Source organism: Dendrobates tinctorius, unplaced genomic scaffold (genome assembly GCF_039654945.1).
Source record: "Dendrobates tinctorius isolate UK_male_01 unplaced genomic scaffold, ASM3965494v1 ptg000156l, whole genome shotgun sequence".
Lineage (NCBI taxonomy): Eukaryota > Metazoa > Chordata > Amphibia > Anura > Dendrobatidae > Dendrobates > Dendrobates tinctorius.
Genome location: NW_027361823.1, coordinates 4,612,450 through 4,732,371, shown reverse-complemented (window position 1 = coordinate 4,732,371; position 119,922 = coordinate 4,612,450). Strand labels below are relative to the sequence as shown.

The 119,922-nt window shown below is 44.9% G+C and overlaps 3 protein-coding genes across 15 annotated transcripts; 1 reads left to right on the top strand and 2 right to left on the bottom strand.

Moving 5' to 3' along the window:
• Positions 1 to 18,099: 18,099 nt before the first annotated feature.
• Positions 18,100 to 27,539, bottom strand: HNRNPH3 (heterogeneous nuclear ribonucleoprotein H3). 7 transcript variants are annotated; one of them, XM_073548159.1, is made up of 13 exons: positions 27,383 to 27,536; positions 24,343 to 24,431; positions 23,917 to 24,072; positions 23,674 to 23,814; positions 23,051 to 23,189; positions 22,528 to 22,712; positions 21,489 to 21,575; positions 20,625 to 20,737; positions 20,172 to 20,307; positions 19,915 to 20,043; positions 19,619 to 19,713; positions 18,468 to 18,503; positions 18,100 to 18,374 (listed from the first exon to the last, which is right to left on the bottom strand). In XM_073548159.1, the coding sequence occupies exons 2-12, from the start codon at positions 24,419 to 24,421 to the stop codon at positions 18,477 to 18,479; spliced, it is 1,287 nt and encodes a 428-aa protein (XP_073404260.1). In that variant the 5' UTR covers positions 24,422 to 24,431; positions 27,383 to 27,536; the 3' UTR covers positions 18,100 to 18,374; positions 18,468 to 18,476. The 7 variants fall into 7 exon arrangements, with proteins under 7 accessions (XP_073404260.1, XP_073404259.1, XP_073404261.1 ...); XM_073548158.1 differs by having other exon boundaries at positions 19,624 to 19,713; XM_073548160.1 differs by lacking the exon at positions 18,468 to 18,503 and having other exon boundaries at positions 19,624 to 19,713; positions 27,383 to 27,539.
• Positions 27,540 to 49,338: 21,799 nt separating this feature from the next.
• On the bottom strand, positions 49,339 to 101,644 carry BLOC1S2 (biogenesis of lysosomal organelles complex 1 subunit 2). 5 transcript variants are annotated; one of them, XM_073548153.1, is made up of 6 exons: positions 101,509 to 101,644; positions 93,132 to 93,255; positions 72,872 to 72,988; positions 66,534 to 66,653; positions 57,984 to 58,088; positions 49,339 to 49,490 (listed from the first exon to the last, which is right to left on the bottom strand). In XM_073548153.1, exons 2-6 carry the CDS (start codon positions 93,211 to 93,213, stop codon positions 49,459 to 49,461), a joined length of 456 nt encoding a protein of 151 aa, XP_073404254.1. In that variant the 5' UTR covers positions 93,214 to 93,255; positions 101,509 to 101,644; the 3' UTR covers positions 49,339 to 49,458. The 5 variants fall into 5 exon arrangements, with proteins under 5 accessions (XP_073404254.1, XP_073404255.1, XP_073404253.1 ...); XM_073548154.1 differs by having other exon boundaries at positions 93,132 to 93,258; positions 101,515 to 101,605; XM_073548152.1 differs by lacking the exon at positions 101,509 to 101,644 and adding an exon at positions 101,274 to 101,457.
• Positions 101,446 to 118,273, top strand: SLC25A16 (solute carrier family 25 member 16). 3 transcript variants are annotated; one of them, XM_073548148.1, is made up of 10 exons: positions 101,446 to 101,464; positions 104,527 to 104,668; positions 105,790 to 105,882; positions 106,044 to 106,177; positions 108,236 to 108,299; positions 114,203 to 114,324; positions 115,352 to 115,418; positions 115,742 to 115,904; positions 117,503 to 117,571; positions 117,782 to 118,273. In XM_073548148.1, exons 2-10 carry the CDS (start codon positions 104,575 to 104,577, stop codon positions 117,945 to 117,947), a joined length of 972 nt encoding a protein of 323 aa, XP_073404249.1. In that variant the 5' UTR covers positions 101,446 to 101,464; positions 104,527 to 104,574; the 3' UTR covers positions 117,948 to 118,273. The 3 variants fall into 3 exon arrangements, with proteins under 3 accessions (XP_073404249.1, XP_073404248.1, XP_073404247.1); XM_073548147.1 differs by lacking the exon at positions 101,446 to 101,464 and adding an exon at positions 101,705 to 101,897; XM_073548146.1 differs by lacking the exon at positions 101,446 to 101,464 and adding an exon at positions 101,942 to 102,133.
• Positions 118,274 to 119,922: the final 1,649 nt, after the last annotated feature.

Here is a 119,922-nt window from a genome sequence, read left to right as displayed (position 1 = left end):
TCCTATGGACCGACTGTCCCACCTCAGCTGTGGATCTTTGCAGTTCATCCATAGTGATCATGGGCCTCTTGTCTGCATCTCTGATCAGTCTTCTCCTTGTTTGAGATGAAAGTTTAGAGGGACGGCCGGGTCTTGGTAGATTTGCAGTGGTATGATACTCCTTCCATTTCAATATGATCGCTTGCACAGTGCTCCTTGGGATGTTTAAAGTTTTGAAAATCATTTTGTATCCAAATCCGGCTTTAAACTTCTCCACAACAGTATCACGGACCTGCCTGTTGTGTTCCTTGGTCTTCATGATGCTCTCAGTGCTTCAAACAGAACCCTGAGACTATCACAGAGCAGGTGCATTTATACACAGACTTGATTACACACAGGTGGATTATATTTATCATCAATAGTCATTTAGGACAACATTGGATCAATCAGAGATCGACAATGAACTTCTGGAGTGAGTTTGCTGCACTGAACGTAAAGAGGCTGAATAATATTGCACGCCCCACTTTTCAGTTTTTGAATTTACACAAAAATTTTAAATAACGAATAAATTTTGTTCAACTTCACAATTGTGTTCCACTTGTTGATTCTTCACCAAAAATTTACATTTGGTATATTTATGTTTTGAAGCATGATATGTGGGAAAAGGTTGAAAAGTTCCAGGGAGCCAAATACTTTAGCAATGCACTGTACAAACTCACAATACGTATCATATTTTTCGGACTATAAGATGCACTTTTTCCCAAAAAATTTTTTGGGGAAAATGGGGGTGCATCTTATAGTTCGAATGTACTTACCAGGAGTGTGGCGGTAGCAGGAGTCAGGCGATTTTGCCAACCCCGGGCTGTGAATAGGGGATGTTAGGAGGTTTTAGGAGTGTACAACATGTCCTGGCCTCACCCTTAAATAAGGGCCACCTGTTTCTTCACAGAATGATTGACCTCACTAATTGAACTCCACACTGCTATTATTTTGAGCACACCCCCTTTCAATTAGTTATTCTAATACACAGACTCAAAAACATGCAGATTAGAGATGGGCAAACCTGAACAGTAAAGTTAAGTTTGGCGTCCGTACCAAGCCTACTGCTCGGGCATGGACACTGAACATGGACTTCACCAGGAAGTCCCTGTAACTGTTCGGGTTTGCCCCCCCCCCCGAACACTGGGTATTTTTTGCACTGTCATGTGCATAACAGCACAGCAAACACTGATTCGGTAAAATCACCGTTGGTCAGACAGCCGCAGTTCCCATGCTGTCAAATGACAGCGTGAGCCCGCAGCTGTGATCGGATGTATAACGTTTACCTCTGATCACTGATGTTGGCTGATGGGAGCAGTAGTCTACTGCTCCCATCAGCCAACGCCAGCTAATGCTAACAGTGGGAGAGCAGGAGGGGCTAATGGGCGTATTCATAAATAATAAAATAAAACCAGCTTGGGTTCCCCTGTATTTTTGATAACCAGCCAGACAAAACTGACAGCTGGAGGCTGCAACCCTCAGCTGTCAGTGTTAGCAAGGCTGGTTATCAAGAATAGAGGGGTCCCCATGCTGTTTTTTTTTTTTTAATTTAAATAATTTTAAAAACCGGCGTGGGGTCCCCCCCATTTTTGACAACCAGCCTTGCTAAAGCAGACAGCTGAGTGATGGTATTCTCAGGCTGGTAAGGGGCCATGGATATTGGACCGTCAGCCTAAAAATAGTAGCCCGTGGGGACACCTCTGTTCTTGATAACCATCCTGTCATGGTCTCGTGTGTATGGACGCAGCGAGTACCGCAAGGCGAACCCATAAGACACCCGTGACCCTGGATACAGCACTTCCAGTGGGGCGAATTTAAATAATAAAATGTGCAGCTGGATACGCCGCCTCCAACTGGCGAATTTAGGTATTACACGTTATACAAGTCTGGAAACCCCGCCTCCAGTACAGCGAATTTAAACAATAAGGAAACCCTGGGAAACATTAACAAATGGTGGGCCCTGCGATAGGGAATAGGGAAGTGGAGACCTCCTGATCTCCCCTGAGCCAGTGTCCCTGCACTCCTAACGTTCCCTATGCCGGTTCCGCACCGGGCGCGCAACAGGAACCTAAAAACCCTAGCTCGCCCTGACCTAAACCCTCACTAGGGAATTGGTCGGTGCGGAAACTAATCCCACCACTGCACTAAAACACACATGAGGAAAGATGACAAAACAGGGGAAACACCACTTAGCTTTGCTCTGTTGCGTACGCTGCTAGCAACAGAGCCCACCACCTGTGTGCATCTTCTCCACCCGGATCCATCACCATAACTGGATCCTTCACCATAGTGCAGCCTTGGAGCAGAGTCCACCACCAGTTGCAGCTGTCCAGTAACAGAGTCCCAAAGATGAGATCAGCTCCTGCCCAAGAAGTCCAGCATGCTTGAGTCCAGCTCTCAGCAACCAAGTCCCGCACACTGAGTGCAACTCTCTCCATAGTCGTTACTCCACCAAGCCATGCACGCACTTCCTGCCAACACCATAAACTGTGACTCCACCATGCCAAGCCAGCCCTTCTTGCAGACCCCCTAGCTGTCACTCGTCCCCTCTGGCTGGGCTGCGCAGGACTCATGTTCAGCTCCTTTCACCCAGGCTTCCTTCCCAAATGACGAACACAATATCACAAACAGTGATTGAACCCACCTGGCTCCCTTTTATAGAGCCTAACACCTGATTTGTATTTAAGTGCACATTAAACCAAAGAAACTACAGTGCACTACCGCTCACCACCACCGGGCAACTTAGAATGAACGACACCACGTGTAATATTTCTAATGGCCACCGGGGGCAATCAACCCATTTTGGCACCTAGCCAATGGAAAAAAGTTCACTTATCCATTTACCTTGTCAGATCCACGCTGGATCATGACAGTACCCCCTCCTTAATGAGGGGCCTCTGGACCCGCAAGACCACTCATTAGGAAAACACCTACAGCGGGGACGCCCAGATCCTGAGTTCACCCCACCACCACCTGAAACTTCAGGTTTATAACAAACGCGCCGCTGGTATTGGCAATAAATGGTCTGGAGGCACCACTCATCTCCACAGCGCCGACCTGGGGAACAAGTTTATGTATGTGTATGTTTGCTATGAGCTGATCAGACTCCACAACACACTTCCACAAGATGTTTTTTGGTGGCCACCCATACACGCTCATTCACACACAGGTCCGGACCTGAACGTTTATTGCACACATACGTTTGTCATATATTTGGTGAACTCCTTCTGGAGACGACAACAGAGGCGTCTCCCTGCTGTCACCACACTCACACCCCCGCTGTTCACCAAGGGACACCACCCTCCAACCCTTTCACCATGAGGTCTGCGCCTCCCAGGGTTGGTTAATGGCGAGGGGTGAGATTTGTCCCTACTCCCCCGCAGCACACCTGCCGCTCACACCTGGAGAAGGGGACAGGAATATGGAGGAAATATACACTCGCTGGTCACCTTCACATGACCAGGAGGGGGCGGCTTCAATGGTATGGAAGATTTGGCGTGAGCCCGGCGGACTATACACCAGTCTGATCACTACAGGGATGTACCCCTTCACCTCGGGGAACCCCATACAGCACCATGGGGATCACCAACTCCACTCACCTGTCTGGTTACATCCACCTGTATGAACAAGTCCCGCTCCCCAGCAGCGACTCAAGGGGCTTTTGCCAGACCCGCAATTTGCCAAAGCCGCCATTTTGATTCCCTGGTTACCTGAGCAGAGGCCCCAGACCCTGATAACTGCTGCTGCAGCGGCTCTAACACACCTTGCCGCTCCCCACTCACCTCAGTGAGGCCCGGCAGCAATTACTCAGCGGTCTCCACATCGCCAAGGCTAACCAGAAAAAAAAAATGTAAGGTTGGTGATAATGTCACGGTCACGTGTGTCTGGACGCAGCGAGTACCGCAAGGCGAACCCATAAGACACCCGTGACCCTGGATACAGCGCCTCCAGTGGGGTGAATGTAAATAATAAAACGTGCAGCTGGATACGCCGCCTCCAACTGGTGAATTTAGGTATTACACTTTATACAAGTCTGGGAACCCCGCCTCCAGTAAGGCGAATTTAAACAATAAGGAAACCCTGGGAAACATTAACAAATGGTGGGCCCTGCGATAGGGAATAGGGAAGTGGAGACCTCCTGAGCTCCCCTGAGCCAGAGTCCCTGCACTCCTAACGTTCCCTATGCCGGTTCCGCACCGGGCGCGCAACAGGAACCTAAAAACCCTAGCTCGCCCTGACCTAAACCCTCACTAGGGAATTGGTCGGTGCAGAAACTAATCCCACCACTGCACTAACACACACATGAGGAAAGATGACAAAACAGGGGAAACACCACTTAGCTTTGCTCTGTTGCATATGCTCCTAGCAACAGAGCCCACCACCTGTGTGCATCTTCTCCACCCGGATCCATCACCATAACTGGATCCTTCACCATAGTGCAGCCTTGGAGCAGAGTCCACCACCAGTTGCAGCTGTCCAGTAACAGAGTCCCAAAGATGAGTTCAGCTCCTGCCCACGAAGTCCAGCATGCTTGAGTCCAGCTCTCAGCAACCAAGTCCCGCACGCTGAGTGCAACTCTCCATAGTCGTCACACCACCAAGCCATGCAAGCACTTCCTGCCAACACCATAAACTGTGACTCCACCACGCCATGCCAGCCCTTCTTGCAGACCCCCTAGCTGCCACTCGTCCCCTCTGGCTGGGCTGCGCAGGACTCATGTTCAGCTCCTTTCACCCAGGCTTCCTTCCCAAATGACGAACACAATATCACAAACAGTGATTGAACCCACCTGGCTCCCTTTTATAGAGCCTAACACCTGGTTTGTAATTAAGTGCACGTTAAACCAAAGAAACTACAGTGCACTACCGCTCACCACCACCGGGCAACTTAGAATGAACGACACCACGTGTAATAATTCTAATGGCCACCGGGGCAATCAACCCACTTTGGCACCTAGCCAAAGAAAAAAAAGTTCACTTATCCATTTACCTTGTCAGATCCACGCTGGATCATGACACATCCTTGCTAAAGCTGACAGTTGAGGGTTGCAGCCACCAGCTGAGTTTTGCCTGGCTGGTTATCAAAAATACAGGGGAACCCACACCATGAACATGACAGCATGGCAGACACTGGATCTTCGATCACCACATTCAAGTAAATGGCGTCCAGTTACTGTTCTGGTACCCAAACCTGAACTTTTTGTAACTGTATGGCCAAACCCGCCTGACCCGAACATCCAGGTGTCAGCCCATCTCTAATGCAGATCATCAATGTGGCATCTGTTGGTTTTGGTAGAATCTCCTTCACCAACTGGTAAATTGTTTGACATGTGGTAATATAATTTATACCAAAAACAGTGATTAATCTGGTTAGTTATATTGGACTGCTGCTATTATTTTGAACGCTAATGTAGGTATTTCAGATCAATATTTTCAAGTTTCCTCATCTACTGGGAACCTATTAGTTCAGCGGGAATACTCAACCACTTCTCATGGGATTTCCATTCATCCAAGATCATATCCTAGAGGTTTTTGTGTATGGGAAATACCATAATCTTCATAATCTGACTGGAGGCCACCAAGCATCTCTTCCTGAACAGTTCAGGTAGTCTTCTCTTCCTCCACCTCAATGTTTTTCCTTAAGGAGTTCCGCCATATCCTAGGAGGAAAAATGTTTTTTTTTATTTCTCTAGACAACCTCTGGGGTTGGGCTAAGTTCACCCTCTTCCAAATGTTCATGCGGTATAGACATCTCTTCTTGAGAGTCTTTTTGTTCTTGTTGGCTAATCTTCCTTTGGAGGGATACTGGCAGTGGAAGGGAAGACTGGATTTCCTTACGAACTATCCCCTTGATCTCTTCCAATAAGAGAGTGCCGCCATAGAGGGTTATTGGAGAAAAGCAACTTCTTTAAGTGTGTGACAGAAGCCAAACATAAAAGTATCGCTATAATAGCACCAACCCTAATAAAGTCATCTAATCACATACCGTACAAGGAGCGATGTAAAACATTAAAACCAATTCATCACCTATTTATTTGTTCATTTTGCCTACTAAAAATCGCAGTAAGGCTCAGCTCACATTTATCCTGTGCTCTGCGCTGAGCGCTTACACTGGGGTTTCCATGTAAATCTCTGAAATACATTATTCATACGGAACCTTCTGTACGAGTCTGATGAAGGCATGGTGGACACAGTCTGGCCTATGATCCAGCAGTGTCCACATAAAAGCGTAGTCCGTCAGTTTTGTGTATGTCTGGAAAGGTCACCCATGAAGAGACAGAGGTCAGATGGAGTCCATAATAACTCTGCTGCCTCATAGTAAATGGATCCCTCAGGGGTTTCATCTGAATCACATCATTCGGAGATTTAGATGGAAACCCAGATGTAAGTTCTCAACATAGAGTGCAGGATAAATGTGATCCAAATGGTTATATAAACTGTTCTCAATAAAGGCTTGTACTTAAATTGACAAAAAAAAAAAGCAAGTCCCCACTCAGGTCCATCATTTGTCAATGGAAATATAGGGGGGCTTCCAAGTTACTGGTAAAACAATGGCTTTTGAAAGGTGAAATGCCTCCTTACCCCGCAGAAGGAATCCAGCAAATTCTGCGCTCCCAAATCCAAAGGCCCCCTCTGTTCTGAGCCTGTGTGTGCCTAAACCGCAGTTAGTGTCCACCTTTTGGCATTTCTGTAGCTATGAGAGCCCACTAAATTTACGGGGCTCAGGTCTGAGCTGGGCATAATGTAAGAGCATGACAATGGCAGATTTCCAGTTTTCACTCAGCAACACCCACAGCTGCTTGTTTCTTGAAAACACCCATGAGTCAAAATAGTCACTACACCAGGAGATAAATTTCCAAAAGGAGTATAATTTCCAAAATTCCAAAATGGGGTCAATTGAGGTGTGGGGGAGGGATTTCTGCTCTTAGGGACTCAGTATATGAAGTCTGCAAACTGTCATACATGGATTTGTTCTACATGAGGTATTAACATACACAGGAGAGATTGCATAACACTTTGTGATCCATTTTCCCCTATTATCCCTTTTGAAAATTGAAAACTTAGGGCCAAAGTAAAATTTTTATAAAGAAAAAAAAAACACGGATTTTTGTGTGTTCTCACCGTAAAATCCTTTTCTCCGAGCCAATCATTGGGGGACACAGGACCATGGGTGCTATGCTGCTGCCACTATGAGGACACTAAGCAAATACACAAAGAAATTAACTCCTCCTCCACAGTATACACCCTCTGCTGTCTCTGTTCTGAACCAGTTCGGTGCTAAAGCAGTTGGAGCTCATAAATAGCAAACAATAATGCAACATGTCAAAAACAACCGCAAGCTAATAGGCTAACAGGGTGGGTGCTGTGTCCCCCAATGATTGGCTCGGAGAAAAGGATTTTACGGTGAGTACACACAAAAATCCCTTTTTATCCTTCGCCTCATTGGGGGACACAGGACCATGGGACGTCCTAAAGCAGTCCTTGGGTGGGAAACGGCACGACAGCTGAAACCAAAAGGTTTAATCTGCCCTACAGATGTGATACTGCATATTGCACAATCCGTCTGCCAAGGGCCGCATGCGCAGAAGCTTGAGAATGAATGTTATAATACTTAACGTGTGCAGGCTGGACCAAGTCACAGCCTTGCACACTTGCTGTGCCGAATGACCTAGGAGGCCCCCACTGACCTCTGACATGGTAAGCCTCTTGAATCACTGAACGGATCCATCTGGCTATTATAGCTTTAGAAGCAGGTATGCCCTTTCTGTGTCCTTCCGGAAGCACAAAGAGGGAATCCGATTTCCGAAAAGACGCTGTTCTGGAAATGTATTTCCTGAGTGCCCTCACCAAATCCAAGGTGTGGAGAGCTTTCTCAGCACGATGGGCCAGAGCTTGGCAGAATGAGGGCACAATTATGTCCTCACTCAAATGAAAAGAATCGACTTTAGGCAAAAATGACGGAGACGTCCTCAACACCACCTTGTCCTGGTGGAAAACCAGAAAAGGAGGTTTGCAAGACAAAGCCGCCAATTCCGAAACCCGCCTGATGGATGTTACTGCCACAAGAAAGCCAACTTTCCAAGAAAGAGTGACGTGTTCTGCAGAGGTTCGAAGGGAGTCTCTTGCAAGGCTCCTAGGACCAACTTAAGGTCCCAAGGCTCCAGTGGCATCTTGTAGGGAGGGACGATGAGACACCCCCGGGATGAAGATCTTAACCTGCGATTGGGAAGCTATCCTTCGCTGGAACAGGACGGATGGGGCTGAAATTTGGATTTTGAGAGAAGCCAGTGCCAGACCTCAGTCTGCGATGGTAAATGCGCATGGATGTAGGTTTCTGAGCGTTAATCATAGTGGAAGCTACCTGTTGCGAGAAGTCGGCCTGGGCTAGAATCCAGGATTCAATAGCCAGGCCGTTAAATTCAGAACCCTGGAGTTCTGGCTTTAAATTGGCCCCTGAGAGAGGTCTGGGCGGTCTGGTAACCGCCAGTGGGCGTCGGCAACTAGTTGCACTAGTTCCGCGTACCACGCTCGGCGTGGCCAGTCTGGTGCGACGAGAATCACTAGAATTCCCTCCACCTTGATCTTCCGGATGACCCTTGGGATTAACGGAAGTGGCGGAAAAATGTAAGGGAGGCGAAACTGATGACACGCCAGCACCAGGGCATCCGACCCGATGGCTAATGGGTCCATAGTGGAAGCTACCTGTTGCGAGAAGCCGGCCTGGGCTAGAATCCAGGATTCAATGGCCAGGTCGTTAAAGGGAATCTGTCACTTTATTTTGACTGCCGGCATTGGCATCAGGGGCTTATCTATAGCATTACAGAATGCTGTAGATAAGCCCCCGATGTAACCTGAAAGATAAGAAAACCCACATTAGATTATACTCACCGGAGGGGGCGGTCCGGTCCAGCGCCTCCCATCTTCATACGATGCCGTCCTCTTCTTCCCTTCCTGTAGTGGCTCCGGCGCACTGCTCTGCCCTGTTGAGGGCAGAGCAGAGTCCTGCACTGCGCAGGCATCAGGAGAAGTCTGGCGTCTGCGCTGGAGCCACAACAGGAAGGAGAGAAGAGGACGGCATCGTATGAAGATGGGAGGCGGCGGACCGGACCGCCCCCTCCGGTGACTATAATCTAACTCTTTTTTCTTATCTTTCAGGTTACATCGGGGGCTTATCTACAGCATTACAGAATGCTGTAAATAAGCCCCTGATGTCAATGCCGGCAGCTGATAGGCCAAAAAAAGGGTGACAGATTCCCTTTAAATTCAGAACCCTGGAGTTCTGGCTTTAAATCGGCCCCTGAGAGAGAAGGTCTGGGCAGTCTGGTAACCGCCAGGGGGTGTCGGCGACTAGTTGCACTAGTTCCGCGTACCATGCTCGGCGTGGCCAGTCTGGTGCAATGAGAATCACTGGGATTCCCTGCACCTTGATCTTCTGGATGACCATTGGGATTACGGAAGCGGCAGAAAAATGTAAGGGAGGCAAAACTGATGCCATGGCAGCACCAGGGCATCCGACCCGACGGCTAATGGGTCGCAGGACCGAGCTACGAATGCTGGCACTTTGGCGTTTAGCCAGGAAGCCATGAGGTCTACATCCGGTGTTCCCCAGCATTGGCAAGTCTGCTGAAAGACTTCTGGATGAAGGGACAACTCTCCCGAGGCCAGACCCTGATGGCTGAGAAAATCTGCCGCCCAATTCTCTACGCCCGGTATATGAACTGCAAAGATGACTGAACGGTTTGTCTCGGGCCACTGCCGAATGTGTGCTACCTCGAGCATCGCTCTTCTGCTTCGTGTGCCCTCCTAACGGTTGATATATGCCACCGCCGTGGCGTTGTCCGACTGGATCTGAATGGGAAATTGATGGAATTGCTGAAGGGCTAGACTGATTGCCCGAATCTCGAGAACATTGATCAGGAGATGCGATTCCTGGATGGACCAGCGTCCCTGAGTCATGTGGTGATGGAAGATTTCTCTCCAACCTAGAAGACTGGCGTCCGTGGTCACCACCAGCCAGTGGACTGGAAGAAAGGACCTTCCCTGACCCAATAAGGACATCAACGTCCACCACTTGAGATCGCCTGATCCGGGGGGGGGGGGGGGGGGACAGACGAAACCGGCAGTCCAGAGGCACGATTTTTATCCCAAGCTGACAGCAATGCCTACTGCAGAGGACGGAGATGTAATTGTGCAAAAAGTACTGCCTCGATCGTCGCTACCATTTTCCCCAGGGCTTGCATGGCGAACCGCAGGGAATGGGGCGGGCAAGGGAAAGCTTCCTTGCTCCTCGGGTCACTGCCGAGATTTTCTCTGGAGGGAAAATTACCAACCCTCGGGAAGTGTCCATGATCATTCCTAAAAAGGAGATTTGCTGGGATGAGGCTGGGGAAGACTTGCTTAGGTTCACCAGCCAACCTAAACCAGTGAGTGTCCACAGTGATGCTGACACTTTCTGCACAGACCTGAAGGGACGACCCCTTGATGAGAAGGTCATCTAGGTAAGGCAGAATCACTACGCCCTGAAAGTGCAGGACAGACATGAAGGCTGCCATGACCTTGGTGAACAATGGAGGCTGTGGCGAGACCAAAGGGCAAGGCGGTGAACTGGAAATGTTAGTCTCAGACCACGAAGCGCAGAAAACTTTGGTGACAGGGAAAGATTGGAATGTGAAGGTATGCGTCCTTGATGTCGACAGACGCGAGGTATTCGCCTTTTTCCAGTGAGGTGATAACATAATGAAGAGATTCCATTTTGAAATGGCGCACCTTGACAAACCTGTTTAACAGTTTTAGGTCAAGGAGGGGACGCATGGTTCCATCTTTCTTTGGGACCACAAACAGATGTAAAATCCTTTGAACCTTTCTGTGTGAGGGACCAGGACGATGACTCCATTGTTGCGGAGAACGTATATGGCCTGGTAGAATGGGGCTGCATGCACCTTCGTCTTTAGAAGACACAACCGGAAGAAGCGTGTCAGGAAGGGAGGGGGGGGGGGGACACGAATTCTATTTTGTATCTGAAGGACACTAGGTCTCCGACCCATTGAACGACCGCCAGCCAGACCTGACGAAACAAGAGTAGACGGCCGCCTACCCTGTCCTCCGGATACTGCACGTTGAGTCATTGAGCAGAGAACTTGCGGGAAAAGGTACACTTGGGCCCGGACCGTGAGGGTCTGTTTCTCCAGAAATGAGAGGGCTTGAATGAAGATTGTGAATCCCTGTCCCTACGCAGGGGACGGGCTGAACTGGAGGAAGTGGTTGCGGATGACCAGCCTGCGGTACTGCGGAAGGGCCGGAGGCGAACCTGGTGTTGTCTTTGAAAAGGCCGACTGGGTTGTTGCTGAGGGAGGAATTTGCTCTCTCCTCCAGTAGCGTCCGAGATAATTTGGTCAAGCTTATCTCCGTATAAGCTTGACCAAGGAGAATTGGAACTACTAACACAGGAAAAGAAATATGATGTCATTGGAATCACTGAAACTTGGTGGGACAATACACATGATTGGAATACAAGACTAGAAGGATACAACTTATTTGCAAGAAACAGACTTTATAAACGAGGAGGTGGTGTCGCATTGTATGTTAGAAACGCGTATATCTGCAAAGAGATTGAAGCTTCAGAGACTGGGAGTTCTGTGGAAACTGTTTGGGTAAGAATACAAGGACAGAACAATGGAAAGGACACCATTGTAGGCTTTTACTACAGGCCGCCTGTGCAAGCTGAAGGTATGGATGAACTCTTTATGCATCAAATGGCCAAGTTCTCCAAAAAATGGACCCTAGGAGGTAGCGACCATGCTATTTTAGAATTTTGGATAACTAGAGGAGGAAGACCTGTGAAGACTCAGACGTCAAGGTTAGATTTCAGAAAGGCAGATTTTAAGGGATTCAGAAAGAGAATTGGAGGGATCCAATGGCTGGATATCCTTAAAGGCAAAAATGTCCAGGAAGGATGGGAAATCTTGAAAAATAAAATTCTCAAAGCACAATTGTTAACAATTCCAAAAAGAGGGAAAAATAGGAAGCATTTAAGGAAACCAGGATGAACACAGAACTTAAGCACATGCTAAAAAGGAAGAAAAAAATGTTTATAAAATGGAAAGAGGGAAGCATAGCTAAAGAAGAATATAATGCTGTCTGCACAACCTGCAGGGCACAAATCAGATTATCTAAAGCTGACAATGAATTGAGGCTTGCAAGAGATGTCAAAAGCAATAATAAAGGATTTTGGGGATTTGTCAAAAGTAAAAGATAAGTCAAAGATGCTATAGGATTTTTACAGGATGAAAATGATGAAATGGTAAGACAGGATGTTGAGAAGGCCGAACTTTTAAATTCCTATTTTGCATCTGTTTTCTCTCAGAAAGGAAATGTAACATCAACTGTTCTTCACTGTCCTATTAAGGGAATAGAAGAATCCAGGATATCTATAAACAGAAAGATAGTGAGGAAACACTTAGCTAACCTAAATGAATCCAAGTCTCCAGGTCCAGGTGAATTACACCCGAGTACTGAAGGAGATAGCAGGAAATTTTTGAACCCCTCTCCATAATCTTTGAAAATTCTTGGAGAACAGAAGTCCCAGAAGACTTGAGAATAGCAAATGATGTTCCTATCTTCAAAAAGGGGAAGAAGGTGGACCCAGGCAACTATAGGCCGGTGAGTGTGACTTCTATACCAGGAAAGATCTTTGAACAAATTATTAAACAACATGTATGTCAGTACCTGAATAAGAATGAAGTGATTAAACAGAGTCAGCATGGGTTTGTAACTAATAAGTCATGTCAGACTAACTTAATTTCCTTCTATGACGGAATCACTGATTGGGTGGATCAAGGAAATGCTGTAGATATAGTATATCTTAACTTCAGCAAAGCATTTGACAAAGTATCTCATACAATCCTTATTGAAAAAATGACTAAGTATGGAATGGACAAGGCAACTGTAAAGTGGATTCATAACTGGCTTAGTGATCGGACCCAAAGAGTGGTCGTAAATGGCTGCGCATCCAGTTGGAAGAATGTCTCAAGTGGGGTACCACAGGGCTCTGTCCTGGGCCCTGTATTGTTCAACATCTTTATCAACGATTTAGATGAAGGAATTGAGGGTAAACTGATTAAATTTGCTGATGACACAAAGCTAGGAGGGATAGCTAATACTAGAGAAGAGAGAGAGAGGATTCAAAAAGATATAAATAAACTGGAGCAGTGAGCAGCAACTAACAGAATGGTTTTTAACAGGGAAAAATGCAAAGTACTACATCTGGGCAATAAAAATGAAAAAAGCATATACAGAATGGGAGGAATAGGGCTAAGCAACAGCACATGTGAAAAAGACTTGGGTATACTAATAGATCACAGACTGAATATGAGTCAACAGTGTGATGCAGCAGCAAAAAAAGGCAAATGCAATTCTAGGATGTATTAACAAGCATACAGTCTAGATCACGTGAAGTCATTATTGCCCTCTACTCCACTTTGGTCAGACCTCATCTGGAATACTGTGTCCAGTTTTGGGCGCCACATTTTAAAAAAAGACATCAACAAACTGGAGCAAGTTCAGAAAAGAGCGACCAGAATGGTGACCGGTCTGCAAACCCTGTCTTATGAGGAAAGGTTGCAGGATTTCGGAATGTTTAGTTTGCAAAAGAGAAGACTGAGAGGAGACTTCATAGCTGTCTACAAATATCTCAAGGGCTGTCACATTGTAGAAGGATCATCTTTATTCTCATTTGCACAAGGAAAGACTAGAAGCAATGGGATGAAACTGAATGGGAGGAGACAGATTAGATATTAGAAAAAACTTTTTGACAGAGTGATCAATGAGTAGAACAGGCTGCCACGAGAAGTGGTGAGTTCTCCTTCAATGGAAGTCTTCAAACAGAGGCTGGACAGACATCTGACTGGAATGATTTAGCGAATCCTGCTTTGAGCAGGGGGTTGGACCAGATGGCCCAGGAGGTCCCTTCCAACTCTACGATTCTGATATATGCCCGCTCTGGTAAGACAGAGGTTAGAGATTTTTTTGGAAGCGAAGTCTGCTCGCCACTCTTGGAGCCATATGGCTCTCCTGACGGTTATGGCGTTTGCAGCTGCAAGCGCGGCAGTTAGCTGCATCTAGGGAGGAATGTACCACATAATCCCCGACCCATCTGTTAAGCGAAACTGACCACTCGGGAGGTAGGTTATTGTTTCAACTGGTCTTGGCTAGGTCTTCAGCCCAGGCAACTATAGCTCTGGCCACCCAGGTGGCGGCAAAGGAAGGGAAGAGGGCTGCTCCAGCAGCCTCAAAGACTGACCATGCAAGATTATCAATCTGTCGATTAGTGGGATTTTTAATAGACGAGCCGTCGGACAAAGACAGTTTTGAAATCGAGCCGTGATATGGGTGGATCCACTGCAGGGGACTCTGTTCACTCTTTTTTTAGAGTGGGGGAAAAGGGGTACCGTGCTTCTAGCGGCTTTTGCCCTATGAATCTCTTGTCCAGGTTTCCTCTATGCCTCTGAACAATGTCCGTAAACTCAGTGGTTGGCAAAAACCCTGTGAGGACGTTTGGTCCTTTTGAAGGACACAGTGTGATCAGGACTAGTTCCAGGCTTATAGTCTACTCTCAGAGCCTTATGAACAGCTTCAATGAGGGCATCTAGAGACTCCTGGTTCTCTAGCGGGTATGGGTCTACGGCCACATCCGACTCATTCTGAGCCATGTTCGCTGCAAACCCCAGGGAAGGGGGGAGCGGGAAACAGTTTGCAGACGCCGAGGCACCAGAATGCCTGGAGGACGAGCCATGGGGACGTTTCCTAGAAGATGAAACATCTGCTGCTGACCGGCCTCTGTTTGAGGAAGACTTTTGAATGGCTGAAGGGCCTTCTTCGCAAGGTAAACTGATGCCCTGGCTTGAGGAGGAATCACAGAAGGATTCTATAGCCTTAGCCGGGGAAGCCATGGACTATGCCAGGGACGTGGCCCACTCGGGTGGGTTAGGTCCACTAGGGTCGGCATTAGCGGGGGGCTCCTGTGTGCACGAGGTGTGGCAGGCCGCACAGATTGCCGTACGGTGCCTCAGTGATAGTGGGGCATTACATGCGGTACATGAGGCGTAAACTACAGGGTGCATTTTATTGGATTTCTTAAGTGCCTTTGATTGAGACATATTGCATGTATATGCTGCTTAGAGCTTACTGCAGGGAAAGGGTTAAGCATTGCACTAGCTTACCCAGGTCCTGTGTCCATGCCTCCAGAGGAGGTAGTCTGCACCATGATGTAAAAGGAGCCTGCAGTCTGAAGAGGTCGCAGGCCGCCCAGATGCAGTGATGTGTCCCCAGCCTGAAGCTACATGTGTGGTGGATGTGTGGTAGAATCAGGAAGTGGTGGCCTGAGAAGGAGTCGTGCTTCTCGTGAGGAAAGAGGAGCGCCAGAAACGTGGGCAGTCAGGACCAGGGAGCAAGAAAGCGGCCGCAGCGCTTCTCATTAAGAACGATAAGTGCCAAACCATGGGCGGAGTCAGGCCTATCCCAGCCAGAAGCCGGGGGGCTAAATGTGTGGCGGCGCAGTGACACCGGCGGTTGCGGCGGACGAACGCAGCGGACACCTATCCCTCTGAGGGCAATGGACCATCCTGAGTGGAGCCCCCCTTGCCGCGTACGCTGCTCCCAAGCCAGATGCAGCAGAGTCAAGGTTGCGCATGAAAAGGCTGTGAGGCTGGGCTAAGCAGCTCATCCTCAATCCATCCCTTTGTTAGGGAGGTGGAGGGTTCATTCGCCTCCTGGTATCATCCACTTTCTGCAGTGGGGCCACACGGACGCCGCTGGAACCCTGTTAACCTGAGGCAATTCTCTGCGCGCGGGGGGGGGGGGGGGGGGGGGGGTACGTAGGGGCAACATCCCAAGTTCCCGTCCGCTGAAGGTATGGGGAGAGCGGACCTATTAAAGGGATCTGTCACCCCTAAGGAGAGCTCAGGCATGCATTAAGGTTACAGGAGGGGGTACGGGGAGGGAGTACTGTGTTCCTGCCTGTTGATTTTGGGAGATCGGGATCTTGAAAGGCCCCGTCGCCCCTTCAGTCAGGAAAAAGTAAAAATGAAATAATGGAGTTGGGGTCTGAAGCCAGACCCTTGTGCCTCCTACAGACACTAAGCAAGAACTGGTTCAGGGTAGAGCCAGCAGAGGGTGTATAGTGCAGAGGAGTTGATTTCTTTGTGTATTTGCCTAGTGTCCTCCTAGTGGCAGCAGCATAATACCCATGGTCCGGTGTCCCCCAATGAGGCAAAGGAGAAAGGTAATTTCCATAGTCTCAGCCCAATGTTTTCAATTCTGAGAATCACTACATCAGTGGTCACCAACCTTTCTGACCTAGAGAGCCACATTCAGCTCAGAGGGTCACAAGCCACATCTAGCTCCCCCCCCCCCCCCACAGTAGTGGCAATCAGAACCCCAATAAGATAACCAAAGCTTTTCCACAGAAATCACTCGAAAGCAGCACAACAAGATCCAGTGATCCCGACAATACCCCCATTCAGTATTCTTCCATCCAGCACTCCAACACACGGTCACATCCAGCTTCAGGCACTACTTCTCACAGGGTAGCATCATCAAAATCGAAACCTTTAAGACCAGCATATGTGCAACCACATCTGCACTTCTGTGCAGGGCTACTCACAAAATTCACCATTTTGAGATGTGCTCCTCATACCTGTTTACTAGACCTGGAGCTAATGCACCAAGCTGGCAGACAGCCGCAAGCCACATGTGGCTCCTGAGCTACAGGTTGGGGACCCCCTACACTAGAGGGAGAAAAAAATGCTCACTACACCATTAGATTAATTCTTCAAGTGGTGTAGATTCCAAAATGGGGTCACTTGTGGGAAGTTTAGGCACATCAGGGGCTCTGCAAAACATGGCATCCACTATTTATTCAAGCCAATTTTGTGCTCCAAAAATGGCGTTCCTACTATTCCAAGCCTTGCTGTGCACCCAAACAGTAGTTTCCCCCCCAAATATGGGGTATTGGTGTTCTCAGGAGATTGTACTCCGAAGAATCTGCAGAACTCATACAGTTCATTTTCGCCTGTAACTCTTGTAAAAATTTAACATTTGGGGCTAAAGCAACATTTTTTCCTTCCACATCCCTTGAACTCCTGTGAAGCACTAAGGTTAATAAACTTCTTTTATGTGTGCACCAAAGGGTGCAGTTTTTAGAATTATGTCAATTTGTGCATTTTCTGTCATGTCGGCCCCTGAAAGTCATTTCAAATGTGATGTCACAAAGAAACAGTTTTGTAAATTTTGTTTGAAAAACTTCCTAACAAAAAATAAAATTTGTAAGATATGATACAGATATAAAGCAGTGTGAAAAATGAGGATGAATAAACTCATGGAGATCAACATCCAACACTGCGGAGACACCATCACATTTCTCAATGCAGTGATTCTAGAGCAATGCCCCCATCCCTTATGGGAAATATGTAAAAACATGCAAAACACAAGCCGCAGAGACACCATCACGTTTCTCAACGCAAGCAATGACTAGCCAGGTCTTTCCCCGTGAAGGAACAACCACGGGAAGGGCAGTCTCCAATGAAGGAAACCACCTATGCCAAAACATGGTATCCATTCACAGACATTTTTAAAAATATAATGCAGATATAAAGCAGGCATACGGGAAGTGTTATTTATAAAAAACATTTTGTACAGCAGGACCGATGAATATAAAAATTTAGAGTTTAGTTTCAAAATTCTGGTATTTTCACAAATGCAAAAAAAAAAAAAAATTTCTACCTAAATATACCACTAATAAAGTTAAATGTATCACAACAAAAATCTGAGAAATCACTGGGATACATTGAAGTGTTCCAGAGTTACTTTAAAATAACACTAGTCAGATTTAAAATTTGGCCAGGTCAGGAAGGTGAAACAGGCACGGAGAAGGGGATGAAATGTCCGCTGGACTGTAAAATTTTACAGATCGGCAGTCGTCCAAGTAATCGGATCCTTATAGCTGCTATATGCCAATGACCCTACTATACCATTGTACGAGTTTGATATTCTCCAGTCTGAGCCATCAAAAGAATAAAACACACAGTGATTATAAAAAAAATTTATTCAAAGTCAATGTTTGCATCCAAACAAATGAAGTCCTACAGCAACAATCCACTGTACTCGGCTCACTAAAAATGTTAAGATCAACATTCTTGTACAAATTCTGCACAAGCCCAAAACACAAAGAACGTAACTAACAAACTGCTTCTTCCATAAACGTAATGCAACAAAGCATTTAATATAATCCTCGCCAGCCAGCTGTATTCATCCCCTCATGTTGTCCAAAGTAGCCCCCACTGTTTCCAGAATTCCCCCTTCCTGTGAAAAACAAGTTTGAATTAAGTCATAATCCGTTCTCAGATACAATTGTGAAAAAAACAGTACTAGAAACAAAAACAAAACGTGACTCACACAAATTATCTACTCCAGCACCAAACGTGAATCCACCTGTATTTAACCATAAAATGGGAATTCCATCTTTGTTTAACCATGTAATAGATACAGATGTTTAAAGAGATAATTACAGCAAAACCTTAAACTTTTGTGGTGTAATTGCTGTACGACATTTTCCCTTGGTAATCTTTGTCTGCGATTTTGCAGAACTTTGTTTACACGACTGCCCTCATTTGTTTCAGTGTAAATATTAAGCCTGCAGAGCAGTGTTGTGGCCAATGTTTGATCACACGATCAGATAATCTGATCAAGACAGAATTCTGCAACAAACTGTATATTACATGTGGATTTGTCATGAACTTCACCTTTTGTTGTGCCAAAGAAGAAACTTGGGACTTCTTAATATAAAGTTGATATTGGGGATATTCCACAAACCCAATTAGGAATTTTCTGCTACATGGGGGTTTGAAATTTGCATGTACTGATAGTGATGTAAATTAGAGTAGATTATTGGTGCACAGATAGTCTGTGCCCTCTAAACATACATGGGAAGATAAAGACTTGAGGGGCTCCCATATTATCAGCAGCCTGTGTCCAGATACAAAGATAACCTTTGCAGTGTAAGTAACAGGAAGAAAATAAATCTGAAAATATCTAATGATTATTTTATAATTATTCCAAGACAGGCAGCATTATGGTTATAAACCGTGCATGCTGTTTGGCCTAGGTATTAAAGTGCAAGGTCTGGGTAACCTGCTTATTACCATCTTTGCAGACAAGCACTGAACAGTAGACAATGGGGCAGCACTCGGCACATTATGTCACAACAGTAGCAACTACTGCCTTGTTTGTCGAGAAGCAGAGTGGAACAGCTCCTTTAACATAGAAAATGGACTATTGGCATAATGTAAATTGCAGTAGCTGCTTAAAAGGGGGTATTCCAATCAAATGTCAGACCGTATTAGATTTAAAAGGGTATTTCTGTGAGCCTCACCACATTATTAGCTGATGGAAAGAAATAATCTATGAGGACCTTAGATTGGATAGGCCTATGCTGCCTTACAAATCATTTTCAAACTTTTGTAATAGCCACATTGAATTACATAAACCTATCACAGGTAGAAGCATACAAAAAAAATATTATAAAAATGAAGAATGCAATTTCATACATTACCATATCCACCAAGACCATCAGGATTTGCATAACATCCACTGTAGTTTCCAGTCATTCCCATTCTCCCTACTGCACCATACCCTGAGCCATCTGTAAGGAAAACATTGGAGAAAAAAAATGCATGACACTGGGGCAAACCATAAAAATACTACTGTAACACTGCATAGTGATTTTGTACATAATAATCTTTATATAGCGCCAACATATTCCGCAGCGCTTTACAGTTTAACAGTTTCAAAACACAAGTCATAAGTAACAACGTTAACAATACAATAATAGTACATAACTCACCTAGCGCATCTCTACCATAACATCCCATTCCTGTGCCCATGCCTGCACCCATTCCTGCTCCCATGCCTGCACCCATTCCAGCACCCCCACCAGCGGTGGAATTCAGGAACAACTCAATATACCGATGCTCTGTAAGGAAAAAAAAAAAAAAAAATATATATATATATATATATATATATATATATATATATATATATATATTCTATAAGTTCCCAAGAAGCTGCTCAACTCAAACGAGTAGGAGAGTGTTTACATACGCATATTGTTTTTATCTTTAGACATGGCTGCTACAGCATCCTCATGGGTTGCAAATTCAACATCAGCTTCACCAGTGGCCCTTCCATCCGTTCCAATGTCAATATGAACTCTGATTGGTGTCAGGGGAGAAAAGAACTAAACACAAAGAGTTAGATATTTAGACACTCATTCACCTTGTAGTGGTCAAACAAAACATTCATGATACATCAGCCCCCATCCCACCCAAGCACATTTCTCATTACACTAAGAGCTTTCTTTACTAAAAAAAAGGTCCATTATTACAATTACAGCATAGTCTTTACATAGCTGTCTCATTTCTGGTAAATTTCTCAGTTAAAGAGTGAAATTATCTTTCACATGATATTGCGACTGAGCAAGTCATTACAACTTGGTAAATGACAAACTCCATTTATACTATTGCGAAGTCACACCAGAAATACCTTGCTACTTACATTGGCAATATCACTTTCAGTGGCACGGAAAGGCAAGCCTCGCATATGAACAAAGTGCCCACTGTGAAAGCCTGAGCCCGCATCGGCAGCTCCAGGATAACCCTGAGCCATAGCTAAGAAAAAAAAAAAAAAAAAAAAGGTACTTTAATTTCTGTTACAGAGAAAAAAAACATTCAGAATATAATTGAACCAGCAGATGTTAACCCACAATATGTTTCCCTAAACACACATTAGAAGATCAAAGAACATATTAGCATTACTACTTTATCTCTCAGGAGGCTTGAAGGCTCATCAGTCACCGAAGATAGCTACCAGACACTAGTTAGGCCGGCAGGTGTTCCTTCTAACCCCCCTCCCATAGTCATGTACACTGGGTCTGGCCTTATGTGTGTATCTAAAAGGAACCAGTGATTGAAAAACCTTTGGGGATTGCTCATCTCCCTTTATAAAGTTATCAGGCATATGAAAATCCAGAAACTTGACTATTTTATGACATCTGCCCCCACCACATGCATTCTGACTGGATTGCTGCAGAATCAGCAGGTGTGGACAACATCCAAAGTAATAAATGTAAAACTCTAATCACAAGCCATAGTTTGGTTTTTGTAGGACATCCTTCAAATGGAAAATGTAGGCGCTACTGTTTAACAGTTTGAGATTGGAACCCTTTTCCAATCTCAACTGTTAAAAAGCAGTAGCGCCTACATTTTCCATTTCAAGATCTGCCAGATCAAACGTCTGGTAGCTAGATTTGCCTTAAAATAGCTCTACATGGACCCAAATACTGCTGATTACTATTTTAAGCCCAAACTAAGAGGCTATTTAAATATGCATAATGTCAAAAGAATGTCCCCAGGGACATACCTCTACCTTCTCTGAGTCGATCATCAAAACCATCTGCCCCATATCCATAGTTGTTATATCCACTGTACTCATCAAATCCACCATAACCTAGAACAGACAAGGGAAATAGGGCAAAATCACTGACCGAGGCAATTCAACACATGCAGACAGAAAGCGTGTGCACGATGTATATCAAAGGCAATTAGACAATCACTGCTTTAAGTTTTTCAAAGGCACCATTAAATACAGTAAAAAAAAAAATAAATAAAACCCCCCACCAAAGTTCAAATCACCCCTTTTTTAGCCCATATAAAAAAAAAAAAAAAAAAAACACCTTTGATATTGCCAACTTTAGGAATATCCGATCAAAATATAAAATAAAATTAATCCGATCGGTAAACGGCGTAACGAGAAAAGAAATCAAAAAGTTAGAATTACATTTTTTGGGGTTGTGGAAACACTAATAAAAGGCACAGATAATTTGTACCCCAAAATGGTATATGTAAAAAAGACCACACAGCGCCCACATCCCCAAAAAATGAAACCGCTATGCATCTTGGAAAATAGTAACAAAAGTTAATTTTTTCTTCTACAAAGTTCTGACTTTTCCACCACTTAAAAGATAATAAAAGAAAACCTACATATTTGGCATCTTTGTACTTGTACTGACCTGGAAAAAAAACATTTTGGAATTGCAGTTTTGTTTTCACTGCACTTGGAATTTTTTTCCCCTCATTTTCCAGTACAATGATGCAGAATGAATGGTATCACTCAAAAGTACAACTTGTCCAGCAAAAAACAAATCTATATACAACATATAGATGAGGGGGAAAAAAAAAGGTTATGGCTCTTGGAAGGGAGGAAAAAGTATGAATAGCTGGGGGTGAATGGGTTAAGTTTGACCAGATCAATTTCCATGTTGTTAATTTGCAGATGCAATTCACAACATAAGTGGAAAAATCTGCAACAAGTTCCAGAAGCAGCAAGTAAAAGGCCATCAAAAATTAACATAAAAGTGAAGATTTACAAAGCAATAGTGCATGTATAACTTATTACTTACCACCCCCATAGCCTCCACTGCCACGCATGCGGTCGTACATGTTACCACCGCGGCCAGCTCCGTAATAAGCACCTCGACCTCCCATTGGTCTGTCATATGGGCCAGGGCGCTGCCCCATCATCCTTCTGGGCGGATCGTACGAAGATCTAATTTCACTTCTGCTGCTTTTAAATATCTCAATGTATCTATGCCAGAGTTGTTTAAGAGAAATAATGTAAGTAAGGATTAAATAAAAAATGCCTTGCTTCAAAAATAATATCTATAGTGGCTCCACTGAATGTATAAGCGGTACTATAGACTTCTGTAGAACCCAGTTTAAAAATCTCAGAAAATGGAAAAATTGGAAGAGAATATTAGTAGATACCACTTTGTTTTATTGACTGCAAATAGATTTAAGATTTAACGAAAAGTATTAAAAAAAAAAAAAAAAAAAAAAACCTCCCCTCCCACCACAGAACCCAAAATAATAAAGAAAACATGAAACAAAACAGAAATATAACCATCCCGTTCTGTCCATCCCCACCTGTGCCCTATTCTTTCCTTGTGTTTCCCCAGAGCATTTTCTGCTATCTCCTTTGTAGCAAACTGCACGAAGGCCTCCCCTGTGCTTCTCCCCTGGTAGTCCATCGTCAATGTTATCCCATTTGGCAGGATTCTCAACCCTTTAACCCAAGGACAAATAACCCCATCAAGGGGAACAGTGTTAAAGGCTGCAACAAACCCATCTTAACATTACCGACAACTTTATAATAATCCCAATAGCCTATCAGCTCACATTTATGTTTAGCTTCCCGCCACCCCGCAATGTTAGCATATCTACATGATACTTAGGGCTCATTCACACTACACACTTCACTGTCAAATGGTATTTGGCAGAAAATTTTTTTTTAATATAACACAAACCAAACTATTCCAGAAGGAGAAAAACTTCCTGAATGAAAGGTTTTTCCTACTGCTAGAATAAAATCTTGTTTTTACAGAAGAGAACATGGACATGTAACACGCCAGTGTAAATGAGCCAACCATTTAGCATACTTCTAACTTAGCATGTTACGGTACAATGGCTTCTGATTAAATGACGAGCATTAGGAATCTGCTGAAAGACTTCACTAAAGAAGAATCACAGCATTAAGAAACTAGAGGTACCTGAGAAAAACTGCACAACTTCCTCCTTGCTGCAACCAAATGGAAGACCACGGAGTCTGACCGTCCCGTCTGTGTCAGACTCCGTCTCGCTGGAATTGTGTTTTAAAACCCACTCCATTTCTGTATTGTTCGACTTGAAAACTAGAACAGAAAAAAAGAGGGTTAATATGCTACTTCACTAAGAGTGGCCCAATTAAATGCTGCGATAGATCTACAGAACAGTACGATGACGGAGAGCCTTACCTTCAATGTACCTGTGGCCCATATATTTACGGTCTTTCTCCACTGCTTTTTTGAGATCGTCTTCCGTTTCCAGTACAATGAAGGCTTCTCCACTAGGACGACCTTCCTTGGACATTGTGAAGTGAATGCCACCCACTCCGTCAGCGATACCGCATTCTACAAGTGTAAAAGTCCAGTCTTAAGAGCTGAAGACACAAATCCAGCTATAGCTGCACCCTCTAGCCCCAAATTGTACTTTAACAATTTTTCCCTTGTGCTTACCATTTTGCACAGCTAAGGCTAGTTTAATGCTGGGTTTGTGTAAGGCATTTCCGTGCTGCCTTTGTGAGAACAATATAATCTTTACATACTTCATACCAGTTTATAGTTCAATCCAAATGTCATAAGAATTCCTCACTAAACAAACAGCAGCATTGTGTGCATTACCTGAGAAAAACTCCAGCACCTCCTCACGTGTGCAAGACCACGGCAATCCTCGCACTCGCACAATGCATTCGTCTGACATGGTTATAACTCTGAAGTGGAATAACGACAATATTAACAGGACAGTGCAGAATGTTGCATCTTATTGTTACTGCTAATAGAGGACCATTGAGATGACAATATACCAAAATAAATCTTTAACAATAAGCTGATCAGCGCCCCACCCTCTGCACAGCAGATTCTCTGCGGCCGCTCAGCTCTGGCTAATAGAGCAGAGTTCTAAATGTGGAAGTGGGAAGGGGACACAATGTACGAAGACATCCAGCAATTAGACCGTAAACTTTATGCCAAAGGAAAGTCTGGTGAAAGGCGGCTGTATACAGGTGTATATACCTCTACTGGGAGCCTGCAGGAAGGGGGCTGTATACAGGTGTATATACCTCTACGGGGAGCCTGCAGGAAGGGGACTGTATACAGGGGCATCCCTCTACGGGGAGCCTGCAGGAAGGGGACTGTATACAGGGGCATCCCTCTACGGGGAGCCTGCAGGAAGGGGACTGTATACAGGGGCATCCCTCTACGGGGAGCCTGCAGGAAGGGGACTGTATACAGGGGCATCCCTCTACGGGGAGCCTGCAGGAAGGGGACTGTATACAGGGGCATCCCTCTACGGGGAGCCTGCAGGAAGGGGACTGTATACAGGGGCATCCCTCTACGGGGAGCCTGCAGGAAGGGGACTGTATACACGGGCATCCCTCTACGGGGAGCCTGCAGGAAGGGGACTGTATACACGGGCATCCCACTACGGGGAGCCTGCAGGAAGGGGACTGTATACACGGGCATCCCTCTACGGGGAGCCTGCAGGAAGGGGACTGTATACACGGGCATCCCTCTACGGGGAGCCTGCAGGAAGGGGACTGTATACACGGGCATCCCTCTACGGGGAGCCTGCAGGAAGGGGACTGTATACACGGGCATCCCTCTACGGGGAGCCTGCAGGAAGGGGACTGTATACACGGGCATCCCTCTACGGGGAGCCTGCAGGAAGGGGACTGTATACACGGGCATCCCTCTACGGGGAGCCTGCAGGAAGGGGACTGTATACACGGGCATCCCTCTACGGGGAGCCTGCAGGAAGGGGACTGTATACACGGGCATCCCTCTACGGGGAGCCTGCAGGAAGGGGACTGTATACACGGGCATCCCTCTACGGGGAGCCTGCAGGAAGGGGACCGTATACACGGGCATCCCTCTACGGGGAGCCTGCAGGAAGGGGACCGTATACACGGGCATCCCTCTACGGGGAGCCTGCAGGAAGGGGACCGTATACACGGGCATCCCTCTACGGGGAGCCTGCAGGAAGGGGACCGTATACAGGGACATCCCTCTACGGGGAGCCTGCAGGAAGGGGACCGTATACAGGGACATCCCTCTACGGGGAGCCTCCAGGAAGGGGACCGTATACAGGGACATCCCTCTACGGGGAGCCTGCAGGAAGGGGACCGTATACAGGGACATCCCTCTACGGGGAGCCTGCAGGAAGGGGACCGTATACAGGGGCATCCCTCTACGGGGAGCCTCCAGGAAGGGGACCGTATACAGGGGCATCCCTCTACGGGGAGCCTCCAGGAAGGGGACCGTATACAGGGACATCCCTCTACGGGGAGCCTCCAGGAAGGGGACCGTATACAGGGACATCCCTCTACGGGGAGCCTCCAGGAAGGGGACCGTATACAGGGGCATCCCTCTACGGGGAGCCTCCAGGAAGGGGACCGTATACAGGGACATCCCTCTACGGGGAGCCTCCAGGAAGGGGACCGTATACAGGGACATCCCTCTACGGGGAGCCTCCAGGAAGGGGACCGTATACAGGGACATCCCTCTACGGGGAGCCTCCAGGAAGGGGACTGTATACAGGTGTATATATAAGCATTATTAACTATAGCCTGTGGCACTTTTACCTGAACGATTAGGCTAAGTGCAAACGTAGCAGAAAATTTCTGCTCAAAAACCTGACTCCCTTCCCAGAAACCGCACCTTGTCTTCGCGGTTTTGATGCGTTTTTTTCCGGCACGTTTTCAAAATGCATTGAACGCCAGAAACGCAGAAAAATCCGTGAAATTAATGAGCATGCTGCGTTTTTTACCGCAATGCGTTTTTTCGTGGTAAAAACATCAATATGCACAAAAAGTGCAAAATGCATAGAAATTAACGGGAAGCTTATTTTTAGCGGTTTTATTGGCAAAACCGCTAAAAAAACGCTGTGTGTGAACACAGCCTTAGGGTATGTGCACACGCTGCGGACTCGCAGCAGTTTTAGCTGCGGTGTACAGTACCATTCAAATGAATGGTAACCAAAAACCGCTGTGCAGACGGTGCGGATTAAACCGCGCGGTTTTGAAACCGCAGAAAGAATTGACATGTCAATTCTTTCTGCGGAATCCGCAGCAGTTTCCCATCTCCACCATTGTGGAGATGGTGAAACCGCAGGACCAAACCGCAGATCTTTTGACCTGCGGTTTTAGCAAAATTCATGCGGATTAATCCGCAGCGTCTGCACACAGTCTTACTGTTACCATAAGCTTATATTAAATCAGAGTCCTCCTTGTGCACGGCCCCGGTGTTCCACAGCCCGTAGTGACCGCACGGCGGTGACCCGCAGCCGCCACACACAGCCCTGCGCGGCTACACTACACACTACAGGCGCTCGCACCGTGTAACCGCAGTGTGCGGCCGGCGTTGAGCGCACCATCAGCAGCCCGGACCCGCACCCCCCTCCGCGCCTCACTATTACGCTACTATTGTACCGAGGTAGCACAAAATGGCGGCGGGCCGGCACTGAGCGCTGCACACGGTGCGCGGGCCTCCGTACTGCTCAGCGTGACTGGAAACACGGCAGTACCCGTCCCCTGGCCGGAAGCCGCAGTAATGGAAATCGCATGATAAAACGAGAAACCACTACGTAACTGCCCAGCACACAGGCGCGATGGCGCCGCTGACTGTTCCCACCCCAGGACCCACCTCACGGCGCGGAGTCACTCACCTGGCGTGTGAGCGGACGGGTTCAAAGCTGAAAAAGAGAATGGCCGAGCGCCGGGCGTTCCTTTCATACACACCACTCGTGGGGCGAGACGTAGTGACGTCAAAACCGTCTCTAGTGGAGAGCGGGAAGGTACGGCAGGAAGTGACGCAGCGAGCACGGCGGTCTGTTGTCACGTGACCTGGAGCCGTTTCCGGCCTCGTGCTCCGGAGCCATCTTACAAAAGACAACCCTCACACAAGGGAAATAGTGCGAGAGAGCAGGGCGGCCTGAGGGCGCGGGCGGGGAACAGCGGCCACACAGCAGAGCTGTGTATCGCCAGACTCCATCTCTACAGGCAATAATTACACTGTCCCCGACTGGTGTGCTACGACAAGATGGAGGCTGGCAGAGCAGGACGCTGCAGCCACTATTCACCATGACATTTACACCGCCAGCTAATAGGAAAATGACTGGTCTATTCTCTTGCTGTGTAAAGTGATTTTTTGTGCAGCCTTCTCGCGGTGCACTGTCCTGTGTAGCAGCAGCATGGCTGACTGGCCCCGAGCAGGCCAGAATAAATCAGTGCGCGGTGCTTACTCCGGTCTGCCTGTGTAACCAGGCGTGTAAGCGGCAGCCGGCGGGGTTTACCGGTCAGCAGTTGTATGCTGTCTGGCCTAAATTGATTAATCTGCAGTCACTCTGTGTGACTGCCGCCTTAGGCCGGTGCACACAATCCAGAAGTGGTAGCGCTTTGAGCGGAGCGCATGTTCGCTGGATCCATTGCACTGCTGTCTATTGAACGCAGCTGAATGTGCATGTGATCACTGAACCGTGTGGATTTACTGTGTCCAATATATTCTGAAATTTCTCTTGCAGAGACTGGCGTCTCAACAAGAGAATTTGACAGACATGCTGTGGTCTGGAGAGACACGCCCATCTAAGGCTAGGTTCACACTAGCATTCGGCAGGGCAGGAGATGCCAGCCTTCTTCCTTTAAGCCCCGCCCACTGCTGCACCTCTTCCTAGGTCGGCATGTGTCCTGGATTCCCTATCTTTAACATTGGGTATGCAGGCCATGCAGATGTATGCCTCATTTTGACGCTGCTACGACCGCATCCAAATGCGACAACGACGCATGCGGAGGCATCTGCATGCCCTGCATACCCAATGTTAAAGATGGGGTATGCAGGATGCATACCGACGTAGGCAGAGCTGTAGGAAGAGGTGCAGCAGTGGCCGGGGCTTAATGGAGGAAGAAGGCTGCCATCCGCAGCCCTGTCGAACGCTAGTGTGAAACCAGCCTAAGCAGGCAGGTCAGCTGCGGGCGTCTATTAAAATCCCATCCACTATGCTGTCCCCCTCCCCTACCCAGGGAAGTGGGGAGTAATAGTGTATGAATATTCACAAACCAGACTAATAAGGAAGGATGTACAGAGATGAACAAAACTACCAATATGAACTCACAGAAAACAGAGAGGAACACCGGAGTGAAAAATACGGAAAAACAAATAGGAGAGGATAAGGAATTGCACACAGCCGAAACTCCAAGCAACAGTCACAGATTACTTACAAGTGCTTCTCACTAAGCTAGAATATCGTCAAAAAGTTAATTATTACAGTTCTTTCATACAAAAAGTGAAACTCCTATAGAGTCATTACAAACAGTGATCTATTTCAAGTGTTTATTTCTGTTAATGTTGATTATGGCTTACAGCCAATGAAAACCCAAATGTCATTATCTCAGTAAATTAGAATAATTAACAAAAACACCCGCAAAGGCTTCCTAAGCATTTAAAAAGGTCCCTTAGTCTATTTCAGTAGGCTCCACAATCATGGGGAAGACTGTTGACTTGACAGGTGACCAGAAGGCAGTCACTGACACACTCCACAAGGAGGGTAAGCTGGTATGAATGGGTCACCGAGGAGGAAAGCGCAAAAGTCTATGCCACCAGAACACCAGAGAGGTTGGTAACTCAGCGGATCACAGACCCCTGATCTTAACAACACAGATAGCAGTAGCCGTGAAGCGTTCCTATGATGCCCTAGACGCTTCGTCACAGCCGGAGGACTAACTAAGCCTAAATACAGAAAGGTGAAACCTAAACTGCCCCGGAGCAGATCCCCAAAGGAATAGACAGCCCCCAAACATATATTGTCGGTGAGACAAGATGAAACACGGACACAGACAGAAAATAGACTGAGCAAATGATGGGGCTCACACTGACTAGATAGGACAGAAAAGGCACTGTCTGCAATCATGCAAAAACCCTAAAAATTCCAACACGACTGAAGCACAAAAATACTGAGGTTAGCACAACCTCGCCCCCACTATATCAGCACTTAGGTGTGAACTGGCAGCTAGCAACAAGCTAATACAGCAGGGGACTGAGAAAACAAACACAAGATACAAAAATACGGGGCAGGAGCCAGTAGCCCCAGGGGGAGCCAGCTGACTCCTGACAGCAAGGCAAAATCAGATGCAAAGGATTTAACAAATGACACTTAGCTGTAAATGCAGAATCAGGCAGGAGACAGCTATCCTCACTTTGCACAGATAGGGGTATCACCGGCGCCACTGAGAGAAGCTTGCTCGCTTATGTACTCCCAGTCACTACCTCCACTTCTCCAATTATCCTCTGCAGCTGTTGGATTAACATCCGGTTGACCAGCTCCACTACCAGCAGTATCCACCAGAGGGAGCCCTGCCACAAAAGTCGGATTAAGAGATTACACAACAGTAAGCCATAAAAGTTCATTGCTAAGGAAGCTGGCTGTTCACAGAGTGCTGTATCAAAGCATATTAATGGAAGGTTGAGTGGATGGAAAAAGTGTGGTAGAAAAAGGTGCACAAGCAACTGGGATAACTGCAGCCTTGAAAGGATTGTTAAGAAAAGCCCAATCAAAAATTTGGGGGAGATTCACAAGGAGTGGACTGCTGCTGGAGACATTGCTTCAAGAGCCACAACACACAGACGTAGCCATGTCATCTGCTGGTGTAGGTCCACTGTGTTTTATCAAGACCAAAGTCAGCACAGCCATCTACCAGGAAATGAGAGCACTTCATGCTTCCCTCTGCCGAAAAGCTTTTTGAAGATGGAAATTTAATTCCCCAGCAGGACTTGGCACCTGTCCACACTGCCAAAAGTACCAATACCTGGTTTATAAACAACAGTATCACTGTGCATGATTAGCCAGCAAACTCGCCTGACCTTAACCCCATAGAGAATCTATGGGGTATTGTCAAGAGGAAGATGGGAGGCACCAGACCCAACAATCCAGACGAGCTGAAGGCTGCTATCAAAGCAACCTGGGCTTCCATAACACTTTAAAAGTGCCAGAGGCTGAATACCTCAATGTCACGCCGCATTGATGCAGTAATTGATGTCAAAGACACCCCGACCAAGTATTGAGTGCATTTACTGAACATACATTTCAGTAGGCCAACATTTCAGATTTAAAAATAATTTTTCAAGCTGGTGTTATATAGAGTATTCTAATTTACTGAGATAATGACTTTTGGGTTTTCATTGGCTGTAAGCCATAATCATCAACATTAACAGAAATAAACACGTGAAATAGATCACTCTGTGTGTAATGACTATATAATATATGAATTTCACGGTTTGTATTGAAGAACTGAAATAAATTAACTTGATATTCTAGTTTAGTGAGAAGCACTTGTAGTTACATAGGTTGAAAAAGACCTAGGTCCATTAAGTTCAACCTTTCATAGATCAGTACTCCGTTCTGTGTCCATTTTTACAATCAGCATGTCATCCGTGTGTCCATTTTTACCATCAATGTGTCCAAGGTTCCCAACAGAGTGTCATCCGTGTGTCCGTTCTCATCAGTGTGTCAGCCATGTGTCCATTTTTACCATCAGTGTGTCTTTCATGTTGTCCTTTTTTTCCATCTGGTGGGAGGAACACATCGTGTGTACCACATGCTGGGAGATTACATAGGATTGAAAAAGACAGATGGGACACTTGCCACTCATTCCCCATTGAAATTGCTTACGCGAAACATGCGTCTGGGGTAGGCCCCTGGGAATCCAGTGGTCTGTGCACCAGCACTTTACAACACGGGTAAGTGCATGCCACCCTTATAACTTGGGTACGGACAGTACATTTACTTTTTGCCCCTGCTTTCCACATTATTAGTTTATAATTAATGGTAGACCCTCGCAGCACAAGCACTTTATGATTGTTGCAATATTACTACCCTAGCTTGGCCCGTGGAAAGTTTTCGCACATTGGTCGTCGGGGGCGCAGGGAATTTCAGAAAAAGCAAGCTGGTCAAATGTAATTGTATTTCATGAGCTGATGAACACAGACAGGTATTTATATAAGTAGATTGGTAATACAATAAAATTGTTTTGATAAGCAGAGGCCAAAAAATGTTTTCCGGTTGAGGTGCCACCTGCAGGTCATTGTGTCTTTCTGCAGGTTTATGAAAATTAATGTTTAAACTGTATGTAGTGATAAATCGTGAATGTGTGGTTTGTTTGGCTGTTTTCCTGCTGAAGGGGGCAAGTTTACCTTTCAAATGGTGTATCATTTGTGTGTGTGGGTGCAGTATGAACGGGAATACAAAGGAATCACCGAAAAACTGTTTAGAAATAATAGAATAGATTTGCACTAGGAGAGTATATGATCTTCCACTACTGTTTTCTAATGTAATTTGTGGGACTGCCTCTTACCCCTAACGCCTCATTCCCAGGGCTTTTATTGTGGATCCTATCTTTTTCTACAATAATTTTTTGTATATTCGTATGTTACCTACTATTGTATCATTAAAATCATGTTTAATTTAAGTCAGCACTCCAGTTTTCTTTATTTATATCTTTTTTACCATCAGTGTGTCAGCCGTGCGTTCAATGTTCCCATCAGTGTGTCAGCCGTGTGTCCGTTTTTGCCAGTGAGTCATGCATGGGACCGTTTTTGCCTGTAGTATGTCATCTGTGTGTTCGTTTTTACCATCAGTATGTCAACCAAACGGCCGTTGTTCCCATCAGTGTAGAAAACTTGGCACTCAGGTAAATGTAAGTATATAATTTTATTTTGTGCAGGTAATCCAAAAATAAAGAAACCTTTTGGTCCTACAATGCCCTTCATCAGGTAGATTGCATTGTGCACAGGGTTACAGGCAGAAACGAACGCTCAGGATATGCAGCACATGTAACCTGTAACCCTATGCACACTGCAGTCTGACTGATGGTTATTGTAGGACCGAAACTTTTCTTTATTTTTGGATTGCCCGCACAATATGAAATTATTTGCTTACAACATTTACCTTACCAATATTTACCATTTACATTGTAGATTGTAAGCTCCCACGAGCAGGGTCGTCTTGTTTTGCTTTAATTATTGTATTGTTAACGTTGTTACTTATGAAGTGTTTTGAAACTGTGAAGTGCTGCGGAATATGCTGGCACTATATAAATAAAGATTATTATTACCTGAGTGCCAAGTTTTCTACAACATTTACATGGGATAGGATCCTACTGGGGCACCAGCCACAGGAGTGCAGTAATCAGGGCTGTGGAGTCAGAGTCGGTATAAAATGGACCGACTCCTAAAATATATAATAAATTGGGTACCGTAGTTCAATGCAGAATGTGCTGAATATTTTTTCATAGGAATTTGGGAAAGTTATGAAATGTCCTATAAATGACTGTTCTATTCCTGATCTAAGGCTACATTCACACACAGCGTTTTTGCTGCGTTTTTTGTGGATATATTTTTCAGTTGCCAAAGCAGATCAGCTTTTTAAAAAACCGCATCACCTGAAAGGTTTTTGAGGTCATAGATAATGTTTTCAATAGCAAAAGCAGATTAGAATTCTGCTCTATTTATCTATCTATCCATATCTGTCTATCCATATCTTATCTGTACCAAAAAGAATGAAAGCCGGGTAGCACACAGACTAACACTCCTTTTTTTTTTAGCACCAGTCAGGTACACCTCATAGCTGCCCAAAAGGATGCCCAGGACAGGCATTGCTCGTCTTCAGTAACATCAACTGATAGCTGGAATAAATATACTGCATTCATCACCACATCTTCTTAAGGTGCAGGCTTTATTTTCAAGTGTAGGGGTGTGAAGTATGAGGTTCTTCAGCTGCTGAGGTGTGCAGTATGAAATTCTGCGGAACAGTAAGGCTATGTGCCCATGTAGCGTTTTAAAACGCACAATGAAAACCGGACTCCTTCCCAGAAATTGCGCGTTTTTTCGCCGCGATTTTCTCAAGCACTTTCCAAGCGATTTGAAGCATCGCTTGGAAAGTGATTGACAGGTTGGTCACACTCGGCAAACATAGTGTTTGACAAGTGTGACCAGCTTTTTACTATTGAGGCCGCCTATGCGGCCTCAATAGTAAAAGATAAAATGTTAAAAATGATTAAAAAAAAAAAAAAATCGGTATATTTACCTTCCGACGTCCCACGCAGCCTCAGCGACGCTCCCATTCCCAGTAATGCTTTGCGAGACCTGTGATGACGTTGGTCTCGCGTTGCTATAGCGATCTCGCGAGACCACTAGAGTAACACGAGACTACGTCATCACAGGACCTTGCCGCAAGGCATTACTGGGAACGCTGAGGCCCGGGAAGGCAGCGCGTGACGCCGGAGGGTAAATATACCCCGATTTTTTATTTTTTTTTTAATCATTTTTAACATTCTATCTTTTACTATTGATGTCGCATAGGTGTCCTCAATAGTAAAAAGCTGCTCACACTTGTCAAACACTATGTTTGACGAGTGTGACCAACCTGTCAATCACTTTCCAAGCGATGCTTCAAATCGCTTGGAAAGTGCTTGAGAAAATCGCAGCAAAAAAGCGCACCATTAGCACAGCATGTGCGGAATGCCATAGGAATGCATGGGGTGCGTCATGTACAAGATTTTTAAACGTTTTCGAGCCGAAAATCGCATCGTGGCCACACAGCCTATGAGATTCTGCCCCCCCCCCCCCTAGGTTTGATCCTGGCTACGCCCATAGTGTGAATGTAGCCTGAGGATCTAGGCTTTATCTTAGCCCAGATAAAGTCATAGTGTGTGTATGTGTGTGTATATATATATATATATATATATATATATATATATATACATACACACACACACAGTACAGACCAAAAGTTTGGACACACCTTCTCAATCAAAGCGTTTTCTTTATTTTCATGACTGAAAATTGTAGATTCACTCTGAAGGCATCAAAACTATGAATTAACACATGTGGAATTATATAATTAACAAAAAAGTGTGAAACAACTGAAAATACTGTATGTCTTAGATTCTAGGTTCTTCAAAGTAGCCACATTTTGCTTTGATTACTGCTTTGCACACTCTTGGCATTCTCTTGATGAGCTTCAAGAGGTAGTCACCGGAAATGGTTTTCACTTCACAGGTGTGCCCTGTCAGGTTTAATAAGTGGGATTTCTTGCCTTATAAATGAGGTTGGGACCATCAGTTGTGTTGTGCAGAAGTCTGGTGGATACACAGGTGATAGTCCTACTGAATAGACTGATAAAATTTGTATTATGGCAAGAAAAAAGCAGCTGAGTAAAGAAAAACAAGTGGCCATCATTACTTTAAGAAATGAAGGTTAGTCAGTCCGAAAAATTGGGAAAACTTTGAAAGTGTCCCCAAGTGCATTGGCAAAAACCATCAAGTGCTACAAAGAAACTGGCTCACATGAGGACCACCCCAGGAAAGGAAGACCAAGAGTCACCTCTGCTGCGGAGGATAAGTTCATCCTAGTCACCAGCCTCAGAAATCGCAGGTTAACAGCAGCTCAGAATAGAGAACAGGTCAATGCCACACAGAGTTCTAGCAGCAGACACATCTCTACAACAACTGTTAAGAGGAGACTTTGTGCAGTAGGCCTTCATGGTAAAATAGCTGCTAGGAAACCACTGCTAAGGACAGGCAACAAGCAGAAGAGACTTGTTTGGGCTAGAGAACACAAGGAATGGACATTAGACCAGTGGAAATCTGTGCTTTGGTCTGATGAGTCCAAATTTGAGATCTTTGGTTCCAACCACGTCTTTGTGTGACGCAGAAAAGGTGAACGGATGGACTCTACATGCCTGGTTCCCACCGTGAAGCATGGAGGAGGAGGTGTGACGGTGTGGGGGTGCTTTGCTGGTGACACTGTTGGGGATTTATTCAAAATTGAGGGCATACTGAACCAGCATGGCTACCACAGCATCTTGCAGCGGCATGCTATTCCATCCGGTTTGTGTTTAGTTGGACCATCATTTATTTTTCAACAGGACAATGGCCTCAAACACACCTCCAGGCTGTGTAAGGGCTATTTGACCAAGAAGGAGAGTGATGGGGTGCTACGCCAGATGACCTGGCCTCCAGTCACCAGACCTGAACCCAATCGAGATGGTTTGGGGTGAGCTGGACCGCAGAATGAAGGCAAAAGGGCCAACAAGTGCTAAGCATCTCTGGGAACTCCTTCAAGACTGTTGGAAGACCATTTCTGGTGACTACCTCTTGAAGCTCATCAAGAGAATGCCAAAAGTGTGCAGAGCAGTAATCAAAGCAAAAGGTGGCTACTTTGAAGAATCTATAATATAAGACATATTTTCAGTTGTTTCACACTTTAATTATATAATTCCACATGTGTTAATTCATTGCTTTGATGCCTTCAGAATGAATCTACAATTTTCATATTCATGAAAATAAAGAAAACTCTTTGAATAAGAAGGTGTGTCCAAACTTTGGTCTGTACCGTATACATGTACATGTATACAGTGTATTACATATTTACAATTTATTACAGTTTTTTGTGTTCTAAAGTTGTATTCCAATAAACAGATATTATGTTCTAAATATCTTGATTATTGGATCATAAAAATGATTAAATGTCTGATGTTCACATTGTACTACAATACATTTTTCACTTAAATATAAGCAATATATGTGGGAGTTGGAGTCGGTGTAAGGGAAATTGAGGAGTCGGAGTCGCAGGTTTGGCTTACCGACTCCACAGCCCTGGCAGTAATTAACATTTTTTGTTCCCAAGAGTGTCATCCGTGTGTCCGTTTTTACCATCAGTGTGTCCGTTTTTACCACCAGTGCGTCATCCGTGTCCGTTTTTACCACCAGTGCGTCATCCGTGCTTCCGTTTTTACCACCAGTGTGTCATCCGCGTGTCCGTTTTTACCATCAGTGCGTCATCCGTGTGTCCATTGTTTCCATCAGTGCGTCACCCGTGTGTCCATTGTTACCAGTGTCATCCATGTGTCCATTGTTACTAGTGTGTCATCTGTGTGTCCATTGTTACCATCAGCGTGTCATCTGTGTCCGTTTTTGCTGTGTGTCATCCGTGTGTCCATTATTACCATCAGTGTGTCATCTGTGAGTCCATTGTTACCATCAGTGTGTCATCTGTGAGTCCATTTTTACCAGCAGTGCGTCATCTGCGAGTCCGTTTTTGCAGTGTGTCCATTGTTCCCATGAGTGTTTTTTCCCGGTGGATGAACAAATTAACTACAATTCTCCGGCTAGCCTTTGCCATGTTAATCACAGACAGCACACGGATGCCATGTGAATAGCACCGTAGATTATGTAGTATGTTGTATCTGAAAAAATGTTTACAATACTAACATCTGATTGAGGCCAGGCTGGCCGCTGACAGAATACCACTTCTACAGTAGCAATGGTAAGGAAGTCCCAGCAAGTAGAGTGTTAGCAGCCGGAGCATACATCCACCGCATTGGAGAGAATGGCGTCCAAGGAACATGTAGCCGTGGTAAGAACAAGAGTCAATGACAACACAAGATCAAGAAAGTGTATGCAAAAAGCCAGGGATCAAAAAAGAATAAACTAATTTTTATTAGGGAACAACACAAAATTGTTTAAAAACACTTAAAAAATGTCCACAACATGGACTACAAAATTTGATCCATAATATAAAGTGTAAGGACGGGGTCACACTTGCAAATGCAATGTGAGAAACTCACGCTCACCTTATTACCCGGCACTTGGGACCGGAGTGTGCGGCTGCATGTATTTCTATGCAGCTGAGCGCTCCGGTCCCGAGTGCTGGCGGCAGTGCCGGGTATTGAGGAGAGTTTCTCGCACTACAGTTGTAAGTGTGACCCCGGCCTAATGCTCTCAGTCCTACTAGCTGTAGAATCATGAATAGAAAAAGATTGAATGAGCTTACATGTTCCCTATAGAAGTCTATGCCTCAGTAACACTATTTTAACCAGACCTAAATGATATGGAAATAACGGTTGGATTGGAATCAATAAGTCCTGCTGGATATATACACATGCTGTCGGCACAATAGCTGTACTATGCTTATATAGTATGGATAGACACCAGCACATATACGTGCAGGCAAAACAGCGGCATGAAAAAAATACTTAGCCCAAATCAGGCAGTAAAGTCGCCCCCACATGCAAGAAGAACGGGTATGTAAGGTACATGAATCAACCTAATGTTTCTTCCTTAAGGTAAGTTCCAGAGTCAATGAACATCTCCAGTCTAGAGCTTCCCATGAGCCATGTGGCTGCTGTAAATCATATCTGCTCAGCCATGGTCTGCTCTCCTCCACAGACCCATAGATAATGAATGAAATGGTGGTGGGCATGCAGGTCCATGGATCCAATAAAGCAGAGCTTTCTTCTCGGGATCGGTGGGAGTCCCATCCTTACCCCCCCCCCCCATCTAATCCAGTGATTAGCAATTTATGACTTATTTTATGGATAGATAAAAACTTGCACTTTGTTCTAAACCATTTACTGAAACCACTGACAAACAACTCTATATTTCTCAAGGAGAGGAAAAAACCGTAGCCTTGGCGTCTGCCCAGTAGACGTTATTCACATTCACTATTTTCTATAAATCAATCCAAGTCTTTCGTCACCGTCAATATTGTGAAGATGACATCGTGCCTTATATGTAACCCAGACACAAAGTATCTATTGTGATAAAACACTCCGGGATCGCCTTTGCTGGGGTCAAAGGTCACGTGCGTTCAGCATGAAACTCAGGCGCAGAGCTGGGATTCGTGTATAACTGACCCTGGGTCAGGTTTATTAACGGTGAAAGCAATGCAAAAGGAAATAAAACATAAAACAAATCCTTGCCTGTCCGGCACTAACTAAACAATGGACAACCTAACTACCAACTGGCGGGCTTCTCCCGTCCAGCCAAACCACAGTTGCAGTGGGCACTGCTTCCACTCACGTGTGTCTCTCACACAGACAGGCTCTCTGTGTTCCCAGACTGAGACACTCACACAACCACCTGGCATCCTTATATATCCACCTCCCATTATCCATTAGTAAGCAGGTGCGATACTGACCAGACTAGGCCACATAGGAAAGGAATCTGGGCGAGATATACCTGCCCTCATCCACTATTCCCACATGATTCTCACACTATGCTGGAACTAAATGTGGCGTTCTCTCATAGACCTGGGCATACCGCGCTACATCACATTTGAGCTGAACGCAACTCTCTGCTGGAACGTGAGTCTGCTTAACCCCGCAGTGAAATGGGAGACACGCTGGGGGATGTTCATGGAGGAAGTTAGAAGAAAAGCCAACCTGTCATTGTACAGATCACTTAATACCCACATGTAAAACAAACACTACTTGCCTTGTTGTAGAGCAGGTCTTTCACCTTCTCTTGAGAAACTCTCCCTAGTAGTAGGCTTCTTCTTTGCCATGACACTTCAGAGCACAGGAACACTTTGCTAAAGTCAAAGACTCCATGACAAACATTTCCTTCACCGATTTTGAAGCAGACTCTCCAAGAAGTACGTGACTGCGGCATCTGCAAGAAGTGGCCAACCCGCAGCAATGAATGGAGCCGTCACACATAGCCAATAACAAGTGGTGTAATGGCTGCAAAAAATGGAGTTTTATCAAACCGCTCAAGCGAAACACGATCTTTAGCTGGACTGTGCAATGCCTGCAGCTCCAAGATACTTTTTGAAAGGCCAATTTTTAAGTGAAAGACAGGTTTTACTGGAGCCTTCAACTGGAAATTGCCTATTGGTATTAGAACTCTGCGCGGTATAATCTGACAGCAACTTGCTCTAGGAAACAGTATGTTACTTACATTTGGAGCACCGCCTGTTAAAGTATGGCTAGACTTTGCATAAGCAATTCTAATGTAGATCAGTTTGTTTGTTTCTTTAACCCCTTAATGACCAGAGCTTTTTTCAAGTTTTGCGTTTTCGTTCCCCTTCTTTCCAGAGCCATAACTTTTTTTTATTTTTCCATCAATATGGCCATGTGAGGGCTTATTTTTGGCAGGACGAGTTGTACATTTTAATGATACCATTGGTTTTACCATTTAGTGTAACAGAAAACGTGGAAAAAATTCCAAGTGTGGTGAAAATGCAAAAAAAAAAAGTGCAATCCTACACTTGTTTTTTGTTTGGCTTTTTTGCTGGGTTCCTAAATGCTAAAACTGACCTACCGTCATGATTCTCCAGGTCATTACGAGTTAATAGACACCAAATTTGTCTAGGTTCTAATTTATCTAAGATTAGTGGTGAAAATTTTTTTCAAAGTTTGCTAAAAAAAAAACAAAAAAAAAACTCGTGACGGGGGTCAGCGATGCTCGTATTTCCGGCCCAGAGGCAGGAAGCGCTTGTTAAATGCCGCTGTCAAACACTGACATCAGGATTTAACTAGTTAATAGGCGCGGGTGGATTCCGCTCGTGCCTATTGCGGTCACATGTCAGCTGTAGAAAATAGCTGACGTGTTGCGGCCATGAGATGGACTCACCGCTGGAGCCCACCTCAAAGCGAGGAAAACTGACAGCTGACGTACTATTCTATCAGCTGACAGTAAGGGGTTAATCAAAAAAGCTCTCCCATCAAGGAATTTATCTTATTAATATATTGCAGTCATCATATATAGCACTGTGTACTTACAATTGCTCATTTTTCCTTTCTACCCAGCTAATTCTCTTTTCCATTAGGTCTTTGACATCACATGATTAAAATTAGACTAGATGAATCATTGTAAGCTCTATTTAGAAACAGGAAGTCTCTTCTCTCCATGAGTCATCATTAGAACTACAATTCTACATCACTTCACAGACACTAAGCAAGGGAGAGAAGCAGATCACGTTATGTCATACACTTATTGGAAGAGAGAATTAACTAGGTAGAAAGGCAAATTGAGCAATTGTAAGTACACAGTGCTGTATAATACGATTGCAATATAGTAAGAGGATAACAATTTGATGGGAGGAGTGCTTCTTTAAATAACCAAGTAGTATTAAAGGGGTTGTCCCCTTTCAGAAACGTTTTGTCCACAGATTCGAAAACGTATGCTCACACTGGGATTTTTTTTTTTTTTTTAACAGTTAAAAACGTAAGTTTTGCAAGTAGGCGACGCCTCAAGAAATTCTCCTTTTCTCTTGAGTTTTGTAAAGCTGAAATGTCTTTTGTTAGTATTTTTAGTAGCTTTCTGAGCATTTTTTTTCCTGGTGTTTTTTGGAGATTGTTTGAACTATATTAAGCAATGAATAAAGCACTAGCGCATTTTTTTTTTGCAACAGAAATGCTACAAAAATGTCTTTTTAGCCTTCCCATTCACAACCTTGGAAGTATAGATAAGTCCAAGGTTGTGTCCCTGTATTTGATGAAGGGCTACAGTGCATCTTTCCCTGCACATGACAGCTGATCTGATAAAAAAAAAAAAAGTTTAAAAAATATTAAGATTAAAAAAAATATAAAAAGTTCAAATCACCCTTCCTTTTGCCCCATTCAAAATAAAACGATTGGAAAAAATAAAAAAATACACATTTGGTATTGCTGTATTCAGAATCACCCAATCAAAATATAAAGTAAATTAATCGAATCTGTAAATGGTGTAACGAGAAAAAAAATCAAAATGCCAGAATTACATTTCTTTGGTCGCCGCAACATTGCAATAAAATACAATAGCAGGCGATCAAACCATTGTATGTGACCCAAAATATATCAGAGCACGGCAGAGCAGGAGAAGAATGACAGCCGCCGGGAACAGTGGCTTACAGTAGTGCTTCTTCCCAGCGGCCGTCTGTGAGCACAGAGGACAGTGTGAATGTGTGTGCACGTGTTGCGGGCCGTGTGTCCGTGTTAAAACGGACATGTCAGCGTATTTTGCACACGGACACGGGCCGTGAAAACACGCTGATATCTGCATAGACCCATTCATTTGAATGGGTCTCCGTGTTTCAGTGTCTCCGGTACGTGAGAAAAATGTCACTACACGTCCCGGAGACACTGACGTGTGAAAGAGGCCTTAGGATGTATTGAGAAGCATCGAGTCCAGATCATTATCCCCCTCACTCCACCTTGGTCAGGCCTCATCTGGAATACCGTGTCCAGTTCTGGGCACCACATTTTCAAAAATTCAGAGAAAAGTTACCAGGATGTTAAGCGGACTGCAGAGTATGTCCTGCAAGGAACAGTTAAAGGATTTGGGAATGTTTAGCTTGCAAAAAAGAAGGCTAAGAGGAGACTTAATAGCTGTCTACAAATATCTGAAGGGCTGTCACAGTGTAGAGGGATCATCATTCTCATTTGCAAATGGAAGCATGACAAGCAATGGAATGAAACTGAAAGGGAGAAGATACAGATTAGATATTAGAAAAAATCTGACAGTGAGGGTGATCAATGAGTGGCACAGGCTGCTACAAGAGGTCATAAGTTCTCCTTCAATGGAAGTCTTCAAACAGCAGAGGGTGAACAGGTATCTGTCCAAGACGGTTTAGTGAACCCTGCATGGAGCAGGGGGATGGACCCAATGACCCTAGAAGTCCCTTCCAACTCCAAAGTTCTATGATTCTATGACTTGGATTTTTTTCCAGCACATTATGTGGTTGAATCAATAGTCTCATTCAAAAGCACAACTTGTCCAGCAAAAACCTGCCCTCATACAGCTATATTGACTGTCAGGGATCCGGGATATTTGTCAGGACTTTCTTAATCCCACAAATCCCTGATATCATACGCTGGGAAGGTCACCTGTGATCTCTAGAGCGAGCAGCTCTCTGCTGCCTCTTATCACAGGACAATTACACAATTGGCCGACGATCAACAGAGAAGGCTGCAGCATGTTCACACCACTAGGCCGGCAATTGGAAAATTAGCACTCAGCATAAGACATATACACCTCCAGATTCCAACACATGGAACAAGGGTACACACCCCAGTACAGTCAGTGCCGACTCTCAGATAACTCCAGACTAATCGCCGCCACCACCACTGTTTTGGTCGAATGGACACCGTTACGGTAGCTTATGGCTTTGAGGCATAGTTAGAGAACGGAAGGAACAGAACTATTACATTTTATATTTAATCCAAAGGGAGGCAGTGTTTATGAAACATATACAAAAGATTTTATAAGGGGGACAAAACAATACAGCATAAAGTTACATAAAATAAAAGGTATTAACAGAAGACTTACTACACCGATCACAGAGACGATTCAGTTTAGCCGAAAGCGAGCGCTTCGATTCGGCCGTCAAGACGGGATCCCCTACATACACAGGATATGTAACTCTGTACGAAAAGTGATCATAATTGAGATCGATCTTTTGTCAGATGCTGAGTCCCACCCACACACTCCTCTACAATGACCTCATAAGGTCCCAGTTGGGGACCTAAGTCAGCCCTCCATAATTTTAGGAAATCCCAATTTGTGTAATAACTCCTCATAAGAGGATCGCATAACTTTGTAACCGATGGATAGAAATTCCGATATTCCATATTTTCTCCTGGAGATGTGCTGTCTCCTGTCTAGTTGTAAAGGGAGTGAGATCTTCTTTGGTCCACTTGGATCCTAATTCCCTTTTCCTGTCTCCCTCTCTGTGTGGGCATAATAGACTTCTTTTCAAGTTACCTGGACATAAATAAATCCTTCCATTTTAATTAGTCTGCTTCACCTCTGCCATTTTACATAAAGACAGGTGTGATTGCTAGCTCACAGCTCCTCATGACAAATGGTTGATAAAAGAAAAGGAGGGTGGGGGACATGAGGATTTTTAATATTTTCTATGACATTGACAGAAAAATAAAAAAAGTTATTGCTCTGGGAAGAAAGCAAACAAAAAAGAAAATGCAAAAATGGAAAATCCCAAAGTCGTGAAAGGGTTAAAAGGGGTTTTACATTTTAATCAATACAGGTTGGAGTAATAACTTCCACAATTGGATGTGTTAGGGGTACTTCACACTAAGCGAGATCGCTGATGCATCACCGATTTTGTGACGCAACAGCGATATCGCTGTGTGTGACAGGTATCAGCGACCGGCACCCCTGCCGGGTATTGCTGATCGTGCAGGAATGTCCTGGGCCATTTTTTGATCGTTGCTCTCCCACTGGCTAGCAAGCATCACTGCGTGTGGCAGCGGGAGACCAACGATCAGCGAGCTCCTAGTGCTGTAAGCAGACGCTGGGAGCTGGTATCCAAGGCAAACAGTGGGTAACTAAGCCCCGCGCGCTTAGTTACCCGCTGTTTACCCTGGATACGAGCGTCCTCGCTGGTGAGTTTGCCTGTTTGACAGCCCACCAGCGATCCTGACCAGGTCATATCGTTGTCGGGATCGCTGGTGCGTCGTTTAGTGTAACGGGACCCTTAAAAAAATGTTCCTGTGCTGCGATAATCTTATAAATGTGCCCCTGCTGTGTACTGATCATCATCTGATCATGCTACAGCTCCTGGGCAGGGGAGGGTGGAGCAAAAAAGTATATAGACTTTACAGCATGGGATTGCAAAAGCTTCTGTGAGGTAAAACATGTTTAAAAACAAGCAGCAAAAGCTTTCTCTCACAGAAAGGGCTTGTACACAATACCATATTTTAGGACCAAGTGCTATCCATTAAAAAAAAATAAAAATCAGAAAATAAAGATAAATTTGTATTTTTATGTAAAAAAAGAAAAACAAACAGAAACCCCCCCCCCCGCAAAAAAGTATAGATTTGGTATATCTGTGTTCAGAACAACCTTCCCCATGAAACTGTCCCACTAGTTAACCTCTTCAGTGAACATTGTAAAAAAATTAAAAAAAAGGGGAAAAAAGATGCTTTTTTTTAATCTTACTGCCAAACAAAAAGACGACTGTAGATAAAAATGCTATTGCTGAATATGTCATTTTTGTCCCGCAAAAAAAAAGCCACCATACAGCTCCATCAGCAGAAAATTAGAAGTTATACCTTAGAATAAAGGGTTGCAAAAATAATTTTTTTTGTATTAAATAGTTACAGTGGGGAAAAAAAAAGTATTTAGTCAGCTGCCAATTGTGCAAGTTCTCCCAATTAATTAGATGAGAGAGGCCTGTAATTGACATCATAGGGAGACCACAACTATGCTAGAGTCAAGATGAGAAAACAAATCCAGAAAATCTCCTTGTCTGATTTGGCAAGATTTATTTTGCAAATTATGGTGGAAAATAAGTATTTGGTCATTAACAAAAGTTCATCTCAATATTTTGTTATATATCCTTTGTTGGCAATGACAGAGGTCAAACGTTTTCTGTAAGTTTTCACAAGGTTGCCACACACTGTTGTTGGTATGGTGGTCCATTCCTCCATGCAGATCTCCTCTAGAGCAGTGATGTTTTTGGCTTTTCGCTTGGCAACACGGACTTTCAAATCCCTCCAAAGATTTTCTATGGGGTTGAGATCTGTAGACTGGCTAGGCCACTCCAGGACCTTCATATGCGTCTTACGAAGCCACTCCTTCGTTGCCCTGGCGGTGTTCTTAGGATCAGTATCATGCTGAAAGACCCAGCCACGTTTCATCTTCAATGCCCTTGCTGATGGAAGGAGGTTTGCACTCAAAATCTCACGATACATGGCCCCATTCATTCTTTCAGAGACATTTTTGAGCACCAGAAGAAGAAGTGTGAACACACCCTAATATCTTAAAAAGAAATATATAAAATTAAAAAAATTGTGCTTAAGTTACCCTCTCTGGGTTTAGTTCTGTGTCTAGCTGCAGTGGTGACTTTACATAGACAGCGCTGCAGCCAGTCAATGAGTTTAGCCAATCTGCTGATGCAGATAGCATTAGCAGGGACAGCACTGGACTCTGGGAGGGTAAATAAACGCATGATTGTTTTTTCATATTAGAACCCCTCAGTGGAAAACACACTATTTCCATCAGTACTTTTTTTTTTTTTGCTTATTCTGCTTAGTAAAAAAAAAAAATCCAAATATTCCAATTTTTTTTTACATGTACAGATTACTCAGCTCTTCTGACAGGACGGTCTTAGTAATTATAGTTCTATAAGGTGACAGATCACCCTCCTGTTCCAGCTGAACATCAGCCCTCTCATATTATGCAGATGCACAGCTGCCTGTCACTCACTGGTGACATCCCCAAGGGTACAGCTCCCCATAGTTACACCTTTTCGAGAGTACACCTACCAACATGGATACTGTGAATTCAACTACTTCGATTATACTCGCCTCAAACTATTTTGTATGTATTTTGGGCTTGTAGGTTAGCAAATCTGTCCTCATACTATGCCTATCATTGGACTCAGAGCCACTTTGGGGCAGCGATCTTGTGCAGACATTCTCTATAAGATACTTTACATTGCTTTTTTGTGTGTTTTATGTAAACGCTTTGGTTTTACATATAATTGTTTTTAGTACTATTTTCCCTAGCAGTTGGACCAAGTTCAAAGTGCCATATTTCTCTCCTAATGTACCTTGGCCTGTATGTAAGTCCTCCTCGTGGACATCAGCCTACTGTAGATTCTTACCTTTCCTCCACTCCCCTGCGTCTCATGCTCGCTTTACCTCTTAAAGGGAAGGTGCCGCAATTTTATATAATTTGCAAAAAAATAGTAAGTAACAAAACATGTTGTTTCAGCAAATGTTGTACTAACCAGGATTTATGGTTTGTTTGTAATAATGTTTTAATGTAGCCACTGGGCGCTGCCATCTTGATTTGCAGATCTGTGGAGGACTCATACAGTCTGCAAATATGGCCGTCCCTGGACATAGGAGACTGCGGTCAGCTCCCGACCCCACATTGTAGCCTCATTAGCAGTGAACTGGGCACGCCCCTGTGGGCTGCACCATTCACTGCTGTAGGTGTGGCTGGGCTCCATGTTACTGTAGCCCAGTGCTATCTGCTGAGCTCCACTTACCCTCTATCACAGGACCACTTGTGGCATAACGGGTCCTGTGTTGTGAGGAGAGGCTGAAGATATGGAGAAGGTGGTCAGCAGAGGAGAGAAGCGCTCACTGGAGCCGGAGGATGGAGAGTGGTGAGTGCGGGTGACTTTCCTCTATGCTCCTCTGTCCTGCTACTCCAGGCTCAGCCCTGTGCTTCCTGCTCCACTGTCCTCCTGCTCTGTCTCCGCCTCCTCACTCACAGCCCCAGTGATCTCCGGTAAGGCCTCTTTCACACTTCAGTTTTTTACAATCAGTCACAATCCGCCAGGATTTGAAAAAAACGGATCCGCAATTTTCTTGTGAGGATCCGTTTTTTTCCCCATTGACTTCCATTATTGGCAGATTGTGACGGATTGCTGTCCGTTGCATCCGTTTTTTTTGCGGATCCGCCAAAAGTTGCTGTCCGTCACCATCCTGAAAGATTTCAAAACGGAGCTTGCGACGTTTTTTTCTATGGCGGATCCTCCAGACACTGTTTTAATCCGAAGTTCTTTCTGGGTGCCGGACCAAAAAAAAAAAAAATCTCTCTCTCTCTCTCCTTTTCCAGGCTGCGATTCCTTTTTCTTCATTTGTCGGATCCGTCAAAAAAATGGCATCCGTTGTCATCAGTACTACAACGGATCCGCCATCCGTCCTTTTGGCGGATTATGACTGATGCAAAAAACTGAAGTGTGAAAGAGGCCTATGACACCTTCCCTTTTATGACAGCTTTTATGGCTGTCTGAGGACAGTGACATATACAGCCCATAGTCTAGTGTATGGGGGGGCTGGAAGTTTCACCAGTGTGGGCATATCTGTAAGCCGTGTATCTAATCCTATCCTGAGTGATACTGACTGCTGAGCCGTGTATCTAATCCTATCCTGTGTGATACTGACTGCTGAGTTGTGTATCTAATCCTCTCCTGTGTGATACTAACTGCTGAGCCGTGTATCTAATCCTCCCGTGTCATACTGACTGCTGAGCCGTGTATCTAATCCTCCCGTGTCATACTGACTGCTGAGCCGTGTATCTAATCCTATCCTGTGTGATACTGACTGCTCAGCCGTGTATCTAATCCTCTCCTGTGTGATACTGCCTGTTGAGCCGTGCATCTATTCCTCTCCTGTGTGATACTGTCTGCTGAGCCGTGTATCTAATCCTCTGCTGTGTGATACTGACTGCTGAGCCGTGTATCTAATCCTATCCTGTGTGATACTGACTGCTGAGCCGTGTATCTAATCCTATCCTGTGATACTGACTGCTGAGCCGTGAATCTAATCCTCTCCTGTGTGATACTGTCTGCTGAGCCGTGTATCTAATCCTATCCTGTGTGATACTGTCTGCTGAGCCGTGTATCTAATCCTATCCTGTGTGATACTGTCTGCTGAGCCGTGTATCTAATCCTATCCTGTGTGATACTGTCTGCTGAGCCGTGTATCTAATCCTATCTTGTGTGATACTGACTGCAGAGCCGTGTATCTAATCCTCGCCTGTGTGATACTGTCTGCTGATCCGTGTATCTAATCTTCTGCTGTGTGATACTGACTGCTGAGCCGTGTATCTAATCCTCTGCTGTGTGATACTGACTGCTGAGCTGTGTATCTAATCCTATCCTGTGTGATACTGACTGCTGAGCTGTGTATCTAATCCTATCCTGTGTGATACTGACTGCTGAGCCGTGTATCTAATCCTATCTCGTGTGATACTGACTGCTGATCCGTGTATCTAATCCTCTGCTGTGTGATACTGACTGCTGAGCCGTGTATCTAATCCTATCCCGTGTGATACTGACTGCTGAGCCGTGTATCTAATCCTCTCCTGTGTGATACTGACTGCTGAGCCGTGTATCTAATCCTATCCCGTGTGATACTGACTGCTGAGCCGTGTATCTAACCCTCTCCTGTGTGATACTGACTGCTGAGTTGTGTATCTAATCCTCTCCTGTGTGATACTGACTGCTGAGCTGTGTATCTAATCCTCTCCTGTGTGATGCTGCCTGCTGAGCCGTGTATCTAATCCTATCCCGTGTGATACTGATCTCCTGAAATACTCTGTGCTGCTGTCACCCTGCTGGTTTTGTGTGAGATCTACATGGTGGTATTGTGTATGATCTATATAGCGGTATTATGTGAGAACACTATGGCAGTATTATCTGCTAAAAGGGGACCAATTCTAGGGTGGTTCTGGCTGAGCACCTGCACACAGGTCAGGGGTAATAGGTGCAGTCAGGGGAGGGCTGGTGAGGCAGCTGAAGAGAGAGGTCTCATTTTTATCGTTACTGTATGGCTACATTTCCCCCATCCTGCTTCCCAGCGTCACCCCGGACTGCGCCTGTCGCCTCGCTTTCACACATCGCCAGGACAGGATCTGAGGAGGGGAATGGGGTCTTTGGCTGCAAAGTATGGATCAGGCTGATTGATGGCCGTTCTGATCCAGAGTTTACATGCAAAGACAGTCAGTAACTTTGCAGGCCCCATCAAAATGGCTGCTCACTGTGTTCCTAGATGTCATAGGTTTTTGTGCCAGATTTCAGTAGCTGCTCCCCCTAGTGTTAACAAGTGCAAATGCCAAACTTTTTAAAATTATTTTTCATATTTTGCAAAATTAAAAACAAATGATAATATTTTTTAAGAAAATGTAAACATTAATTCTTTACATTTTTTCAATTGCTGAAAAAATTTTTTTTGGATGGCACCTTCCCTTTAAAGCTCAGTGTTTTCCTACAGGCACATTTGCATTTCATTCTGTAATATGTATTGTACATGAATGTGCCCAATATGGTGTATCCTGCTCTATCTTGTAAAAGTTTAATAAATCCTGTAAGCCATATAATAAAACTCCGTATTTGTTAAGCTTATTTTTAATAGATTTGTAGTAAAAAGCTTTGTCGATGGTGGCTTAGTGACATAAGAATCCTCCTTTGGCATTAGGACTTTTGCAATATTGTTTTGTTGAAATGTCTCTATCGTTTCTCCAGTTTTTTGAACTTTGCTTCTGTAAGAAATAGAAAATACTAAATATTAACCTATTGAGGAATGACATTAAAGCATAGTATCACAGCATTACAGGCAATAGTACTAGGATCCTTCAGTAAATTATCTAATATTTCATTGTTAGACGACTAGAACCCTTCTAAAGAAACAAGAATTTTGGAGGACATATTTTTTCCTACCGTTCTTTTCTGAAAACCATAACTTTTTGTGTGTCGACGTAGCTATATGAAGGCTCGATTTTTGGGGTAAGAGGTTTATTTTTTATGATGACACCATTTCAGGTTTTATTTATTTATTTTTTTTTAACTTTTTCACAGCATTGGCTATGCTATGCTGTGTCCGCGAAATTAACTTTATTCTGCAGGTCAGTACAATTACAGCGAAAACGAAATGCATACATATTTTTTTCCTATGTTTTACTATTTTTGCAAAAAAATACTTCTGAACATTCTAAAACTACAAACATTTTGATCACTGTTGATTATGTATTTAGCACACACAGTCCTAAAAGCATAAAATTGATAGACATGGGGGCTTTTTAATTTTTTTTTCAAACCACCAGCCACCAAAGATAACCTGTACCCCATAATCATGTGTTGCAGCACCAAGTATGTATGTCTGATGGTGATTAGGAGGTAAATCTTGTATTTCTATGCAGCCACATGCTCCGGTCCCAGTGCCGGTGGCAGACAGGTTTTCATGCTAGAGACTTGCACGAGAATCGTGCGAGTCTCTCGCAAGTGAGTATGAGCCCTAACACTAGGGGGGGCCTAGCTCACCCTGTTCCCCAGGATACTTCAGATGGTGAAGACGCCGGGGTCTCCGCCCTTGCCTATCTCCTAGAACAGCCTTTCACCTGTCCCCTTCCCCCACCCAGTGAAGAGAGGAACTATTGTGCACCACAGTATACCAACCCAACAGACGGGGTAACAAAGACCAGGGTAAATTGAAACCTCCACACACAAAATATACACTCACATATAACAGAGGAATCCACCAGGGTGTGTAGGGAGGGGGAAGAACGCAAAACAGGAGAGGATAAGGAATTTCCAAGTGTACAAACCAGACAAGTCGCTAATAAACTCCTCCAGCACTCCTTCTCATACCAACTTCTCCCAGTCCCACATGGTCATGCAGCAAATGCTAACTCTGATAAGGATTTCGTAATCGAGCGCAGATTTTATAGGGAAAAAGAGTGGCTAACCGAGCACAGCTGAATGTAGGAGTTTGCAATATGGCCGATTAACCCCTGTTCTGCTGGAAGAAATAAACAAGTTTAATACACTTGAGAAGTGCTTCTTCTCAGCAAAGTAGGAGCAACCAGACGTTGCAGTCTTCTGGCTTCGCTCCAGTAACCACTGACAGTACCCCCTCTTCTACGAAGGACCTCCGGAACCTCAGGGTAAGGTTTATCAAGGTGTGCAACATGAAAAGCCTGAACCAGTCTGGCCGCATGGACGTCAGAGGCCGGTAACCACATCCTCTCCTCAGAACCGTACCCCTCTCAAAGTATGAAATATTGAAATGACCGACGAACAAGACGAGTCTAAGACCTTTGCCATCTGGAACTCCAGATTACCATCAATAATGACAGGAGAAGGTGGTAGCGGTGAAAGTACTGCAGATGCCACATTTTTTGATAAGCGAACAATGAAAAATGTTATGGATTCTAAAAGGTATGTGGTAAAGCAAGGCGGGATGTTACCGGATTGACAATGGCTAAGATCCTATAAGGACCGATAAATCTGGGGCCCAATTTGCAGGATGGAACCTTCAGCTTAATGTTCCTCGAGGACAGCCACACCAAGTCACCAACACACAGGTCCGGACCCACCACACGTCTCTGATTAGCCACACTCTTATATTTAGAACCCATCTTTCTCAAATTATTAGTCACCCCCTGCCATATGGTAGAGATGGAAGATGAAAACCGTTCTTCCTCCGGTAATTCGGAAGGGTGATTACCACTGAAAGAACTAAACTGCGGATGGAACCAATATGCCCCAAAAAACGAGGACTTACCAGTTGATTCCTGACGATTATTTACCGCAAATTAAGCCAATGGTAGGTAGGTAACCCAGTTCTCCCGATTCTCAGACACAAAACATCTGAGACATGTCTCTAAATTCTGATTAACCCGTTCAGTCTGCCTTTTAGACTGCGGGAGAAAAACAAGAGAAAAAGACAAATGAATCCCCAGATGGGTGCAAAATGCTCTCCAAAATTTGGAGATAAACTGCACCCCCCGATCAGAAACAATATCGGTAGGAATCCCATGCAGTCTAATTATTTCCCTGACAAAAATGTGCGCCAGAGATTTGGCGTTAGGTAAAGCAATGAGACATCTTACTAAATCTATTAATACCAACACAACCCTAAATATAGCATAGCTTGAGGAAAATGAGGATCCACTGCAAGAAATATTTAAAAATCACCAAATTTTAAATCAAGTTATTAAAATAGTATAAAAATTCAAGCAGGTTAAAAAATAGTGACACGTGCAAATTATTTGATCATAGTCAGAATCAACATTATGGGCATAAGGAATTGTCTAATATAGTGACCAAGACAGTCGTAACCTAGAACTCCTCACTCTCAGAAACAAATACAAGTAAATCAACAGCTTTACTTTGCATGTGCTTATATCAGAAAGCTTTGAAAAAAAAACATTAACTAAAGCAAAAGTGATGTCTGTTAAAGTGCAAGGAAGACACAGGCTAAGCCTAAATGGATAGAAGTACTTACAAAAGTGCCCAGTGCTTATGAGGTAGATTGCAACATGTCACCACCCTGACAACACCGTTTCGCCATATGGTGCTTCAAAAAGGGTGCGCCCTGCGGAATTCGGAGCAATATTCCTCCACCAGGCGGTCTCCTTGCTGAAGCTGGCATAGAGTGGACTCAGCCAGGGAGACACGATTGAGGTCATCATACACAAGGCCCAGAACCCGAAAAAATTCCTCTACCGTCAGGAGTGACTGAGTCAGACAGGAGAGAATAAGCCCATGCTTGTGGCTCCTCCTGGAGGAGCGAGATTACAATCTCCACCCGTTGCTCCTCTGTACCCGAGGATACCGGACGCAACCTGAAATAAAGTTTGCAGGCCTCACGGAACACCACAAACTTGACACGCGCTCCAGATATGGTGAAGACGCCGGGGCCTCCACCCTTGCCTTATCTCCTGGAACAACCCTTCGTCTGTCCCCTTCCCACACCCAGGGAAGAGAGGCGCTACTGTTTACTGTAGTACACCAACCCGACAGACAGGGTAATAAAGACAAGGGTAACTGAAAACGCCACACACACAAAATATACACTCACATATAAAAGAGGTATTCACCAGAGTGTGTAGGGAGGGGGAAGAAAGCAAAACAGGGAAGGATAAGGAATTTTGGTTTCCTGTGTCCCCCAATGAAGCGATAGAGAAATGAAGATTGTGGGTACTTACTGTAAAATCTTTCTCTGGAGCCTTCATTGTGGGACACCACACCCTCCCTTCTTTAATGTTATGTTGGTTTCTGTTATGGTTCTTGAATCATGTTGATTCTCCTACTGATTTCTCAGTAACTGATTAGCTACGTGCCAGTTGGTGGGTATATACTGCTGGGAAAAAGCCAACTTTTTTTGCATAGTGGCAGCAGCATACATCCATGGTTTCCTGTGTCCCCCAATGAAGGCTCAGAGAAAGATTTTAAGGTAGGTACCCAAAATCAAGCTGAGCGTCAGAGCGCAGCTTCAGCGACGAGCGATAACATCATAGAGGTTCCCGCTGGTCACTGGCAGTTGTTCCCATGCTCAGTTCAGTGTGAGATGGCCAATTAACTGGGGTAACCTTCATGACGTCATCACTAGCGGTGATCTCTGAGGTCATTGCGGTTCATCGGGCTGCTCACAATGAGCTGCCCGTGGAAACCGCAGCTTCAGTGAAGGTCACCTAAGATGCGCTCTGATACTCAGCTTAGCGTCGCTTAGATTTCAGGCTGAACGGTCGCATCATGCCACCATTCAGCTTGAAATCCAGATGAAGCAGAGATTGATTACGGCATGGGACAAACGGATTATCGTCGGACAGGTGAGGAATATAGTTTATCATTTTTATGTGTCACACTAACAGCAAATGGATACACGGATGTCACATATGTACATACGGATGTCACACGGACACGAATCTCACCAGTTCTGTTTTTTACAGTACATGAATCACCAGGACGTGTGACAGAGGCCTAAGTCAAAGTTAGACAGACTGCTAGGTCAAGAGAGGTCAGATTACACCTGTCTAAAGAAGTCTAAGGAGAGCAGAGGTAGCTGAATGTTGTTCTGCTGCTTTCCAGTAAGTGTTTTTTCTACCCCATAACTGGATTCACAACTACTGTGCTCAATACTGCTGCTAAATCTCTTCAGTGCTGCTGCTTATGAACGTGGTACACAAAAGCAGGAGCGGAGGTGTACACAAAAGCAGGAGTAGGAATACCTCATGTCTATGTGTGTACTGTGTATGGAGACATCTTAGCAACTAGTCTCCAACCAATAGCTCAGAGACAACTAGTAGATTTAGATCCTGTAGACTTGGAAGCTAGTGAAAAATGCAGGATACAAGTCTCATGTTGGCCAGAAATAGTGTTGCTTTTCATACACACACACACAATATAGTTTGCTCAGAATGATCATCTGAAACTACAAATACACTAATACTTTTAACAGCTAATAATTCACTTCAGTTGCATCCAGAATCCACCAATTAAATAAAATCTTCATAATTCATGATGCCCAAACCAAGGGCAGCATGTATCGTAGCATGGCTGCATGCTTGCTGCCAGGTATATTATTCTCGGAAATTCTCTGGAAATTCAGAGAAAATATACCGTATTTTTCGCATTATAAGGTCCTCCGGATTAGAAGACAAATTTTGAGGAAAAAAATATTTTTTAATAAAATGGTGGTGCTTCTTATAATCCTTGCATCTTATTGCTTACTGGGGTTGGTGGCTGCGGTGTAACGGGGTCCCAGGCTCGCTGCTGGAGGAGGCAGGAGTGGAGTGATGCTGCAGGCCACATTCAGGGATGAGGGGGGACTCCGATGTGTGCCGTTGCTGCGGGGGTCTTGTTCCGCTGCCGGGTCTTTCCGGGTGTCCGGCGGTTGCTGGCCGGTGCTACGGGTGTCTCTGGTGCCCAGCGCTGTCCGGGGCTTTGCCGACATTGTGCGACAAGCCAGAGCACCGGCATTTCCACGGTTCCCCTGTGTGTGTGGTGGTTCCGGTAAAAAAAAAAAATGGCCACCGGCGCTTGCGCAGATGAGATCTCGGGACCCAGCTCTGAAATCTCATCTCTCGAGAGGTGGGTCTCATCTCCCATTTTTTTACTGGAACCACCGCGCACACAGGACACACCCTGATCACGGCTTATGATAAGGCATATCCGTTTTGTAAGACGCACCCCCATTTTCCCCCCCAAATTTGGGGGGAAAAAAGTGCGTCTTACAAAGCGAAAAATACGGTACTTTTCTCAGCAATGCTGCAGGAGATTGACAGGTCTCTTCCTATGTACATGCAAGGGAGAGACCTGTCTATCACCTCTAGCAGTGCTGGGAGAGGCTGGCCAGACTCATCTCCATGCTGGATCTTCAAAGTATAAAAAATGTGAAATGTCGAAGCGTTTCAGAGAATAATATACCTGGTTGTAGTCTTTCTACCACACTGCGATTCTTGCTGCCTGTGGTTTGGACAGCATGAATCACCTTACAGATTTCCTCTAACAGCATACATTCCCCCCCCCCACCCTGATAGCTTGAAACCGCAGTTTTAGAGCACCTCTTCCGACCTAGGATCACTAATGCATTGGCAATTGGAAGACCCTTTACTACAGCTGGGTCTGTCTTCCAATGTGGGAACTGTCCATGTTTTATAGATGTGCCTACATTTTTTTTTATAAACAGTAAAAGTGAAGAAAATAAACTTTTAATATAAAGAAAAATGCCTCTTTCCCTACTTATCAAACTCTTCCCTAAATTCACCGACACAGGCTTTGAGCTCACTGAGGGATCAGATTACAGCTATTGCCTATAGACGTCTATAGAGAAGGTAGAGGGGAGGAAATGAGAGCTAAAGACAAAGGCAGAGAGAGAGAGAAAAACAAAAAAATGCAGGATAAAACAAGTCATATAATACTCAGAAATAGGATTATTCCTCGAGTACACATACAACTATCCTGAGAAGTCAGCTGAAGTGATACTTACAAGTTAAGCAGTAAATTCCATGTTACCTACTCTGAGCCTGACAGGTAACGTATAAAAGTCCCTATCTACTGCATCTGGGTGTTGGTGCAATCACCGGTAGTAATTGGCCGAGACAAGGATGTTCATCTTCCCCATTATACATCCTGGTGACGGAATATTTTATTTCAGACACAAATCTGTTATTACAGTACTTTCAGCCACACAGGTTTATAAGCGATAACATCTTCTGCAGATTCTGCACTTCATTGTAAATACCATAAAACATGGCCAAAGAATTGATGACGATTCAATCTCCAGTAACCCACTTTATAACCGGTTAGATTTTGTAATTCAGCGTGTAAATAAAAGTTTATAATTTAGAAACAAAAAACGATGCTGTTCGGAAACTTTATTCACTAGCAGGCTGAGGTCTAGATTTATTTCACTATGGTGAAGAGTAGCAGGCGACTTGGATCACTGGAACCTTACCCGCTTGGGTTTTGTGCGCGCGTTGGCAGGAAAAATGCGGTGTAAAATATTCACATTTTAAATTGCATTTATTTCACGTTCATTTAAATAGGTGAAAGATGCTGCAAAAATGCTGAAAGAATTAACATGCTGCAGATTGAAAATGATTCATATCGGCATAGAAAAATAAGCAGCATGTGAGATATCAGAAATCTTCCCACAGCAAAAAAAAAGTAGAAAACATGCAGCATGTGAACAAGCCCATATTATTCTATGCCATCTATACTGGTAGCGTTACAGTAAGTTTAGGCTAGTTTCACACTTGTGTTCGGCCGAGCTGTGGAGGGCTGCGTAGTTCCTGTGAAGCTCCGCCCACTGCCGCACCTCCTCCATTCAGCTCCGCCTACGTCTGCATGCGTACTTATCTTTAATATTGCGTACGCAGGCCACGCGGATGTGTCGTTTTGATGCTGCGGCGACATGCGTACAACGCAACATGTTGCATTTTGTTGCGGTCGCCGCAGCGTCAAAATGACGCATGCGGACGCATCCACATACATCCGCATGGCCTGTGTACCCAATGTTAAAGATGGGTACGCAGACGTAAGCGGAGCTCAACGGAGGAGGTCCAGCAGTGGGCGGAGCCTCACGGAGGAACTATGCAGCACTCGGCAGCTCTGCCCAAAGCTAGTGTGAAACCAGCCTTAGGTGCAGTTCCAGCTTTTATTGCGCATTTGGTAACATTGCAAAAGATAAAGATTGTGGTCAGTTTATGTGCAAGTCCATGTAGGTGTATTTAAGCTCATTTTTCTTTAAACACTGGGTCCTACTCCGACTGAATATTTATATGCAAGTGAAGATCTTGTTGACTTTACTAGATTACAACTGTTTGAATGCAACTCAGTCACACAAAAATGATGCAACTTTTTACACTAAAATTGCCAGCTTTATAAAAAGTGGTCCGTGTTTCGCGGGGAATGGGGGGGGGAGACATCAAAGCCGTCAAAGTCATCACAATTTACATAACAAAAGTGGCATAAATTGTTATGAAAGAGATGTACTCCATAACAGTCGAACGATGTGTTGAATTCATTAAGACGTGCGTGTATTTAGCACATCTCACTCCAGTGTAAGAGCAGCTGAGCAGATCTCTATGTGCTGTGACTAGTCTACATCGCAGCACAATACAAGTGAATGGGGGTGCATTGCGACCCACTAGGGTACAGCGACTGGGCCCAGTTTTTTTCAACTCGCTTGTTGCGGCGTCCTTGGAATTGCAGTGTGACTCCATTCAGTTACATTGTGCAGTGACACATAGCGATTATTGGAAGCCCATCGTGAGTGACGCTGCTGTGTAACTCCAGCCTAAGCTGTCCTGTGCGAGTACATGAGGAACAACACTATTTGAGGCCATTATATGATTTGTATCTTTCAATTTTAGTAGCTTTAGCCCCTTTGCATTATAAGTATCACACGTTTCTTGTTGCGTTCTCTGCCTTTGTCTCCTTCCAGCTTCTCCTCCCTCCACTCTACATAGGCAGAAATTCATCCCTCACTGCAGACAAATTGGAAACAGATTTGAGCAGATTTTGACAGTGACCAGCACAGGAAGACAAAAAGTGACTGATAACCTGATACATGGGGAAAATAGACATTTTTAACTAAGATAAAGTTTTTTCTATATCTTTGTATTTACTATTGATTTATGAAAAAAGTTTAGTTACTGTTTCACCACAGGTGTAGGAGTTGCGTTATCGGAATACTACTATGACATGTTGAACACCGCTATGTACAACCACTAGTGATTAGATCTTACCTAGTCGCTTTGAATAGGCATCCAGTTTGTACGCTGCATTTTCCAAAGATGCCACTTGTTCTTCTATCTGATTTATTTGTTCAAGATATGGCTGGAGACTTGTATCTATAAGAAAAATTATGAGCAATTCTGGGGTTTCAATTTTTTTTTTTTTGTACATTGATCAAAATGGCATTGGCACCTGAGCAATAGTATGTATCGCATAAAGCATAGAATATGGTAGGGTAAAAAAATGCCGATTCATCAAAATGGCACTGGCGGCACATGCGCTGTAGCATCTATTTTGTTCCGATAGATGCTACTGAGCAAGCGACAACGAGATTTTGCTTCAGGCACCTTTTTTTTCTCCATCAAAATGATGGCAAATGAGCAGTAGCATATATCGGAAAGGGATAGATGCTACTGCGCATGCACGGACGCCATTTTTTTTTTCTAACCACACACTATTTTATGCAGTATGTGAAATAGGGGGCAGGCCAGTGAAGGATCAGTGACCAGTCATAAGCCCATAAACAGGCATATGTAAGCAGAGCAGCACATAAAGACCCCTCACAGACCGCCGGGGCACCAGAATATCATTAACTCAAAACTGAAAATAAAAATTACACAACCACAAGATGAATTTCATCATGCAAGGTATCATTTTGATCACGGTGCCGACCTGACACTGTAGTTTACTGAGCAAAATCCTGCTGACAGCATTCCCATCCATCTCGGTTTCATTAAATGTGTGTATATATGCATGTAATATAGTGTGAGTGTATTAATATACTCATATACTGCTGCTCTCTCCGGTGTCCAGCGCTATTCTCCTTCTGAGTGAAGTCACCGCAATTGTGACTATCTGGCTCCCTCTAAGATCTGTGTGTCAGCCGGAAGTCTTTCTTCCAATGAAAGCCTATGGGGGCTCGTTCTGACGCTCCACAGACTCACAATGTAAATGCCACGTCCGGGTCAGGCAAAGAGCAGGGTGACCAAGAGAAACTCCAGATGGACGAAGTCATGAAGAAGAGCAGAACAGCGCTGGACACAGGACAGAGCAGCGGTGAGTACATTAATACATTCGCACTACATGCACATAAAAACACATTTAATGCTTCTTTAATACAATAGATTTCTTTTTCCGCGCTATCTAGCTGTATATACAGTTGAGTCCTGAAGTATTTGGACAGCGACATCATTTTCATAATTTCCTGATCCTGAAACGAAGGGGTTGGCAGCCGTCGAAATGACTGATGGAATAAGGATTTCGCAGGAAACTCCTTGAGAGGGGTTTTTCCTGTGAAGTCACCAATCTCAGGACTTTATTGCGCAACTGGATATTAGAATCTTATTTTCCAGATGACCAATATATTTCTCCCATCTTCAAGACTTCCTAATGCCTCTACAACGGTGATGCGGCCATGGGAGCACTGGAATACAGGATGTCAGGGATCCCAAAAACAGACATGTCCCTCCTCACGGAAACTATTTCATGTCTGATTAAATCCACCACAATAATGATGATCTTCACTATTTTTCCTCTGGAAGAAAACATTTCTGCCTCCCAGAGTCTAGCAAGACACCCAGGAAGACATTTTTTTCTCTGCAATTGGTTTTCACATTTTTATATTTAACCCCTTTCCTACATTACACGTACTATTCCGTCCATGTGACCTGGGACCTAAGTCCCAAGGACGGAATAGTACGTCTAGTGCGATCAGCTGCGCTCACGGGTGGGAGCGCAGCTGATCGCGACCGGGTGTCAGCTGATTATCACAGCTGACACCCAGCACTATGTGTTAGGGGTGGTCGCGGACCGCCCCCGACATGTTAACCCCTGGCACACCGCGATCAAACATGATCGCGGTGTACCGGGGGTTAAAGGAAGCATCGGCAGGGAGGGGGCTCCCTCCGTGCTTCCCTGAGACCCCCACAGCAGCACAATGTGCAGCGCTGCTGCGGGGGGCCTCCCTCCCTGCAGGTCTCCAGATCCAATATGGCGACGGGGACCTTCGGGGGCCTGCAGGGAGCTGGCTTCCTCACTGCCCGCAGAGCGCAGGCATGAGAAAGCCTGCAGCAGTGCCTGTGACAGATCGCTGATCTGTCACAGCGATCTGTCACATGACAGTGATGTCCCCCCTGGGACACTATAATAAAAAAAAAAAAAAAAGTGTAAAAATTAAAAAAAAAAAGAAAAAAAAAAAAATATTCCCTAACAAACTCATTTTTTTAAAAAAAAACAAAACAAAACAAAAAAAAAAAAACAATAAAAGTACACATATTTGGTATCGCAGCGTCCGTAATGACCCACCCTATAAAACTGTCCAGTTAACCCCTTTAGCGAACCCCTTAAAAAATAGAAAACGAAGCAAAAAATAAAGATTTATTATCATACCGCCAAACAAAAAGTGCAATAACGCGCGATCAAAAAGACGGATATAAATAACCATGGTACCACTGAAAACGTCATCTTGTCCCGCAAAAAACGAGCCGCCACACAGCATCATCAGCGAAAAAATAAAGTTATAGCTCACAGAATAAAGCGATGCAAAAAAAATTATTTTTTATATAAAATTGTTTTCATTGCATAAAAGCGCCAAAACATAAAAAAAAAAAAAAGACATAAATGAGGTATCGCTGTAACCGTACTGACCCGAAGAATAAAACCGCTTTATCAATTTTACCACACGTGGAACGGTGTAAACGCACCCCCCCAAAAGAAATTCATGAAACGCTGGTTTTTGTTCATTCTGAGTCCCAAAAATCGGAATAAAAAGCGATCAAAAAATGTCATGTGCCCGAAAATGGTACCAATAAAAACGTCAACTCGTCCCGCAAAAAATAAGACCTCACATGACTCTGTGGGCCAACATATGCAAAAATTATAGCTCTCAAAATGTGGTGATGCATAAACTATTTTTACAATAAAAAAGCGTCTTTTAGCGTGCGACAGCTGCCAAATATAAAAACCGCCATAAATAGTAAATCAACCCCCCCGTTATCACCCCCTTAGTTAGGGAAAAATAAATACACTTTTTTTTTAAAATTTTATTATTTCCATTTTCCCATTAGGGCTAGGGTTAGGGTTGGAGCTAGAATTGGGGGGTTTCCACTGTTTTGGTACATCAGAGGCTTTCCAAACGCGACATGGCGTCCGATGTCAATTCCAGCCAAAAAAGTTAAATGGCGCTGCTTCCCTTCCGAGCTCTGCCATGCGCCCAAATAGTGGTTTACCCCCATATATGGGGTATCAGCGTACTCAGGACAAATTGCACAATAACTTTTGGGGTCCTGTTACTCTTGGGAAAATAAAAATTGGGGGTGAAAGGTCATTTTTGTGGAAAAAATACGATTTATTTTAATTGTACGGCTGTATGTTATAAACTTCTGTGAAGCCCTTGGGGGTTCAAAGTGCTCACCACATATCTAGATACCGTATTTTTCACTTTATAAGGCTAGTTTCACACTAGCGTTTATTTCCTGCAGCGCACGGCGCGGCTAAGCCCCGCCCCCTGCCCGCCCCATCCGGTCATCGCCGCCTACTAGCGCACATGGGCGCTTGCGATCTGCGCACCCTATCTTTAGCATAGAGTGCGCAGATCGTGCGCTGGCCGTGCAATAGCAGGATTTTGCCGTGCGCTGCGCACTTTTGAAGGTGCGCCCGTGTGCGCCGAACGCAGCATGTTGCATTTCGGCACGCATGGCGCACCTTCAAAAGTGCGCAGCGCACGGCAAAATCCTGCTAGCGCACGGCCAGCGCACGATCTGCGCACTCTATGCTAAAGATAGGGTGCGCAGATCGCAAGTGCCCATGTGCGCTAGTAGGCGGCGATGACCGGATGGGGCGGGCAGGCAGCCGGCAGGGGGCGGGGCTTAGCGGCGCCGTGCGCTGCAGGAAATAAACGCTAGTGTGAAACTAGCCTCAGTTGCACCTGATTATAAGACGCACCCCAAAATTTGGTGAAGAAAAAGAGAAAAAAAATGTTTTTTTTATGTTAAATGGAGGTGTGTCTTATAATGCCAGTGTCCGTCTTTCAAATCATATACTGTATATGTCCCTCATCCTGGTATTTATATAACCCCCATCCTGGCACATTGCCCCCTTGTGCTGGCACATAGCACCCCCATCCTATCCTGGATATAGCCCCCCCGGTCACTATATGCCCCCCTCTCTCTCTGCCTCCCTGCTGGTACGCACACGGCCCCCCGTCCCTATATTCTCCCTGCTGGCACACATTGTCCCCCGTCCCTATATTCCCCCCTGCTTGCATTCACACGGCCCCCCGTCACTATGTTCCCCCCTGCTGGCGCACATTGTCCCCCCGTCCCTATATTCCCCCCTGCTGGCACACATTGTCCCCCCCCTCCATATATTCCCCCCTGCTGGCACACATTGTCCCCCCAGTCCTATAATCCCCCCTGCTGGCACACATTGTCCCCCCCTCCATATATTCCCCCTGCTGGCACACATTGTCCCCCCCTTCATATATTGCCCCCTGCTGGCACACATTGTCCCCCCCCCTCCATATATTGCCCCCTGCTGGCACACATTGTCCCCCCCCTCCATATATTCCCCCCTGCTGGCATACATTGCCCCCCCATCCCTATATTCCCCCCTGCTGGCACACATGGCCCCTTGTTCATATATTTCCCCCCTGCTGGCACACATTGTCCCCCCGCCATCCCTATATTTCCCCCTGCTGTCACACATGGCCCCGTCCCTATATTTCCCCCCCTGCTGGCAAGCACATGCTAAAATAATAAACAGTTAACTCACCTACTGATGATCGCTCCTGCTCCCAGCTCCCCCTGGCTTACCTGTGTTTGTGCTGAGTCTGCTGTCATCCTCCTCCTGCAGGGCGCACGCAGCTGCTGCTCATTCAGGCAGCTCATTGTAGCTACAGGACCTTCCATGATGTGACTAATAGGAGCTGCTCAGCTGCGGTCATGTGACTCGCAGTGCACACTGGGAGTCATGTGACCGCAGGTCCTATTGGTCACATCATGCAAAGTCCTGAAGCGATGAACTGCCTGAATGAGCTGCTGCTGCCGTTCGCCCTGCAGGAGGATGACAGCAGACTCAACACAGGAAAGCCACGGGGGAGCTGGGAGCAGGAGCGATCATCAGTAAATATCTATAGTGACGGGGGGAGAATGCAGGCACATGTAATATGCACCGCTCCCCTGTCTACCAACTCAGCGCTGTTTCAGCACCGAGGTGATGGACAGCGGGTGCAGTGAATATTACATGAGCCTAATGAGCGGGAGCACAGGACCTCCCGCTGTCTCTGCAGCCCCCATCTAGCCCACCCCAGCCCCCTGACTCCACACCAGAGCCGCCACCCCTCCACTCTATAGCACAGCAGCACACAGATTCGCTTTATAAGACGCACCCCCCACTTTCCCCCAAAATTTGGGGGAACAAAAGTGTGTCTTATAAAGCAAAAAATACGGTAAGTTCCTTGGGGGGTCTAGTTTCCAAAATGCGGTTACTTGTTGGGGGTTTCGACTGTTTAGGTACATCAGGTGCTCTCCAAACGTGACATGGCATCCGATCTGAATTCCAGCCAATTTTGCAGTGAAAAAGTTTAACGGCGCTCCTTCCCTTCTGAGCTCTGCCATGCGCCGAAACAGTGGTTTCCCCCCCCCCCACATATTAGGTATCGGCGCACACAGGACAAATTGCACAATACCTTTTCCAGTCCAATTTCTCCTGTTACCCTTGGTAAAATAAAAAAATTGAACCTGAAGTAATTTTTTTTGTGCAAAAAAGATAAATGTTCATTTTTTTTTTTTTTAAACATTCAAAAAATTCCTGTGAAGCACCTGAAGGGTTGAATGTGGTTTTGAGCACCTTGAGGGGTGCAGTTTTTAGAATAGTGTCACTTTTGGGTATTTTCTATCATATAGACCCCTCAAAGTGACTTAAAATGTGACGTGGTCCTTAAAAATAAAATGGTGTTGTAAAAATGAGAAATCACGGGTCAACTTTTAACCCTTATAACTTCCTAACAAAAAAAAAATTTTGGTTCCCAAATTGTGCTGATGTAAAGTAGACATGTGGGAAATGTTACTTAAGTTTTTTGTGTGCCATATCTCTGTGATTTAAGAGCATAAAAATGCAAAGTTGGAACATTGCGAAATTTTCAAAATTTTCGCCAAATTTCCATTTTTTTCACAAATAAACGCAAGTTATATGAATGAAATTTTACCACTAACATGAAGTACAATATGTCACGAGAAAAGTCAGAATCACCGGGATCCATGGAAGCGTTTCAGTTATTACCTCATAAAGGGACAGCGGTCAGAATTGTAAAAATTGGCCCAGGCATTAACATGCAAACCACCCTTGGGAGTAAAGGGGTTAAAAAACAACACAGGGAAGTGAGAATGGCAGCCACTTCCTCTGTCTACAGCCTGACCGCAGGCTAACTCAGTCCTTCCAAAAAATCTTTAATGTAGGGCTGTTCTCTCTCCGACACAATCAATGACTCTTAATTGTTCATTTCATAACATAAATTCAGTATAATGCTCAGCTTACCACATGTTTTAATGTTCATTGTTTCCAGCTCTATCTAGTGGCCAAAAGTTATAACTGCATGATATTAGGCATTGCATTTCCTGTATTATTTCCCTCCAATTCCTAATGTATTCTGGGCAACTTTGCAAGGGATCATGGTCTATCCCAGCCCCCTTTCTCTCTTCAGTAGACCATTTGTTTCAAGTCTGCATATTGGAAGCACCTCATCGCTCTGTTTCCCCTTGTGTTAGCACCGTTGGTATGTAATCATTCTCTCTGTATAGTCTGCCTTATATTAGCTAGCTTAGTTACAACCCCTGCCCACCTAGTAGTTCAGATTGTATGTTATGTATAATGTATATTTCCATGAACCCAATACTGATCCTATGTATCTGTTTCTGTTTGTAGTTTACCATACACATCTATACCTACGTTCAATAAACCACAGATTCAACTACAGTCTCCCTTATTGGACCCCGGTATAGCGGTTTAGCTGCTTGTTAAGCTATATGAATCCCGTTAATTTAGTGAGGACATGACAAGGGCATATACAAAATATTTTTTAACCTAATATGAGGGAACAATTATGTTGATGCGATGATTATGGTGATACCAAACTTGCACAGCTTTTTTTTTTTTTTTTTTTAATTTAAGTGGTAAAAAAAATCTGAAGTTTAAAAAAAGAGAAATCCACTAATAAAGTAATTTGCAAAGTGTCAACTTTTTTTGCTCTATATATGCCGCTGTCTGTGATCAATATTTAAATGGTTAAAAGCAGCGATTGGAGCTCTCTCTATACGCGATCACCCCAGTTCAGGACGTAAGGTTACACCCATAGGTGTGAAGGGGTTAAATAACAAGCTTATAGAGAGGCTACGCCTTTTAATCTGTAGGTTTCCTGTCCTTTGGGATGGATCCCCTCCCTGTTTGGTGCTTTTGAGGGGATGGGGAAAATTACTTTAACATTTAATCACATTAATTTGGTAACAGGCCACCGTGGACCATTAGACAGATTATTGATCCATTTTCCAATTACTTTTGAGCCTGTGAAAATGAAAGGGATATGTAAAAATGTCCGTAATATCTAAACAAATAATGGAATATTTTCTAAAGTTTTTGAATTTCAGTTGAAAATCTACAATTTGATGACATCTTGATGACTGTGTTGTACTGGTGAACAGAGGAGAAATTATGAAAACTGTGTCAATGACCAAATACTCCTCGACCAACCGTATCGTATATGCAACTTTTTCATTTCAGGGTGCAAGGAATGAAGACAGAATCTTTGGGATCAATACAATCAGGATGACAATGAAGTCCAGGATTTTCACTAACTGATTTCCCTCACACAAAAGCAAATAAACCAATAGCTATAGAGAAATGATAAGAATAGACAGATGTCATATAAACCTTGAGATTTCCAGGATGTGGCTACCAGAAAATGCAATGGTTTGTGTATCAATGTTTAATGTTGTAAACGAAAAATGGGGAAAGATTCCGGCACAACCACCAGGGATAAAATAAATTCTTTATTCAAACGTAGTTAAAACATTAAAAGGCGAGGCCTCGTACCGGATGCATTTCAGGTGTATACACACGCTTAGGTAAGGGATAACACATGCGAGAAACTGGGACGAGTCTCACATGTTAATACCCGGCACTGCCGCCGGCACTCAGATCGGAGCGTGAGGCCGCATAGCAATACATGCAGTCGCATGCTCCGCTCCCGAGTGCCGGCAGCAGTGTCGGGTATAACATGCGAGACTCGTCCCAGGCCACTCGTCGCATGTGTGATCCCGGCCTTAGTCATTGGCTAGCCATGTCAGGTACAAGTCCTCACCTTTTAAAGTTTTTAAATACATCTGAATAAAGAATTTATTTTATCCCTGGATGGTTGTGCCGGAATCGTTCCCCATTTTTCGTCTACCTTCATGTGATCACCAGTGGAAACAGCACCCTCAGGAGGAATCTTCCAGCCACACATTCTCAGCGTGGTAAGCTCCTTCGTCCCTCTCCCTGCATCTCACCATGTTTAATGTTGTACTTACACTTCTTGTTTAGGTCCTTGAGATTTCGACTAATATTTCCGGCAATGTCTTTCATCTCCATATATTTCAAACATGTGAGCTTATTCATATTTTCTAGAAGTTTGTAGTCTTCACTTGTGGCTGAAATAGCAATTTAGAAAAAATTGAAAATTAGCAGCAGACGCCGACAAAATTGAAGCACGAGTAAGCAGAAGTAGGACCGCACCGATCCTCATACTCCTACTTATTATTTCTAACACAAGAAGTGACCGGGTTACAAACATCCGACTTGCATATGACTCATAGATATGAACGCAAGATGTTAAAACAAAAATCCTAATACTCACCTAAACGCTCACATACACGGCCGCCACATTGCTCACTGGCTGGTCCTCTTCTTTCTGCCATCGTATGTCACATCCAGGGCTGTGGAGTCGGAGTTAGTTTTGGTTGGAGTCGGAGTCGGTAGAAATGTACCGACTCCGACTTTAAAAAAAATGTATTAATATTTCATAATTGAACTTTCATATGAATTTTATAAATGTTACTCAAATATATATGTTCTATCAAACTATGAACAACAGTGATAAGCAGTTCTGCTGGAGATAGAGACATTTCTTACTTCTTGTGTGTCACTGTTCTCCACTGCCCTTATCTAATCTTATACTTGGTTAACCTCATGCTGCCCCAACCCCCCTACTTACAATGTATGAAACTGAAAGTGAAAATGTGTTGCAAATTCTTAGTAGTAAAGCTCCTCCTCTAGACTAGATCATACTAGGTGTGCGTCTTCCAAGCATCTCACAGCTGCCTGCTACTCAGAAGAGGAAGACTGTAAGAAGTATTATCCTTTCAACAAACTTTGCATCAGTTAACTGTGAGTACATGAGGAATAATAACAGTATTACTGACCACTATATCAGTTGTACGACCTGGCAATTTTGTACAATTGTTTTTAGGAAAAACAATTGTCATTTGGATTGTGAATGCAGAATTAAAAACCTGAGAATATCAAAGAAGCATCACATTAAATCAGCTGTATTTGAACATTTCACCATCACTCAAGATAGAAAACATTGTCTGTCAGTGTATGACAAATGATCCAGACGAAAACAAATGCTGTGAAGCCAAGATGAGTGCATATTCAGGCAAAGATAAAAATGCTCCTGCCAGAGCTTCTAATCTAAAGAGACATTTACAGCGCTTTCATCCAGAAGTACTGAAAGCAGTGGATGAGAAAGACTGCATCCAAACCAATGAACCAGTGCCCAGCTCTTCCAGCCAAACAAAGGAGCAGAGAACTTTGCAGCCATCAGTTGCAAGATATTTTGTCAGTGACAAAGTTACTGTGACAATGACAGTAGATACATTTAAAAAACATCATAGAGCTTGTTGTAAAGGATAGTGTGCCTATTTCATTATTTTCACGACCAGCTTTTATGTGTCTGAATGGGGAAATGGCCCGCAAGCTTGGTGTTTCTCTGGAGAGAGAGAGTATTAGAAAATTAGTAATCGAAGAAGCTTTTAAACAAAAGGAAGAACTTAAAAAAACTCTCAAGGGACGCTTTCTGTTTCTTAAAATGGATGCCTGCACACGTCACAGAGTGAACTATTTTGCCATCAATGTCCGATTTGTTTGTGACAAAAATGAAATAGTTACCAAGACATTGGCAGTAAAAGACACCAAAGCTCATCACACCAGTGAGTTTCTCCAGGTCTTGGTGGAAAAGGTTCTGCAAGACTATGAACTTAAAAAAGAGCAAGTTCTTTCTGTCGTAACTGACAATGCTTCAAATATGATAAGTACTATTAAGCTAATGAATGAGAGTAATGATGGTGACCAGCAGCTAGAAGAACATTCTGGGTCCACAGACACAGAAATGTTTGAAATAGAGGAACACAGTATTGTAACTGAGGAGCAAACTGAAGTTGCTTCAGATGAACAGCAACATGATAGTTTAAATGATCTTGTTGAAACTGTGTCAATGTTCTTTCATTCATCACATGCGCTGTGTTGTGCATACGCTACAGCTGGCTATAAGAGACAGTCTGCAAGAAGGACATGCTGCTGCACTGATTGGCAAGGTGAGAAGATTGGCTACTGTTGCCAGAACCCCTAAAGTTGACTCAATTTTGAAGAGACGTGCTGGAAAAGGGGCAATTATTGATCAAGCCACACGATGGGGCAGTACTTACTTAATGATTCAGCGCTTGGTTGAACTGAAAACCTTTCTTGTAGACATGGCTAACCCTCAACTGAAGCTAAATGAAAGTCAGTGGAATCAGGTGACTGAGCTGGAAAAATTGCTAGAGCACCCATTTACAGTGACTAAAAAATTACAAGCAGAGGACTTAGGCTGGTTTCACATTTGCGTTTTTTAGCGCTGGAAAAAAACGCTAACCTGCGCATGCGTTTTTTCCCCTATATTTAACATGGGTGCGCATACCTGCGCGCTTGTAAGCGCATGTATGCGATTTTCATGCGCTGCGTTTTTTTGGGGTGTGCGATTGGATTTTCCAGACGCATCATGTTGCATTTTTTGGCCCTGCAAAAAAGCGCATGCGCACATATGCGCACGTTTTGCGCTAAAAATGGCCATTATAGCCTATGGATGCGCATATGTGCGCACTGGCATGCTCATGTAAGCGTTTTTTTGCATATGCGTTTTTTTTTTTAACCATGGAATTTAGGGGTTTGGGTTAGAGTTAGGGTTAGTTAAGGGGGTTTAGGGTTAGGGTTAGGGTCAGGGTTAGGGTTGGGTTTTGGGTCAGGGTTAAGTATGGTTTGGTTAAGGGTTAGGGTCAGGATTAGGGTTAAGTATGGTTTTGTTAAGGGTTAGGGTCAGGGTTAGGGTCAGGGTTAGGGTCAGGATTAGGGTTAAGTATGGTTTTGTTAAGGGTTAGGGTCAGGGTTAGGGTCAGGATTAGGGTTAAGTATGGTTTGGTTAAGGGTTAGGGTCAGGGTTAGGGTTAAGTATGGTTTTGTTAAGGGTTAGGGTCAGGGTTAGGGTCAGGGTTAGTTAGGGTTTAGGGTTTGGGTTAAGTATGATTTGGTTAAGGGTTAGGGTCAGGGTTAGGGTTAGTAAAGTCATGGTTTGGGTAGTGTGAGGGGCCACCTAAAAATGTTGGAAAAAAACGCAAACGCGGTAAAAACGCACTAAAAACGCATACAAACGCTTAAAAACGCTGCGTTTTTTTCATGCATGCTCATAAAAATGCTTGAAAAAAATCGCAGCAGTTGTATGCTTTTGTATGCGTTTTTTCAATGCGTTTTTTTGCGGGAAAAACGCGCTGCAAAAAAAAGCAAGTGTGAAACTAGCCTTAACGCCAGGTATTTTCTTAAAGGAGTGGAAGAACCTGATGTTTCGCCTGTCCCAAAGAGGAGGGTTAATTGCAAGTGGCATTGCTACATCAATGAAACGGAGAGAGGAGCTACTATTACAAAATAACATTCTTTTGGCAGCTGTTTATGTAGACCCAATGCATCGGATTCTTCTAGATGATCAACAGCTAAGTAAAGGAAAAGAAGCTCTGTTTGAAATAGCAGTAAGGATGAAAGGGTTGCAGAACAGTCAGGAGGAACAAGAAGAATTTGGTCGTCCTGCCACATCTTCACCCTCATCATCAACTGATGAATAATTTAATTTCGAAAAATATTTGGATCACAAGGACCGTGCAAAGCGTTCCCACATAGAAGAGTCATCCCCATCAAGGAACACAGCCAGTACATTTCAGCAGAATTTTTCATGTGCACTAAAAGAAATTGAGAAATTTGACCGTTCATCAAAAATAACAGTGCAACAAGCGATTCCTCTGTATCCTGACATTGTCAGAGATGTTGCCCGAGTGGTTACTGCTTTGCCACCAACACAAGTTAGTGTAGAGAGGTTGTTCTCTGCTCTCAAAATAATTAGATCAGATTTGAGGGCATCCATGAAGGAGGATCTGACAGAGGCAATACTTTTTCTGAGGACAAATTTATAGATTTCTTCTTATTAACTGCATAAAAGTGTTTATTGCATATTTACTTACAGTTTAGAAAAGTTTATAAAAGTTATTTGCTATATTCTAATTGTATTCTAATAAATGTAGTTTTTGCTCTAAGTGGTCTGATTACTTATATGATGGTGAGAAACTGAATAAGCACGATGTTTAATATTTTACAACAGTAAATTTGTTGTTATGAATTGGCCATTTATGAAGGAGTCGGAGCCTGATAAAATCCAGGAGTCGGAGTCGCAACTGTGGCTTACCGACTCCACAGCCCTGTTTGCAATCATTTTTAGGAAGAAACTGAGTATTATCTGACAGAATTGCAGGGGTGTCAATACCTTTGGCAACAACTGTATATTATGCTTTGCTTATATAGCGCCATCATATTCCGCAGCACTTTACAGACATAACCATCGCTGTTCACATTGGGGCTTGAATCTACATTCCCTATCAGTATGTCTTTGGAGTGTGGGAGGAAACCCACACAGACACAGGGAGAGCATACAAACTCCTTGCAGATGCTGTCCTTAGTGGGATATGAATCTAGGACTCCAGCGCTGCAAGGCTGCAGTGCTAACCACTGAGCCACCGTGCTGTCCAAAAAGTCTGAAATATTTAAGTGCCACCTTTGATATTAAGGCCCGTCACACATACCGATCTCGCTAGCGAGATCGCTGCTGAGTCACAAGTTTTGTGACACAACAGTGATCTCACCAGCGAGATCACTGTGTGTGACAGCGATCAGCGACCGGCCCCCCTGCCGGTATCGCTTATCGCTCTGGCAAATCTCTGGACATTTCTTTCGTCGCTGATCTCCTGCTGGCCAGCACGCATCGCTGTGTGTGACAGGCGGGAGACCAGCGATCAGCGATAAAATAATAATAATAAAAAAAAAAAAAAAATTTACTATTCTCACATTCCGACGTCCCGCGCAGCATTCCCGCCTCTCTCCACGCTCCGGTCCCAGTAATCCTTTGCAAGAATGACCGCGAGACTTCGCGATCCCGTGAGAAAGGACGTCATAGCGGTAATTCTCACAAAGGATTACTGGGACCGGAGCGTGGAGAGAGGCAGGATGGCTGCGCGGGACGTCGGAAGGTGAGAATAACAATATTTTTTATTTTAATTCTATTTTTGACATGAATCAGCGCTGAACACAGCAATGCCGCACGCGCGGCGTCGCTGTGCTAATAGCTGGTGAAGCTGTCTGTTTGACAGCTCACCAGAGATCACATAGCGATTCACCAGCGATCCTGACACGTTGATATCGTTGTCAGGATCGCTGGTAAGTCGCTTAGTGTGACGGGGCCTTTACTTTTTTGTAAAATCAGATAATTTTTTATTGAACAAAAACAAATATTTCCATTTCCAGTAATCAGACAAAGGGCTACAATCTTACAATACAGAATAAAGGATAAGGATTAAATTGTAGATTAACATTAAATAATTATTAAGGCCCTCGCACCCATTTCCTCCCTCCTTGTAACCACTCTAAACACTTTCCCCTCACTTCCATACAGGACACCAACCAGAGAAAACCTCCCCCATTGTCAGGAAACCATATACTTAAGGGAGTACACCCTGCAGAGCTATAGTACTAAGAAGGAGATAACATTGAAAAGAATCTGTCACTGAGCAAGCTAGACCAGGGCAACCCTGGAGTATATAGCCAGGGGCCCCATATCCTTTCAGATTTACTGATCGAATTACATTATAAGTAGACTCCCTTTTCTAACCAAATAAAGTTATTTGCTCTACGTCTTAGCGCCCCAATATTTGTGGGTTGTGATCTAGTCAAAAGAATGCCAAGAGCTTTCGTGCATGAAATGAAATACGGCCAATACCCAAGGATAAGGGCAATCCAGATCTGTTCTGTCTTCCATTACCGTCAGGATATAGATACGGGGATCTGATAGGACGTTTACCCATAATACTTCTTCCGCTAGAGAGAACCCTCCTCCAACAGGGACCCATCTTTGTACACTCCTATATCATGTGTAACAAGTGTGCTGCTACAAATCCACATCTAGGACATCTTGCATACAGGAAACTAGGGGCCCTAGAAACTCTGTGAAGTATATGAGAGAGTGTCTCTGGGCCTCACAAGGTGACAATATAAGAAAAGCTTCTAAGATCTTCTCCCACTGTTCCATTGAAATATGGTCACATCCGACCTTGGATACTCCTACCTATTTCAAAATGAGGGTTTCTGGAGCCCTGTCATGCCCAGGAGGATGGATTCTACATCCAGCTTGCATAATAATGGGGAGGTGTCCACTCATGTACATGACTCTCTTCTATCATTTATTTAGCAGTTACGGAACCCTATATTTTAAAAATGGGGAACAACACAGAATGCCACTTACCGATCAGCTCACCAGTGAGGTAACATGACATTTTGCTAAACATATCCCTGCAAAGCTCATTAATATCGGCTTCTGGTGGCTCCACTGCCTCTTCTGCTGTTTCAACTGTAGAATCATCTAAAGGTTAAAAGGAAAAAAAAACACGTTAAGCCCTTAATGATTAAAAGAATAGCATCCTCCAACAGGTGACAATCCAGCAGCTGTCGGCTGTTCACTATAGTTGAGGTCTTGATGCATCAGCCACTATCAGTGTTGACACTGACCATGGCAGTTTAACTCCTTAGATGCTGCTGTCAATAGTGACTACAGCATCTAAATGGTTAACAGAGTGTGGGGGGCTTCCTCTTCAACCTCATCAGCACCCTGAGATCTAGATCATGCGGTCCTGATGTTTGTCATGGCAGTTCATGGGCAAATAATGGTCTTAAAGTTTGCCAGCTATCGCGGCTTGGTCAGAAGTTAGCGACATTTAGGTGGTAAAAATAAACTTATTCATTCCTGCTATGCCACTTTGCATTAATTCCTGAAAAGCACCTGAAGGGTTAATAAACTACCTGAAAGCAATTTTGAATACATTGAGGGGCGCTGGTTTTAAAATAGTTTGTTTTGTTTGGGGGTTTCCAATATATAGGACCCCCAAAGTCACTTCAAAACTGAACAGGTTCCTAAAAAATAAGTTTTGTAAATTTCCTTGGAAAAATGACTGCTACATTATTAAACCTTCTAAAATGCTAACAAAATATTTCAAAAATGGTGCTGATATAAAGCAGGCAAGAGGGAAATGTTATTTATTAATCTTTTTGAATGATAGGACTGTCTGGATTAAAGGGATAATCATACAAATTTTGAAAGTTGCTATTTGTTTTACATTTTTTTGTCAAATTTCTGATATTTTTATAGCAAAATGTAAAAACATATCAACTTAAATTTACTATTATCATAAAGTATAATGTGTCACGAAAAAAAACTATCAAAATCAATGGGATATATGTCACGAAATATGGATTTTTGTGATAACTCACCGTAAAATCCATTTCTCCGAGACGCTCATTGGGGGACACAGATATTGTGGGTGTATGCTTCTGCCGCTAGGAGGCTGACACTAAGTGAAAAGAAGAGGTTAGCTCCTCCTCCGTCGTATACACCCTCGCCCCTATTGCGGGCGGAACTCAGTTTGGTGCCAAAGCAGTAGTAGGACAACAAAATCAGCCTTAATACAGGTACAACATGTCCAGAAAAGGACCACCCTTATATCACAAATAAATGCGTATTAACTAAACAAAAACAGAGTCAACTGGCTAATATTGTGGGTGCTGTGTCCCCCCAATGAGCGTCTCGGAGAAAAGGATTTTACGGTGAGTTATCACAAATATCCATATTTCTCCTTCGCCTCATTGGGGGACACAGATACTGTGGGACATCCTAAAGCAGTCCCTGGGTGGGAGAATTGACTCACTGATCCAAGCTACATGCACCTCTTGTTTAAAAAGGTGCGCCACCGCTGCTTGGAGAATCCTTCTACCCAGGCTCGCATCCGCTGAGGCCTGAGTATGGATATTGTAATGTTTGGCAAATGTGTGCAGGCTGGACCAGGTTGCTGCCATGCAAACCTGTTCCGTCGAAGCCTGGTGCCGAAGCGCCCAAGAGGCGCCCACTGCCCGGGTAGAGTGCGCTCTGATCCCTGCTGGAATCAGCGTGCCACTAATGCGGTAGGACTCCTGAATAGTCAAACGAATCCATCTGGCTATGGTCGATTTTGAGGCAGCGAGTCCCTTCCTGCGCCCTTCGGGGAGCACGAACAGCGTGTCCATCTGATGAAAGGGTGCCGTCCGCGACACGTACCTCCGGAGGGCTCTTACCAGGTCTAACGTGTGAAGAGCCTTTTCCACACGGTGCACAGGTGCTGGACAAAATGAAGGCAAAACAACATCTTCATTAATGTGAAAAGAGGACATGACTTTCGGCAGAAAAGGAGGGGCTGGTCTGAGGACAACCTTATCCTTATGGAAAGTGAGGAACGGAGCTCAGCAGGATAGGGCCGCCAGCTCTGAAGCCCGCCTGATGGAAGTGATGGCCACTAGGAACAGCACTTTCCAGGAAAGAGATATCCTGAAGCGGTTCAAATGGAGCTTCCTGCAGAACACTTAGGACCTTGTTAAGGTCCCAGGCGTCCATAGGCGCCTTATAGGGAGGTACCAAGAGGGAGACTCCCTGAATGAAAAAAGTCTTCACCTACAAATTGGTAGCAATTCTGCGCTGGAACAGGACGGATAAGGCCGATATTTGTCTCCTGAGGGAACTTGGGGAAAAGCCCGAGTCTAATGCTCTACCGACTGAGCTATCCGGGCTCTCTAAGCCCGACTGGAGAAAAGCCAAGGCGTTGGGGATCGAGAATCTCAGCGGAGAAACACCGCGGCCTTGACACCAAGCAAAGAACACCTTCCAGGTGTGGTGGTAAATTCATGCTGAAGCAGGCTTCCAGGTGCTAATCATTGTAGCGACCACCTCGCTCCCGAACCCTGCCTGGGTTAGAATCCAAGATTCAATGGCCATGCTGTCAAACACAGGGTCCCTGAGTTCGGGTGGCAAATCGGCCCTTGATACAGTAGATCGGGGCGCTCTGGCAGGCGCCAAGGAACGCCGGCGAACAGCTGCATTAGATCTGCGTCCCACGCTCGACAGGGCCAGCAGAATCGCCGGCACCCCTTCCGTCTTGATCTTTTTGATGACTCTCGGAAGTAGTGGCAGTGGGGGAAATAGATATGGGAGGCGAAACTGGTTCCATGGCAGAACCAATGCGTCCACTGCGAATGCCTGCGGGTCCCTGGCCTGAGCGACATATATGGGCACCTTGGCATTCACTTTGGAAGCCATCAGGTCCACATTCGGAGCTCCCCACAGTTGACAAATCTGCTGAAAAACTTCGGGATGTAGAGACCACTCTCCGGATGCAAGACCCTGCTGGCTGAGAAAGTCTGCCGCCCAATTTTCCACGCCCCGGAATGTGGACAGCCAAAATCACCAAGTGGTTTGCTTCGGCCCACTGAAGAACGAGCCCCACCTCGCGCATGGTTGCTCTGCTGCGGGTGCCCCCTTGATGATTTATGTAAGCCACCGCCATGGCGTTGTCCGATTGAATCCACACGGGGCGGCCTGCTAGAAAATGATGAAACTTCTGCAGAGCTAGCCGAATTGCTCGTATCTCCAATAAGTTAATCGGGAGGCGTGCCTCCTGTGGCGACCACTGTTCCTGGGTTGTGTGGTGGGGAGGCACCGCTCCCCCACCGAGGAGACTGGCATCGGTTGTCATTACCAGCCAATGATCTGGGGGGGGACGGTTTCCCCTGGGCCAGAGAGGAACTGGTTATCCACCATCCGAGCGACTGCCTGACTTGAGAGGACAGAGTGCACCGCCGATCGAGCGTGAAAGGATTCTTGTCCCAGGCTGACAAGAGGTCGTGCTGCAGGGGGTGCAGGTGGAACTGGGCGACATGTATTGCTTCCATTGCTGCCACCATTTTCCCTAGAATCCTCATCCCAGATCGGATGGTATGAGGGACTGGTTGGCGAAGTGTCCAGACACCCTGCCGGAGAGCTAGCGCCCTTTCCTGAGGGAGAATTACCAACCCTCGGCAAGTGTCGAAGATCATTCCTAGGAAGAAGATCCTCTGAGCTGGTACAAGGGACGACTTCTTTGCATTGCCAACCATCCTAAGCGGGCAGGAGTATCTAGCGTGATGTTGACCTTTTCCTCGCATGCCCGCATTGACGGGCCCTTGACCAAGAGGTCGTCCAGATAAGGCAAGACGACTATGCCTCGAGAATGCAGTGTGGCCATGACAACGGCCATAACCTTTGTGAACACTCTGGGAGCCATGGCTAGCCCGAAGGGTAGCGCTACGAACTGAAAATGCTGATCACCGATGGTGAAGCATAGAAACCTCTGATGAGGAGGAAAAAAATGGGAAAATGCAGATATTCGTCCTGGATATCTATTGAGGTCAAGTATTCTCACTGCTCCATGCCGATATGACTGAACGGAGAGACTCCATCCGGAAATGTCTGATCCTGATGAATTTGTTCAGAAGCTTCAGGTCCAAAACAGGCCTGACAGACCCGTCCTTTTTGGGAACCGCAAAAAGGTTGGAATAGAACCCCTGAGCTCTTTCGTGTTCCGGCACTGAAACAATGACTCCGTTGTGCTGGAGCAATTTGATGGCTCCCAATAGAGCCCTTGCCTGGGTATCCACCCTGGGAAGCCGGGAAGGAAATAACCGTCTTGGAGGATATCTGACAAATTCTATGTTGTAACCTGACCCCACCAATTCCTTTCCCCATGTGTCATGAGCGACATTGACCCAGACGTGGTAAAACCAGAGTAGGCGGCCGCCCACCTTGCCGGTGTCGTCTGGTAAAGGCCTCGAGTCATTTGGTTGACGATCTTTGGGATCTGGATCCCCTCGATCTGGGCTGCTGAGTATGCATTCTCCCCAATGGGTTGGCTCTATACGAGACCTGCCGCTCCCTATCCTGGTTGGGGCGGCCTGAGGCGGAATTGGCCGCTGTAGTCCACCCGGGGTTGCGAAAGGCCCGAAAACGTGCCTGAAAAAGCATTTTGACCTTTTGTTGAGGGAGAAACCCGCTCTTTCCTCCTGTGTAGTCGGAGGTAAGTTGTCCAAATAGGTGGCCGCACTGATAAGGCAGGGAAGTCAAGGACTTCTTAGAAGTAGAATCGGCTCGCCATGTCCTTAACCATAGGGCTCTTCTGATAGAAACTGAATTAGCGGCAGCAAGTGCCGAGCAATTGTCCGCATCCAAAGACGCACTGATTACATAGTCTCCGGCCATCGCCATCTGACCTGCGACCTCCGAAATCTCTGCAGGTAGATCCTGCTCCTGTGCGACCGTGTTTAATGTTTCTGACCATGATATCATAGCCATGGCTACCCAAGTTGCTGCGAATGAAGGAGCGAGCGCTGATCCTGACGCCTCATATACTGAGCGAGCTAAGCTCTCTATAAGGCGATCTGTGGGATCCTTAATTGAGGAAACACTAGGGGCGGATAGCAGGGTCTTATGTCCTCAAACACTGGGTGAGAGGAAAAAATTCTGAGCGGGCGCTTCACTTGCTTACGTGCCACTTCAAGCATCGTAGCCGCTGCGGGATCATCCTCAACCCCCAAGGTCTGATTGACAGCTTCTATGAGGCTGTCCATTGTTTCACGTGACGCTGGAGTTTCCAGGTCAAGGGGCTCGTCTGAGTTGAATTCTGAGGTCTGCTCGCTATCAACCACTGGTGACGGGGAGCGAGAAGCAGAACTTACGGATGCCAAGGCACCGGAAGGACTGGGCGACACCGTGTGGATTCGCTTCCCTTGGGTCTGCCTGGAGTGAGAGCGGCCCCTGCAGGCGAGAGGCTCTTGTGAGGTGGAGGTCCCCTCTAAGGCCGGCGAGCCACTGTCCCTGCCCCCATCTGAGGCCTGAAGGGACTCAACTGCATGAACTGTGACAGTGAAAGGGCCCACTCTGGGGGGCTTGGCACATTGGTCGCGGTCGCAGGGGAGGACGGACACTGAGGTTCTGTTAGGCGTCGGGTTCCGGGCGCTGCACAGCGGGAATCCCGAGCCTTGTCCTCTGCGGTCTGCCCACACCAGCAAAGTGGGTTCGGTCGCAGGGGAGGGCTCCTGGGCGCGTTTGGAGTCGCCGGCTTTGCATAATCGCTTGCTCTGTGCCCATGGAAACGCAGCCCGACAAGAGATGCATGCTGCTTCTTCGGACATGCTGTAACTGTCCGCTGCTGGGGATAGGGGGAAGGAGGTAGCACCTCGTTTTCCCTGTGGTCTCCCGGGCAGCACTTACCCCAGTCCTGTGCCTCCCCCCCCCGTTCCTGGACGCCTCCGCACAAAAATCGCGCGCCATCAGCTGTGGGGCGGACCGCCAGCATATAACCCGGTCCAGGGGCGGTACTTCCGGGTCTGCGGCCTAGCCGCGCTCCGAAGCCGGGGACTAAATTTATCCCCCGCCGCCCCGGAAGTGACGCGCGGCCCGGAGGCGGAACTTCCGGTCGCGGCCTAGCTTCGGCTAAAGCCACGGCCTCAATTTATCCCCTGCCCGCGACGGGGGGGGGGGGGGGGACACCTCGACTCCATGGCGCCACAAAAAAAATGGAGCTACTTACTGGTGCGGGCTTCTCTGCACCGCTCTGCAGCTACTGGCCGGTGGCATCTGACAGCTAAGGGCTCCAGCCCCCGGATCTTCGCCGCAGGAGCCCTCCCAGGCCCTCTCCTCACTGACGATCCTCTTCAGCTTCCTAGTTCAGGTATGTGAGGGGCCTTGACAAAATAGGATGGTGAAGGCACCCTAGCTCCATCTAACCCCTTCAGGGGGTGAGGAGAGGAACCGTCCGCCGCCTTGCAGCACCGCAGTCTAAGCATTGGTGGAGCAGTGGGGGCCGCATGGACTAGTCTTGTGCCTCTGTACAGCCCATGGTTTCAATACCTAGGGGTGGTCAGGGCCAAGTCCGGCATTGTGTCCCACGTCGCGGGAGAGGATACGTGGAGGGACACTCGCACGTGCTCTCCTGTTGATGGTTTGGGGAGATCGGACCCTTTCAATAGGGTCCGTCGCCCCTGTCTCATCTTCATGGGAAAAGGAAAAAAAAAAAAGAAAAAGTCTGGAGCAAAACCAGACGTGTGTGCCTCCATGGATACTAAGCAAAAAAGTGAGTTCCGCCCGCAATAGGGGCGAGGGTGTATACGACAGAGGAGGAGCTAACCTCTTCTTTTCACTTAGTGTCAGCCTCCTAGCGGCAGAAGCATACACCCACAGTATCTGTGTCCCTCAATGAGGCGAAGGAGAAAAAAAAGCTATCAAAATCAATGGGATATGTTGAAGCATTCCAGAGTTATTACTACATACAGTGACATATCAGATTAAAAAAAAAAAATTGTCCTGGTCATCATTAAGGGGTTAATGCTATGGTCACACACTGAGTTTTTGCAGCGTTTTTTCTTAATACAAATTAAAAGATGATTTTTACAGTATCGGCAAAAGCTCAGATTTCAGAAATCAAAATCTGCTTTTTTTTTTATAAATACGTTTTTTACTGCCTAGTGAGCAGGATTTGGCTGCAGAAAAAAGCAACATGTGAACATAACCTTTTAAGTACTGATAGGCTACAGTACATGAGTTACTGCACCACGGTGCAAAAAAACATTGGGTGGTTAATGTATATATATATATATATATATATATATATATATATATATATATATATTTTATTTATAATCTGCAACACAGGATAGCTTCAGAAACTAGAAAAGAGATGGGAGAATTAATGAAGTTGTGACGCAATCTATTTCGGCTTGGCCCTAGGGGCACATACGTATGCCAATTATGTGGCAATAACGGGGGGGGAAAAAAAAAAAAAAACAAACTTGGCAGATGTGTAGGTAACAACAGGTTCGCAGGATGCAGTAGCGAGACGTGAGACTGGTTGAACTTTGAAAAGCAAACTTTTATAATTTGAAGCCGCTAGGGCTATACTAAGCAACCAAAAAGGAAGCTGCGGCATAACGCACGTAGGGGCGGCAGGTCTTACAGCGACATACACAGCACATGTAAGTTGTTACTTTCTAATGCAGCCCTTGTATCTCACTTTGGAATCTGTATAGACAGCTTTTACTCTGTGTACACTTAACGGCTGCCAGGCTTATTGATACAAGGCACTTATGCACTTTATATTCAGCAGTTTACTCTGGGCACTTATTGTATGCAAAACCTTATCTGGGCATACATATTATGTAAATGGGGAGGTTGCTGTTTACTATGCATTCTATTTGTGAAAGGAAAGCAAAGAAACTATATGTTTTATACAGATAAAAACTTTATTAACTGTCAAGGTGCTGGTCTAATTATATTGTGCTTATGTCTGCTGTAACTTGCATTTAGCATTTATGCTCTGTTAATTATTCTAAATAAAATATTTAGCTTGTAAAACTCCAATTTTGATCTCTTGTGATGCTTAATAGCTCATTTATGAGATTTTTTTTGCTACTAATTGAAAAGAACATGGCTAACCCGGCCGAGGCTGGTTACTATGGGGCCACGGTATGGCCGTCTACGGGTCCTTATACTCTATAATGTCACTTATCCGTCCTGACGTCCCTCGTCGGCTCTGTGGAAGCTGCGTTGCTGATGAAGCTGCTTTGGCGTCTTTGATAAGGCTGCTGTGGCGTCTTTGATGAGGCTGCCTTGGCGTCGCAGCCGCTGGGCCCAGCTGCTGAAGATTTGGAGTAGTCTTCGGGTGTTCCAGCGCCCAGGAGGAGTTGTGGCACAACAGGCCCTGATGGAGTCCTGAGATGAAGTAACCCCCTGTTGTAACAGCGGGGTTGCACTTGTTAGCGAGTTCAATGGGACTCCTGTCCCCAAGCAGGGTTGTGTCGCAGTGTTCAAGAGTGGTGGTTTACTGGCCACGCGCACAGCCTGAGGCTGTGTGCAGAGTGTCTCTGTTGACGAGGAACAGGCCCCAACTGCCGACTGCATCGGGGTGAAGGTGGCTGTGAGCGGTGATAGACAGGCCGCAACCACGGGCTGAAGTGAAACTGCAGCGTCCACGGGTGGCAGCGGGCAGGCCGCAACTGCGGGCTGAAGCGGGATGGCAGCAGGCGGGAGAGGGAGCGGACAGGCCGCGGAGGGCTCGAGCTCAGCGGTAACGGCCGAGGATGACCGGGGGCAGATCGTAACCCGGGATTGGGGTGAAGAGGCAGTCCCCTGTCAGGAAAGAGGCACCGAGCTTACCGAGGGCCACTGTGTATCTACCCTCTGCTGCTGGTCTCTTCTCTCAACTGTCAGGCTATGTGCACACGTAGTTTTTGGTGTGTGCAGATTTTGTAGAGAAAACCGCAGGTAAATCCGCAGGACAAAAGTCCTGCGGTTTTACCCTGCGGTTTTACACCTCATAATGGATGAGGTGTAAAACTGCAGCGTTTCTGCACCAAACAATTGACATGCTGCGGATTGTAAACCGCGCAGAAAAATCCACAGTGTTTTTTTTTATTTCCATAGGAAATAAAGGTACTGTACAACACAGCAGAATCTGATGCGGACCCGCAGGTGCAGAAACGCTGCGGAACCGCAGCAGAACCCGCACCGTGTGCACATACCCTCAGTGTCCTTCCCATTCTCTCATGCCCCCTCCGTCTCCTGCTCCGTGTCTGACGTATCACCAACTGACTCCTCTGCGTGCTCCCTGTCCCTTTTATACTAGCCCCTCCCCTTGCTGTCCTGTCACTCTCAACAGTCCACTCTCCTCCTCTGTTCCCCAGGTACTGTTTCCTTAGGAACTCAGATGGCGGTCCTCTTGGTTCCGGCCCGGACACTCTGTGGGGATCCTCCTCCCTACAGATGGATGACGTGTCACAGTCAGCTGTGTCCCTGAAAGGCGCCCATAGTTGGTCTGAAGTGACCTTTGCAGCCATTTAGTTTTACATGATTTCTTATTGGCCATGTACATATGTAGATGTCATTTGCCAGCTAAAGATTGCGTCTAATGTCTTAAAATAGGAAAATTAGCGGTCTACTCACAACGCTATTTTCTTCCACAAAATGGGAACACGTCTAAGGCCTGTTTCACACCATGTTTCGTATGCTGTACGTAAAAACGTCTGCCATGTTGGTAATTAACTGACATACGTGTTTTGCACATATATGTTTTGATCCAAATGTACTATGTAACAGGACAACCACCCCAAACACCCAGCCAATATCATTAAAAAACCCCATAACAAAACAAAAAAAATCGTAGTTACTTACCGTTAACGGTATTTCTCTGAGCCCATGACGGCACCACAGAGAGGGGATCCGCCCCACGGGGACAGGAAACCTACAGATAAAAAGGCGGTACCTCTCTCCCGCGTCAGTTGTTTTACAGAGCATTAACGGAACTTCAGGCTAATACTAACACAACCATCTTAAGAAAAAATACGAAATTTCTATAATCATTAAACTGCGTAGAGGAGACCCCACGTGAAATTAAATAAATTATATTTACAATAAGTGCGCACCCCACGCGTGAAGGGAGGTTATATACGGGTGCCGTCATGATCTCAGAGAAATACAGTTAACGGTAAGTAACTACGCTTTTCTCTATCCACCATGACGGCACCACGGAGAGAATTGCAGACTATTATTAGGTGGGGACCACTGCCTCCAGCACCCTTCTACCAAAGGTTAGATCTGAGGAGGTGGCTAGGTCCAGCCGATAGTGGTTAAAGAAAGTCGAAGGAGAGGACCAAGTAGCAGCTCTACATATCTGCTCAATGGAGACGCCTGCTCTCTCTGCCCAGGAAGTCGACACCGCTCTTGTATAATGGGCTGTTATTCTGTCTGGGACGCTCGCCCCCTGCGACAAGTATGACAAGGTGATGACGTCTCTTATCCACCTCGCCAGCGTGCTCTTTGATGCCTTTCGCCCCTTTCTTGGCCCCTGGAAGCAGACAAAAAGAGACCTATCCTTTCTACACTCCCTGGTGGCCAATAGGTATTCAATTAGGCATCTCCTCACATCTAATGTGTGTAACGCTTCTTCTACCGTTTTTGGAATTGGGGCAAAAGGAGGGGAGGGAGATTTCCTGAGTCCTATGGAATCGGGATGCTACCTTCGGCAGGTAGGCTGGGTCTGTCCTAAGTATCACCCTATCCTCTAGGATCTGAGTAAACAGTGGGAAAGCTGACAGGGCCTGGATATCACAGATTCTGCGGGCCAACGTCAGGGTTACCAAGAGGGAGGTCTTGAGTGCAATCAGTTTTAGTGGAGCCTCTTCTAGCGGTTCAAAGGGAGGTTTGGACAGGGCTGAGAGGACCAAGTTTAGATCCCAGGGAGGAGTGTTTAGGGAAGGTATAGGCCTGGATCTACCGGCTGCTTTGATGAATCTGGCCACCCAACGGTTCCCTGCCAAGTCATAGTTGTAAAGGGCCCCTAGGGCCGCCACCTGAACTTTCAATGTGCTGGTCGCTAAGCCATGCTCTAAGCCCTTCTGCAGGAACGCTAAGATTTTTGATAGAGGCACCTCCCCCCCTGAGCTGGTGTTTGATACTGAGAGGAACTTCCTCCAGATCCTCCCGTACAGTTTATTGGTTACCGGTTTCCTGCACCTTAGGAGAGTGGACACCAAATTTTTGGAGAACCCCCTGTTGCTCAACGGCGCCCTTTCAAATTCTAGGCCGTCATATGTAGGCTCTCCACCTGGGGGTGCAGTACCGGGCCCTGCGAGAGCAAGTTCGGGATGTCCGGAAGGACCCAAGGGTCGGAGATGGGCATCCTCCTCAACCAAGGGAACCACGTCCTTCTAGGCCAGAAGGGGATATTCCGTTGCCTTGTCCTCCCGAATCTTCATCAGAACTGATGGAATTAGGGCTATTGGTGGAAACGCATAGGCAAGGGGGAAGTGCTAGGGAACCATAAGGGCGTCCAGGGCTACCGGGTTCCCGAAGGGTTCCACCTTCCAGTTTGTTCTGTTGGCAAATAGATCTATACTGGGTTTCCCCCATAACTTCGTGATCTGAGCAAAAATTCCCTGGTTTAACTCCCACTCCCCCTGTCTTAGTTGTGTGCGACTTAGAAAGTCTGCCGTCATCTTGTCTGTCCCTTTTATGTGTAGTGCCGTCAGTGAGCTTAGATTTCCCTCTGCCCACTGGAAAATTGATTTTGTCACTTCCCTTAGGGGGCGGGATCTTGTCCCCCCCTGATGCTTCAAGTAAGCGACTACGGTGCGGTTGTCCGAAAATACACGTTTACTTATGTTTACTTTACATCAGCACAATTTTGGAACCAAAATTTTTTTTTTGTTAGGACGTTATAAGGGTTAAAAGTTGACCAGCGATTTCTCATTTTTGCAACACCATTTTATTTTTACGGACCACATCACATTTGAAGCCACTTTGAGGGGTCTAAATGATAGAAAATACCCAAAAGTGACACCATTCTAAAAACTGCACCCCTTAAGGTGCTCAAAACCACATTCAAGAAGTTTATTAACCCTTCAGGTGCGTCACAGGAATTTTTTGAATATTTAAAAAAAAAAATAAAAAAAAAATGAACATTTACCTTTTTTCACAAAAAAAAATACTTCAGGTTCAATTTTTTTTTATTTTACCAAGGGTAACAGGAGAAATTGGACTGCAAAAGTTATTGTGTAGTTTGTCCTGAGTACGCTGATACCTGATATGTGGGGGCGAACCACTGTTTCGGCGCATGGCAGAGCTCAGAAGGGAAGGAGCGCAGTTTCACTTTTTCAATACAAAATTGGCTGGAATTCAGATCGGATGCCATGTCACATTTGGAGAGCCCCTGATGTACCTAAACAGTGGAAACCCCCTACAAGTGACCCCATTTTGGAAACTAGACCCCCCAAGGAACTTATCTAGATGTGTGGTGAGAACTTTGAACCCCCAAGGGCTTCACAGAAGTTTATAACTTACAGCCGTACAATTAAAAAAAATCATTATTTCCTCATAAATGATCTTTTCACCCTCAATTCTTATTTTTCCAAGGGCAACAGGACCCTAAAAGTTATTGTGAAATTTGTCCTGAGTACGCTGATACCCCACATGTGGGGGTATACCACTATTTGGGCGCATGGCAGAGTTCGGAAGGGAAGCAGCGCCATTTGACGTTTTTGGCTGTAATTGAGATCGGACACCATGTTGCGTTCGGAAAGCACCTTATGTACCTAAACAGTGGAAACCCCCCACAAGAGACCCCATTTTGGAAACTAGACCCCCTAAGGAACTTATCTTGATGTGTGGTGAGCACTTGAACCCCCAAGGGCTTCACAGAAATTTATAACGCACGGCGTGAAAATAGAAAAATCTTATTTTTTCCACAAACATGATCATTTAATCCCCAATTTTTTTATTTTCCCAAGGGTAACAGGAGAAAATGGACCCCAAAAGTTGTTGTCCAATTTGTCCTGAGTACGCTGATACATCATATGTGGGAGAAAACTACTGTATCGGCACACATCGGGGCTCGGAAGGGAAGTAGTGACGTTTTGGAATGCAGACTTTGATGGAATGGTCTGCGGGTGTCATGTGCGTTTGGAGAGCCCCTGATGTGCCTAAACTATTGAAACTCCCCACAAGTTACACCATTTTGGAAACTAGACCCCCTAAGGAACTTATCTAGATGTGTGGTGAGCACTTTGAACCCCCAAGTGCTTCACAGAAGTTTATAACACCCGGGTGTGAAAATAAAAAAATCATTTTTTTCCACAAAAATGATAATTTTGCCCCCCAATTTTTTATTTTCCTAAAGGTAACAGGAGAAATTGGACCCCAAAAGTTGTTTTGCAATTTGTCCTGAGTAGGCTGATACCCCATATGTGGGGGTAAAACACTGTTTGGGCGCATGGCAGAGCTTGGAAGGGAAGGAGCACCATTTGACTTTTTCAACGCAGAATTGGCTGGAATGGAGATCAGACGCCATGCTGCGTTTAGAGAGCACCTGATGTGCCCAAACAGTGGAAACCCCCCAATTATAACTCCAACCCTAACCCCAACACACCCCTAACCCTAATGGGAAAATGGAAATAAATAAATTTTCTTTTAATTTTATTATTTTTCCCTAACTAATGGGGTGATAACGGGGGGTTTGATTTACTATTTATAGTGGGTTTTTATTTTTGGCAGCTGTCATACGCTAAAAGACGCTTTTTATTGTAAAAATAGTTTTTGCATCACCACTTATTGAGAGCTCTAATTTTTCCATATTTTGACCCACCGAGTCATGTGAGGTCTTATTTTTTGCGGGACGAGTTGACGTTTTTATTGGTATCATTTTCGGGCATGTGACATCTTTTGATCGCTTTTTATTCCGATTTTTGGGACGCAGAATGAACAAAAACCAGCGTTTCATGAATTTCTTTTGGGGGGTGCGTTTACACCGTTCCGCCTGCAGTAAAATTGATAAAGCCCTTTTATTCTTCGAGTCAGTACGGTTACAGCGATACCTCATGTAGGTCTTTTTTTATGTTTTGGCGCTTTTATGCAATGAAAACAATTTTATATAAAAAATAATTATTTTTGCATCGCTTTATTCTGCGAGCTATAACTTTTATTTTTTCGCTGATGATGCTGTATGGCAGCTCATTTTTTGCAGGACAAGATGACGTTTTCAGCGGTACCATGGATATTTATATGCGTCTTTTTGATCGCGCGCTATTGCACTGACCGCCCCTGACACATTGTGCCAGGTGTCAGCTGTGATAATCAGCTGACACCCGGCCGCGATGAGCAGTGCTCACCACGTGGGCGCCGCTGATCGCTGTGACGTACTATCCCGTCCCTGGGAATTAAGTCCCAGGGCACATGGACGGGATAGTACGCCACATGACAGAAAGGGATTAAGATCCAGGAACTGTTTGATATATTTTCCCAGACTGGGAAGAAGTGGCACAATCTTCCTCCTACCTGGGAGACACCTTCATTGGAGTTTTTTCTTATCTGCTGGTTTCCCGAACACGAACCCTTTCCCTCTTCTGTCCTCCCACTTATCCTGGGAGTTTATAGGCGGATTTCTCTGTATAAATTTCCTGCTCCGAAACCGTTTGAAGGGGAAATTGGACTTCTTGGGGAAAGACTTCTTTTTATCCCCCGCTTTGTCCAGGATATCATCCAGCGTGGGGCCGAAAAGAAATTCGCCTTCACAGGGAATGGAGCAGAGTTTGGATTTCGTCTGCACAACGGATTGAATCTGCGGATGCATCCTCCAGAAAGGCCGCCGCTCCTCTCATCAATGGGACTGAGTCTAAAATCGTGCCTCTTGGGGTTTTGTCTTTCAGCTGGCCCTCCAACTGATATAGCCACACCATTAAGGCTCTAGCGGTGCATGTGGCAGCTATGGCGGGCTTCAGTCCTTCTCCGGCTGCCTCCCAGGAACCTTTTAGGAATGTTTCCGCTTTTTTGTCCATGGGGTCTTTTATTGTTCCCATATCCTCAAACGGCAGGGGAAATTTTTTTGAGGCTTTTGCCATCGCTACATCCACTTTTGGCGCTTTTTCCCAAGAACAGCTTGGGTCTTCAAAGGGATATTTCCTTTTTGGAGTCAGGAGGCCCTTTTTTTCCGGCCTTTTCCATTCTCTCTGAATTGGAGCTTGCATTTTCTCGTTCATGGGGAATGATCTTCTCTTCTTTTGTTCCAACCCACTGAACATAGCATCTTGGATAGTTCTTTTGGGTCTGGTGTCTACCAACCCCATAGTTGTTGTAATTTCTTTCACTAAACTATCCGTTTCTTCGATAGGGAAACAGCTGCGACCCCCTCCTTCTTTCGAAGGATGAAGAGTCGGATGCTGAACTGTCCGAGTTTAACGTTGAAGGTTCGCTCTCCCTATCGCTAAGGTCTGACTCGGGTCCCTGGTTTTAGCTTTCCTATGTTTTTTGCTTTCTCCCTGGAGGGTTTTCACGGTGTCTTCTACCTGGTGTTTAATCAGGGCCTTAAGGTCGGAGGCGAACCTTGGAGATTCTTTACAAATCGTGTGATCAATGCACGCTTGGCAGAGCCTTTTCCCTCACCCCGTGGGAAGCTCCTCTTTGCAAAGTGGGCAAATCTTGTGGTTGGCCTTCTGTGTGCAATTCTTCCCCTAAAAGAGAGGGAGGCCCTAGTTACAGCTTGTACATTCACGTAGTCCACTTACCCACCAAGCCAAAGAAGGATACCGGATCTGGAGGGACCACCGGGTCTGCCGACGCTTTGTCTTTTGGGGTCACTGCCCCACTGGACTCCTTGCTGCGCCTGGACCCTGAGCGGCGGCTGCTGCTGTGCCTGGTCCTTGGGATCCTTCTTACGGCGTTTCTGCTGTTGCAGTGACTGGCGCGGTTGCCGCTGGTGCCCTGTGTCGAAGGACATGTCCAGCTGCGATTGCTGCTCTGGAGGCACACTCATGCTTCCAGGAGATGCAGCGATTTTTTATTTTTTATATCCTCGCTCCCCTCCCGGTCAGTGCCTCGTGGGGGAGCGTCTCTTTTTTTTCCTTTCTCCCCTGCCTCCAGGTGCGCGCCGCCCCTGCCTCTGCCTCCCGGCACTCCGGGCTCCCAGAGATGCTTTGTGCGCACCCGGCATCTGACGTCATCGGCTCCGCCCCCCCCGTGCGTTCGCTCTGAGATGCCGGTTCCCTGAGGTGCATTGCGGCGGTGGCGATGTCAGCAGGCCGCGCCGCCGCTCCCCAGAGATGCATTGCGGCGGCCCGACTCCACCGGCAGCTTCCCCGCCCGCTGTGCCAGGAGCGGAGATTCCTGGGGGAGGCGGTCTTCAGCAGCGCTTCTGCCGCATAACCCCCCACATCCACTGGAGGCCCGATGACCTTCCAGCGGTGGCGCCTCGGGTTACCACCCCAGCCGGGACAGGGAACCGCCGCTGTCAACCTCCGGACTGGCTGGCCCCGGCATCCAACGACGACTGGCGAGTCCGTAAGTTCCCTATGGGGACAGGAAACCAACTGATGCGGGAGAGAGGTACCACCTTTTTATCTGTAGGCTTCCAGTCCCCGTGGGGCGGATCCCCTCTCTCCGTGGTGCCATCATGGGGGATAGAGAAAATAGGGATTTTGGTGTACTCACGGTAAAATCCCTGCGCACACGCTAGGTTTTCTTAAATGAGGGTGTGCTGGAGCGGGAATATTTTCCTCATCCAACCTCAGAATCCTGTTGACTGATTCTATAAGAGAATCAAGCGACTCTTGATCAGTTGGGGGATTCTGAGGGGCTGACGTGTCATTCAAATTCAGAGTCGTGCCCTCAGGAGAGGGCAAGCGAGAGACAGGAGTCACCGATTCTGAGGTGCGAACGTGACTAGGGGACGCGTCATGGGTCCGCTTTCTAGAGACCTGACTATCCCTTGGAAGAGTATGGCCTGTTATGATTGGGTCACTGAGGAGGAAAGCAAGACCAAGCTAAGACACAGAAAACCAGAGAGGTTGGTAACTAAGCAGATTGCAGACCCCTGATCCTATCCACAAAACTAGCAGTAGCCGTGGAGCGTACCTACGATGATCCTAGACGCCTCGGCACAGCCGGAGAACTAAATAAGCCTAAAGCAAGAAAGGGGAAATCTAAACTGCCCCAGAGCAGACCCCAAAGGAATAGATAGCCCCCCAACATATATTGTCGGTGAGACAAGATGAAAACACAAACGCAGGTAGGAAAATAGACTGAGCAAACGATGGGGCCCACACTAACTAGACAGGACAGGAAAGACTGTCTGCAATCACGCAAAAACCCTGCAAAAAATGACCAATACGTCTGATAGAAAAAATACTGAAGTCACTAGACTTCGCCCACAGTATCAGCACTCTGGTATATTCTGAAAGCAAAGCAAAAAGAGGCCAATCTAATAAGGGACAAAAACAAACTGGCACAAACAGTAACATAAGGATGGAAATTCAGCACAGCCCCAGCCGGGGCTGGCTGACCACACAAAACTGAAATAGACAAAACCAAATCAAATGTGAACAATAGCAAAAGAACACTTAGCTTGAGCAAGCAGGGACAGAGCTGGAAACTAAGACCTCAGGAGGCACGGAAAAATCACCAGCAGGGATAGAGGGAGTCGGCTGTCTTAAATCCAGTCAGAAACTCCAGATCTCCAGTCATCATAGAATCATAGAATCGTAGAGTTGGAAGGGACCTCCTGGGCCATCTGGTCCAACCCCCTGCTCAAAGCAGGATTCGCTAAATCATCCCAGTTAGATGTCTGTCCAGCCTCTGTTTGAAGACTTCCATTGAAGGAGAACTCACCACTTCTCGTGGCAGCCTGTTCCACTCATTGATCACTCTAACTGTCAAAAAGTTTTTTCTAATATCTAATCTGTGTCTCCTCCCATTCAGCTTCATCCCATTGCTTCTAGTCTTTCCTTGTGCAAATGAGAATAAAGTTGATCCTTCTACAATGTGACAGCCCTTTAGATATTTGTAGACAGCTATTAAGTCTCCTCTCAGTCTTCTCTTTTGCAAACTAAACATTCCCAAATCCTGCAACCTTTCCTCATAAGACAGGGTTTGCAGACCGGTCACCATTCTGGTCGCTCTTTTCTGAACTTGCTCCAGTTTGTTGATGTCTTTTTTAAAATGTGGTGCCCAAAATTGGACACAATATTCCAGATGAGGTCTGACCAAAGAGGAGTAGAGGGAAATAATTACTTCACGTGATCTAGACTGTATGCTTCTGTTAATACATCCTAGAATTGCATTTGCCTTTTTTGCTGCTGCATCACACTGTTGACTCATATTCAGTCTGTGATCTATTAGTATACCCAAGTCTTTTTCACATGTGCTGTCACTTAGCCCTATTCCTCCCATTCTATATATGCTTTTTTCATTTTTATTGCCCAGATGTAGTACTTTGCATTTCTCCCTGTTAAAAACCATTCTGTTAGTTGCTGCCCACTTCTCCAGTTTATTTAAATCTTTTTGAATCCTCTCTCTTTCTTCTCTAGTATTAGCTATCCCTCCTAGCTTTGTGTCATCAGCAAATTTAATCAGTTTACCCTCAATTCCTTCATCTAAATCGTTGATAAAGATGTTGAACAATACAGGGCCCAGGACAGAGCCCTGTGGTACCCCACTTGAGACATTCTTCCAACTGGATGTGCAGCCATTTACGACCACTCTTTGGGTCCGATCACTAAGCCAGTTATGAATCCACCTAACAGTTGCCTTGTCCATTCCATACTTAGTCATTTTTTCAATAAGGATTGTATGAGAGACTTTGTCAAATGCTTTGCTGAAGTCAAGATATACTATATCTACAGCATTTCCTTGATCCACCCAATCAGTAATACCATCATAGAAGGAAATTAAATTAGTCTGACATGACTTATTAGTTACAAACCCATGCTGACTCTGTTTAATCACTTCATTCTTATCCAGGTATTGACATACATGTTGTTTAATAATTTGTTCAAAGATCTTTCCTGGTATAGAAGTCAGACTCACCGGCCTATAGTTGCCTGGGTCCACCTTCTTCCCCTTTTTGAAGATAGGAACAACATTTGCTCTTCTCCAGTCTTCTGGCACTTCTCCTGTTCTCCAAGAATTTTCAAAGATTATGGAGAGGGGTTCAAAAATTTCTTCTGCTATCTCCTTCAGTACTCTGGGGTGTAATTCATCTGGACCTGGAGACTTGAATACATTTAGCAGGCCTCTGTTAATTAGATGAGCTCCATTACCTTCAGTAACCACCAGAAGGAGCCCGGGAAGAGAACTCACAACCTCTCTATCAATATAACCAGCTCCACTACCTTCACTAGTATCCAGAGGTATGCCAGAAAGTGAATTCACAACAATGGCCCCTGCTGGTGGACGGTTCCCGGCCGACGCCAGAGCCTTCCTCGGGAGGTAAGGATGCTTTCTGACTTAAAGAGTCCTCCCGGAGGGAGATTATAGCCTGGGTCAGAGACTCCATCGACCGTGACAGGGACGCAGCACACTCAGGGGTACTAAACGCAGGAAACCCGTCAGCAGCGGCGGCGATGGACATTGGAGCGCAGGTCAGGGCACAGTCCGGGTCGTAGTCCGTGCATGACGGATTACTCTGTGCACTGGGTAAGGCAGACCAAGTGGTACACACGGTAAAAAACGCAGTGTCTCTGTGTCCCCCAATGAGGCGTAGGAGAAAACAAACTACCTACAGTTTAAAGAAGAACAAGGAGTCCTGGCAGTGATGATGTTGCCCCCAGAGCACTGATCTCTACATCATCGAGTCTGTCTGGGATTACATGAAGAGACAGAAGGATATGAACAAGCGACATCCACAGAAGATCTGCGGTTAGTTCTCCCAAGATGCTTGGAACAACCTCCCTGCAGAGTTCAGTGAAAAACTGAACAAGTACCTTCAAGTGAGGCTTTGATGCGGTTTTGAAGTTTAAGGGTGATCACAGAAAATATTAATTTGATTTTGTTCACTCACTTTGAATTTTATTAAACGATAAAAATAAAAACTATTAAAAGTTCCATTTTTGAAAGCATTCTTACTGAGCAGCATTTCTTTTTCACACCTGCCTAAAACTTTTGCACTACAAGGTATGTGTGCAGATTCACTCACAACTTATATAAATATATAAATAAATAATAACAAATATAAATTCGGGTAAATTTATAAATAAATAACTATAAATAAATAATAATAAATAATAACTTCTCCAAACTAGGTCCACAATAGTTTACATTTTAAATAAACTAATATAATGAAATGCCTGTGCTTCACCTTGTGACGTTGGCTGCGGTGCAGAAGGTGCTAGTGATGGCTCATCTGAAGAGACCTTCTCTGCTCCCTCTTGTTCTGCCATACTGATAACTGCTCTGGACGAGTCCTGGCAAACAACAATTTTCTGTGCAAAAAAAATAATGATAGGAGTTATATGAGAAAAGCAATATTTCTGAAACACAGAATAAAGGTTCGGTCACATTTTTGGGGGTTTTCATTCTTTTTATGAGCCATGATTACATTTACAAACTCTACTAAGACTGCAAATTGAGGGGCCACATCACATCTAAGTGTTCATGTGACAGTACACTGTAATTACATCTTCCATGGAGGGCTTAGCTGCATCTGTAGATGGGCAGTGCCTTCAGAGCAAAGTCACGATGGGTTGGATGTGATGGCCTATACATACATGTACATTCCTGCATTGTTAAATGTCATTTGGGAGAAAATAGCATTAAGGCACAAATCCATATTATACATCAGTGTTGTGCGAATACTAAAAAAGCGCAAATGCACTGCAAATATGTCCCAGTAGACTGCAAAACGCTAATGGAAGCACACAAAGGTCATTGCCATGTGAATGAGCTACATATGCAAAGATAAAAAGGAATAAAAAAAATCTCAAATACCAAAGCCATGTGAGGGTAAGGGTCCCGTCACACACAGCGATCTCGCTAGCGAGATCGCTGATTTTGTGACACGCCAGCGAGATCGCTGTGTGTGACGGGAATCAGCGACCGGCCCCCCTGCCAGTTATCGCTGATCATGCTCGAGCAGCCTGGGCCATTTTTCGATCGCTGGTCTCCCGCTGCCCAGCGCGCATCGCTGCGTGTGGCAGCGAGAGACCAGCGACGCTGGTTTCTAATGTAAACGTTGGGTATTCAGGAGCCGTGGCTCCTTGATACTTGGCGTTTACATTAGAAACCAGCGTCGCTGGTCCTGATTGCTGGAAGGGCTGTCTATGTGACAGCTCACCAGCAATCAGCCTAACGATGTCCCAGTGATCCCATCCATGTCGGATCGTTGGTGGGATCGCTGGGACATCGTTATGTGTGACGGGGGCTTAAGTGCATGCAGAGTCTTTTCGTGGAGTTTTTGATGAGTTTTGAGGAGAATTTGAAGCTTCCTCCAAGACTCTGCTCCAAAAACTAAAAAATTTTGCCAGTCTTAAAGTGGAGGCATGCTGGAGTTAGATGCTTCAGATTCAATGAGAGGTGCATGCCTCTTAAAAAAATCAGTGGCGTCTGAAAAGTGGTTTGTGTCTCGCCACAAATCTTACTGGTGATGAGGAGGTACTATGACTGTGGCATAAAAAATGTCGCCACTCATCAAGGACTCAATGTAGGGGAACTTGTAACGCTCCCATCTGGTCGCAGCTCTGTCCACTTTGTCAGGTCTTGGCTAAAATGGTGTGAGAATACCAAAAGTTGCAATATTTCAGCACAGCTTTGAGTGGTACCAAAATGTTGCACATCTTCAAAGCTTTTTGCATGTAAAAGCTCTGATGAATCAGGCCCCTAGAAGTGATCATCTCTCCTACCAATCCTCTCTTGGTTAAAAAAAAAAAAAAAAAAAAGATTTAGAAATAATTCTAATAATCAGAAAGGAGCTGTACGGTATTTCTGACTCTGGATGCAAGGCAAAAAAAGGTTTGCGCCTTCTCTGCACACAACCCATACTGCCTAGGAAATAAAGCAGCACAAAAATAGCACTAGAAGAGACCTGGTCACTGACAAGGAGCAATGCCTCCATGGCACAGCTTCCTCACCTCCTGTGCTCTAGGGACCACATACTGCTCTTGGTTTGCATAACAAAGAATAATTGTGTTTATTTTCTCTGCTTACAATGGACATGTATGAACATATATTTCCCTTGATACACAGAAAATAGAGTTGTGGTAAATACCGTATTTAAATTTTGCTAATTATTTCAATTAAAGCACCACTCCAATGTTTTTTTGTTTTTTTTTATTTAAGAGCTGGAGTGGTGCTACTAATGCAAGCTGCCTGACCCTAGCATTATACTCACCAGCTGTCATCTTCAGCTCTTCCCAGCGCCACTCCAGTCCCAATCCGCCATCTTGTGATCGCAATTTCTGACTGACAGTCAGAGGTAATGGTCACAAGCTCTCAATGTAAGTCTATGAGACTCTCACTCTGGCTCTCATAGACTGACATTGAGAAGTGACTTCCGGATCGTCCAGAAGGCGACCGGAGCGGCTCTGATAATAGATGAAGATGGTGACTGGTGAATACAATACTTGGGGCAGGGAACTTAAAATTAGTGGCATCTCTCCGGAAGTAAAATAACAAAATGCTTGAGTTATGCGTAAAAGTGGCTATCCAGGACTTTGTATAAAAAAAAAAAAAAAAAATGCCTAAGCACTAACAGGCAGGTAGTTGCTACCTACCTGCCTGTTGTGCTGGCACTCCCAGTTAGGCAGTGGGGATCTGGTTGTCAATCAGAATTACATCGACAGGCTCACCATGTCAACAGAGAAGAGTGGAAAAGCTGTAAAAGCATAAGAATCGCCGGCAGGTGCGGTCTGTGTGCGCTCTGTGCCGGCAACGAACGACACTGGGCACAACAGGCAGGTAGGCAGCAACTACCTGCTTGTTAGTGCTTAAGGACATTACTTTTTATTTTTCAAAGTCCCGGATATACCCTTTAAAACGCTGACCAGAAACGACTAAGGATATGTGCACACGATCAGTAAACGCTGTGGGTTGGATGCTGTGTACTTGCGCAGCGTCCAACCTGCAGCAACCAGATGTTACAGCATAGTGGATGGGATTTCAAGAAATCTGATGCCCACTATGCATCCACAGAGGCTTGCGGATCACTGGCGGAGACAGACATGTGGCGCATTTCTCCAGACCGCACCATGTCAATTTCTCTTGTGGAGACTAGGGTCTCTGAAAGAGAAATTTTACCAATAGAAAGTATTGAACGTGGTGAATCCACACGGTTCATCCGGCCTAACAATTGTTTTTCATGAACAATATATGTTGTACAAAAAGAACTATACAATCATCTGGAACAATAAAGAGCGTGTAATGGGGCAGAGATTGGTGGCATACTGATAGGATAATCCATTAAGGGGTTATTTCCATCTTCATAGGTGGATAGTACATGTAAAAACAAGCACTTTGACATAAATTTTAATAAACTTTAAATTGCAACTCTTAAGATATTAAAACTCTCTTTTTCTATACAGCTCGCTGCCTAGGTGACCGACCCTCACTTCTGTCTATCAGGAGTGGTCGAAGCTGCACAGTGCTTACAAGCTCTAACTCCATGGCGCTTAGAAGCGCTGTTTTGAAGTTGACCAGGATCAGTGAAGTGTGATGTCATCTTCAAATCCCACCCGGCTTCAGCACAGGGCTTACAAGCTAAGCAGCAGTGGAGGTCGGTCCCTTAGATAACAAGCTGGAAACAAAAGAAATGTGTGAATATTTCAAGAATGGCTACAAATTTAAATAAGCAGTAAATTGCAGAAGTATCCAACAATATCCATATATGAAGATGAGAATAACCATTTAAAGAGTTTGTCTTTTTAAACAATCCCTAAATGATGGAAAGTTCCCACCTAATAAGTTCTGCAGGTTCTGGACGTTCCTGAAACATGGCCTGTGCTCACATCACAATGCCTGGCCAGACCGCCGAGTCTCCTGATATAAGCAAACAGCCTCATAGGCATATACAAGATAGTTAGCTCAGCTCAAGAGACTTGGGAGTTTTCCTGGCTATTGTGGTGCAAGCACAGTCCGTGTATCATGAACGTATGAAACTGACATCAAAGGGACTCAAGCACAGACTCAAGTCTCGCTGCATCACGGCGGCCAATCATTTATATACACCTTCCCACGTGCTTGGATTCCATACATCTCCTCTATCACTATAAAGCCAGAGCTGTCAATCAAAGAAGCTGGGGGGGTGGAGACACAGGGACAACAAGCAGGTGGGAAGGTGTATATAAATGATTAGCCCCGCCATGATGCACCGAGCGGCGGGACTTGGTTTGCAAAGTCATCCTGGAGTATAAAGTTACAATATATGGGAAGACATGACATTAAAGCCACGTTCACACGTTCAGTATTTCACATCAGTATGTGCAAGCCAAAAAGGAGAGGGTGGAAAATACAGAAGCGGTGACAAGTTTCTATTATACTTTTCCTCTGATTGTCCCACTCCTGGCTTACAAATACTAAGGTAAAAAACTGAAAATGTGACATGGCCTAACAATGAGACCGCATGCGGCTGAATGTCCACCTCCGCGATGACCAATTGACAGGACTCTGATTAACATCTGTGCAGCCATTGCCCAGCAATTACACATTAAAAAGTCGTCGGCATGATACAGGACATGTCTTCCAGGGCGAGTGGCATTCTGTAACATCTCTCCATTCTAGCCAAGAGATGAGGATCCAGCACAGAGGGCCCCATTACACTTACCAAAGAAAAGTAACCATTTTAATCTCTTGTAGCCCTGGGTTCAGTTGAACGTAAAAAAAAGGGATTTCTCACGAACAAAGTTAATTTCAATCAATATTTTAATCAATAGATTTTGGAATAATATTTAATTCCAAACCAGAAAGCATATACTGATCTTTGAACCCTGAACATTTTGATATTGAGGGTTTTTTTTAATAATATTTAATTCCACAATTGGATGTGTTTAAATAAAATGTTCCTGTGCGGAGATAATCATATGAATGTGCAGCTGTGATCCCCTGCTGTCCTGTCTGTATACGCTCTTTTCCTCCCCTGCCCAGGAGCTGTGGTGTGATCAGACCATGTCCCTGCACAGTCATTATGCAAATTGTCTCTTCTCCGCCAGGAGAAATGATACTTCTTGGATACCTGTACGGTCAGACACGGCCAGTACATACCAGAGGCACATTTATATGATTTTCTCAGCATGGGAACATTTTAAACACATCCAATTGTGGAACTTATTATTATTCCAAGATCTATTGATTAAGAAACTTTTGTTTGTGGGAAAACCCCAATAAGAAGTGAAGACTGTATCTTACAATGTGCCACCGATGTCTATCCTGAGACGAGCCCTTCACCCATCAGGTAGAGCCCATACAGCACAATGCTATATCATAAAGGTGACTGTGACCGATCAGCAACCCGCAGATGACTGGACCCACCAGAAATCCAAACTGCTGGACTCCTGCCCCGCGTGCTACAATAGTAGCTGTTTGTCAGTCGCAACACAACCACACTTTCATTACAGGACATCATGGCCAACAAGCTTTGATGGCGCTGTGTAGACTTGGTCTGAATGTTATATCTGTGGGCAGCGGAGCCATTGTAGCTCACTCTACAGGATCTGTGCATGTGGCAATGTCATGTTTGAACACAGAAAGGTCGAGATTTTGCCAGCTCACCATATCCTGCGATCCAGCTTCTGGCAGTAATTAATGAAAATAGAAAGTGTATTTGAACATATTAAGAATCCATGAAATTCCAAGCATTTTTCGGGGAGCAGGAAACAACATGGTGACATGTTTAGGCTGCTGTCTGCATTCTTTCCCAAAGCCAGGCATGGAGGAAGAACCAAGACAGTGTTCGAAACGCGTCGCCATGTTGTTTCCTGCTCCCCGCAAAATGCTGGGAATTTCATGGATTCTTAATATGTTAAAATAAAAGTTCTGCTTTTATTAATTACTGCCTGAAGCTGGATTTTCCATTTCCGAATGTATGAGCTCGCCTTTAACCCCTTAACTTTTGCGTTTTTCGCTCACCTCCCCTCCTTCCCAGTGCCATAACTTTTTTATTTTTCCATCAATATGGCCATGTGAGGGCTTATTTTTTGCGGGCCGAGTTGTACTTTGGACAACACCACTGGTTTTACCATGTCATGTACTAGAAAATGGGTAAAAAAAATTCCAAGTGCAGAGAAATTGCAAAGAAAGTGCAATCCCACACTTGTTTTTTGCTTGGCTTTTTTCTAGATTCACTAAATGCTAAAACTGACCCGCCATTATAATTCTCCAGGTCATTACGAGTTCACAGACACCAAACATGTCTAGGTTCTTTTTTTCATCTAAGTGGTATAAATAAATTAAAAACTTTGCTTAAAAAAAAAAATAAAAATTGCGCCATTTGGCGAGACCTGTAGTGTCTCCATTTTTTGTGATCACGAGTCAGGTGAGGGCTTATTTTTTGTGTGCCGAGCTGATGTTTTTATTGATAACACTTTTGTGCAGATATGATCTTTTGATCGCCCGTTATTGCATTTTAATACCGCAGCAACCAAAATAAACGTAATTCTGGCGTTTTGACCTTTTTTTCTCACTACGCTGTTTAGCGATCTGGTTGATTCTTTTTTTTTTGATCGTTTGATTCTAAAAGCGGCGATACCAAATATGTCCATGTTTGATTTTATTTTTATTGTTTTATTTTGAATGGGGCGAAAGGGGGAGTGATTTGAACTTTTTAATTTTTTTATATTTTAAAAAACTTTTTTTTTACTTTTGACATGCTTTAATAGTCTCCATAGGAGACTAGAAGCTGGCACAACACAAGCGGCTCTGCTACGTACAGGCGATGATCAGATCGCCTCTATGTAGCTGAATTACTCACTTGCTATGAATGCCGACCACTGGGTGGCGCTTTTATCAATCTGGCACTGACAACCATAGACGTCTCCAGGAGACCTTCGGTTGTCATACTGACACACCGGTGACCCATGATCACATGACGCGGGTCACCAGTGTACGGACTTCCGGCCCGATGCGCCATTTGAATGCCACGGTCAGCATTTGATAGCGGCATTTTACTAGTCTCCACAGTGCGGCACCCCCTTACATCTCCTCCCTCATTTCTGTCTATCGGCCTAACCGACCGCTGCGCTCTGCAAATGACTTTCGACTAACCTCTGCCCTAATCCGTACCTCCCACTCCCGACTCCAAGACTTCTCCCGTGCTGCGCCAATCCTCTGGAATGCTCTACCCCAAAATATTAGGACCATCCACAATTTGCATAGTTTTAGGCGCTCGCTCAAAACACATTTGTTCAGAGCGGCCTATCACATTCAGTAATCAAAGTCATGTTTGTGTGTGTGTAGCCCATTCACTATCTCCATCTAACCCCCACCCCCTGAAGATGTCTGGACCGTCATTGTAAATACATCATTGTAAATACAAATCTGTGCTTTGTATCCCCCCCACCTCATTGTAGATTGTAAGCTCCACGAGCAGGGTCGTCTTATTTCGCTTTAATTATTGTATTGTTAACGTTGTTACTTATGACTGTTGTGTTTGAAACTGTTCAACTGTAAAGCGCTGCGGAATATGTTGGCGCTATATAAATAAAGATTATTATTATTATTATAGTTAATAGCTGCAGGTGGATTGCGATTCCACCCGTGGCTATTGCGGGCACATGGCAGTTGTTCAAAATCCCGGGAAAGACGTGGGCTCAGCGCCCGAGCCCTCATCAAAGGCAGTGATACCGACATCGGCGTAATAATACGTCAGATGTCGGTTAGGCCGAGTTCACATCGCGTTAGGGCAATGCATGTAACGGATCCGTTAAACGGCTGCGCTAACGATGAGCCCCTCTGTAGTTTTGCGATCGCGTTAACGTATGGTTGCATTGCGTCGGCCTGCGTTAGTAAGGATTCTGTGCAGAGCGAATGCATCCGTCCGCTGTTATGGACCTAAAACGCGCTAGTCTGCATTCAAATGTGTGTCACAAAATAACGCATCCCGATTTTGACATGCATTAGGATCCGTCAATGGATGCGTCAATGGGTGCGTTACATTGCGTTAGTGTCTCTTAGAAACGGATCCGTTAAACGGATTGTCCTAACGCGATGTGAAGCTAGCCTTAAGGTACGTGCAGACGTTCAGTGATCGGTGGTGCTTTGGACATTTCCGCTGCATCCATAGCGCTGTCGGCTACTGAATGCCGGTGAATCCGCATGTAATACATTGGTCGGGCGACTTTATCTGGCCGAGGCTGGCGTCTCTGCAAGAGACATGTTGCTGTCTGGAGAGATGATGCACCGCATGTCCGTCTCCGCGTGTGAGCTCCCCTCCACTACGCATCTGGACGCTGCGGGTTGGATGATGCGCAAGTACGGAGCGCCCGAGCCGCAGCATTTACTGACTGTGTGCACATACCCTGATGGAGGATTTATCTCAGGTCGCCGGCTGGAGCAGCAGCTTCTCAGGAGGGGGCGATACGGACATGTAACGTTTCTATAAATGGTCGCCACCCGGGCGCAGCAGCTAATAAGGATATATATCCGGCCAGCACCACGTGCCCCAGGCCCCCACAGTCATGGCTGCAGCCACAGGGCGCAGTACACACGGTCAGTACATGGCGGCCGCTGCACATCACTCACACATCTCTCACCTGGCGGCGGCGGCAGCGCTACTTCCGTGTTTACATCCCGTCACGCGTCGTACGTCCTTGGAAGCGAGAGATCAGGCTCCAGGCTGGCGCTGTGTCCGCGCTCCGGCGCCATATTGGCTGCGCTCTCTTTCATTATAAGACGCAATATTCAGGCTCCAACAAAATGTCTGCTGGAGTAAACAGTTATTCCTCGACTCTGCCTGTGTAGTGAGGCTGCGCGCACGGTCTGGGTACAGCATTGGTCACTAGTCAGAGAACAAGTCACACTAATAGCTGCCAGCCGAGGTAATGAAGCGCAGCATGGTGGTGGAAGCTGGAGCGGATCTTGCCCAATATAGAGCCCGTGCTGTGCCCGAGGTGTGAGGTCACTTCCTGAGCCCTCGCTGCTGGTAAGACCCGTGTGCTGTGTGTGGGAAGTGTACTGACCGCGTGTCACTGTGCCCACACTTGGTGCCGCCGTGCAATGTGCAGGACCAGCTCTGCCCTGTAGCGCCACTGTCCTGGGGTTCTGACACCCCGCACAGTCATACCCCGCACACGCCCCCTGTGTGACCCCTGCATGGGGCTGCTGTTATCTGGGACCGTCATTTGTTCACATGTCTGGGTCGCTCGCCATTATTCCGCTGTATGTCCATCTGTTTGTTACTTTGATCTGTGCGTCTTGTTGCTGGAGACTGGCTTCTATAACTGGGTTCTGCTGTGGATGGTGTCACTGGTGTGTGTGTAGGTTCTGCTGTGGATGGTGTGTGTAGGTTCTGCGGTGGATGGTGTGGCTCTTGTCGCGGCTTCTGCGGTGGATGGTGTGGCTCTTGTCACGGCTTCTGCGGTGGATGGTGTGGCTCTTGTGGGTTCTGCGGTGGATGGTGTGGCTCCTGTGGGTTCTGCGGTGGATGGTGTGGCTCCTGTGGGTTCTGCGGTGGATGGTGTGGCTCCTGTGGGTTCTGCGGTGGATGGTGTGGCTCCTGTGCGCGGCTTCTGCGGTGGATGGTGTCACTGGTGTGTGTGTAGGTTCTGCGGTGGATGGTGTGGCTTTTGTCGCGGCGTCTGCGGTGGATGGTGTGGCTCTTGTCACGGCTTCTGCGGTGGATGGTGTGGCTCTTGTCACGGCGTCTGCGGTGGATGGTGTGGCTCTTGTCACGGCGTCTGCGGTGGATGGTGTGGCTCTTGTCGCGGCGTCTGCGGTGGATGGTGTGGCTCTTGTCGCGGCTTCTGCGGTGGATGGTGTCACTGGTGTGTGTGTAGGTTCTGCGGTGGATGGTGTGGCTTTTGTCGCGGCGTCTGCGGTGGATGGTGTGGCTCTTGTCACGGCTTCTGCGGTGGATGGTGTGGCTCTTGTCGCGGCGTCTGCGGTGGATGGTGTGGCTCTTGTCGCGGCGTCTGCGGTGGATGGTGTGGCTCTTGTCGCGGCGTCTGCGGTGGATGGTGTGGCTCTTGTCGCGGCGTCTGCGGTGGATGGTGTGGCTCTTGTGGATTCTGCGGTGGATGGTGTCACTGGTGTGTGTGTGTGTGTGTGTGTGTGTGTGTGTGTGTGTGTGTAGGTTCTGCGGTGGATGGTTGAGCTGGTTTTCTCGTGGCCTTGCCTGACTAACCTTGTTATGTACAGGGCATTACCAGTTCTGTGATCAGACAACTCCGCTTCATTCTCTCTTTGCTTTGTTTGCAAATTTTTGTGATGCGTACTGAGAGAGACGGGGGTGCTGGAGAAGGTCACTTATCTCTTACTAATCATAACTAATGACAGATCACTTGCCCAGAGCAGGGTCTGCAGAAGTGAGTTGAGATAGCATGGCCTTCCTCATCTGTAATGCTGTGTATCTGAGTCAGCATTAAATATGAATTTGGGGCTGTATGTCTTTTGTGACCTGCACCGATCAGCAGAAGAGGGCGCTTTTATCCCCGTTAGAATGGAGCGGCAGTGATCGTGTGCAACGACTGCTCCATTCATTCCCTGTGGTGGGACTGCCGAGCGCTGCACTCTGCTTTATCCAGCAGCCCCATAGGGAATGAATGGAGGGGCCGTCTTACTTACTCTCCGTTCTAAGGGAGCTTTCACTTTACATTTTGGCATCCGTTCAGTGGCTCCATACAGGCTTGCGTCCAAATTTGGACATATGTGCCGATGAGTCCATAGACTATAATGCTGCTGATTGTGTGCTCTATCGGGCATCATTTTCAGGTGTAGACGCCTGCTGGAGGCATACACCCACATTCAGTTTCTTCATGTACTGCAGGTATAAAAGTTCCCCATTCTGCTGATTGGTGCAGGTCCCAGCCATCGGACACCCATCGATCAACAAGCTATCACCTATCCTAAGGAACAATTTGTAATAGTAGTTCGTTTGTAGGACCTGAGATCATAGGAGCTAGCCTTGCTTCTCATGCTCATCCATGTGTTTTTGACACCCATGACTTTACCCTCAGCTTACCCGTTTTCCTTCCTTGGACCACTTTTGGTAGATGCGATCCAAGGCATACCAGGAACGCCCCAAAACACTTACAATTTTTGAGATACTTTGACCAAGTCATTACAATTTAGTCCTTGAAAAAGTTACTCAGATCCTTACGCTTGTCCATGTTTTCTGCTTCCAACACACAAGTTAAGTTCACATGAGCCACTGAATGGATCGGACCCATTACGTCCACAAAATGCAGATATGAATGGCTCCGTGTGGACCCGAGAGTTTAAGAAAAATCGGCTGAATACACTAGCCCATAAGTTAGCATTGGGCTCCTGTGCTGTCCCCTCACAGACCATAAATGCATCGTCTGAATGTAGCCTAATGTGCTTCCTTTTTATTCAGTGGTTCTTATTGAACATGTGGCGATAATTTGTAACTATTGATGGAATTAATATGTTCATTCTTTTATAACTTTGTAATATTTGTACATTTAATATGAGGAATAAAACAAGTAAAAATAAATATTTTTTAAATCTAAATCTGATTATTAAATATGAAAAGTTTTCATTTTGGAATGTAAATATCTTACAATTCTTTTCTCCCCTTCCCCCCCTCCCAGTATTCTTCTATATATTTTCTATATAGGAAACATGCATTATTGATCATAATGGCTTCTGAAGCAGCTATTACGCCATCTAAAAGCCGACTGCAGAACCCCGGATACAAAGATTTCTATTGGCTTCGGTCTTTTGTGGCAGGAGGTAAACCACTTTCTCTCATCCTAAAAATAAATTTGTGTGAATTGTAGCTATAATGTGAATTTCAGGGACAGACGACTTGGGAGTGGGGGCGCCACTGTATTACTATTTTAGGGTGCCAACCCCAGCGGTCAGGAAGGGTCATCCTAAGGGATAATAGGATGAGATTAATCCCTTTGTTTCTTTGACCGTTTCTTGGATCTGTTATCTTATAAGTCTAAGGGTAACGTTACACTTGTGATGCACCAACCATCCCGACAACGATACGACCTGGTAAGGATCGTTGGTGCGTCTCTAAATGGTCGCTAGTAAGCTGCCAAACGGTCAGATTTACCTAACGACACAGCAACAATCCGGCGATCCGAATAACGACCTCGGCGGTCGTTGGGACCTTGTCACACAGCAGTGATTCTGACGACTCCCGCCTGCGTCCATGATTTCTGAGTCGCTAACGAGGTCGCTCGTCGGTGTCAAACACAGAGATGCGCTCTGGCCAGTGGGACACCAGCGATCAAAAAATGGCCCAGGACATTTGAGCACGATCAGCGAGATCATAGCGGGGGCCCGATCGTTGCTAAGTGTCACACGTAACGAGATCGGTGGCGAGGTCGCTGTTGCGTCACAAAATCGGTGACGCTTCTGCGATCTCGCTTAGTGTGAAGTACCCCTTAGTCTAAGTATCTTTCTTGAGGAATGGACCATATGTGATCTGAATCACTCCTTCTAAGCATGCTATCAAGGAATGTCATGAAACCCCTACGTAGAGTGGGGTTTATCTGACAGCATAATAGGAAAATTGTCCCTATTGTATTCTTCAATTCATCATCCACTTATTAGTGTTTTTTGATGTTATCACTACATTTGCACATGCACTTTACACTATAAGATGTTTTGCACACGCACTTTGGTGGGATATGCACTGTTTATGGGCAATTTTAATTTACCCTAATACAGGTTATAACCTACTCTTTGATCATTTTTACTTGTGACCCCGGCAGATAATTACTGCTGGTGGCGCTAATGTGTCGTCCATATTGTTGCCCTTTGCGGCATTTTAGTAAACGTTTGGTCTATGAGTGTTCTATAAAATAGTGGTAACATACCCTGTGATCGTTTTTACATAGGTGTTGCAAGCTGCTGTGCGAAAACGACCATTGCACCTCTGGACAGGATCAAGATTTTGTTGCAGGCACAAAATGTCCATTACAGACACTTGGGTAAGAAAAACTTCACAATGGATTCAGTGGTTTTAGGTTCACTTTTTTTTTTATTGGTGATTTTAAAGGAAAAATAATAATTTACAGAATGTACGACTGGTTTATCTCGGAGAAATGCTATACTTCAAGTTCTGCATCTCACAATTTTCCTTTTTCTGTAGGAGTTCTGTCCACTGTATTCGCTGTCAAAAAGAACGAAGGTTTCTTGGGATTGTACAAAGGAAATGGGGCCATGATGGTTCGGATCTTTCCTTATGGTGCCATACAGTTTATGGCATTTGACAAGTATAAAAAGGTATTTACTCGTTTTTGTGGTGTAGTTTTACAAGCTGACCGTGTCAGCACAAGGAGGGCCAGTAAGATGATACAATCTTTGTAAAAATCATACATTCACCTTCTTTGACGCCATAATAGAGGTAACGCAGTTTTGATTGGCTAGGGGTATGTATGGAATTCTGACTAATCTGTTGCATGTGGGTGTTTTTTTTTTTTTGTTTTTTTTTTTAGCATCCTGATTCTGTTTGCTCTCCATTATTATAATAGTGCCCATACACAATAGATTAACGTCAGCAGTGGCCGACCATCTAATAAGTATGGTGACATACCGATTCTTCCCTGGGGATAAATGGCCACTTGGGGAAGGATTGGTGTCTTGCATTTCAACCTGGCCGATTTTTATTTTCTTGTGAAGGTAGATTAGCCACCATCAGAGGTGTTTGACAGTGGCTTAAGGCCCTTTTACATTTAGCGATGCACCAGCGATCCAACCAGCGATCCGACCCGGTCAGGATCGCTGGTGCATCGCTAAATGATCGCTAGTGAGCTTTCATACAGAAAGATCTCACAGCGATGCAGCAGCGACGCAGCGCACGATACTCACCTTTCACACACAGCGATCCTGACGTCCTCCCGCCCGCCTCCACGCGTCGCTGGACGTCACAGCAGGAAGTCTCAGCAGGAAGCGCCCGACGAGAAATGGAGCTGGACATTCTCGCGCGATCAGCGATGGACAGCGGGGGGAGCCGGTCGTTGGTAAGTATCACACATAGCGATATCGCTAGCAATATCGCTATAACGTCACAAAACCAGTGACGTTTTAGCGATATTGCTAGCGATATTGCTTAGTGTAAAACCCCCTTTACTCCCTGTTGCCAAACTGAGCAGGCATGTGTAATGATGGGCCGGTGGGGGGTTGGTTTAGGAGGAAAGGCTGTCAGCCAAATAGCCAACACGTTACGTGTATGACCACTATAAGATCAAGCCTGCATGTGACTATATTCCCGCTGATCTCTCTTTCCTGGGGATAGTGACCAGAAACTTAATAAATTAGGAGCCGTGGGTTAGCCATGGATTTACTACAATAAAACTATTTATGTTCAGTTTCCAAGGTCACTTTTACCCTTTTAATTAAAGGAAAAAAATGTACTAGTTATAACCCTTTATTTTATGTGTCTGGGCAATCAAAACTACAATGCTAGATATTCTCATACTGATTAAAAAAAAATCACTCTTCACCCTCCCTGATGCCTGTGGGTTCTATTCTGGCGTTCACCTGGTTCTCGACCTCCAAATACCATAAATCGCCACTCAGCCAATCGCTGGCCACAATGATTCCCCTCAGTCAATTACTGGGTGAATGAGCATTTTTTTGAGTTTTGGTGTCAAGACCAGAAGCAGAGACCAACGAGGAAGGCTGACAAGGCGAGTGCCGGGATGATTCCTGCAGGAGATCGGGGAGTGTATATATATATATATATATATATATATATATATATATATATATATATATATATATATATATAATATTTTCTTTTTAGTATTTTTTTTGCAATATTTTTTGATACTATGGAACAGATGTTTAAACTTTTTAGGTTATGTGAAAATGTATTCACAGTGAAGGCAATCCGAAAGCATTTTATTAATAAACAAAGGAAACACAAGCTGACTAAAGGCTGCATGTTTGACTTGTTTTCCAATATAAGCCTAAGATATGCGCTGAACTTTGTAACTATAAAACTTGCCACTTAATCTCCTAGTGAGCGTTACAACACCCATTTCTTCCTCCTAATCTGCCCCTATAATCTATAGCGAATAACACAGCTGTTGTTGAGTGGCGGGTTTTTAGGAAGATTGTAGCCCATCATGGCATGATATTACTTGCTGATCGCCGGACCCCGACATCTGACGTAACCTTTGTACAGTGACTTTATCTCCTCCTTGTATGATCATGTGTGGCTGTACCCTGGATTAGATGATGTGAGATTAGACCACCTCCTGCTTCACAAATTTTCCTTAAACCATATTGTTGTTCTGTTTCTGAATGTAAAAGTAACTCCCCAATGTTTAATTCTAGTTACTGCGTGTAAAAATTGGGAAATCAGAACACGTGCACAGATTACTGGCTGGATCTATGGCAGGTACAGTATCGCTATGTTATATAGGACACCTACAATAAAACGTGTGAAATAGTATATGACATTCCATCTCTCATGCGCCCTTAAAGCATCACTCCAGCGTTTCTTCTGATTTCACTGCTGGAGTGGTGCTGCTAATCTAAGGTCCCTTCACCCAAAATTATACTTGCCCCCTGCCCTCTTCAGCTCTTCCCTGTGCCAGTCTGGTCCCGCGGCGCCATCTTGTAACCACAGCTCCTGACTGACCAGAAGTCAGAGGTAAGGCCTCTTTCACACTTCAGCTGTTTGACGTCAGTCAAAATCCGCCGTTTGTACAAAAAAGTGGATCCGCCATTTCTTTTTTTTTTTTGCCGGATCCGTTTTTTTTCCCCATAGACTTGCATTAGCGGCGGATTTTGACTGATGGTCGTCCGTTGCATCCGTTTTTTGACGGATTCGTTTGAATTTTAGCGTCCACCGTCTGGAGTAGACGGACAAAGGAACGTTTTTTTTTCAGCGGCAGAACCGCTATTTTAAACTGTGCATGCCCGAAACATCTTTCCTTTCATGCATTTTAACCCTAAACGCTGTTCTGGCAGCAGCGAAAAAAATTCTCTCTCCCTCTCCCTTTTTCAAGACCTCTGTTCCTTTAAATTTCATGCACTTAGCGGCAGCAGCGGATCCCTCGAAGAAACGGGTCCGGGCGGGAAACGGATCCGTTTTTTCACACTTTGGCGGTTTGCAACTGACGTCAAACAACTGAAGTGTGAAACAGGCCTAACAGACACAAGCTCTCAGTGTAAGTCTATGAGATCCTGGTTCTGGCTCTCAGACTTATATTGAGAAGTGCAAACACTGGAGCAATCTGGCAAGTCACAACCTGCATAAGACCGACTGGAACATGAAGCGGTGCCGATGACAGATGTAGACGGCGGCTGGTAGTTATGAAACTAAGTGCAGGAACCTTATATTGGTGACACCACTCCAGCACTGCAATAAAAAAACACTGGGGTGGTGATTTAATTATTTATTTTAATAGTCTGCACATATGAGGTGACATAAACTACCCTCATATGGTACCTGGCACATAGAGGAGTCAGGAGACATTGCCACTTGCAGAATGACTTTATACAGGATATAAAAGTCTGCAAAAATAGATTTTGACTATTTTGGACAGACATGGATTTAAAATGTTATGCCAATGTCTCTTAAAATCCTGCATTTATGAGATGATCGGTACTTTGCATAAGTTTATTCTTTAAATGTTATGTCCCATGTTCAAACTAGCATGTCGCTGGTCACATCATTCATACGATTATTTGCTACATATGATTATTTAATATAGTGTTGCCAGCCGTGACATGGTGGATAGCCAATTGAACGCTTTCCACAAGCTGACCTTTTCACGGTTATTGCGGCCCATAGATGTGTTTACTCTGTGGGATGGCATTATTGATCTGTTAATAAATGCTGTAAAAATCCACTGATCGTGTATTGTTGTGGCATAAAAACAAATGTGTGTGCTGTGGTTTTTCTGCCATGCTGACCCTGAGGTGGAGCACATCAGGCACCCCACGTCATCTCCTCCAATAGGGATATCAATATATGAAGTTATAATGGCGATTTAGGGTAAAACCTATAGCCCTGACATTTTTTGGATGCTGGTTGAGAGCAGATGTGTCGTCACACTACACTGCCCTGCGTAAGAGCCAGGGACTGTGGGAGCAGGTCTGCTCCGTACTAACCAATGTGTCTGCTGTGCTCTCTGATGCCACAAGGTTTCTGTTATTGTGCCGGTTTAGCTAATAGGAGAGAGCAGCTGTCCTCAGCATAGTCTGACCACAGGAGGAGGTGTAGGCAGGAGCATACACCCGACAACGAGGTGAACAATCTATTCTATTATTTCTAAACACTGTTTTTCGGTGATTCCTTTGTATCCCCGTTCATACTGCACCCACACACACAAATGATACACTATTTGAAAGGTAAACTTGCCCCCTTCAGCTAGAAAATAGCCAAACAAACCACACATCCATAATTTAATCACAAAATACAGTTTAAACATTCATTTTCATAAACCTGCAGAAAGACACAATGACCTGCAGGTGGCATCTCAACCAAAAAACATTTTTTGGCCTCTACTTACAATAAACTGGTTTGATATTACCAATCTACATCTATAAATACCTGTCTGTGTTCATCAGCTCATGAAATACATTTACATTTGACCAGCTTGCTTTTTCTGAAATTGCCTGCACCCCCGACGACCAATGTGCGAATATTTTGCACGGGCCAAGGTAGTGTAACTTAAAGGGGTTTTCCCATGAATAAAGTAAATTTTAATCAATAGATCTTGGAACAATGATAATTTCCACAGTTGGATTTGTTAAGAATAAACATGTTCCTGTGCTGAGATAATCTTATAAATGTGCCCCTGCTGTGTGCACTGTGTAATGGCCGTGTCTGTGCAGGAACATGGTCTGATCACAACACAGCTCCTAGGCAGGAGAGGAAAAGTGTATACAGACAGGACAGCATTGGATGAAGGGTTTAGGAGTTTAAGCTCCTTAACATGTGCCACCCTGTTTTTAAATGGACCAGAAGTAATTGGACAGATTAAATAATTGTAAATAAAATGTTCATTTCTAGTACTTGGTTGAAAACCCTTTGTTGGCAATGACTGCCTGAAGTCTTGAACTCATGGACATCACCAGACGCTGTGTTTCCTCCTTTTTGATGCTCTGCCAGGCCTTCACTGCGGTGGTTTTCAGTTGCTGTTTGTTTGTGGGTCTTTCTGTCTGAAGTTTAGTCTTTAAGAAGTGAAATGCATGCTCACTTGGGTTGAGATCAGGTGACTGACTTGGCCATTCAAGAATATTCCATTTCTTTGCTTTAATAAACTCCTGGGTTGCTTTGGCTTTATGTTTTGGGTCATTGTCCATCTGTAGTATGAAACGACGACCAATCAGTTTGGCTGCATTTGGCTGGATCTGAGCACACAGTATGGCTCTGAATACCTCAGAATTCATTCGGCTGCTTCTGTCCTGTGTCACATCATCAATAAACACTAGTGACCCAGTGCCACTGGCGGCCATGCATGCCCAAGCCATCACACTGCCTCGGCCGTGTTTTACAGATGATGTGGTATGCTTTGGATCATGAGCTGTACCACGCCTTTGCCATACTTTTCTCTTTCCGGCATTCTGGCAGAGGTTGATCTTGGTTTCATCTGTCCAAAGAATGTTCTTCCAGAACTGTGCTGGCTTTTTTAGATGTTTTTTTAGCAAAGTCCAGTCTAGCCTTTTGATTCTTGATGCTTATGAGTGGCTTGCACTGTGCAGTGAACCCTCTGTATTTACTTTCATGCAGTCTTCTCTTTATGGTAGATTTGGATATTGATACGCCTACCTCCTGGAATGTGTTGTTCACTTGGTTGGCTGTTGTGAAGGGATTTCTCTTCACCATGGAGACTATGCTGCAATCATCCACCACTGTTGTCTTCCGTGGGCGCCCAGGTCTTTTTGCATTGGTGAGTTCACCAGTGCTTTCTTTCTTTCTCAGGATGTACCAAACTGTAGATTTTGCCACTCCTAATGTTGTAGCAATTTCTCGGATGGGTTTTTTCTGTTTTTGCAGCTTAAGGATGGCTTGTTTCTAGAGTTGAGCGACTTTGGTCATGAAACCCGATCCGACCAAAGTCGCTCAACTCTACTTGTTTCACCTGCATGGAGAGCTCCTTTGACAGCATGTTTCCTTCACAGGAAAACCGTCCAAATGCAAGCACCATGCCTCAAATCAACTCCAGGCCTTTTATCTGCTTAATTGAGAATGACATAACAAAGGGATTGCCCACACCTGTCCATGAAATAGCCTTGGAGTCAATTGTCCAATTACTTTTGGTCCCTTTAAAAACAGGGTGGCACATGTTAAGGAGCTGAAACTCCTAAACCCTTCATCCAATTTTAATGTGGATACCCTCAAATGAAAGCTGAAAGTCTGAACTTCAACTGCATCTGAATTGTTTTGTTTAAAATTCATTGTGGTAATGTCTAGAACCAAAATTAGAAAAATGTTGTCTCTGTCCAAATATATATGGACCTAACTGTACAGTCGGTATGGTAAGCATTCAGACCCCTTTAAATTTTTCACTCTTTGTTTCATTGCAGCCATTTGGTAAATTCAAAAAAGTTCATTTTTTTTTCTCATAAAACCCCAGAAATATAGAAATTTTTGCAAATTTTATTAAAGAAAAACTGAAATATCACATGGTCATAATTATTCAGACCCTTTGCTCAGACACTAATTAAGTTACATGCTGTCCATTTCCTTGTGATCCTCCTTGAGATGATTCTACTCCCTCATTGGGGTCCAGCTTTGTTTAATTAAACTGATAGGACTTGATTTGTAAAGGCACACCTGTCTATATAAGAACTCACAGCTCACAGTGTATGCCAGACCAAATGAGAATCATGAGGTCAAAGGAATTGGCCAAGGAGCTCAGAGACAGGATTGTGGCAAGGCACAGATATGGCCAAGGTTACAAAAGAATTTCTGCAGTATTCAAGGTTCCTAAGAGCACAGTGGCCTCCATAATCCTTAAATGGAAGACGTTTGGGACCACCAGAAGTTTTCCTAGACCTGGCCGTCCAGCCAAACTGAGCAGTCATGGGAGAAGAGCCTTGGTGAGAGAGGTAAACAAGAACCCCAAGATCACTGTTGCTGAGCTCCACAGATGCATTAGGGAGATGAAAGAAAGTTCCACAAAGTCAACTATCACTGCAGCCCTCCACCAGTCGAGCCTTTATGGCAGAGTGGCCCAACAGAAGCCTCTCCTCAGTGCCAGACATATGAAAGCCCGCATAGTTTGCTAAAAAAAATACATGAAGGACTCCCAGACTATGAGAAAGAAGATTCTCTGGTCTGATAAGACGAAGATAGACCTTTCTGGTGATAATTCTAAGCGGTTTGTGTGGAGAAAACCAGGCAATGCTCACCACTTGCCCACTACAAGCCCAACAGTGAAACACATGGTGGTGGCAGCATCATGCTATGGGGTTGTTTTTCAGCTGCAGGGACAGGACGACCGGTTGCCAATGAAGGAAACACGAATGCGGCCAAGTACAGAGATCCTGGATGAAAACCTCTTCCAGAGTGCTCTGGACCTCAGACTTGGCCGAAGGTTCTCCTTCCAACAAGACAATGACCCTAAGCACACAGCCAAAATAACAAAGGACTGGCTTCAGAACAACTTTGTGACCATTCTTGACTGGCCCAGCCAGAGCCCTGACCTAAACCCAATTGAGCATCCCTGGAGAGACCTGAAAATGGCTGTCCACCAACGTTCACCATCTAACCTGATCTTTGCAGATCCTCTCCAGTTATCATAGAAACTCTACGATTCTATGATAACTGGACAGGATCTGCAAAGAAGAATTTCAGAGGATCCCCAAATCCAGGTGTGAAAGACTTGTTGCATCATTCCCAAGAAGACTCATGGTTGTACTAGCTCAAAAGGGTGCTTCTACTCAATACTGAGCAAAGGGTCTGAATACTTATGACCATGTGATATTTCAGTGTTTCATTTTTAATAAATTTGCAAACATTTCTACATTTCTATTTTTTATTTTTTTTTTCTGTCAAGATGAGGTGCAGAGTGTACATTAATGAGAAACAAAAGAACTTTTTTGAATTTACCAAATGGCTGCAATGAAACAAAGAGTGAAAAATTTAAAGAGGTCTGAATACTTTCCGTACCCGCTGTATTACTACAGAGGGCCTCAAGTAGAGGTCTTGGCCTCCATATTCCGCGGCGAGCTCACATGTAGGAGAGTTGATTTGTAGAGAACACTGAATAGTTGCTGGGATTGTCTAGTAGTTGTCTAGTGTGTTCTGGTGCATTGTGTAAGTCGCTATCATTGACGTTTCAGGTATCACCGCTGTAATTTGTACTTATCCACTCGATATGGTCCGAGCCCGTCTAGCATTTCAAGTGAAAGGAGAGTTGGGCTACAATGGCATCATACACACATTCAAAACTATTTACACAAAGGTATGTGGTATGTTTTTGTTTTTTCTTTTTTAATGAGTTTTAGCCATATCATTTTATATTGGTGAGAATTTTAGTTCCGTTTATGTATGTTTGTGTTTTTTTTTCCCCTTTTTTTTCTTTCCAAAACAAAATTTTTCTCCTGATTTGACATTATAAATGTGACAGTCATAGTCATGAGCAGTAAGCAGTTTTCTTAGACGCTAATGTACCCAGCTGTTCTTCAAGAGGATGGGACGCAGCTATGGTTTATACTTTTTATCATGTGATCTTAAGGGCCTGTCACACTAAGCGCTATCGCTAGCAATATCGCTGTAACGTCACTGGTTTTTGTGACGTAGCAGCGATAATGCTAGCGATATCGCTATGTCTGATACTTACCTCCGACCAGCTCCCCCGCTGGTTATCGCTGATCGCGCGAGAACCTCCTGGACTGTTTCTCGTCAGCTTCCTGTGGCGCCGACGAGCGACGCGTGGACGCGGGCGGGAGGACGTCAGGATCACCGCGTCTGACAGGTAAGTAGCGACCCCCGACCACTGCGATGTCGCTGGTGAGATCAGCCTGTGTGGCAGCTCACTAGCGACCACTTAGCGATGCACCAGCGATCCTGGCCGCGTCATGTCACTGGTCGGGATCGCTGGTGCATCACTAAGTGTGACACTACCTTTAGACTTTAATATCCACTCCCAGCGACATCATTCTATTATCCAGATGTTTTCATGTTTGTTTCTTTAGATCCTCCTTTATAAATTCTTTTTTTCTCCTTTAAATGTTAATATCTAACTAGGATATTCATCATTTATGATCAATGGGGGGTCTGAATTCTTGGACCTACCCAAATACTGACAATGAATGTGATGCAGTTGTGGTTTAGTGATCCATGCATTTCACTGGATATAAAGTGATCATACCATAGCAGATAACACATAGCACATAGCATAGCACATAACTTTAGAACTTGTGGACCCTTTTAATGTTACCACACTTTGACTGCAGTGATTGGATTACCCTATTTTCTGCTTTTTGTAGGAAGGGGGCTTTCGTGGTTATTACAGAGGACTTCTTCCAACAGTTGTAGGGATGGCTCCTTATGCAGGTATGATATTCTGGCCGCTTTTATAACATATACCATTATTATTAGTAAACTAGAATTCCTCTTTAGCATTTTCTCATGAACCTGAGACCCCCAGCTATTTGCTCTGCAGTCTGCTGCTCATAAGGTGCAGTTGTTGAGCTTGTAAACCTCGCTGTTCACAGTATTATGCTGGAGCTCAGCACTCCAGGATAATTTTTTTCGAGCAATCAGCAGATGTTCCAGGCCCCAAACCACCGCTGCGCTGCACGACAAAAAAACAAATGGAGAAGTTAAATTTAAAAAAAGACTTTACAAAATAGTATAAGTACCTCTTTATTTCACAGGATTTTCATTTTTTACCTTTGAAACACTGAAGACGAATGGACTCCGACACTTTCCAGAAGTTCTGGGAAAACCATCTTCAGACAACCCAGATGTCATGGTTTTAAAAACTCCCGCTAGTCTATTATGTGGTGGAATAGCAGGAGCGATTGCCCAGACTATTTCGTAAGTCTACTATTTCTACGTGTGGATTAATGTAATTCTGCGCACAGCCTTGACTCTGCGTACATGGCACATCATTAAGATATGCTGCCTGTTTGATATCTGGAGGTCTTAAGGGCCCGTTACACACAGGGATCTCGCTGGCGAGATCGCTGATTTTGTGACACATCAGCGATCTCTCCAGCGAGATCGCTGTGTATCATCCAGCAGCGATCACCCCCCCCGCCGGGTATCGCTGATCATGCTGGATCATCCTGGCCCATATTTTCATCACTGGTCTCCCGCTGGCCAGCGCGCATCGCTGCGTGTGGCAGCAGGAGCCAGCGATGAGCGACCCTGCACACTGGTTACCAACGTAAACATTGGGTTTCTAAGGGCCGCGGGGCCCTTAGAAACCCGATGTTTAACCTAGATACCAGCGTGCACTGCAGGCAGGGCGGGAGGTGGAGGCAGAGCGGCGCACAGACCGGAGTAGCTCTGCTATCTGCTACTCCAGTCTGTCAGACCGGAGTAGCAGATAGCAGAGCTACGCCGGTCTGTCTGTGCTGCTCTGCCTCCACCTCCCGTCCTGCCTGCAGTGCACGCTGGTATGTATGGTAAACATCGGGTTTCTAAGGGCCCCGCGGCCCTTAGAAACCCGATGTTTACGTTGGTCACTAGCGTGCTCACTGGTCCTGATCGCTGGAGGGGCTGTCTATGTGACAGCTCACCAGCGATCAGCTAACAATGTCCCAGCGATCCCATCCACGTCGGATCGTTGGTGGGATCGCTGGGACATCGTTATGTGTAACGGGTACCCTTAGGGTAAGTGCACACGTAGTTTTTAGGTTGTGCGGATTTTTTTGAAAAATCCGCAGGTAAATCCGCAGGACAAAAGTCCTGCAGTTTATCTGCGGATTAGCCTGCGGTTTTGCCCTGCGGTTTCACAACTCGTAATGATAAGGTGTGAAACCGCATCGGAAACCGCACAAAGAATTGACATGCTGCGGATTGTAACCCGCAGCAAATCCGCGTGGAAAAATCCGCAGCATGTGCACAGCGTGTGTTTTTTTTTTTTTTTTTTTTTTCCATAGGAAATAAAGGTACTGTACAACGCAGCAGAATCTGCTGTGGACCCGCAGAGCCAAAACCGCTGCGGATCCGCAGCGTGTTTACATACCCTAACTGTTGTTAATCCCATGATTGCTAGAACTGAGTAGCGGTGGCATTTAGAACGTGCCATGATTTTTTGTCTCTTATCTGCTCCACGTTTTCAAAGCTGGAGAAAGTGACGACACCTGAGTGTCACCATCTCTCTTGTACCAATTGGTAGGAGAAATTTGACTGCATTTCCCAGTGATGTGTCATCTATGAGATAACCCCGTGTCACTCACATTTATGGGATGTATTGTTATAAAGAAACTGTGGGTGGCTTTGCAACAGTTTCACCAGTACCAGGAATGCTGATTTCCTTGTTCTCACTGAAGTAGACCTCACCTCTGCTTCATCCCAAAGTTTCATGTGAGGTCAAGCAGCACTATTCGAAATATTATAAGGTTTTGTTGCAGTGTCTTTGGGTGAAGTCATGGCATTAATATTTTTATCACCTTAATCCCCTGCAGTTATCCTCTGGATGTTACAAGGCGTAGGATGCAGTTGGCAGCTATTCTTCCAGACTCTGAAAAATGCCGGTAAGTAATTACATGACTTGTCTCACAACTGTTACTTGATAAACTTGCATCATATATTATCTGGAATCAATAAAAATACAAAATGTTAGTACAGAATCTCCATGTTTAATACACAATAGTCACCATTGATGGCAGTAGGATGAAATATGCCCATAACCCAGACTGTAACTATTCCCTGTGTCTAAAAAGGTCTTTATTTTTCCTTCCCAGAACCATGTTGCAGACTCTTAGATACGTGTACAAGGAGCATGGAGTAAGCAGAGGATTATACCGAGGCTTATCCCTCAACTACATCCGCTGTATCCCGTCTCAAGCTGTAGCGTTCACTACGTATGAGTTTATGCGACAGGTCCTGCATTTAAACAAGACTGTCTGATCTACTACAACATAGTGGTTTGTACAGTGTACATAGCGCCATGTAATAAACTGAGCTGCCAGCTTCCATCCGCTGCATTGCTTTAGCCATTTTCTAGGATATTGCAGATTTTACATGTAAATAAGACGACTTTTGTAACATACAATCTTTTTAGAGTGATTTTATAAAGATGTACTAATTCTATTTATGCTGCATCTTCCAAGAATAATAATGTAATAAGATAATACCAGAAAAGAGACATGAAGCTGGCTGATTAGTTTTGCCGAAAATATTTATATACATGTGTAACGTCACAATGAATTTGGCACCAATGCCATCACACATTATACGGGTTTGTCTGAAATTCTTTTTGCTTTGTTTTAGATCAATATTTTATATATTTTTGTTTTTCTGAATAGTTTAAAGTTCAGAAAATGAATATCGCCATCAGTGTAGGAAAACAATTCTGCTGATTTACTACTGATTTTTTTTTACAAGATCGAGACTGCAATATCATTTAATAGGTGCACCTACATTTCATTAGGTTTTTAATTTTTTGTGTTTTATAGATATATAAAGTATGTATGTTTTATAGGAGATCCGAAGCCAGTCCGAGCATAATGGTCCAAGAACAGTCCGTGAAACGTATCGGCTTTCTGTGCAAATTTAAGAGCTTTGTTATAATCACTTTTAAATTGGTGGGTGTTAAGAGCTGCCAAAACCAGCTGCCCCTGATAATATATAGCTGAACAGGACTTTTGGGAGAAGTATTACCCGTCACAGTCCTCATAATACCTGGTGGACTCGGGGCTCATCCCGACAAACATATAATCTGTTTGTGTTCTTTCCGTAGCCAAAACATATGGCATAGGGACAGAACAAGCATCAATGCAAGGCAAGTGGTAGTTCACATGAACATTTTCTTACATGGACTGATGATCTGCGTGTTAAAAAAAAAATAAATCACAACATGGACTACCTTTATCTGCATTTTGGATTAGACTAGCCTTTTATAAACCAATGACTATGCCAAAAACGGATCACATACACGTTATCATCCATATAGCTCCCCTTCTTTTCTTTTTTCTTTTAAATGAATTTATTGCAATTATTATCATAGGAGACTATATTTAGCTTTTTATCATTTATCACATTGGTATTGTAAAACTCTGACATCATATGAATTTAAAAGACAGACATATGGATGAAAATTCATTAGTCTTTTGTTTCAGGAGCAAAAGACTTGGAGTAACAATCGGGTGCTCTTTCTGCAAAATTTTGGATTATGCTTCATTCAGATTTTTTTTCGCGTACAAGTGAAAATGTACCGTATCTCTATTTCACCAGTGTTCTAGATCCAATATTCATTTTTTTTTTTTGTCCATGTCCATTTTTTACCATCAGTGTTGCGTAAGTTTTTTTTCATGTGCAAAAAAATAAGCCCTCTGAACATTTCCAAACTTCTCCTTTGACCCACTGATTTGAAAGGGTCATTTTCATCTGCCTATTGGATCAAAATCAGACATGTCTGTTTGTTTGTTGTTTTGTTTTTTTTTTTTTTTTTTAATTTCTGGACATACTGTGCACAAATTAAAACTAACATGTAAATCACGATTAACTGCAATTGGGTATGTGTTTTGCCTGTGAGTAAAATATGAATAAAACATATGTGAAACGCTGACTTAGGAATGAGGCCTTGTAGGGAATCTGTCAGCAGAATTTCATTCATCTGCATCGAAAACTTGGCATTGTTTAAGTCTTCTGTTTGCAAGGGCAACTTAATTCTATAGGCACACAGCATGGATAAAGTCTCTGCACACTTTCTTGACTTGTCATCCCCCCCAGCTTGATATTATCACTATTCGCATTGTGTAATTGAGCACAACTATTTGCAGTGAACAAATAGCAGTCTGAGGAGGTGTGTCATAAACAATGTTCAGGTCAAAGGGTAGGAACCTAAAAGCAGTCTACCGCTCAGTTTGCTGATTTTTAGAAT

What these genes read in the sequence shown, in the direction of transcription:
- BLOC1S2 (XM_073548150.1), bottom strand. An exon ending in CCTCACTGGTGAGCTGATCG is followed by an intron (nt 66,654 to 72,871) that starts GTAAGTGGCATT and finishes TTGCTATTTCAG; the next exon opens with CCACAAGTGAAGACTACAAA. An exon ending in TGCCTATTCAAAGCGACTAG is followed by an intron (nt 49,491 to 57,983) that starts GTAAGATCTAAT and finishes TATTTCTTACAG; the next exon opens with AAGCAAAGTTCAAAAAACTG.
- SLC25A16 (XM_073548146.1), top strand. Translation starts at nt 102,068, where the DNA reads ATGGGGCTGCTGTTATCTGGGACCGTCATTTGTTCACATGTCTGGGTC. An exon ending in TCGGTCTTTTGTGGCAGGAG is followed by an intron (nt 104,669 to 105,789) that starts GTAAACCACTTT and finishes GTTTTTACATAG; the next exon opens with GTGTTGCAAGCTGCTGTGCG. An exon ending in AGGGATGGCTCCTTATGCAG is followed by an intron (nt 115,419 to 115,741) that starts GTATGATATTCT and finishes TTTATTTCACAG; the next exon opens with GATTTTCATTTTTTACCTTT.
- HNRNPH3 (XM_073548160.1), bottom strand. Translation starts at nt 24,421, where the DNA reads ATGTCAGACGAATGCATTGTGCGAGTGCGAGGATTGCCGTGGTCTTGC. An exon ending in CAGTGGAGGCTATGGGGGTG is followed by an intron (nt 21,576 to 22,527) that starts GTAAGTAATAAG and finishes TGTCTGTTCTAG; the next exon opens with GTTATGGTGGATTTGATGAG. An exon ending in TGATGGTCTTGGTGGATATG is followed by an intron (nt 18,375 to 19,623) that starts GTAATGTATGAA and finishes TGTTTTTCACAG; the next exon opens with GAAGGGGGAATTCTGGAAAC.